The sequence below is a fragment of the Bubalus kerabau genome, chromosome 4 (genome assembly GCF_029407905.1).
Source record: "Bubalus kerabau isolate K-KA32 ecotype Philippines breed swamp buffalo chromosome 4, PCC_UOA_SB_1v2, whole genome shotgun sequence".
Taxonomy (NCBI): domain Eukaryota; kingdom Metazoa; phylum Chordata; class Mammalia; order Artiodactyla; family Bovidae; genus Bubalus; species Bubalus kerabau.
In genome coordinates this window covers 49,498,645-49,611,270 of record NC_073627.1, presented here as the reverse complement: position 1 = coordinate 49,611,270, position 112,626 = coordinate 49,498,645, and the positions used below count along the sequence as shown (strand labels likewise).

Here is a 112,626-nt window from a genome sequence, read left to right as displayed (position 1 = left end):
AAATACAGAAAATTTGGTCTTTTCTCTAGTTTCCTTGCATTAAGATTTCTGAGAGTGCCAGAAATGCTTCCATGCTCTGCAGATCTCATTTAGTCCTCTCCTCTCACTTTTTGCTCTGAACTGCTATGTCAAGATTTCTGCTGGTTACCTCCTTGATTGACCCAACAACTCTTGCAAGCTCTGCCCCTTCCATGTTGCTCTGTATTCCAAGAAGAAAAAGATTTCTTCCTCTGTTTCCCAAGTTACATGAAATATCAGACCCTGATTTTAGCAAAACATAGTAAAAACTTGCTTAGAGTGAGAGGGAAATATTTTTAATTAGATATTAGATAGCACTGTGCCCAGAGTCCTTTGACCACAGGTTATCCTGATGGCTTTTTCCTCCTTATCCTCCTCCTCCTGCCATTTTTTTTCCCCCTGAAATATTTGAGAGTAAGTTGCAGACATAGTACTCCTTCCCTCATGGCTCAAACAGTAAAGAATCCACCTGCAAAGCAGGAGACCTGAGTTCAATCACTGGGTCTGGAAGATCCCTTGGAGAAGGGAATGGCAACCCACTCCAATATTCTTGCCTGGAGAATTCCATGGACAGAGGAGCCTGGCAGGCTATAGTCCATGGGGTCACAAAGTCAGACACTGAGCAACTAACAGTTTCATTTTTCACTAGTACTTTGGTGGTTATTTCTTAAGAATAAGGACATTCACAGTACAATAGTCAAAACCAGTAAATTAAAACTGATACACTACTATGACCTAATGTATAGACCTTATTTGAGTTTTATGGCAAAAGAAAAAAATCTGGTCTGGGATACAATCTAGGAACACACATTATATTTGTGTTTCTTAATCTCCTTTAATCTGGAATGGTTCTCTAGTTCCCCAGTTCATGGGGTCACAAAGAGTTAGACACAACTGAAGCAACTTAGCACACACACATGCATACACTGGAAAAACCCAGAAAAGCTTAGTAACTCTATCACAGCAAGTTCTAAAATACAAGTTTAAAGAAGAGAGAGTTTCAGTATTACATAAACTACCCACAAGAACAGAAGAGGAAACCCTGCCTAAATAACTTTATGATGCTAGCATACTCTTGTTTTTAAATCCCTTTATTTTGCATATTTCTTCTAGCAATTTCCTGGATTTACATTTCTCTTGTTTTAAATTGAAGTATAGTTGGTTTACAATGTTGTGCTAGTTTCTTCCGTACAGCAAATTGATTCAGTTATATATGTATATGTATGCGTGTTGTGCTTAGTCGCTTGGTCGTGTTGTTTATCTATTTTATATATAGGAATGTGAAATTAATCCCCAATTCCTAATTTATCCCTCTCCTGCCCATTTCCTCTTTGGACTCTTTGCGACCCCATGGACTGTGGCTCTCCAGGCTCCTCTGTCCATGGGGATTCTCCAGGCAAGAATACTCAAGATGTAATTTATATATGTATATATATATTCTTTTTCATATTCTTTTCTATTATATATATTGAATATAGTTTCTTGTGCTTATACAGTAGGTCCAGGTTGTTTATCTATTTTAGATATAGAAAGTGAAGGTGAAACTCACTCAGTCATGTCCCACTCTTTGCGACCCCATGGACTATACAGTCCATGGAATTCTCTAGGCCAGAATACTGGAGTGGGTAGCCTTTCCCTTCTCCAGGGGATCTTCCCAACCCAGGGATCGAACCCAGGTCTCCCTCATTGCGGGTAAATTCTTTGCCAGCTGAGCCACAAGGGAAGCCGAAGAATACTGGAGTGGGTAGCCTATCCCTTCTCCAGCGGGTCTTCCCAACCCAGGAATCGAAACAGGGTCTCCTGCATTGCAGGCAGATTACCAACTGAGCTATCGGGAAAGCCCCTTTATATACAGAAGTGTGTAATTAATCTCCAACTCCTAATTTATCCCTCTTCTATCCACTTCCTCTTTGGAAACTGTAACATTGCTTTCTATGTCTATGAGCCTGTTTCTGTTTTGTAGACAAGTTTACATGTATTAACTTTTTAGATTCCACATATAAGTGATATCATATATTTGTCTTTCTCTGTCTGACTTACTTCACTTAATATGATAATCTCTAGGTCCATCCATGTTGCTGCAAATGGCATTATTTCATCCTTTTTTAAAAATGGGTGAGTAGTATTCATATATATATATATATGCCACATTTTCTTTATCCATCCATCTATCGATGGGATACTTAGGCTGCTTCTACCTCTTGGCTATTGTACATATTGCTGCTATGAACACTGGTTAGCATAATCTTGATAATCAGTTGGACAAGTAAAATCTGAGAGGAAAATTGCAGATCATCATCACTCAATGTCTAGATGAAAAAAATTCTAAATAAAATTTTAGCAAACCAAATCCAACAATATCTAAAAATGATAATACATCATGGCCAAGGTGATTTGAATCAGGAATTCATTTATTTTTTTCTTGTAGTTTTACTGAGATATAGTTGACACACAGCACTGTATCTAAATGAGGAATTTAATGTTCATTTTAGCACTAGAAAATCAATGAGAAAAATCATAGGATCAGCTGAATAGACGAGAAGGCTTCTAATACATTTTGGATATTCTTTCGTGATAAAGCCTCTTAAGCAAATTAGAACTATGACCAAACTTTTGGGAAGTGATAAAAAGAGTTTATGAGAAAACACACAGCAAATAGTTTTCATGCTGAGAAACTACTGAGATATCCCCTTAAGATAGTGAACATAGGAAGAGTGCCTACTATCAACACTTATTCACTGCTTCCCAAGAGATTCTAGCTAATCCAGTTGAGCAGGAAAAATAGAAAATAGGTACTGAAAAGACTGACTATTGTTTTCTGGGTTCTTTTGGTGTTTTAGCTGAGTTGCTTGGCTTGCAGGGTCTTAGTTTCCAAACTAGGGATTGAACCTGGGCCTTAGCAATAAATGAAACCACTGAGTCCTAACCACTGGATCTCCAGGGAATTCCCTGATCGACTATGTTTTATTTATTTATTTTTGGCTGTACTGGGTCTTTGTTGCTGCATGGACTTTCTCTAGTTGCAGTGAGCAGGGGTTACTCTCTCATTGCAGCGCCGAGGGCTTCTCGTTGCGGTGGCTTCTCTTGTTGTGGAACACGGGCTCCAGGATCCACAGACTTCAGTAGTTGCGGCTCCAAAATCCACAGGCTTCAGTAATTGCGGCGTGTGGGCTCTGGAATACAGGCTCAGTAGTTGTGGCGTGTGGGCTTAGTTGCTTCGAGGCATGTGGGATCTTCCCAGGCCAGGGATTGAAGCTGTGTCCATTGCAAGGTGGATACTTTACCACTGAGCCATCAGGGAAGCCTATGTTTTCAAAAAGTGCAGAAAAATCATTAGAATAATAAGGAAGTGTGTCAATTTGCTGGTTGCAGAAATCTATGCATGTAAAGTAATTGTACTTATCAAACAGATAGAAAAAAATTTTCAATTTATTTTTGACTGTGCTGGGTCTTTGTTGTTGCACACATGTTTTTCTCTAGTTGAGGCAAGTAGGGGGCTACTTTTCATTGGATGCACAGTCTTCTCATCGCGGTGGCTTCTCTAGTTGCAGAGCATGGGGCTCTAGGCAAGGCGGCTCCATAGTTGCAACTCCTTTACTGCAATGCAGGCTCTCCAGTTGTGGCCCAAAGGCTTAGTTGCTCTGTGGCATGTGGGATCTTCCCAGACCAAGGATTGTCTCCTGCACTGGCAGGCGGATTCTTAGCCACTGTGCCACCAGGGATGTCCCCCCAAAATTATTTTTTAAAGATACTATCTAAAACTGCCTCAAAAATTAGGGACATAGGACTATCTGAAAAAAGGTGCAAGATCCTTCAGGAAAATTGTATGTAACTTTATTGTGAGACATTAAAGAAAATGTAATTAAGTATAGGATATATCATGTATCATGTATCAGGTCAGGGCTGGACGTCTTCCCCTGCTTGGACTGGGAAGCGCCTTAAAGAGCATAGGGAGAGGAAGTTGGGGATTATAGATTACAGATTACAGAAACTGTAATCTCGAGATGTCATTGTCTCCAAATGGATCTGCAGATATTTGCAGCACAAATGAAAAAAGAAAAAGAAAAAAGTCTGAAAATAGCGTACGTTGGAAAGTGTTTAGAAAACTAGGAAAAGAAGCCTGAGAAGAACACACATACTATTGTTCCTTACTAAAGTGCATAACAAATTATCCCCAAACTCAGTTGCATAAAATAACCATACTCACAGATCCTGAGAGCCTGGAATCCGGGGATATGTTGTTCCATTCATTTTCAACTGGCTTGAAGGTTAGGGTTGGAATCCTCCGAAGGGTCAGTCTGCGGCTGATGGTAGGAGACGCCACGAACTCGGGGGTTCCTTAGGCATTCCTCCCTCCCTCTCTTCTTCCCGCCCTCTCCTTCATCTCTCTCTCTCTCCCGGTTTTAAAACGCGGCTTCCGAGAGTTTCAAAGTCTGAGGGTTCCGATCACAGGTCTTAGACCGGCTGAGCTGCAGAAACGTCTATTACCATAATTACCATAAAAAAGCGGGCCTAAGAAAAGTATCAAGAAAATCGTATACCTTTGAGAGAAGCCAATGGAGCTGGCTTTGGACCGATCATCCCAGATGATCGGGAATTGTGTCCGAATCTGCCTCCGGATCTTCGCGCCACCCTCGTTTAGGTGCACAGACGGCTCTTACCCGGTCCCCAGCGGCGACTGGGCTTTAAGTCCAGGGGACACCGGTGCGGTTGGAACGAGGCGAGTACAGCTGGAAAGAGTCCCGAGTAGAAAGCCTGATACCCCTTCGCCTGTGATGAGCCAAATAAAGGACAGTCGAGCAAACGCTCAGGGTGGCTCCCGGCGCGTGGGGGACACTGCCTGACAAGCTGATTGGCTGCCGCGCTAACAGGCGGGAAGGGCCGCTGGAGGGCTGATGGAGACGCCGAGCCCGGAAGAAAGTGGACCTCGCCCGTTTCGTTTTCTTTGTTTCTTTAAGTGAGCTTCCTTCTTTTAGCCTTATCGTGCAGAATATCTTAGAAAGTACAGATAAACAGGCACAGAAGGAGAAATCTCCGGCCACCACTCAGACAATCACGTGTTTAAAGCCCAGGCGCTTCGCTCGCTAAGCTCGCTAAGTTTCGAGGGGCGGAGGCAGTGTCGTCACCATTGGCAGGATGTGCCGGCTCGCCTAGCGTTTACCAGCTCGCCTTTCAAACTGGGGACAAGGATCCTGGAAACTTCTGAGCAGCGCACCTGGGTAAGTTTGTCGCCCCCTCCCCGCCCCCCGCCCCCGCAGTTGCCAAACGGGCTTCCCTGGTGGCTCAGTTGGTAAAGAATCCGCCTGCAATGCAGGAGACCCCGGTTCGATTCCTGGGTTGGGAAAATCCCCTGGAGCAGGGATAGGCTACCCACTCCAGTATTCTTGAGCTTCCTTTGTGGAGACCTGGGTTCGATCCTTGGGTTGGGAAGATCCCCTGGAGAAGGGACAGGGTACCCACTCCAGTATTCTTTTTGTTTTGTTTTGTTTTTTCTTCTTCTCCCCTCCCCCCCCCCCCCCCCCCCAGTATTCTTGAGCTTCCCCTATGGAGGCCGGGCTTCCCTGGTGGCTTAGAGGGTAAAGTGTCTGCCTACAATGCAGGACACCTGGGTTCCATCCCTAGGTCGGGAAGATCCCCTGGGGAAGGAAATGGCAACCCACTCCAGTATTCTGGCCTGGAAAATCCGAAAATCCGATGGACTGAGAAGCCTGGTAGGCTACAGTCCATGGGGTCGCAAAGAGTCGGATATGACTGAGCGACTTCACTATGGAGGCCTGGGTTTGATCCCTGGGTTGGGAAGATCCCCTGAAGAAGGAATAGGCTATCCACTCCAGTATTCTGGCCTAGAAAATTCCATGGACTGTGTAGTCCATGGGGTGGCAAAAAGAGAGATGACTGAGCGACTTTAACTTTCACTACTGCCACATATTTGAACCTCGGCTTCTTATCTAAGCCTAATCGAGCAGCCCCCAACCCTTTTTGACACCTTTCTTTTAAAGAAAGACAATTTTACCACCACCATGGTGGGGATGGGGGTGGGGTGAGGGGGTGTGATTTTGGCAGTAATTCGAGTGATGGGGAGCAGCACGTGAAACTTCCCTCGCTGGCCAGCAGCTCACTTCCTGCTGTGCCCCACCCCACCCGAACCCCGACCCCTGCCCCGGGCCTAACGGACCTCGGACAGGTACCTGGTCTAGTCCACGGGCTACCTGTTACTCTCATTACTGCCCAAAGCGGCACAACCCCACCCAGCCCGCTCCTGGGCGGACTCTGGCCCGCTGTTCCCTCGAGTCTGAGTCTTGGCTCAGTAACTCCTGTCTCGTTAGCTGCTGAGGCTGCTAAGTCGCTTCAGTCGTGTCCGACTCTGTGCGACACCATAGACGGCAGCCTACAAGGCTCCCCCGTCCCTGGGATTCTCTAGGCAAGAGTACTGGAGTGCGTTGCCATTGCCTTCTCTCTCTCGGTAGCAACATCTACCAAAACCCTACAGATTGTTAAGGACTTGGGATCCGGACACTTGGGAGCTTGAGGTCAGGGCTGGATGTCTTCCCCTGCATGGGCCTAGGGAGAGAAAGTTGGGGTCTTAGCAGCAGCATATCACAGGGAGGGAGGAAGGGCAAGGGATATGTCAGGCATGAGGGGAGTTAGGGTTCTGTGAGTAAAAATGTGGCTGGCAGTCACTGGTGAACTGTCTTCTAAATCCAGAAAGAGAAACCAAGCCCTTAGTGCTTTGCCAGTTTATAATCTAAAAGGGAGTAGGGAGAAGAAGAACTACACCCTTTTAAACTAAATGCAAAGTGCTAAAGGAGAAGGCCAAATAATGCACCATATGCTTGTGGTCTGTGATTTGTGTGTGTGTGTGTATGTGTGTGTATTTGGCACCTTGGTTTTTATTTCTCAGGAGTTAGTTCCTGTCACTTCTGGCTCACCTTTCTGTGCAGTTACCACCAACCTGCATTCTGGCATAACTAAGGAGATGTGAATGCCATCCCATTGCCCATTAAAAATAGCCAACAACTCAGGTTAAATCCCCAATCCAGGTCAGATAGAATTTTCCCCCAAGTCTTAAGTGTGGAAGATTTAAAAAACAACTCACCTGTAAAACTAGATCCAAGGTTCCAGGTGAGGTCAATGCTTTTTAGGCTGTTAGGGATTTGGTAGGCTTCAGTTCCCAGCATATCTAAGGACTGTGCCTCCACCACCTAAAGGCAGTGGTTTTGAACTGTAGAAAGTTCTCCATAGTTACCGAGTTGGACTGGCATGGCCAGAATGTCATGCTCACCCACAAGCCCTGGGTCCTTTCTCTATATGGTGTCTCAGTTCCAGCTTCCATGGGTTCCAGGTTGCCCAGCAGGATGAGAAGGCATCCTCCTTAAGCACTTTGGGGATGAGACAGTACATATGGTGAGTGAACCAGTACATATGGTGAGTGAACCAGAAGGGTTCACCAGTGCTAGGGCCTGATGCAGAGGGTGTTAAGGTTGGGAGGAAAGGTGAGAGGACTCTAGATGCAGAAGCTACAAGAAGACTGGGAGGCAGGGACTTCTTGGCAGGGCTTATATTACAGAAGATACTAGGACTGGGACTCTGTTCTTAGGCATGAGTAGAACTGATTCTCCCTTTGGGATAGAGATGCAGAATCTTTTCTGTCAGGTCAGCAGGAAATGTGGACCTGTGTTTGAGGCAGCCCTCATGTCTAAGAAATATGAAGAAACTGGGTCTAAAGAATACTAGTTGTACTGCAATATTATGGAGAAAGCATAGGATGGCAGGCATACATATCTCTCTCTGCTCTTTTCTTTTTCTTTTATTAATTTATTTTAATGATTTTATTTAAAATTTTTTATTTGAGTATATTTAGTTATATATTTGAGTATAATTTGAGTATAATTAATATAATATACTCAAAGTATATTTGAGTATAATTAATCGACAATGCTGTGTTTGTTTCAGGTGTACAGCAAAGTGACTCCCTTATACATGTATCTATTCTTTTCAAATTTTTTTCCCATTTAGGTTATTACAGAATATTGAGCAGAGTTCCCTGTACGTACAAATACAGTAGGTCTTTGCTGGTTATCTGTTTATGCAACATCAAGACTGTTATTAAGGGTTATAATTTTTTTTTCACTTTTGAGAATGACTATTTTTTTAATTTAAATTTATTTGTTTTAATTGGAGGCTAATTACTTTACGATATTGTATTGGTTTTGCCATACATCAACATGAATCCGCCACGGGTGTACACGTGTTCCCAATCCTGAAACCCCTCCCACCTCCCTCCCCATACCATCCCTCTGGGTCATCCCAGTGCACCAGCCCCAAGCATCCTGTATCCTGCATCGAACCTGGACTGGCGATTCATTTCTTATATGATATTATACATGTTTCAATGCCATTCTCCCAAATCATCCCACCCTCTCCCTCTCCCACAGTCCAAAAGACTGTTCTATACATCTGTGTCTCTTTTGCTGTCTCACATACAGGGTTATCGTTACCATCTTTCTAAATTCCATATATATGCGTTAGTATACTGTATTGGTGTTTTTCTTTCTGGCTTACTTTGTATAATCAGCTCCAGTTTCATCCACCTCATTAGAACTGATTCAAATGTATTCTTTTTAATGGCTGAGTAATACTCCATTGTGTATATGTACCACAGCTTTCTTATCCATTCATCTGCTGATGGACATCTAGGTTGCTTCCATGCCCTGGCTATTAGAAACAGTGCTGGAATGAACATTGGGGTACACGTGTCTCTTTCAGTTCTGGTTTCCTTGGTATGTATGCCCAGCAGTGGGATTGCTGGGTCATAAGGCAGTTCTATTTCCAGCTTTTTAAGGAATCTCCACACTGTTCTCCATAGTGGCTGTACTAGTTTGCATTCCCACCAACAGTGTAAGAGGGTTCCCTTTTCTCCACACCCTCTCCAGCATTTATTGCTTGTAGACTTTTGGATCGCAGCCATTCTGACTGGCGTGAAATGGTACCTCATTGTGGTTTTGATTTGCATTTCTCTGATAATGAGTGATGTTGAGCATCTTTTCATGTGTTTGTTAGCCATCTGTATGTCTTCTTTGGAGAAATGTCTGTTTAGTTCTTGGGCCCATTTTTTGATTGGGTCATTTATTTTTCTGGAATTGAGCTGCAGGAGTTGCTTGTATATTTTTTAGATTAGTTGTTTGTCAGTTGCTTCATTTGCTATTATTTTCTCCCATTCTGAAGGCTGCCTTTTCTCCTTGCTTATAGTTTCTTTTGTTGTGCAGAAGCTTTTAATTTTGATTAGGTCCCATTTGTTTATTTTTGCTCTTATTTCCAATATTCTGGGAGGTGGGTCATAGAGGGTCCTGCTGTGATGTATGTTGGATAGTGTTTTGCCTATGTTCTCCTCTAAGAGTTTTATAGTTTCTGGTCTTACGTTTAGATTTTTAATCCATTTTGAGTTTATTTTTGTGTATGGTGTTAGAAAGTGTTCTAGTTTCATTCTTTTACAAGTGGTTGACCAGTTTTCCCAGCACCAGTTGTTAAAGAGATTATCTTTTCTCCATTGTATATTCTTGCCTCCTTTGTCAAAGATAAGGTGTCCATAGGTACATGGGTTTATCTCTGGGCTTTCTGTTTTGTTCCATTGATCTATATTTCTGTCTTTGTGCCAGTACCATACTGTCTTGATGACTGTGGCTTTGTAGTAGAGCCTGAAGTCAGGCAGGTTGATTCCTCCAGTTCCATTCTTCTTTCTCAAGATTGCTTTGGCTATTCAAGGTTTTTTGTATTTCCATCAGTTCAGTTCAGTTCAGTTCAGTACAAATTGTGAAATTATTTGTTCTAGCTCTGTGAAAAATACCGTTGGTAGCTTGATAGGGATTGCATTGAATCTATAGATTGCTTTGGGTAGTATACTCATTTTCACTATATTGATTCTTCTGATCCATGAACATGGTATATTTCTCCATCTATTAGTGTCCTGTTTGATTTCTTTCACCAGTGTTTTATAGTTTTCTATATATAGGTCTTTAGTTTCTTTAGGTAGATATATTCCTAAGTATTTTATTCTTTTCATTGCAATGGTGAATGGAATTGTTTCCTTAATTTCTCTTTCTATTTTCTCATTAGTGTATAGGAATGCAAGGGATTTCTGCGTGTTGATTTTATATTCTGCAACTTTACTATATTCATTGATTAGCTCTAGTAATTTTCTGGTGGAGTCTTGAGGGTTTTCTATATAGAGGATCATGTCATCTGCAAACAGCGAGAGTTTTACTTCTTCTTTTCCAATTTGGATTCCTTTTATTTCTTTTTCTGCTCTGATTGCTGTGGCTAAAACTTCCAGAACTATGTTTAATAGTAGTGGCGAAAGTGGGCACCCTTGTCTTGTTCCTGACTTTAGGGGAAATGCTTTCAATTTTTCACCATTGAGGATAATGTTTGCTGTGGGTTTGTCATATATAGCTTTTATTATGTTGAGGTATATTCCTTCTATTCCTGCTTTCTGGAGAGTTTTTATCATAAATGGATGTTGAATTTTGTCAAAGGCTTTCTCTGCATCTGTTGAGATAATCATATGGCTTTTATTTTTCAATTTGTTAATGTAGTGAATTACATTGATTGATTTGCAGATATTGAAGAATCCTTGCATCCCTGGGATAAAGCCCACTTGGTCATGGTGTATGATCTTTTTAATGTGTTGTTGGATTCTGATTGCTAGAATTTTGTTAAGGATTTTTGCATCTATGTTCATCAGTGATATTGACCTGTAGTTTTCTTTTTTTGTGGCATCTTTGTCAGGTTTCGGTATTAGGGTGATGGTGGCCTCATAGAATGAGTGTGGAAGTTTACCTTCCTCTGCAATTTTCTGGAAGAGTTTGAGTAGGATAGGTGTTAGCTCTTCTCTAAATTTTTGGTAGAATTCAGCTGTGAAGCCGTCTGGACCTGGGCTTTTGTTTGCTTGAAGATTTCTGATTACAGTTTCAATTTCCGTGCTTGTGATGGGTCTGTTAAGATTTTCTATTTCTTCTTGATTCAGTTTTGGAAAGTTATACTTTTCTAAGAATTTTTCCATTTCTTCCACGTTGTCCATTTTATTGGCATATAATTGCTGATAGTAGTCTCTTATGATCCTTTGTATTTCTGTGTTGTCCGTTGTGATCTCTCCATTTTCATTTCTAATTTTATTGATTTGATTTTTCTCCCTTTGTTTCTTGATGAGTCTGGCTAATGGTTTGTCAATTTTATTTATCCTTTAAAAGAACCATCTTTTGGCTTTGTTGGTTTTTGCTATGGTCTCTTTTGTTTCTTTTGCATTTATTTCTGCCCTAATTTTTAAAATTTCTTTCCTTCTACTAACTCTGGGGTTCTTCATTTCTTCCTTTTCTAGTTGCTTTAGGTGTAGAGTTAGGCTATTTGTTTGACTTTTTTCTTGTTTCTTGAGGTATGCCTGTATTGCTATGAACTTTCCCCTTAGCACTGCTTTTACAGTGTCCCACAGGTTTTGGGTTGTTGTGTTTTCATTTTCATTCATTTCTGTTCATATTTTGATTTCTTCTGTTATTTGTTGGTTATTCAGAAGCGTGTTGTTCGGCCTCCATATGTTGGAATTTTTAATAGTTTTTCTCCTGTAATCGAGATCTAATCTTACTGCATTATGGTCAGAAAAGATACTTGGAATGATTTCAATTTTTTTGAATTTACCAAGGCTAGATTTATGGCCCAGGATGTGATCTATTCTGGAGAAGGTTCCGTGTGTGCTTGAGAAAAAGGTGTAATTCATTGTTTTGGGGTGAAATGTCCTATAGATATCAATTAGGTCTAACTGGTCTATTGTATCATTTAAAGTTTGTGTTTCTTTGTTAATTTTCTGTTTAGTTGATCTATCCATAGGTGTGAGTGGGGTATTAAAGTCTCCCACTATTATTGTGTTGTTAATTTCCCCTTTCATACTTGTTAGCATTTGTCTTACATATTGCAGTGCTCCTATGTTGGGTGCATATATATTTATAATTGTTATATCTTATTCTTGGATTGATCCTTTGATCACTATGTAATGTCCTTCTTTGTCTCTTTTCACAGCCTTTGTTTTAAAGTCTATTTTATCTGATATGAGTTTTGCTACTCCTGCTTTCTTTTGGTCTCTATTTGCATCGAATATCTTTTTCCAGCCCTTCACTTTCAGTCTGTATGTGTCCCTTGTTTTGAGGTGGGTCTCTTGTAGACAACATATATAAAGGTCTTCTTTTTGTATCCATTCAGCCAGTCTTTGTCTTTTGGTTGGGGCATTCAACCCATTTACGTTTAAGGTAATTATTGATAAGTATGATCCCATTGTCATTTACTTTATCGTTTGGGGTTCGAGTTTATACACCCTTTTTGTGTTTCCTGTCTTGAGAATATCCTTTAGCATTTGTTGGAGAGCTGGTTTGGTGGTGCTGAATTCTCTCAGCTTTTGCTTGTCTGTAAAGCTTTTGATTTCTCCTTCATATTTGAATGAGATCCTTGCTGGGTACAGTAATCTGGGCTGTAGGTTATTTTCTTTCATCACTTTAAGTATGTCTTGCCATTCCCTCCTGGCCTGAAGAGTTTCTATAGAAAGATCAGCTGTTATCCTTATGGGAATCCCCTTATGTGTTATTTGTTGTTTTTCCCTTGCTGCTTTTAATATTTGTTCTTTGTGTTTGATCTTTGTTAATTTGATTAATATGTGTCTTGGGGTGTTTTGCCTTGGATTTATCCTGTTTGGGACTCTTTGGGTTTCTTGGATTTGGGTGATTATTTCCTTCCCCATTTTAGGGAAGTTTTCATCTATTATCTCCTCAAGTATTTTCTCATGGTCTTTCTTTTTGTCTTCTTCTTCTGGGACTCCTATGATTCGAATGTTGGAGCATTTAATATTATCCTGGAGGTCTCTGAGATTGTCCTCATTTCTTTTAATTCATTTTTCTTTTTTCCTCCCTGATTCATTTATTTCTACTATTCTATCTTCTACTTCACTAATCCTATCTTCTGCCACTACTATTATTCTACTATTTGTTGCCTCCAGAGTGTTTTTGATCCCATTTATTGCATTATTCATTATATATTGGCTCTTTTTTATTTCTTCTAGGTCCTTGTTAAGCCATTCTTGCATCTTCTCAATCCTTGTCTCCAGGATATTTATCTGTGATTCCATTTTTATTTCAAGATTTTGGATCATTTTCACTATCAGTATTCAGAATTCTTTGTCAGGTAGATTCCCTATCTCTTCCTCTTTTGTTTGGTTTGGTGGGCATTTATCCTGTTCCTTTACCTGCTGGGTATTCCTCTGTCTCTTCATCTTGTTTATATTGCTGCGTTTGGGGTGGCCTTTCTGTATTCTGGCAGTTTGTGGAGTTCTCTTTATTGTGGAGTTTCCTTGCTGTGGGTGGGGTTGTATTGGTGGCTTGTCAAGGTTTCTTGGTTAGGGAAGCTTGTGTCGGTGTTCTGGTGGGTGGAGCTGGATTTCTTCTCTCTTGAGTGCAATGAAGTGTCCAGTAATGAGTTATGAGATGTCAGTGGTTTTGGAGTAACTTTGGGCAGCCTGTATATTGAAGCTCAGGGCTGTGTTCCTGTGTTGCTGGAGAATTTGCATGGTATGTCTTGCTCTGGAACTTGTTGGTCCTTGGGTGGTGTTTGGCTTCAGTGTAGGTATGGAGGCATTTGATGAGCTCCTATTGATTAATGTTCCGTGGAGTCAGGAGTTCTCTGATGTTCTCAGGATTTGGACTTAAGCCTCCTGCTTCTGGTTTTCAGTCTTATTTTTACAGTAGTCTCAAGACTTCTCCTTCTACACAGCACCATTGATAAAATATCTAGGTTAAAGGTGAAAAGTTTCTCCACAGTGAGGGACACCCAGAGAGGTTCATAGAGTTACATGGAGAAGAGAAGAGGGAGGAGGGAGTTAGAGGTGACCCAAATGAGATGAGGTGGAATCAAAAGAAGAGAGAACAAGCTAGCCAGTAATCATTTCCTTATGTGTGCTCCACAGTCTGGACCACTCAGAGATGTTCACGGAGTTATACAGAGAAGAGAAGAGGGAGGAAGGAGACAGAGGTGGCCAGGAGGATAAAAGGGGGTAATGAAAAGGAGGGAGACAGATCTATCCAGTAATCAGTTCCCTAAGTGTTCTCCACCGTCTAGAACACATAGAGATTCACAGAGTCGAGTAGAGAGGAGAAGGGGGAGGGAGGAGACAGAGGTGACCTGGTGGAGAAAAGGAGAGTCCAAAGGAGGAGAGAGCAGTAAAGCCAGTAATCTCACTCCCAAGTAAAAATGGGTACTGAAGATTGGGTTCTTAAAGGTACAAAATTGATAACAAATACCAAAAAGCAAAGATTAAAAATCTAGAGTAGAGGTTGGATTTTCAAAAATACAATATTAAAGAAAAGAAGAAGAAGAAAAAAAAAGTCACAAAAATTATTTTTTTTAAATATATATATGAAGTTTGCTTTAAAAAATAGGGCCTTTTTTTGGAAAAGTAATAGTAGGTTATAAAAATGAAAATTAAAGGAGTAATAGAGGACCTAAACATTTTAAAAAGTTAAAAAAAAAAGAATGATCGTAAAAATAGTAAAATATATCTAGGACTTTCTCTGGTGTTGTTGTGGGCAGTGTGGGGTCAGTTCATTTTTGGATAGTTCCTTGGTCCAGCTTATATTTCTCAAGATCTATAGGCCCCTTCCTATGTAGTCGGTACTAACTACAGGGTTTTAATCTATTGCACCTGTCACTTCCAAGGCGGTTCCCTCAGTTTTAGCTTCTTCTCTTTGATGGTCTCTTCAGTGTCTGATTTCCGCCCTGACACAAGGGGAGCAGTGGTGGACACATTTTTTTTTTAGGCTCACTTGTTCAGTTGCGCTTTGGGGAGGGAGGGACGCTGCAAACAAATAACACTGGCGTGTGCTTGCAGTGTCTCAGCCGCATTGAGCCGGCCCCTGCTCATGGTGCGTGCACCCTCTCTACCCACACAGCTCAGGCTCTAGGTTGCTCCACCGGGAACCGTCCAAGGCCAGCCCTGGGCTGCATGCACCTCCCAGGTCTAAGCCGCTCAGGTTCAGGCACTCGGGTAGTCCTCAGAGGCGCAGACTCCATTGGGCCTGCGTTTTGTGCCCTTCCCAGGTCCGAGCAGCTCAGGTGATGAGGTGTTTGGCGAGCGTGGTCGCTGCGACTTATCGCCTCTCCCGTCCCTGCTGCTCGGTTTTCTGGGTGTACAACCGGCGCACCTTCTCAGGCGGATGACTGGCCAGAACCCCAAGAAGTCTTAGTTAGCAAAGAAGCCTACTTGAAGTTTGGTAGATAATGTCTCTCTGGGGCTGCGATTGCCTCCTTCCGGCTCTGGCTGCCTGTCACCGGAGGGTGATGGCCTTCAGCCAGTTAATTCTGTTCAGTCCTTTGTTCTGTGCGTGGTCCTGGTGGTGTCTTAGGTTAGAGCTTTTCGCATGGTATCTATCCCACAGTCTGGTTTGCTAGCCCAAGTTAGTTCACTCTGATTACCCTCGGGGCATTCAGGCCTGATCCTTGCTCTAATCAATGCAGCCCAGCCTCCCTGCCCAGCCCTCGCCTACTAGTGGTGGATGCAGGCATCTGCGCTGCTTCTCCGCTGGGGGAGTTACCGTTGGGCTTGTAATCTGTGGGTTTTAATTATTTATTTATTTTTCCTCCCTGTTATGTTGCCCTCTGTGCTTCCAAGGCTCGCCACAGACTCAGCAGTGAGAGTGTTTCCTGGTGTTTGGGAACTTCTCTCTTTTTAAGACTCCCTTCCCAGGACGGAGCTCCGTCCCTACTTCTTTTGTCTCTTATATTTTTTCCTACCTCTTTTTGAAGACAATGGGCTGCTTTTCTGGGTGCCTGATGTCCTCTGCCAGCATTCAGAAGTTGTTTTGTGGAATTTACTCAGCGTTTAAATGTTCTTTTGATGAATTAGTCAGGGAGAAAGTTGTCTCCCCGTCCTATTCCTCCGCCATCTTAGGACTGCCTCCCTAAGGGTTATAATTAAATGACTTTGTTTAGCTGGCTTTATCGTTGTTTATCTACCAAGAGAGAATACTTACTCTGTTAGTGTCTCTTTGGGGGAAATGTTCCTTCCTTCAGGGCTTCCCCAGTAGCTCAGCTGGTGAAGAATCCATTTGCAATGTGGGAGACCTGGGTTCGATCCCTGGGTTGGGAAGATCTCCTGGAGAAGGGAAGGGCTGCCCACTCCAGTATTCTGGCCTGGAGAATTCCATGGACTGTATAGTCCATGGGGTGGCAGAGTCGGACACGACTGAGTGACTTTCACTTTCACTCACTCCTTCCTTCAGGGTCGTGTTCAAAAGCTTTTCTTCTTGGCACCTGGGCCAAGGAGTCCTATTTGAATGGATTACTGGGTCCTCAGCTCTTAGAAAGGCATCTTCCATCTGCTTCAGCTCTGAGTTTTGGGACAATCCTGAGGAAATGGTGCTGCCTTCCAGTAGACTTGGAACCACAGCCTTCTCCCTCCAAAAGGTACAGGGCAGAGCCCAGTAATCCTCCCGAAGATAAAGTTGCTAAAGAAAAGTCTGGACAACTCTCTGTCTCTGAGTCTGTCTGTATGTGCCTATTCCCATGTGCTCTTTTGCCCCCTAATAAATGCTTTACTTGTTTCACTACTTCCCATTTCTCTTGGAAATTCATTTATTCATAGCTGACGGGCCAGGGCCTTGTCACTAGCCACTGGTCCCTGGTGGTCTAGTGGCTGGGTTTCAGTGCTCTCATTGCCATGGCGTGACTTGTCTCTGGCTAGGAACTGAAATCCTGCTTAAAGCTGCTGTAGGCTGAGGCTACCCGAGATCATATTTGGTGCAGAAACCCAGGAATTCAAGGTAAACCGCAGCCTTCACCCAGCTGCGGCTTGAGGCCCCTGACTTTTGCTCTTGTCCTTTTCCTCTTGCTTTCTGCTTTGCTTTCTATTCAAGACATGCAGAGCATAAACTCAGTCTGCTCACTGCCTTATGCTGCTAAGTCACTTCAGTCGTGTCCAACTCTGTGCGACCCCATAGATGGCAGCCCACCAGGCTCCCCCGTCCCTGGGATTCTCCAGGTAAGAATTCTGGAGTGGGTTGCCATTTCCTCCTCCAATACATGAAAGTGAAAAGTGAAAGTGAAGTCACTCAGTAGTGTCTGACTCTTTGCGACCCCACGGACTGCAGCCTACCAGGCTCCTCCGCCCATGGGACCTTCCAGGCAAGAGTACTGGAGTGGGGTGCCATTGTGGGTCCCCTCAAATTGAATGACAAGGGCCACCCTCAACTTAAGGATCCCCCAGATCATGCAAGTTCAAATAATGCTTGAGTGACAGCTGACGCTGTCCACTGGGGCCTAGTGGAAACACGATTTCTGACGGTGCAAGAGCCCAAAGGGTCTTTCAATCTCTCTGTCCCATGTAGAATCCTCCACTATGCCTTTCTTTTGCACCTTATTCACACAAAAAGATCTCCATATAAGTTATTCAGACTACCATGAGGGTGTGACTCTCTCTGAGTCTGTCTGCCCATGCATGTGCCTGTTTATTTTCCTCCTAATAAACACTATATTTTTTCACTAAAAAAAAAATTCTTATACCATTCTTCAGGAAACCATTTGACAATATGTATTTAGATCTTTAAATATTTCATCACTGGATCTACTGATTCAACTTTTAGAAATCTCTGTGTCTGCATATACTTCATCTACTACATAGAGTTTTATAATTTTCACTTATTTATGTACCTAAGACCAAGTGTAACCTCATGTTTTAGAGCCAACCTTTATTTCCACAGATCTAGACACTTTATTCACTTAACATGATTTCTCCATTTCTACCACAGAAGAGAAATTGCTGATTTTCTGTTCTGGTCTCCATTCCCCATCCTAAAAAGTCTTTACATACGTTTGAACCATATTTGTATACTGAATTGAAGTACTTTGTCAGGAGACTCTTAGACTCACTGCAAAGTAGAAGATGTAGTTAGCCTATCCAAGCCTCAGTATAACTGATCTATGATCCTAGTATAATTTATTGAACAATTAAAAGCAACTTCAAGGTGCTTCCTCAGTGGTCCAGTGGTTAAGACTTTGCCTTTCAATGCAGGGGGTGCAGGTTCTATTTCTGGTTGGAGAGCTAAGATACAACATGCCTCGTGGCCAAAAAACAAAACAAAAAACATAAAACAGGAGCAATATTGTAACAAATTCAATAAAGACTTTAAAAATGTTCCACATCCGCCCCCCAAAAAAATCTTTAAAAAAGCAATTTCCATTCCCAGCTGTAGAAAAATAAATAATACTATGCTAATAATATATATGAAGTTATGAAGCAGTTAGTAAGGTTTTTAAAAATAGCTAATCATTATTTTACAAAAATGATTATATATAACATATTATTACACTGGAAAAACAAGATTCAAAACTGTTTGTCAAGTTTAGTATGGACCAGACTATACAAACTCTTCCATTGGAAAAAGCTCATCATGTTGGGTAAAGTATTAAAAGAACAGAAAAACAGCTTACATCTCTAATTTATATTATGTAGCTACTATAACTATACAAAAAAGATCTTAATGACCCAGAAAACCACGATGGTGTGATCACTACCTAGAGCCAGACATCCTGGAATACAGGGTCAAGTGGGCCTTTAGGAAGCATCCCTATGAACAAAGTTAGTGGAGGTGATGAAATTCCAGCTGAGCTATTTCAAATACTAAAAGATGATGCTGTTAAAATACTGCACTCCATATGTCAGCAAAGTTGGAAAACTCAGCTATGGCCACAGGACTGGAAAAGATCAGTTTTCATTCCAATCCCTAAGAAAGGCAATGCCAAAGAATGTTCAAACTACCACACAATTGCACTCACCTCACACACTAGCAATGTAATGCTCAAAATTCTCCCAGTGAGGCTTCAAAAGTATGTGAACCAAGAACTTCCAGATGTTCAAGTTGGATTTAGAAAAGGCAAAGGAACCAGAGAAATTGCCAACATCCATTGGATCATAGATAAAGCAAGAGAGTTCCAGAAAAACTTCCACTTCTGCTTTATTGACTATGCCAAAACCTTTGACCGTGTGGATCACAACAAATTGTGGAAAATTCTTCAAGAGTTGGGAATATCAGACCACCACACCTGCCTCCTGAGAAATCTGTATGCACGTCAAGAAGCAACAGTTGGAACCAGACATGAAACAATGAACTGATTCCAAATTGGGAAAGGAGTACATCAAGGCTGTATATTGTCACCCTGCTTATTTAACTTATATGCAGAGTACATCATGAGAAACGCTGGGCTGGATGAAGCACAAGCTGGAATCAAGATTGCTGGGAGAAATATCAACAACCTCAGATACGCAAATGACACCACCCTTATGGCAGAAAGAGAAGAATTAAAGAGCCTCTTGAAGAAAGTGAAAGAGGATAGTGAAAAAGTTGGCTTAAAACTCAACATTCAAAAAACCAATATCTTGGCATCCAGTCCGATCACTTCATGGCAAATAGATGGGGAAACAATGCAAATAGTGACAGACTTTATTTTCTTGGGCTCCAAAATCACTGCAAATGGTGACTGCAGCCATGAAATTAAAAGATGTTTGCTTGTTGGAAGAAAAGCTATAACAAACCCAGACAGCATATTAAAAAGCAGAGACATTATTTTATTGACAATGGTCCATATAGTCAAAACTATGATTTTTTCCAGTAGTCATGTATGGATGTTACAGTTGGACCATAAACAAAGCTGAGCACTGAAGAACTGATGTTTATGAACTGTGGTGTTGGAGACACCTCTTAAGAGTCCCTTGGACTGCAAGGAGATCAAACCAGACAATCCTAAAGGAAATCAATCCTGAATATTCATTGGAAGGATGGATGCTGAAGTTGAAACTCCAATACTTTGGCCACCTGATGCGAAGAACTGCCTCATTGGAAAAGACCCTGATTCTGGGAAAGATAGATGGCAGGAGGAGAAGGGAACAGAGGATGAGATCATTGGATGGCATCACTGACTCAATGGTCATGAGTTTGAGCAAGCTCCAGGAGTTGGTGATGGACAGGGAACCCTAGCATGCTGCAGTCCATGGGGTCACAAAGAGTCAGACATGACTGAGCAACTGAACTGAGCTATAACCTTGACACCAACATCTGTCAACAATAATATGAGAAAGGACAATTTTTGGACAATCTCATTCATGATCATAAATACAAATCTTAAACAAAATATTACAAGTCAGATTCAGTATTAAGAAATGATAGCAGGAGGAAAGACTTCCCTGATTGTCCAGTGACTGAGACTCGGTGTTCCCAATGCAGGGGGCCCAGGTTTGATCCTTGGTCAGGGAACTAAAATCTCACATGCTGCAACTAAGAGTTTGCATGCCACAATTGAAAGATCCCACATGCCACAAGGAAGATGCCACATGCTGCAACTAAGATCTGGCATGGCCAAATAAATAGAATAAGTAAATTTTTTTTTTTAAAGAAATGATTACAGGAATGATGTCGGCAAAAAGGTGGATAAGGAAGCTTTGACTCCCCATGAAAACATAGGAAAAAAAAAAAAAACAAGAAACCAGATGACTCAATAGTCTGGGCTCCAAAATCACTGCAGATGGTGATTGCAGCCATGAAATTAAAAGACACTCCTTGGAAGGAAAGTTATGACCAGCCTAGACAGCATATTAAAAAGCAGAGAGATTACTTTGCCAACAAAGGTCCGTCTAGTCAAGGCTATGGTTTTCCCAGTGGTCATATATGGATGTGAGAGTTGGACTATAAAGAAAGCTGAGTGCAGAAGAATTGATGGTTTTGAACTGTGGTGTTGGAGAAGACTCTTGAGAGTCCCTTGGAGTGCAGGGAGATCCAACCAGTCCATCCTGAAGGAGATCAGTCCTGGGTGTTCATTGGAAGGACTGATGCTGAAGCTGAAACTCCAGTACTTTGGCCACCTGATGTGAAGAACTGACTCATTGGAAAAGACCCTGATGCTGGGAAAGATTGAAGGCAGGAAGAGAAGGGGATGACAGAGGATGAGATGGTTGGATGGCATCACCAACTCAATGGACATGCGTTTGGGTGGACTCCGGGAGTTGGTGATGGACAGGGAGGCCTGGTGTGCTGCGGTTCATGGGGTCACAAAGAGTCAGACATGACTGAGTGACTGAACTGAACTGAACTGAACAATAGTAAGTGGTCAAAGGTAGTCAAGTGGATAAGAAAACACAACATTCAAAACTGTAGGAAACTGCATGACATTTTTGCTTGCCCTTAGCTCAAACTCTCCCTGGCTTGGCAAGATCTTGGTATGGATGAGGTAGCAACTCAGTTCCCACTTCCCTCCTTGACATGGTGGTGCCAGAACAGGCCCTACTTGTGATATTATAACCCGTCTTAAAGACTGCCTGAGGGATGGTGTCCCTATTGCCTCATTCAGACCCCAGGTGGGAAAAAGTGGCAGCCACTCTTTGTGAAATCTTCAAGGAGATTATAAACATACAGATGTCTATGACGAAAGATTACAGTTGAAGACATACAATAACCATCTAAAGCCTGGAGAAAGAGCTGGGGTGAGATTTTGGGGAAATGAAGGTATTTCAAAGCAACTATGTATATGGAGAAATTGAATAAAGCTCAGGTAGGACTTGTGATCAGTAAAAGACCTGAGAATTTCTTAACCTCTCATGGGAGACAGACTCACTATGCTCAGACCATGCTCAGCTAATCAGTGAAAGACTGCCCTGGCACAGAGGCAGTCTGCAAAGACTGGGAGAGGGGGCTGTTTTTTCAGATATCTGATTTTCAACAAAAACTTGTAAGGCATACAGAGAAACAGGAAAACATGGCCCATGCAAAATAAGAAGTTAGAATGGCAGAACTTTTCCCTGAGGAAACTCAGATATTAGACATACTAGGTGAAGGCTTTAAAACAACTAGATTAAGTATGCTCAAAGAGCTAAAGGAAAAAATGGACAAAGAACTAAATAAATCAGGCAAACAGTATATTTACAAAGTAGGAATATCAACAAAAATAATAGAAATTATAGAAAGAAGACAAATCTGGAGCTGAAAAATACAATAACTGAATTGAAAAAGTAGAGGAATTCAACAGTAGACTTGAGAAGGCATAAAAAAAAAAATCAATGAATTTTAAGACAGGACAATTGAGATTATCCAGGTCGAAGAGCAGAAAGAAAAGAATGAAGAGAAGCAAACAAAGCTTTGGGGATTTGTAGGATATTATCACACAGAGCAATACACATTATGGGAGTCCAGAAGGAGAAGAGAGATTATTTGAAGAAATAATGACTAAAAACTTCCTAAATTTGGTGAAATATGTGAATCTACAGAAGAAACTCAATAAACTCCCAAGTAGAATAAACCCAAAGAGATTCACACCAAGACATCTTATGATTAAGCTATCAAAGCCAAAGGCAAAGTGAATCTTGAAAGTAGCAAGAGAGAAGCAACTTGTCATATCACAAGGGATCTTCAGTAAGATTAATAGCCAGTTTCTCAGCAGAAAACCTCGGAGGCTAGAAGGCAGTGGGATGACATATATTTAAAATGTTAAAAAAACACTGTCAACTGAAAATTCTGTCTCTGGAAAAACTGTCTTTTAAAAATAAAGGAGAAATTAAGATAGTCCCAAACAAAAGCTAGAATTTATTTCCACTACGCTGGCCATAAAGGGAACGCTGAAGGGAATTCTTCAAGTTAAAGTGAAAGGATGTCAGACAGTAATTCTAATAACAGTTATTGGTAAAAGAAAATATGTAGACAAATGCTACAAAACTATTATTATAATTTTGGTTTGTAACTTTTTATTTTCTACAGGATTTAAAAGAAAAATGCATAAGCTATATAAATCTAAGTTATCGGTACATAGTATATAAAGATACAGTTTGTGACATCAGTAACATAAAGTGAGGGAGGGAGGAGTTATAAAGAGGTAGAGTTTTTCTAAGTGACTGAAGTTAAATTGGAATGAATTTAAGACAGATTGTCATCATTTTAAAATGTTATATATAAGGTTTCCCTGGTGGCTCCCAGTGGTAAAGAATTTGCCTGCCAATGCAAGAGACATGGGTTTGATCCCTGATCTGGGAAGATCCCACATGCTGCAGAGCAGCTAAGCCCATGCACCACGACTATTGAGCCTGTGCTCTAGAGGCTGGGAGCTGCAAGTACTGAAGCTTGAGTGCCCTAGGACCCGTGCTCTGCAACAAGAGAAGCCATTGCAATGAGAAACATGCACCCTGCAACTAGAGAGTAGCCCCCGCTCGCCGCAACTAGAGAAATGCCCACACAGCAATGAAGACCCAGCACAGCCAAAAATAAATAACATTATTAAAAATAAACTCTTTATCAAGTCCTCTGGGTTTGAGACACATAGTTAAAAAAAGTCCCAACACCCATTTATGATTAAAAAACTCTCTGAAAGCTAGGAATAGAGGGGAATTTCCTCAAATTGATAAAGAAGACCTACAAAAAAACCTACAGCTAACACCCTACTTAATGGTGAGAAATTTGAAATTTTCCCACCAAAATTAAGTTGAGGTAAAGATATCCCCTCTCACTACTTTTTTTCAACATTATATTGGATGTCCTTACTAAAATAATAATAATAAAAAAAGAAAGAATAAAAGTATACAGATTGGGAAGAAGAAATAAAATTGTACCTGTTCACAGATAACATAATCATTTATGTATAAAATTGAAAGCATAAATAATAAAAACTACTGAAACTATAAACAGTGCAAGTTTTCAGCATACAAGGTTAATATACAAACATCAGTCATTTTCCTATATATTTGCAATGAACAGCGGAATTTGAAATTAAAAACACAATACCACCTACATTAGCACCACCCAAAATGAAATACTTAGGTATAAATCTTTAAAAATATGTAAAATATATGTGCAGGGAAAACCACACAACAGTGATGAAAGAAATCAAAGTAGAGCTAAATAGAGATTCCATATCTGTGAATGGGTTTCATATTGTCACAATCTCAGTTCTTCCCAACTTGATCTATAAGATTCAATGCAACCCCAATCAAAATCCCAGCAAGTTACTTTGTGGAAACCAAAAAACTGATTCTATAGTTTATATGGAGAGAAAAACAGAACCTCAAATAGCCAACACAATATTAAAGGAGAAGAACAAAGTTGGAGGACTGATACTCCCCAACTTCAAGAAAGTACTTTAACTTCAATAAAACTACACCGGTTCAGGCAGCATGGTACTGACAAAAGAATAGAAAGAGATCAATGAAACAGAATAGAGAACTCAGAAATAGACCTGCATCAATATGGCCAGCTGATCTTTGACAAAAGAGCAAAGGCAATACAATGGAGTAAAGATAGTCTTTTCAACAAATGGTGGTAGAACTACTGAACATCCACATAGGAAATTAAAAAAAAAAAAAAGCATGTAGACACGGTAACCTTATAGACTTCACAAACATTAACTCAAAGTGGATCATGGGATGTATTAACAAATGTAGAATTCAAAATGATAAAACGCCTAGAAAATAATCTAGGAGAAAACCTCAGTGACCTTGGCTGACAATGACTTTTTAGATACAACACCAAGGGCATGGTCCATGAAGTAAAGAATTGATAAATTGGGCTTCATTAACATTAAAGATCTTCTGCTCTGAAAAGAAAATGACAAGAGAGTAAGACAAGCCACAGACTAAGAAAAAATACTTCCAAGAGACATAATTATTGTATTGTTTTCCAAAATATGCAAAGAACTCTTAAAATTCAACAATAAGGAAATAACTATTTAAAAAATGAGCTAAAAAATCTTAACAAGCATTCACCAAAGAAGATATACAGATGGCAGATAGGCATATGAAAAGATGATCCACACCATATGTCATCAGGGAAATGCAAATTAAAACAAGATTCTACCACTTATCTATTAGAATGGCTAAAATCCAGAACACAGAGAACACCAAATGTTGGCAAGGATGTGAAATAACAGGAACTCATATTCATTGCTGATGGGAATGTAAAATGGCACAGCTACTTTGGAAGACAGCTTGGCAATTTCTTACAAAACTAAACATACTCTTACTGTATAATCCAGCAATTTTGATCCTTGGTATTTTTCCAAAGGAAATTAAATTTTATGTCTCCACAAAAACCTGCACATAGATGATTTAGCAAACCTATTCATAACTGCCCAAACTGGGAAGCAATTAAGATACCCTTCAGTGCTCAGTCCCTTCAGTCGTGTCTGACTCTTTGTGACCCCATTACTATAACCCACAATGCTCCTCTGTCCATGGGATTCTCCAGGCAAGAATACTGGAGTGGGTTGCCACTCCCTTCTCCAGTAGATGTTCCCGACCAAGGGATCAAACCCATGTCTCTTCATGTCTCCTGCTTTGGCAGGCAGGTTCTTGACCAGTAGCACCACCTCGAAAGCATCCTTCAGTAGGTGAATGGATAAATAAACTGTGGTGTATTCAGGCAATGGAATATTATTCAGTGTTAAAAATAAGTAAGCCTGGATGGGAGGGGAGTTTAGGGGAGAACAGATACATGTATGTGTATGGCTGAGTCCCTTTGCTGTTCACCTGAAGCTATCACAACATTGTTAATTGGCTGTACCCCAATACAAAATTAAAAGTTTTTTTTTTAAATAAGTGAGTTATCAAACCATGAAAAGACACAGAAGAACCTTAAATGCATATTATCAAGTGAATGAAATCAATTGAAAAGACTGTGTACTGTATGACTCCAATTATGTGACCTTACGGGAATGGCAAAACTAAGACAGTGAAAAGATCGGTAGTTGTCAGGGATTGAGGGTTCCGGGAGGAGAGCAGGTGGAGCACACAGGATCCTGGGGGCAGTGAAAGCGTTCTGTATGATAGTATAATGATGGATACATATTATTGTACATTTGTCCAAACCCATAGGAAATTCAACACCAAGAGTGAACCCTAAGGTAAACTATGGGGAAAAAATAAACACAAAGGAAGGCATTAAAATAGGAAATGAGGAAAACATAGGCAGAACATCCTCAACATAAATCGCAGCAACATGTTTTTGGATCTGTCTCTTAGGGTTATGGAGATAAAAGGAAAAATAAACAAATGGACCTAACTAAACTTAAAATACTTTGCACGGCAAAGGAAACCATAAACAAAACGAAAAGACAACCCATAGAATGGGAGAAAATATTTGCAATGTGACTGACGAGGTTTTAATTCTCAAAGTATACAAACAGGTTATATAACCCAAATGTCAAAAAAACCAACCCAATCAAAAAGTAGTCAGGAGACCTAAATAGACATTTATCCAAGATAGATAGCCAACAGGTACATGAAAAGATGCTCAACATTGCTAATTATAAGCTGCTGCTGCTGCTGCTAAGTCGCTTCAGTCGTGTCCGACTCTGTGCAACCCCATAGACGGCAGCCCACCAGGCCCCCCCGTCCTTGGGATTCTCCAGGCAAGAACACTGGAGTGGGTTGCCATTTCTTTCTCCAATGCATGAAAGTGAAAAGTGAAAGTGAAGTCGCTCAGTCGTGTCCGACTCTTCGTGACCCCATGGACTGCAGCCTACCAGGCTCCTCCGCCCATGGGATTTTCCAGGCAAGAGTACTGGAGTGGGGTGCCATTGCCTTCTCCAGCTAATTATAAGAGAAAAATGCAAATCAAAACTAAAATGAGGTATCACCTCACACTGGTCAGATCTGACCATCATCAAAAAGTCTACAAAAAATAAATGCTGGGGAGGGTATGAAGAAAAAGGAATCCTCATCCACTGGTGGTGGGAATGTAAATTAATGCAGCAGCTATGGAGAACAGTATCCATATGATCCAGCAATCCCACTCCCAGGCAGTTTTCTAGGGAAAACTAATTCAAAAAGATACATGCACCTCAGTGTTCATAGCAACTCTACTTACAATAGCCAAGGCATGGAAGCAACCTAAATGTCCACTGTCAGGTGAATGGATAAAGAAGATGTGTCATAGAAATATATACACATACACACAAAATGGGACATTACTCAGCCATAAAAAGGAATGAAATAATGCCATTTGCATAAACATGGATGGGCTTAGAAATTATCATACTAAGTAAGTCAGAGAAAAACTAATATCATTTATATGTGGAATCTTAAAAAAAATGATTCAAATGAACTTATTTACAAAACAGACTCACAGACATAGAGAGCAAACTTATGGTTACCAAAGGGAAAAGGCAGGGGGAGGGATAAATTAGGATTAACACATACACACTATAATATATAAAATAGATAGCCAACAAGGGCTTACTGTATAGCACAGGAAATTATATTCAATATCTGTTAATATCCCACAATGAAAAAGTATCTGAAAAAGACTAGATTTACACACACACACACACACATAGGTATGTATAACTGAATTACTTTGCTATACACCTGAAACTATCACATCGTAAATCAACTATACTTCAATTTAAAAAGAAAGGAAGGAAGGAAGTAGAAAAAAAAAAAGGCAAAAGGATAACTGGAGGAATGTAAGTTAAAGGATCTCATTCAAAGCTTCAACAAAATAATCAATAAAGACATAATATATTCCTAAAAAAATAAGAAATGAGGGTCAAAAGAAGATGAAATGAAGACGGCTTCATTGGTGAATTCCACCTGGCTAAATTTTGTGTGTGTGTGGGATTCTTGCCAATAAAAATAATTTCTCAACTAACATCAGAACATTAGCACCATTCTGGCTATCCAGTCTCAATCCTGTGCAGGAAAGACTTTCAACCAGTGAGGTGATCCACTTGCCAGGTATCTTAATTTGTTCATGCTGCTATCACAAAATGTCATAGACTGGGTGGCTTATAAACAATAGCAGTTTATTTCTTACAGTTACGGAAGTTGGTGCAGCAGATTTGGTGTCTGATGAGGGCAGCTGCTTGGTTCTTAAATGACTGTCCTTTCTCTGTCCTTGGACTTGGTGGCTCAGAGGTTAAAGCGTCTGCCTGCAATGCAGAAGACCTGGGTTCGATCCCTGGGTCAAGAAGATCCCCTGGAGAAGGAAATGGCAACCCACTCCAGTATTCTTGCCTGGAGAATCCCATGGACGGAGGAGCCTGGTGGGTTACAGTCCACGGGGTCACAAAGAGTTGGACACGACTGAGCAACTTTACTTTCACTTTCTCTGTCCTTACAGGTGTAAAGGGTCAGGCAGCTCTCTGGGGAACCTTTTGTAAGGATACTAATCTTATTTATGAAGGCACCACCCTTATGACCTAACCACATCACACCCCAAACATCATCACACTGGGGATTAGGTTTCAACATGTGAATTTTAGGGGCACACAAACATTCAGTTTATAGTACCAGGCTATTCTCTGGAACCAGGATCCAGTCATGAGGTCCCAGGACATGTCAGTGTGAGTCCCAGGGCTCCTTAGGTAGAGGCTGTTGAGAACTCCAAAGGGAGGAAAGTTGGATCTGAAACCTTACAGTGTTGTCCAGGCTTGGGCAACCTTCCAGGATGATACTGCTGGCCCTGGCTGGTCCCAGGCACTGGAAGGGCTCAGAAAATTTCATGGAAGACATTCCAGAGCATGAAGAGTGCTCTGCGCCCCGGAGGTTCAGAGTCCACGGCAGGAACCAGCCCCAGACCTTTCCTCTTGGTGTTCTGATTAGGAGCCCCCACCTGATTTCCTGTAGGTTGAAAACAACCACACTAAACTTCCTGGTGGCTTCCCTGGTGACTCAAACAGTAAAGAATCTGCCTGCAATGCGAGAGACCTGGGTGCCATCCCTGGGTTGGGAAGATCCTCCCTGGAGGAAGGCATGGCAACCCACTCCAGTATTCTTGCCTGGAGAATCCCCATGGACAGAGGTTGGGGTCCATGGGGTCGCAAAGAGTCGGACACAACTGAGCGACTCAGCACACAGCACAAAGAGTTATTTTCCATGTCCAAAGTTTTAATGTCCAAAGCTGACCCAGAGTTATTTTTGATGTCTCAGTTCTGGCTGCTATAACAAAACTATCCTAGACTGGGTGGCTTATAAGCAACATAAATTTATTTCTCACAGTTCTGGAGGCTGGGAAGTCCAGGATCAAGGTGCCAGTGTGGTCAGGTTCTAGTCTGGTTGAAAAGAGGGTCCTTTTCTGGTTGCAGAGTACTGACTTTTCATGACATGGTAAAGAGCAGAGAAGAGAAGCAAGCTGTCTTGAGATTCTTATAAAGGCATTAATTTTATTCATGAGTGCTCGAACCTTATGACCTCATCTGATGCTAATTACCCCCCAAAGGCCCCACTTTCTAATATCTTCAGCGTGGTAGGGCAGGGTTTCAGCATATAAATTTTGGAGGGACACAAATGTTCAATCCATACAGTTATTTACATATGATCAAAAGTTTATGGAGACTGAGGTGGTCTCTACAACCTACAGCTGAGCCTCCTCAGGATACTGGTCCAGCAATGGATAGGAGTATTTGGACCCTTTATATTCTTTCCTGGTGTAGTAACTCCTACCTGTGATAAACTTTACACTCAGTTGTCTCTAGGCCATATAGCAAAACTGTAATCCCAATAGGCCTTAAAGGAACAGAGCTAATGGATTATTTATATAGTTATACTAAAGCAGATGTTTTTGTATATGAGAATTTTACCTCATTGAAAATATGTGGCTATGTGATATCTGATAGAAAATGGATAGAAAATAGGAAATCTTGACCCACCTTGCTTAAGATCAATGGCCAAAATTTGTGAATCTGATTCATCCTTGCAGGAAGGAAAAATTACTAAAATGGCATATTGCATCAAGGCAACATTGTAAAGCAATGTTTCTTCAGGACTAAAAGAAAGAAAACGATGGTATATTGCTAGATGTCTTTATACTCCCAGTGATAATTTCCCCAAAGGATTCCTCAATAAGATAATTAAGATAAAGTTGAAATCATTTTAAAAATTAAAATATATGTAATATATAAAGCTAAAACTTGGTTCACTGAGATCAGAAATATAGATAGGCTCTCCTCAGGGCCTTATTTAAGAAAAGAAGAGAGAAATAAGTTATATATATATATATATGGAATTAGAAAGGATATAATGGTATGGGGAGAGAGGTGGGAGGGGGGTTCAGGATGGGGAACATGTGTACACCCGTGGCAGATTCATGTTGATGTATGGCAAAACCAATACAATATTGTAAAGTAATTAGCCTCCAATTAAAATAAATAAATTTATATTTAAAAAAAGAAAGGATATAATATAAACAGATAAAAATGAGATTCAAACAATTAGAAGAGGGTCATATAAAACTATGGTAAAATATTGAAAAATTTTAGAGGAGTAGAAATTATCACCTTAGTTCAAAATATGTTTAAAAAAACATACTTTGTATCCTTACCATGCTATTCAATGGGATATAGGATAAAGCAAAAGAAAGAATTTTGCTGGGTTTGCCTCACAATACAGAATCTGCTCTCTTCTGTTCAGGTCCTATTTTAAATGGCTGTCTGTTTTACAGAAAAGAATTTCTGCTTGGAAATTGAATGGCTCCTGAGAAAATGACCATCTGTATTGTTTTGGACGCTAACTACCCGGAGCTGGTTCTAGATGTGGGAAAAGTCACTTTGGGAGAGAAGAATAGAAAAAAAATGAGAGACTCTCAACTGAGAAAAAAGCAGAATGAAAGCCTCTCAAAATGTGTGATTACTTTGCTGAATTCTGGAGGGGGAATAAGCAAGATTGAAATTGAGAATGAAGATTATAGTTATGAAAAAGATGGAATAGGATTAGATTTGGAACATTCTTTAGCCGATATGGTTCCAATTGTTCATAAATACTTTGACTTTATGAAACAAGGTAAATATTTTCTGATTTTTGTCAAATCGTGGAGCTCCAAAATCCCTGGGATGAAGATTGCCACCTTGAGTTCCAATTTGTACAAAAGAGATATAACCTCTGTAAATGTCATGAATGCTACCGTGGCACTGGAATTCCTCAAAGACAGGGTAGAAACTAGAGAGAGATTTTCTTTAACGTCAAAATCATCTTCAAAGAGGTGCCGAGAAGAAACAGAAGAAAGTAGCACAAAAGCCTTGGCTTCTGATTTTTTTAATAGAACGCAACTCAGGTATAGAGAAAAACTCACCTTTACTGAATCCACATATGTGGAAATTAAAGACTTCTCAACACAAAAGCTGTTGCAACGCATTAAAGAGATTCTCCCTCAAAATGTTTCAGCATTTGCAAATACTCGTGGGGGATATTTGTTTATTGGTTTAAGTGAAAAAAAACAAGAAGTAATTGGCTTTAAAGCAGAGAAGAGTGACCTTGACAAGTTAGAAAGAGAAATAGAAAAATGCATCAGCAAGTTGCCTGTCTATCACTTCTGTATGGAGAAGAAGAAGATCAATTATTTATGCAAATTCCTTGAGGTATACGATGAAGAAAGTCTTTGTGGATATGTCTGTATCCTCAAAATAGAGCCATTCTGTTGTGCAGTGTTTGCCAAAAAGCCGGATTCCTGGCATGTAAAAGACAATCAAGTGATGCAGCTGTCGGTGGAGGAGTGGGTGCAGTTAATGATGGATCCTGAACCAGGTGAGGAAGGGGGAGTAGAAATAATGGTGCATTTGGCTGCAGCACGAAGGTTTTTTGTTCTCTGAGATGGGGGGCAAGATCAATAGTCCTCAGATTTCAACACCTAATTGACTAATCTTTGGTAGATACATGCAATAGTTTGCTATCTCTACCTGTTTAGAAGGTAGTTATTCCATACACAAAAGTACATTATCTTCTCGCCATAGCACTACCTGGTGTAATTTTTCTTCCCTATCACGTCTACTCACTTTCAAGGAAAGCCTGTGAATTCCTTCTCCCTTTTCCTTTTGGAGCTCAGTTTCAGTAACTGACCATTTCTTTCTCTCAGGAACACTTGCCTCTTTTATATACTTGCTCTTTCATCTTTCTTTACACTTTCCCTTAAAACCTCTTCCCGCTTCCTCTCCTGTTTCTTCCATTTGTGGACCAACATATAACCCTAGATTGAACTGATAAGAAAAGGATAATGTTGGTATTTTATCTGATTTTTGGAAAAGAAAAGCCTCCAGTGAAATTGGACCAACACTAGCAACTTAAAAATCTCTGAAATTGCAAGCCTCATTCTTAGAATCTGCACAAAATTAGACTCTCCTTCACTAGCCCTCATGTCTTCTAATTTTAATTGCTTTTAAAATGAGCCCAGTTATATGGTAATGTATTCGATTACTATTCATGCACTTTGCTATTCATATTCAACATAGTATGTTTCAGTAGCATCAAGGAATAAATTTATAACTTATGTCTGACCTGGGAATCTATCCACAATCAGTTCAGTCCAGTTCAGTTCAGTTCAGTTGCTCAGTCGTGTCCGACTCTTTGCGACCCCATGAACCACAGCACACCAGGCCTCCCTGTCCATCACCAACACCCAGAGTCCACCCAGACCCATGTCCATCGAATCGATGATGCCATCCAACCATCTCATCCTCTGTCGTCCCCTTCTCCTCCTGCCTTCAATCTTTCCCAGCATCAGGGTCTTTTCCATTGAGTCAGCTCTTCACATCAGGTGGCCAAAGTATTGGAGTTTCAGCTTCAACATCCGTCCCTCCAATGAACACCCAGGACTGATCTCCTTTAGGATGGACTGGTTGGATCTCCTATCCACAATATTTAACAATATTTCTATTGGGAAAATGGAGTCATTTCTAAGCAGACTTTAGATATACAAAGCATTTAGTTGATATAGTAAGCATTTAGTAGTGACAAATTAAGAAAGTGGGTTTTGTTTTTTAAGATTTTCCCAGGTTGTTTGAAGAGATGAACTTTCAGCGAAGTATGTTATCTCCAATTCCCCATGATCGGTCTGTTGATAAAGGTAAGAATTTAGAAAGTCAACAGCAGAGATATTACTTTAGAGGTAATTTAATTAGGGTTTCTTTGGACTTGTATGTCTTTTCAAATCTCCTCTTCAAATAAGCTCTGTCTTGAAACTTATCATTAAAGCATATTCTGGCATTCAGGGGAATGCTTTTGGTGTTTTTAGCATGGACTATATCAAAATGTAATATTTCAGATTTTGATTAGACTTTTTCTTGGTGTAATAGGAGCTCCTTTCATTGGAAGTAAGAGAAACCCAAGTCAACTTAGTTTAAACAAAAAGGAAATCCATCATGTCAGTAGGAAGTCTATATTGAGACCCAGCTTCATACAACGGCTATATTCCATTATTGAAGAAAGACCAACAATACTCAGAATCTCTGATTTACCTGTTTTTGTTGTTATTACTTATGGGCAACATGTTTGTTGTTTTCTGCTGTATACACAGTGTTACCTTGAACATTTTTGTTCAGTCTTCTGCCGCATATTTGTGAAAATTTTTCTAGGGTGCACACCTAGGAGTAGAATTGCTAGGTCAGGAAGTATATGAATATCCGAGCAATAGGATAATGCCAGATTGTTCTCCAGAGTAGATGAGTCACTTTACTCCCACCAGCATGTTAGAAATGGCACATCTTCTCCAGTTGTCAGCTTCTCTTCATCTTTCTTTTCGTCCTCCTTTTTCCCACTCAAATAGGTGTAAAATAGTATCTGTGTACATCTGCATTTCCCTGGTTGTTAATTTGGTTGAACATCTCTTCGTGTACTTACTGTCTGTCTGTATTTTATTGCCTATGAAATGCCTATTCTGTCGGTTGCCCATTTTGCTATTAGGCTTTTGTCTTTTTCCTGTTGATATGTAGGAGATTCTAGAACCCAGATCATCTTCTGATCATATGTATTACAGGTTACAGAAATCTTCTCCAAGTTCGTAGCTTTTGTTTTCTCTTTTTTTGAGGCTGCTGCTGCTAAGTTGCTTCAGTCATGCCTGACTCCTTGAGGCATATGATGATTATCAGCAGCTTGATACTTTTGCTGATTGTGACTTAATTTAAAATAGTCCAAGTTACCAATATTTAAATTTTCTGTTTCACTGCTCTTTCTGCTTTGTGTATGAGATCCTCTCTAACCAGTAAGTTAGAACCATATTTCCTTTCATTTTCTTCTAAAAGTTTTAGGGTTTTGCACTTTATGTTTGACATTTAAAGCCTCAATCTATCTCAGTAGGGATGTAAGGATGGTATTTCATTTTATTCCATGTGGATAACCACGTTGTTGGTTTTCATTCACTAAGTTGTGTCTAACTCTTTGCGACCTGCCTGGACTATAGCCCACCAGGCTGCTCTTTCCATGGGATTTCCTAGGCAAGAATACTGGAGTGGGTTGCCATTTCCTTCTCTAGGGGGATCTTCCCAACCTAGGGATCAAACCTGTGTTCTCCTGGCTTGGTAGGCAGATTCTTTACCACTGAACCCCAGGGAAGCCCAGTAACCACATTACCCAGCTCCAGTTACTGAACAGTTCCCATTTTCACCCACCAATTTGCCATGCCATCTCCAGCAATATTACTAGGTATATGTATAGCTTTGTTTCTAGAATCCATATTATGTTCATTTGGTCAATTTGTCTGTCCTTATACACACTATACTGTCTTAATATTGTAACATTGTTCTAAGTACTTAGCAGGGCAGGCTTCCGTACTATTACTCTTTTTCTTTGAGAGTGTCTTGGCAATTTAAATCATTTAATCTATGAAACAAATTTTAGAACTGTTTAAGTGCCACAAAAACCCTTTAAAGATTTTGATCGCAGTTACACTGAATATATAGATTTCAGAAGTGGCATAGTGACATTATTTATATCAATTGGTCTTTGTACAATTGAACATAGGTTTTTAAAATGTTTTGTTGTAATTGATGTTACCTTTTTGTTTGGCTGCACTGCTTGGCTTGCGGAATCTTAGTTCTCTGACCCAGAACTGAATTTGTGCCCTCAGGAATGAATAGAGGTACAAAGTCCTAACCACTGTACCACCAGGGAATTCTCAATGTTTTACTTTAAAAGTTACATTTTTTTCTTATTTGTCGCTAGTCTGTAGAAATGCAACTGATTTTATATATTGATTTCACACCACCTTGTTAAAATTTATTTTAAATCATTTGTTCATAACATTGCTTTCCTGACCTAAGAAAATATCATTAAGGTCGTTATTTTGAATTCCCTGTTGGGTAAATCACTTGGCTCTACTTCATTAGGAAAAGGTTTCTGGAGATGAGTTTTGTTCTTTAATTTTGAGCATAATCCCATTTCTTCTCTTTTCTTGACTGTGTTGGTTTCTGCACATTAGATAAAGCAGCTGTTTTCACAGACTGACCTCAAATAGGAGATGAACTCACTAAGTAGTTCAGCCAGACCTTCTGGGTGCCTCTCAAAGCTTTGTGCTCATTTAAGCCGCTAACGCTTTGTTCCTAGTGTTTGTAAGCCAAGTCCCACCAGTGCCCTGATTAAGGGACGGTGGAAGCCAGTGCCTCAAGTCGTAGCCAGAAAAGGTGAGGCACTAGATGTGTGTCCCAATTCTTCCTCTCCTTGGGGAAGAGTTGATAGATGGCTTTTATCACCCGATTGCTCTTTTTTCTTTCTTTCATTTTTATTTGTTTATTTATGGCTGTGCTGGGTCTCTGTTGCTGCAACATGAGCTTTCTCTAGTTGCTGTGAGCAGAGGCTGCTCTCTAGTTGCAGCGTAGGGCCTTCTCACTGCAGTGGCTTCTCTGGTTGTGGAGCGCAGGCTCATTTGCAGCAGGGGGCTCCAGCGTACGTGGGCTCGGTTGGCTTAGTTGCCCTGTGGTATGTGGCATCTTCCTAAACACAGTAGGGGAAAGAGAGAGTGGGACAAATTGAGAGACTAGCACTGAAACATAAATATTACCGTATGTACAACAGACAGCAAGTAGGAAGTTGCTCTATAACCCAGGGGGCTCAGCCCAGTGCTCTGTGACAACCCAGAGGGGTGGGATGGGGTGGACGTGCAGGGAGGTTCAAGAGGGAGGAGACATGTGCATACTTATGGCTGACTCATGTTGCTGTATGGCAGAAACCAACACGACGTTGTAAAGCAATTATCCTCCAATTAAAAGAAAAGAAAAAAACCACAGAGGCTTTGGAAGATGCTACATTCCTCCAGAGGGGATTATATTTCTTTCTGCAGGTAGATAGAGTACCAGTGATAACCTTGATTCTTTGTTTTAAGATTTGTTTTATGCTTTTCTAGAAAGAATATCTTTAAATTTTGCCCTTACCATTACTAGGTCATGGCTCTTCTTGAGTCTCAACTCAAAGTCTGAGGTGTTTACCACGGGCCTTCCGCTTTTCAGGGACTCAAATTCCGGTCTAAGTCACCCCACCATGAGGTTGATAAAACTCAGGTTCAGCTCTTTTTAACCTCCCAGTTGACAATTTCTTCTGGGTTTTCTGCATCTCACCCTGCGTCTGCCAAGTGAGTTGAAGGAAATGTGTATGTAGAGTTTGGCTGCTTTTCTGCAGTTTTATCTTAGATTTTCCCTCTCGAATTATAGTTCCTCTGGTAGCCCTGAATGCCAGTCTCTTTTTCCTCAGCCTAATAAAACTGGAGATTTATGCTTGGGCTGTATTTACCCATGACATGATATGGAAAATATCCTCAGGCAAAAAGCTGGGATGAATGTGGTTCTACTTCCTGTGTTTCCATCAAATATTGTGACCCTTTAAGTCCTGCTTGTGTTGGTTGCTCTCTAGTTCTTTAAATTTCTGTTTTTATATTTTATACAACTTTTATAGTTGTGTTTGGTGGGAGGGGTTGGTCTGGTACAAGCTACTTTGTCATGGTTGGAATTGGAAGCTTCCAGTGTTTAAAAATTTATTATGATTATTTTCATACCTAGTGCCATCAGAAAAGGTGACATATATTCCAGAAATCCTCTACAAGAGACTGTTCTCACAACATGAAGGACTTGAACAGTTGATACGTAAAGAGATGGGCTCTGTTCATCAAGGTACATTGATCTTTTCTAAGAGCTGGTCTTTGGATCTGGACTTGCAAGAGAACCAGAGCGTCATCTGTGATGCACTTCTAATTTCCCAGGACCGTCCACCAGTCTTATACACCTTCCTCAGAGAACTGAATGAGGAACTAAAAGGCTATTCTATACAAACTGCCTTAACTTTAAAGAAGAAACTGGTAAAAATTGGTGGCTACACTGGGAAAGTGTGTGTCATGACAAAGATTTACTGCAGTGAAGAATCTTCTACATTAACTGAAGGCAGTGCAAGACTTCTTCATGATTCAAGCTTATCTGCAATTTACCCGAAGTCCTACACCCTCATAACCAGTCAAACAATGAACGATTTAAAGAAGGCCCTTTTTATAGTCTTGAAGAGACTTGGAACTTTAAGTGATAAATTTGATTCTGAGATTTTTCAACACCTCTTGAGCAATCAGCATGGATTACTTTCTGAGGAATGACGAAAGGTTGTTTAAATATTGTCCAGTTCAGTTCAATCGCTCAGTTGTGTCTGACTCTTTGCAACCCCACAGACTGCAGCATGCTGGCTTCCCTGTCCTTTACCATCTCTCAGAGTTTGCTCAAACTCGTGTCTATCGAGTTGGTGATGCCATTCAATCATCTCATCCTCTGTCATCCCCTTCTCGTCCTGCCTTCAATCTTTCCCAGCAACAGGTTCTTTTCTCATGAGTCAGCTCTTTGCATCAGGCAGCCAAAGTATTTAGCTTCAGCACCAGTCCTTCCAATGAATATTCGGGACTGATCTCCTTTAGGATGGACTGGTTGGATCTCCTTGCAGTCCAAGGGACTCTCAAGAATCTTCTCCAGCACCACAGTTCAAAAGCATCAATTCTTCAGCGCTCAGCTTTCTTTATGGTCCAATTCTCACATCCATACATGACTATTGGAAAAACCATAGCTTTGACTAGATGGACCTTTGTCGGCAAAGCTTTTTAATATGCTGTCTTGGTTTGTCGTAGCTTTTCTTCCAAGGAGCAAGCGTCTTTTAATCTCATGGCTACAGTCACCATCTGCAGTGATTTTGGAGCCCAAGAAAATCTTGCACAAGGCTCATCTGAATCATTAAAAGTAGACCAGGCTACAAAGATGTTCTTCATTATGTCGTCAATGTTGTTCTCAAATAATGTGAAAATATACCTCTAAAAAGCTTTACAAGGAAAACAAATTGATAGGATCTTGGAAAGTCTAATTTAATTTTCAATTTATTTCTTTCTAAATGGTTTTCATAGGTGTTATTCAAGACTTTTTGTTGTTGTTTAGTCTCTAAATTGTGCCCAATACTTTTGCAACCCCATGAACTGTAGCCCACCAGGCTCCTCTGTCTGTGGGATTTCCCAGGCAAGAATACTGGAGTGGGTTGCCATTTCCTTCTCCAGGGGATCTTCCCAACCCAGGGATGAAACCTGCATCTCCTGCTTGGCAGGCAGATTCTTTACCACTGAGCCCTCTGGGAAGCCCCTTTAAAAGTTATTAGGAAAATTAACTTGTTAATTACTCTGTGCACAGGGTAGTTTATTTACTCTGTGCATAGTCCATGGATAAGTTTTCTTCCACTTTTAAGTTATGAAAACTTTCAATACTCTTAACAACAGCAATGGAAATTTCCAAGACGTACCCAGAAAACCTTTATAACTTAGAAAAGATTATAATTGATGACGTTTACAGTCTTTATAAGGAAATGAAGCATCCAAAATTTTTCCCCCTCCCCACAAAATTCTCTGAATCTTCTTGGACTGCTTTTACACTGTTCACTTGGAGAAGTTATGACTTTTCTAATTGCCCAGCTGGCATCCTTAAGAACTCAGCAGAATAGTCGCTTTAACATGCAGAATTGAAGATGATATGGAGAGTCTTCCAGACAAACAAAATGTAAAGAAGTTCATCACCTCTAGACTGCTGGTGATGGGGACTTAAGCTGAAATGAAAGGGTGCTAATCAGTACAGATGTGTCTGTCTTAAAATGGTTCGACTTAGGATTTCTTGACTTTACGATGGTACGGAAGCAATTCGCGTTCAGTAGAAACTATACTTCGAATTTTGAATTATGATTTTTCCTGAGCTAGCCGTATGCGATGCAATATTTTGTATGATGCCGGGCACTGGCAGTGAGCCACAGCTCGCAGTCAGCCATGTGATCACGAGGGGAAATAACCAACGCTCTGTAGTGTATTGTGTTGCTTCCTGCTTCTGATGTGAAGAAGAGGAAAGCAATTACTCTTGAGATGAAACTCGATTTCCCTGCATGAAACTGGCAATTCAGTAATGGCCATTATGTGTGAGTTAGGACTTTTGCAATTGATGCTCTCGACCATCTTAAAGGATAAGTGAATTGGTGATGCAGTGAAATTGTCAGCATTGGTTAAATCCACTGTCTTCGCGAAGGAATTACCGGGGCTAATTGATGATATGGGAAAATTTCTCGACATTAGGATGGAAGATCAGATACAGAAGCGCACACCACGTAGTCTACTGAGGCAAGTTTTTTTCCATACACTTCAAGAGTATGCTGACGATCTTACACATACGCGAATGTTTATAGTGAGTAAATGTGCAATGTTTCAAGTGGCGTTGTTATTTTCATAATGTGAACATTGGTGGTGAGGCAGCAGGTTGCTGATACCAAAGTGATTAAGGAAGTGCTGAAGTGTTTAAGGAAGAGCTGCGTAGAATAATTGTGGAGGAGAAGTATTTGCCAGAACACGTATGTAATGTTGATGAAATCAACTTATTCTGAAAACATATGCCAGAGCATACGTACATTCATCAAAAGTCCAAGACAATGGATTCAAGGCTTCCAAAGACTATATAATGCTGCTTTGGGACAGAGATGTTGTAAGGTTCAAGTTGAAGCCTTTCTTAACCTACCACTTGGAAAACCCTAGAGCACATAGGAATACGAGAAAGCATATAGGTTCAGTACAATTCAGTTCAGTCGCTCAGTCGTGTCCGACTCTTTGCCACCCCATGGACCGTGGCACACCAGGCTTCCCTGTCCATCACCAACTCCCAGAGCCCGCTCAAAAAAGCATATACTTCGCATTTATTGTTGCCATAACAGGGAAGCCTGGATGATATTAGCATTGTTTGAAAACTGGTTTTTTGAAATGTCTTATTCTGCACACAAGAGAACGTTGCAGGCAAAACAAGCTGTACAATCAAAGCTTGAAGTCTTCCTAAAGAATATTGTGCCTACTAAACCATCAGCTAGTGTAGATGCCCCAGTGCCTCCTGCTATCGTCAAGCCTCATCGAGAGAGAATTGTCACCGTAGCATCAATATCATCCCGCGATTAATTTTAGTTCAATGTTTCAAACATTCTTCAGGCCTGCTGTGCTTTCAGCTGTCTGCTTTGATGGTAAATATCCATACAACCATTTTGTTTTTCACTTTCAGTACAGTGATCAATAAATTAAATGATATATTCAACATTTTAATTTAAAAATAAGCTTTGTGTTAAATGAGTTTGCCTAACTGTAGGCCAGTATAAGTGTTCTGAGCTGATTTAAGGTAGGCTAGACTGAGCTATGATGTTCAGTAGGTTAGTTGTATTACATGCAGATTTGACTTAAAATATTTTCAACTTATGATGGGTTTATTGGGACATAAAACCATCACAAGTCGAGGGAGATCTGTAATAGGAAAACATATGAAAGTATAAATAATAGCCGCTCAGTTGTGTCTAACTCTTTGCAACCCCATGGACTGTAGCCTGCCAGGCTCCCCTGTCCATGGAATTCTCCAGGCAAGAATACTGGAGTGGGTTGCCATTTCCACTCCAAAAGATAAAGGGATAAGAATCTAAGCATATTACTACAGAAAGTCATCAAATCACAAAGCAAGTGAGTGAGAGAAGAAAAAAGAAACAGATGAGCTACAAAACAGCAGGAAATGGCAAAATGGTACTAAATACAAACCTATCAATAATTACTTCCTTTTTAAAATGTTTATGTATATATGTAAATAGTTGATTTACAATATTATATAAGTTTTACTATACAACACAGTGATTCACAGTGTTTTGTTTTTTGTTTTGTTTTTTGGCTGTACCACATGGCAATGGGGTCTTAGTTCCAGAACCAAGGATTGGACCTGTGCCCCCTGCAGTGGAAGCACAGGTTGTTAAACGCTGAACCACTGGGAAATTCCCAGACGTTTGTTTTTCAAAGGCCTACCAGGAGGAAGCATGAACGTAGTTTCTCCCTACTACAAATTATGCAGCCGAGTTCCCCACGTTTGGGGAAATGGCAGGGGTCAGCACACCTGGAGTGCAATGGATGAGCCTTGCCCTGGGAAAACCACCTTTGTGATCATGGTATCTCCCCTGCTGGGTAAGTATATGATTCACAATTTTTAAAGGTTATACCTCGTTTATAGTTTTTGTAAAATATTGGCTGTAGTCCTTGTGTTGTACAATATAATCCCTGGAACCTATTTATTTTATACATAGCAATCTGTACCTCTTAATCCCCTACTCTATTCTTCCGTTCCCCCACTTCCTTCTCCCCACTGTATCTGTGGGTCTGTTCCTTTTTTGTTACTAATTTTCATTAGTTTGCGTTATATTTTAGATTCTACATATAAGTGATATCATACACTATTTGTCTTTCTGTCTGACTTATTTTATCCATGTTGTTGCAAAAGGCAAGTTTCATTTTTTGTGGCTGAGTAGTATTCCATTGCTCGGAGAAGGCAATGGCACCCCACTCCAGCACTCTTGCCTGGAAAATCCCATGGACGGAGGAGCCTGGTGAGCCGCAGTCCATGGGGTCGCTAAGAGTCAGACACGACTGAGTGACTTCACTTTGACTTTTCACTTTCATGCATTGGAGAAGGAAATGGCAACCCACTCCAGTGTTCTTGCCTGGAGAATCCCAGGGACGGCGGAGCCCGGTGGGCTGCCGTCTATGGGGTCGCACAGAGTCGAACATGACTGAAGCAACTCAGCAGCAGCAGTATTCCATTGTGTATATATAGCACAACTTCTTTATCCATTCATTGTTGATGGACACTTAGGTTGCTTCTATATTTTGGCAGTTGTAAATAATGCTGCTATGAACATTGGGATTCATATGTCTTTTTTCAAATTAGTTTTTCATTTTTTGGATATATACCCAGGAGTGGCTTCTCTTTTTAGTGATGTGGGAGTTCTCTTTTTAGTCTTTTGAGAAAGCTCCTTACTGTTTTTCACATGCTCGCCAACATTTTTTATTTGTGTTCTTTTTAATGGTAGCCACTCTGGCAGTATACGGTGATATCTCATTGTGGTTTTATTGTGTTTCTCTGATGATTAACAGTGTTGAACCTCTTTCCATGTGCCTGTTGGCCATCTGTTTTGTTTTGTTTTGTTTTCTGAAAAATGTCTATTCAGGTCTTCTGCACATTTTTAAATCATGTTGCTTGCTTTTTGATGTTGTTGTATGAGGTATCTTAATAGTTTGGATTGTAACCCCATATCAGTCATATCATTTGGAAATATTTTCTCCTATTCAGTAGATTGTCTTTTCATTTTGTCAATGTTTTTCTTTACTATGCAAAAGCTTTTAAGTTTCACTACGTTCCATTTACTTACTTTTGCTTTTATTTTCTTTGCTTTAGGCGATAGATCCAAAAACATATATATTGCTACAACTTGTGTCAAAGAGTATTCTGCCTGTGTTTCCTTCTATGAGTTTTATGGTTTCCAGTCTTGTATTTAAGTCTTTAATACATTTTGACATTCTTTTGTAAACAGTGATAGAGAATGTTCTGATTTCATTCTTTTATTAATAAATGGAGCTGTCCAGTTTGCCCAGCACCACTTATTGAAGAGATTATCTTTCCCCCATTGTATATTCTTACCTCCTTTATCATAGATTAACTGACAGGTGCTTGGGTTTATTTCTTGGATTTCTATCCTATTCTATTAATCCATATCTTACATACAAAATTAACTCAAAATGGATTAAAAGCTTTAATGATAGATCTGAAATCATAAAACTCCTAGAAGAAAACATAGGTGGTAAGCTGCTGAGCATCTGTCTTGGTGATTTTGTTTTTTTGAATTGACAACAAAAGCACAGATAACAAAAGCAAAAATAAATAAGCAAGATCACATTAAACTTAAAACCTTGTGTAAAACAAATCAAATCATCAATAAAATTAAAAGGCAACATACCAAATAGGAGAATATATTTGCAAATCATGTGTCTCATAAGGGGTTAACATCCAAAGTATGTAAAGAATTCGTTCAACTCAATAACAACAAAACAATCTAATTTTAAAATGGCACAGAATCTGAATAGGCATTTTCCTGAAGAAGACATACAGATAATAAAGGTACATGAAAAAGTGCTTTAACATCACTAATCATTAGGGAAATGAAAATCAAAACCACAGTGAGATATCCCCTCATACTTGTTAGAATGGCTAAGTCGCTTCAGTCGTGTCTGACTCTGTGCGACCCCATAGACGGCAGCCCACCAGGCTCCCCCATCCCTGGGATTCTCTAGGCAAGAACACTGGAGTGGGTTGCCATTTCCTTCTCCAATGCATGAAAGTGAAAATCAAAGTGAAGTTGCTCAGTCATGTCCAACTCTTAGTGACCCCATGGACTACAGGCTACCAGGCTCCTCCGTCCATGGGATTTTCCAGGCGAGAGTACTGGAGTGGGGTGCCATTGCCTTCTCCACTTGTTAGAATGGCTATCATCAAAAAGACAAGAAATAGCAAGTCTTAGTGAGGACTGAAGGAAAAGGTACCCTTGTGCACTGTTGGGAATATAAATTTGTGCAACCACTATGGAAAGTAGTGTGGAAGTTCCTCAAAAAAATTAAAAGTAGAATGACCATATGATCCCACAGGTTCACTTCTGGGTGTTTATTCAAAGGAAAAAAAAAAGTACTAACTGAAAGATACATGTACCCCTATGTTTATTGCAGCATTATTTACAATAGCCAAGATATGGAAGAAACTTATGTTCCTATATTCTGTATAGCCATTAAACACACACAATGAAACATTATTCAATCATAGAAAAAGAAGGAAATTTTGCCATTTTTGACAATAGGGGTGGATTTTTAGGGCATAATGTTAAGTGAAACAAGACAAAGAAAAACAAATATTATGTGATCTCACTTATATGTGGAATATGAAGACAAAAACCAACCAACCAAAAAAGCTCCCAAGCTCATGAATACAAGGAATAGGGGTGGGGATGGGGTTGCAAAATGGATAAAGTAAGTTAAAAAGCACAAAAGTCCAACTGTAAAATGAATAAATCATGGGATGTTATGTACAGCATGGTGACTATGGTAATGAAAGTGAAAGTTGCTCAGTTCTGTCCAGCTCTTTGTGACCCCATGGACTATGCAGTTCATGGAATTCTCCAGGTCAGAATACTGGAATGGGTAGCTGTTCCCTTCTCCAGGGGATCTTCCCAACCCAGGGACTGAACTCAGGTTTCCCACATTGCAGGTGGATTCTTTACCGGTTGAGTCACCAGGGAAACCCAAGAATACTGAAGTGGGTAGCCTATCCCTTCTCCTTCAAATTCCTGGATCTTCCCGACTCAGGAATCTAACCGGGGTGTCCTGCATTGCAGGTGGATTCTTTACCAGCTGAGCTACCAGAGAAGCCCAACTATGGTAATAGTCTATTGTATATTTGAAGTTTGTTAAGAGAATAAATCTTAAAAGTTTTCACAAGGAAAAAAATGTTGTATTAATATATGGTGATGGATGTCAACTAGACCTACTGTCCAGGGGTGGTCACTTTGCAATATACAGAAATATCTGATCACTGTGTTGTATACCAGCCACTAATATAATGTTATATGCCAATTCTATCTAAAAAGTCAACAGAATAAAAAGAAGATACATGTATAACTGAATCATTTTGCTGTATACCTGAAACTAACACAAAATTTTCAATCAACTATGGTCCAACATAAAATGAAAAATTTAAAAAGTCAACAGAATATTTTCTGCTACTACTGTGAAAGTAATGTGCCCTTTTTTATTCATCTTAAGATTTTTTTCCTTGTCTTTGATGTTTAACAGTTTGATATGCTGTGCCTATGTATATTTTTGTTTCTATTCATTCTGCTTGGGATTCACAGAATGTCAAGTCTACAGCTTTTTCTGTCTTGTCAGCTTTGGAATTTTTTAAAAGTTATCTCTTAAAGAAAATATTGCTCTTATACTTTCTCACATCTCTCCATATTGTGTAAACATTTTACGTTTTTGTTGTGTACCATATGACTATTTTTTAATCTGAATTTTCACTCTTTTTCTCTGCTGCTGCTGCTGCTAAGTAGCTTCAGTCGTGTCCGACTCTGTGCAACCCCAGAGACAGCAGCCCACCAGGCTCCCTCGTCCCTAGGATTCTCCAGGCAAGAACACTGGAGTGGGTTGCAATTTCCTTCTCCAGAAAAATTTTATAAACAACTTTTTCTCTATGTATGCTTAAATCTAAATATTGATTTTTATCAGCCTTTTTTTATTACACTTATTTTTAATTGCGATGTCTTATTTTCATTACATTTATTTTATCTACTTATGTAAAATGACTTTCCATTTATAGTAGCGGTATATAAAAAGTTTTATATAAACAAGATGATTTAAAAATATCAAGTTATTACAGTAAGTACAAAAAAATCTTGAATAATTAACCTTTGAAAATCACTGCAGTAAAGCCAAAGCAACAGTAAATGGTTATAATTAAGAGACTTGGCTCTTAAAAAGAAAAGCCTCACCAATATCTATTCTTTTAATTTTTGTTTTCTTTCTTCTGATTTTATAGCTAACCCACAATGTGACACGTATGTATATACCAAGTGACATGTATGTATATAAACCTTAAATTGTTTAAGATCTATGTGGGCTGTGTTACTGCATTATGGGGAACAACATTAACGAGTATATTTCATGTCTGTTTCACAGCTAACTACTCTACTGTATTTCCAGATGGGCCGATATTTCCACATGACAGATACACATCTCTTTTTCTCTTAATTACTCCACCAATCCTGAGTGTTATAACTATCATTCAGGCCAACAGCAAATACCCTCATTTATTTACTATGAAATAATACAATCCAGGGAAGAAAAAAATCCTCATTCGAACATGGTATTTTTTTGTTTTAGTAACAACTGGGTATATTTCTGATTTGCAGCAAACCCTTACTCAAAAGAAGAAATGATTCATCTTTACATTCCACTTTTTAAGCAGCAGCACTGTTTCCAAGCTGCCACAGCTGTGACTTGCAATGAGTAAGCTCTATCCCCCGTACGGCTCAGCTTCTAAATATGTAAAGTGACAAAGCTAGATCTAGGTAAGTGTGAGAAACCACACCGGCCCTCATGAGTAAAAACACTTCTAAATAACCTGGTGCATGCTGCTCCAACTCTACATATCTGGTTTTCCACATTCTCTTGCAATTTGATATCTTATGGTTTACTGCTTCCTCAGACTCAGACTGGAATAGTAATTAAGGGAATTAATTTAAAAGGCCTTGCTTTTTTGGATTATGAATTAATTTTGGAACAAAATGTAAATGAGATTACATTAGAGCACTTCTTCAAAACCAAATGCTGGGACATGATTATATTTAAAGTCTGGTGCTAAGTCACTTTAGTCGTGTCCGACTCTGGGCAACCCCATAGACGGCAGCCCACCAGGCTCCCCCGTCCCTGGAATTCTCCAGGCAAGAACAGTGGAGTGGGTTGCTTTCAGCTTTCCAGTTCACTAATTTTCTCTTTTGCTGTGTCTAATTTCCTGTTAAACCTATCTGTTAATGTCTAATTTCAATTCAATTCTAGAATTCCTACTGGAGTCTATCAATTCTTTGATGATTTTTTTTCTCCCTTTTTTCCTCTCTTAAGCACATAAATACTAGCTCTTTTCAGTCCTTGTCTGATAATTCCATTATTTGGATTAACTTTGGTCTGTTTCTGTTGGTATGGTTTTTTCCTTCTTTGTCTTCGCCATACAGTCATGTATTTTGGCATGCCAGGTAATTTTCAGTTAAATCCTAGACATTGTATGAAAAAAGGTATAGAGGATCTAAGTGATACTGTCTTCCTCTCAAGAAGATTCATGCTCTCCTTTGCAAGGCCAACAGAGTAACATATGATTATCTTAATCCAGTTAGAGACTTAGCTACTCAAGGAAAGTTTTGACAGTATTTTTAATCTCTGATTTGTATTTGTAAATCTCTAATTTGTCTAAAGCAAAGCAAAGCTGGTTGCCTCAGCTTTAAATTGCCTTCAGACAGATGTTTTATGTATGATAATGGCCTTTTCTAACTGTTCTCAATGGAAATGTTGGTTTGCCACATGCTACTCATTACCGCATACCACTTTTGTGCACTAATAGCAATATCTCAGAATAAAACTTAAATTTTAGTAGATAACCAATACACTCACTGGATTACATTTATAATTTTTATCTGAGCTAAAAATATTTTTATTGTGTCCAATTGCTTGCTGTACATCTTGATATGTCATAGGTACCTAAAAAGTATCCAGATGAACTCTATGCTGTTCCCTCTTTCTTCCAGGTTTAAGGAGACCAAAGAGATGTAAACATTAATTTCAGGGCAGAAGACCTGAATATACATTTTTCCAAAGAAGACATAGAAATGGCTATTTGGCATGTGAAAAGATACTCAGCATCACTAATCACTGCATGTGTGCTCAGCCACTTCAGTCGTTTCTGAGTCTTTGTGACCCTGTGGACTGTAGCCCACCAGGCTCCTCCATCCATGGAATTCTCCAGGCAAGAATACTGGAGTGGGTTGCCATGCCCTCCTCCAGGGGATCTTCCCAACCCAGGGATCAAACCTGCATCTCTTACGTCTTCTGCATTGAGAGGTGGATTCTTTACCACTAGTGCCACCTGGGAAGCCCCACTAATCATTACAGAATCATTATAGAAATGTAAATTAAAACCACAATGAGATATCATCAAAAGTATAGTACAAATAACAAATTTTGACAAGGACGTGGAGAAAAGGGAATACTTGTGCGTTGTTGGCAGGAATGTAAACTAGTGCAGCCGTTATGGAAAACAGTATGGCAGCATCTCAAAAAAACTATATGTATGTATTGCTGTATGACTCAGCAGTTCCACTCCTGGATTTATAACCAAAGAAAACAAAAACACTAATTCAAAAAGACATGCATCCCGATGTTCATAGCAGCATTATTTGTAACAGCCAAGATATGGAAACAACCTACATGTCCATCAATAGATGAATGAATGAATAAGATGTGGTCCATGTATACACAATGGAACACTGCCCAGCCATACAGGAAGAAGGAAATCCTGCCATCTGCACCAACGTGAATGAACGGCAGCACGCCAGGTTTCCCCTGTCCTTCACGATCTTCTGGAGTTTGCTCAAACTCGTGACCATTGAGTCGGTGACGCCATCCAACCATCTCATCTTCTGTCATCCCCTTCTCCTCCTGCCTTCAGTCTTTCCCAGCATCAGGGTCTTCTCCAATGAGTTGGCTCTTCGCCTCAGGTGGTCAAAGTATTGGAACTTCAGCTACAGTCCTTCCAATGAATATTCAGGGTTGATTTCCTTTAGGATTGACTGGTTTGATCTCCTTGATGTCCAAGGGACTCGTCAAATATATGTAGAATCTAAGAAATAAACCAAACAAGTGTATAACAAAACAGATACAGAGAACAAACTAGTGGTTACTAGTGGGGATAAAGAGGGGAAGGGGCATGGGATTAAGAGGTTCAAACTACTGTGTATGAAATAAATAAGCAACAAGCATATATTAGACAACACAGAGAAATATAGGCGTTATTTTGTAATACCAAATGGAACATAATTTGTAAAAAAATTGAATTACTATGTTGAAGATGTATAACTAAGAAAATATTGTAAATAAACTATACTTTGATTTTCAAAGAATTTTTAAAAATCATCTCCTTTCTTTATTTCATTAGGAAGACCTGCATTTGTATCTTCCTATTATTTTTTTTTTAACCGTTAAGGCATTTTATTTGCACGCACGTAGTACATCCCTAGAAAAAGAATCCAAGGATTTTCCCTCCTGTGTGTTTTCATCTTGTTTTTTCATGGTCCATGATGTCAGTTGAGATCGTCAGAACAATGAAACCAAATCAACAGGATGGGAGCAGGTTATTCTGTAACTTTTCTAGCTCTTTGAATTGCACGTCAAATCTGGGGCTGATCCACTTATTTAGCCTGCCTGTGAGGTTCACAATTTTACCAGCCCTGTGATTATCAATTATTTCAAATTTGTCAATGTAACTGCGCTTCATCATCATCGTTAGCAACCTGATGATGACTTTTGGAACATGGCCTGATTGGAACCTGTCATTTACCTCTCTCCTTTTGCCATTGTTGATCCTCTTGAGAGCATCAACCAGGACGTTCATGCACCGTTATGGCAGCACTGAAAGATGGCAGGAAGAGCTCTTCTTGCATTTTTAATAGCATGTTCCACCTGCCAATGCAGGAGAGGCAAGAGATGGGGTTCGATCCCTGGGTGGGGAAGATCTCCTGGAGAAGGAGATGGTAACCCGCTCAGTATTTTTGCTTGTGAAATTCCACGGACAGAGGAGTCTAGCAGTCTACAGTCCATGGGGCTGCAGAGAGTTGGACATGATTGAATGACTAAGCACACACACAAAACATCTGCCAGGCAATAACTCAGAAAACCTTCATGAAAAAGTACATTTGAAAAGATGCAACATGTCATGATTGATGAAGCCAAGAATTTCCACGCTGACAACAGAGACTACCATGAGAAGGAAAAAACATCACTGAAAGGACAAAAATTGCCCAGGAATTTTTTCTGGATTTTCTTGGTCCACTTTCTGACTCGCCACTTGGATTGCAGGGGCCTCCCCACTCCTTACCCTTACATTCAGGAATAGAGTGTGCCAGAGTGGTTTGCGATGATATCCAAAAGCAAAGAGCAGTGCAGGAGGTCAGAGAAAATTCTCCACCTAACATCCCTTGTGACTCTCTGGGGGCTTCCTGGGCTTAGGATGTGGATGGCACTTTAGAGATTAGAGTGCACTGTATTTGGAACATGAGGAGACCCATGTGGCAGAACTATGCCAGGTCTTTTTTAAAAAGAATCACTCCTGCAAGGGTTGACCTCTTAATAAGCACAGCAGACAAAGCTCCTGAAAGAAGTGAGGAAGCAAAGGGTACGGTCCAGAGCAACAAGGCATCTGAGGGGCTGGATGAACACATCAGGTTGGACAGTGACGTCTGCTCCAAACTTAGGAAGGGAGGTCACGTGTGAGATCACTCCAAGGGAGGTCATGTCTGAGATCCCTCTAAGGGTGGCTGGGACAACTGTTGGACAGACTCTTATGCTCTCTCCAGCCTCCAGGATGGAAACACATCTGTATATTCAGAAGGATGATAACTGATTGGAAGGCCTCCCGTCTAAGAAGAAACCATGCCTGTGTGTGAAACCTGCTGTTCTAGGTGCTGGGAATCCTGTGGCAGACGCAAACTCGAATACGTGAACAAAGGACTATAAAAAATGGCAGAGCAAAATATGGTTGTAAAATGGGCAATTTTTTTTTAAGCCTCGCTTTACTCTCCTCCTTCCTGCTAATTTTCAGTCATTGTCCCCATGGACGAAATCAACCAGAATTCAGATGATGATACCATCCAGTCAGCCTCTTGAGGTCCAGAACAGGATGGAGAATGGATCCCAGAGGGAAGATGTTCACAACACATCTTCTCACCCTCCCAAGCATCTACTCTTATCCTTCCTGTGGTTGAAGGGTTAATGTCCCCAACATAGTAAATAAAGTTACCATACCATGGTGTCTATTCAGTCAAATGTTCATCTGAAACCAAAAATGTCATCAATCACCAATCTTCTCATCAGAAGGGGTGGGGGAGAGAGAAACATCAATTAGCACAAAACCCGGCTGCTGCTGAGCCACTTCTGGAGCTGACCTTAGGCCTTGGGTGGTAATTATAGCAGCCTTCCTTCTCCCATCAACTCCTCCAAGTTCTGCCCACCTCGGTGGGATGGGAGTCTTTACCTCTTGGGGTTAAACTTTTATTCCTGTAGGGTCTTAGTCCTGGAACAGCTCTCATCCCACCCCAATGATTGTTTGCTGACCTAGAGAGGTTCCCTCTGGCATTGTCTTGCAGGGTTACCCGAGTCGGGCAGAGGGCAGCAACCATCCATTCTGGTTGAAGGTAGTGCTGTGAGTGGAGGGAAAGCCAGTGAGATAGTGGATGGAGATGCTATGGGAGTCTGAGTTGCCTGCTTTTATAACTTGTTTTGGTCTTGCAGACCCACTTGTGTCCAGTCTCATATAGATGAGTTTCATTTTACGATTGAATTCTACTCTGTACCTTCACTGTGTGATTCAGTGGATCAGATGACCCCTAGGATGTGATGGGATGTCAGTTCACACAGTTACTTGGTGCCCCATGCTCTGAGATTCAGTCTCAATAGGACTCTGTGGGAAGCCAGAGACTGAATGCACACGGACAACACTCGCTGGCAGAAGTGAGCATGGTCTTCCTCCAAAACCACAGGGATTGTTACTGGGGCTTGTTAGAGGCTTTCTTCAGAACTCTGTCTTCTACAGAGCCTTCCATTCCCATTGGGTCTGCTGGGTCATCATGTGAAAATGGCCAGGCATCCTTGCTTTGGTCTTGCTACAGAGTCCTACTCTCTGGACAGCCTTACTGGTAACCAGAATGAAGATTAGAGCTGCATGTCCAAAATTCAGAGAAACCAACCAACCATGAAGCTTTCCTCTTTGTTCAGTTCAGTTCAGTTGCTCAGTCATGTCCGACTCTTTGCGACCCCATGGACACACAAGGCCTCCCTGTCCATCCCCAACTCCCAGAGCTCGCTCAAACTCATGTCCATCGAGTCAGTGATGCCATCCCACCATCCCATCTTCTGTCATCACCTTCTCCTCCTGCTTTCAATCTTTCCCAGCATCAGAGTCTTTTCCAATGGGGCAGTTCTTCCCACCAGGTGGCCAAAGTACTGGAGTTTCAGCTTCAGCACCAGTCCTTATGATGAATATTCAGGACTGATTTCCTTTAGGATGGACTGGTTTGATCTCCTTGCAGTCCAAGGGACTCTCATGAGTCTTCAAAAGCACAGTTCAAAAGCATCAATTCTTCGGCACTCAGCTTTCTTTATAGTCCAACTCTCACATCCATATATGACTACTGGAAAAACCATAGCTTTGACTAGATGGACCTTTATTGGCAAAGTAATGTCTCTGCTTTTTAATATGCTGTCTAGGTTGGTCATAGCTTTTCTCCCAAGGAGCAAGCATCTTTTAATCTCATGGCTGCAGTCACCATCCGAAGTGATTTTGGAGCCCAAGAAAACAAAGTCTCTCACTGTTTCCGTTGTTTCCCCATCAATTTGCCATGAAGTGATGGGACCAGGTGACATGATCTTGGTTTTTTGAATGTTGAGTTTTAAGCCAACTTTTTCACTCTCTTTCACTTTCATCAAGAGGCTCTTTAGTTCTTAGCTTTCTGCCATGAGGGTGGTGTCATCTACATATCTGAGGTTATTGATATTTCTCCTGACAATCTTGATTCCAGCTTGTGCTTCATCCAGCCTGGCATTTTGCATGATATACTCTGCATATAAGTTAAATGAGCAGGGTGACAATATACTTAACATACTCCTTTTCCAATTTAGAACCAGTCTGTTGTTCCATGTCCAGTTCTAACTGTTGCTACTTGACCTGCATACAGGTTTCTCATGAGGCAGGTAAGGTGGTCTGATATTCCCATCTCTTTAAGAATTTTCCAGTTTGTTGTGATCCACACAGTCAAAGGCTTTGGCGTAGTCAATAAAGCAGAAGTAGATATTTTTTCTGGAACTCTCTTGCTTTTTCGAGTGCCCTCTTTGTAGCGGGCACTGAAAAGTCCTGCAGCTCACTTCTTGGTTTTTACCCAAAGAGGTTCAAGACATGTCCACACAGGGACTTCCCTGGTGGTCCTGTTCACTTGGCCTGGAGGGTCGGTCCAAAGCAAAGCTCGAAGTTGACTTTCGGGTTGAAATACTAGGACCTGGAGGCCTTGGTGCAGTGCTGCGGAGCAGACACTTTCGGGTCTTCTGTGCCCCCCAGTCATCCATGTCCAGACCCATGTCCCATTTCAGAAAGCCGGGGCTCAGGAGGTGGCCTTGAAACCCGCCCCTGGGTCTGGCCTCCATGGGGCCGCTCCCTGGACCTCACATCTTCTGTCCATTTGAGAAGCCGGAAGGCCCATGAGTTGGAGGAGAGGCCATTCGTGGTCGACCTTTATATTTTCTGGAGCAGAAGTTCAATAGGCTGCAAGAGCACATAAATATGTTTGGAAAAGGCTCATTGAAACCTTGAGAGTGAATTTTTAAGTTTAAGATTTTAAACATCTTTATATTATCTGAATTTGGGGAATTGCTAATTTTTCTTATTCCTTAAGACATGATCTTTACAAGACAAGACTTAGTCTAATGCAATATATAATATGTATTGAAAACTACAATCACAGTTTAAAAATCCTGCAGTCCGTCCTTAAATGTCAACCTTGACCGTTTTCTTTGACATAGATTAAGGGATTGAGTCTTTGTCTTTTCTCACAAAAGATCAAAGGAGTGTTTTATAAACTGCCTTAAAATCATTACTGTTTTCAAACCATTTAGTTCCTAACATTGTATATTTTATTTAGTGGTTTGGATCTGTGTCTGAAAGAGTTCTGAGTGTCTGGAGCAGGCTCTGAAGCCACACTCCTTCTCAAATAGGACTGGAACCCAGTTGCACCTCAGATTAGAATTTGAACCCAGGATCCCTGGTTCAGGAGGGGATTCAAGCCCACTGTCTTTCAGTTAAAACGTCAGACTTATTGAAGCTCAGGTTTTATCTCCTCACAGAAAGAAGTCAACATGAGGCAAAGCAGTTGGCAAAGAGTGAGTTTATTACCATAGGATGCTTGTGAGAGATACTAGTAGGGAGCCAAGGGAGTGCAACCCCAAGGATAAAGAGGGCTACATTTTTGTAATCAAAGAAATAGTGGGGAGGGGAGAAGACTATCATTTTCTCCTTCTTGAGTAGACATCAAGTCTTGTTACCAAATGTTAGGTCTGTGTGCCTGACACAGTGAGGCCAAACAATACCAGAGAGAGGGTTATTGCAGGGCCATGCAAGGAGATGGGTGGCTCATGCCTTAAAAACCCTGGACTCCCAGAAAGCTTTCAGCAAAGCCCTTTTATAGGAAAGGTGAGGGGAGGGTTGTGGTTAGTTATTGCAAACTTCTCAGTACCAGGTCATGGTCAGATCACAATGTCCTTGTAGACCTCCACCAAAACAAATGTTATTCTCTGTTCTGACAAGAAAGGGCAAGGTCCCAAGACTCGGCTTTCACTTTCCCAGGCCCAGGCCCTGGCTAAGAGGAGGGACTGCCTGTGCAGGCCAGTTACCCTGCCTGGGAGTATTCATCCAGTACCTGGTCTGGGTCTTTTCACCAGGGCCTGGGCCTGGCTAGTGGGTGGCCCTGGTGAGGGCTCTGGAGCTCTGCAAGATACAGCTCTCACTGTGTCCCTGGGACCCCCACTCACCTGCTAGTCCTGAGGCTGGAGGGCCTGGCGGGCCCTGGGGAGAAGGCCGTGATCCACCTCTCACCACACTCTCTGCTGCCAGGACCACTGTGAGGCTGACTGCTAGTGGAGTGGGACCTCTGGCTAAGGGTTGAGCACTATCAACTGCATGCCTACCCCGCCCTCGTTGCAGGCTTATATAGTTAATTTCTCCTCGATCCCTGTATGATATAACCAGGACTGTCAGGGTGCTATTCAGATCATATATATTAGCCAAAGGGTGGTAACATATTCTAGAATATGGTAATCCATCTCAGGTTTCAGTATAAAGTCCCCTTTCACCTGGGTTCTTTCTCCTTTCATCGATATTCCTGTCTTAGCTACATGCGGAAATGCTGCTCTTCAGCATCTCTGACTTCATGGAACAAGATTCAGAAGCCATGTCTGTTGTCTTGTGTTTTAACTGTGAGGTCTTGTGGCTTGAGTGTGCCTCGTGCTTAGATGCACCTGGTAGAGTAGATTGTTGCTAGGTTACTGGATTCTTTTCTTGAGTGGTCATTACCTTAGAACAGTCTCCCAGACCCCCTTAAAATTCCCTCTCTTTCTTTAATCCTCTAGTGGTATTTCAAAACAATTTAATTATCCTGTTACTGCTGCTAAGTCACTTCAGTCGTGTCTGACTCTGTGCGACCCCATAGACGGCAGCCCACCAGGCTCCCCCATCCCTGGGATTCTCCAGGCAAGAACACTGGAGTGGGTTGCCATTTCCTTCTCCAATGCATCAAAGTGAAAAGTGAAAGTGAAGTCGCTCAGTCTTGTCCGACCTTCAGCGACCCCAGGGACTGCAGCCCACCAGGCTCCTCCGTCCATGGGATTTTCCAGGCAAGAGTATTGGAGTGGGGTGCCATTGCCTTCTCCATTAATTATCCTACCCTAGACCTATTTCACGTTCATTGCTGAATAATATTCCATCATGCGAGTATACTATATATATCCATTGTTGTATCAATAGATAATTTGGTTGTTTTCTGTTTGGGACAATTGAGAACAGTTAATCTATGTGTACATGTTGGCATATCTCTAAATATATATAAAAAAAGTATGACTAGAAGTGAAGGTAAATGAATATACATTTCTAAGAAGACCCTGAAATGGACTTTATTTTTCTGAACTTTTAAAGAGATTACCATTGATTTTCTTTTGTCTGATTTTATCTCAGGATTTCCTTTTCCAATGTGCATGCATATCACCTCTTCGAACATCAAAAGTCATGACTTTTGAAAGGAAAAGTGAGGAAGCAGAGGTTTGATTGTATATAGGTTCAAAAATGGACGTGGGGCTGTGAGAAAGAAGACTTCATTAGAGAACCATTATAAGAATGGGGAGGCAGGGGAAGGTGGCAGTAAATTAGAGAGGACCCATATGCACGTGTGAAAAAGGATTTTCCTGAATAAGTAAGTGTGAATTCATAATCAGAAAGGGAAACAAGGGACTTGAATGTGAACACTAGAAAGGGTGTGAAGATAACAAACTGTTAAATCAAACAGCCTTCTGTACCAGCATCTGGTAGGTCTGCTAAGCCAGGGCATCCATTTGTGGAATGCAGGATATTCAAGATAGGCAGAGGGAAAGAGGGGCAATGACCCACCTGCTGTGTCTAGAGGAATTAATAAATCAGGCATCTGCAAATCAGAAGGTACCTCTCCTTCCCCAGATACTAAAACAATAACCTCCCTTTCCTCCTTCCCCACCTCCTCCCACCTCAGCACACATGAACATCACTTGATTTTGCTCCCTGACCTCAGGCTTCTCACCTGATCTGTGCTGCCTGTTCTTTGTGGCCAGCTGTCTCACACAGTAGTCCTTCACCTGATGGAATTGGGCACAAACTCTGCACAGCAGAATCATTCCACCTCGACTGCACAGACATATCCATGGAGGGCCCCCGATCGTGCATTTCAAGGAATGTGATGGCATAGTGCATCTCACACCTCTGGGTTCAGAAATTATGGACTGGCAACTTCCTAATACAGTGATCAACAGAAGCACTCATGGCGGTAAGATCTAGTTTCTTTTTTCACTTCCAGTGACAGTGACTTGAGGGGTCTTATCGTGCACACCAGAAAATATGTACCCTCCCTCAGTGTTTATAAATGCAGAAACACCTGAGGAGACACTCAGTAAAGCATTGGGACTCCTTTGTTGAGAACATCTTAAATTCAACCCGTGTGGACTTTACGTAAGGTTGAGCTTTTCCAGGTACTGAAGGTGGTGAGCACTAGCAAATAAAGCAGCAGCTGAAGCCTCTGTGTTACCTTTATTTTGTACATGAACCTGAGCTTTCTATGGACTTAACACCTTGGAACATGTGTAAGAGTCTGAATCCCGCCTTTGAGGAATGCCAGTGCTTCCTGAGAATTCATGACAACAGTAGACATTCTCTGTCTGTGGTTCAAAGAGGGGCACAGGTAGCTAGTCCTGTAACCGAGGCCTCTGATGTTCCATGATTTCACAGAAATCAGAAAGACATCTCCTGGGTGCAACTCATCTGAACAGCCTTTTGAAAGTTGAAGGCAGATACAGTCATACTCCATGGCTTTCATAATCGTAGACTTTGTTCTCAATCTCAGCCTTGGTCACTCCCCCTCCAGAATTCGGCAGGCAGGTGTTGCATGCACGATGCTTTCTTTCTGCTTTCTTCCGCAGTTGAGGGTTCGTTCCACTCCTGTGCTCATTCCTAGGGGTGACTTTTCCTGCGTTTAAAACATACACAGCAAACTCATTTTCATATCAGTCTTGAGACTCATCTTCTCAACATTTGTGCTGGTCTTACCCTGAAATGTTCTCCTAAAATACAGGAAGACACACCATTAGAACAGGACAAGCACAGGGAAGCAAATTACTATTTTGAGGCTATTCTTTTGAAGTTGGTTCACTTCGTCTATTCCCACAGAACTTGAGCCCAGATTCATACAGGAATTAAGTGTGCAGGACAAGTGGAGAAGCCAAGTCTGACATGAGCCCATTGCCACCAGAGAAATGGTCAAGAGGTGATTTTTCTGCTGTGATTTTGGTAACAGTTTCTGCAATGTTCTCCTTGGACCTGGAAAGCTTTCAGGGTCAGGGTATTTCTAGGGTGCGCTGATGCGTATGGCTTTTCTTGGTGCTTTGTCTTTCCTCTCTCACTTAGACCTGGGCAATCTCAGATTATTTTATAGCCCAAGTTTTGAAAAGAGCAAATCTGATTGAGTTTGTTACTTATCTTTGTTGCAATGGAACAAATTCTTTAGATTTCTCTGGTCCAAGCAGTTCCCATCTTGTGAGGGAAAAAAGTATATTCTATACTTTTTTGCCTTCTCCAATGCAGGAAAGTGAAAAGTGAAAGTGAAGTCGCCGAGTCTTGTCTGACTCTTAGCGACCCCATGGACTGCGGCCCACCAGGCTCCTCCATCCATGGGATTTTCCAGGCAAGAGTACTGGAGTGGGGTGCCATTGCCTTCTCCAATTCTATACTTTAATATATTATATTTTATGTAATAAAAATATATCGTATACACACACACACATTTAGTTTGTTTGGAACTAACAAATTATTGACTATTTGTTGGGAACAACCAGGCTGGCAGGTTGAGGTGTGATTCATCATTTCCTAAATGCAATCCAGTTGTCCCAGCAAATAGGACTGGAACCACTGGATATCTACATACAAAAGAAAAGAACTTCAATTCGTAGTCTTCACACCATTTACAGAAGTGTACTTAAAATGTTTCATAAACCTAAATGTAAAGCCTAAAATCATGTGGAAATAAATGAAGACTGCCCAAATGATAACAAGTAGAGCTCTGTTTACTCAGAGCTCAGTATATTAAGGCACTCGGCCACCCTCATTTGTTTGTGATGGCAGAAACTCGGAAGCTTTATAGTGAAAAGACAGAGAGAGCACTCAGGGATGACCTGATTTGAGGTTGTTCTAAGGAAGCTGCATTGTGGCTCAGCTAGTAAAGAGTCTGCCTGCAATGCGGGAGACCTGGGTTTGATCCCTGGGTTGGGAAGATCCCCTGGAGGAGGGAAAGGCTACCTACCCACTCCAGTATTCTGGCAGTCCATGGGGTTGCAAAGAGTCAGACATGACTGAGCGACTTTTCACTTAGGGAAACTAGAAGTGGGCTTACTGGAAGTGGATTATCTCATATCACTGGTTTGGAGACCTCATTTAGCTTTGTTTGGTTGGGCCAGGGTTGAAAGTGGAGGAAGTAATTTCACAGCTGTTGATCAAGTCCTGACTACTTTTGACTAGTTGCTGCAGGGGTTGTGGTTAGGTTGGGAGGTCAGAGTTGTGAATCAGGTTTGAGTCACAACTAAAGTCTATGATCAGAGGTCTGTTTTGATGTATGATTTGGCCAGTATCCATTTGTATATTCAATCTCTCAGCTTCTGAACTTCCGGAGGAAAACAGAGAATTTTTACCTTGGGTTCAGCAAACAATTCTTAGAGCTGACACTAAATGCATAATACATAAAAGAAAAAAATTGATTTATCGGACTTTAAAAATGCCTGCTTAACAGTGAAAGACACTCTTAAGAGAATTACAATATGAGCCCTTGGCCAGAAGAAACTATGTGTAATTGATTATATGATAAAGAACTTGTATCTCAACTTACTCTTGAAAGGCAATAACAGGAAAACAATGTAAAAATGGATAAAAGAGGGAATTCTCTGGCAGTCCAGTGGTTAGGGCTCCACACTGCCACTTCAGGGTGCTTAGGTTTGATCCCTGGTCAGGGAACTAAATATCCCACAAACTGTGTGGTACAGTCAAAAATCAATTAATTAAATTAATATCTTTTTAAAAACTATACTGAGATAACATCATTAGTCATTAGGGAAATACCAATTAAAACTACCCACCCATTGGAATGGTGAAAATGATTTAACCATACCAGGTGTCTGCAAGGATACGGAGGAAAGGGAACTCTCATATTGCTGTAGCCACGCGTTCTGGGAAACAAACTCGCTCAGAAGGGCAATGCAGATAGTGAAGTGCAGTTTATTACACCGGCGGGCCCAAGGCAGAGTCTCCTTTTAGCCAAGGACCCCGACCAGTTTTTGTGAAAACCTTATATACCCTAAGTGTACGTACCCAAACCCTCCTCCCCAAATTCCTTGAAACTAGTCTGGACAAGGTAAAAGACAGATATGATCAAAGTTAACCCCTGATTCATGTGTCATAACCCTAGATAGTAAAACAGTGGACATTTATCAATAGGCCTGTGGTCATACCCTGATAAGCATAATGGAATTTATGACTCTGTTCTGTTACAGAGATAATTAGCATATTATTTTAGGCGATGGAGAGTCTAGGTAAAAGTCCTGAGGCTCCTTCATGGGCGGAGGGGGGGTCTGGTTTTCCAGTTGGTATGTTGTTTCCATAAATACTGGGCATCTAGCTCAAAGTCCACAGTCCAGCCCAAGATGGAGTCCTGCTTTCAAGATGGAGCCTGTTCTGTCTGTTTCCTCCTTCAATAACACTTTTATTTGTAACAGTCATAAACTGGAAAACCCAAATGCCCAACAACAGAAACAAGTTTTAGTTATCCATATGATGAATTATTGCTCCCTATAAAAAAGGAAAGAACTATTGGTACCCACAACGTGAATAATTCTCAGAATAATTATTCTGAGTGAAAGACGCCAGAAAAAAAGGAGTGCGTATTTGATTCCATTGTATAAAAATCTAGAAAATGGAAATTCTTCTGTAGTGACAGGTAGCAAATCAATTGTTTCTTGCAGATGGTAGCAGAGTATGGAAAAGTAGGAGAGAGAGATTGCAAAAAAGATGGTACGTATGTTTGATATCTTGATTGCAGTGACGGTTTCATATGTCAAAATTTATATAATTTTACATGTTAAATATGTACAGGAGACTTCCCTGGTGGTCCAGTGACTAAGACTCTAAGCTCCCAAAGCAGGCACCCAGGCTCAATCCCTGGTCAGGGAAATAGATCCTACATACTGCAAATAAGAGTTTCCATGCCACAACTATAGATCCCACATCCTGCTACTAAGATCCAGCACAGCCAAATAAATAAATAAACAAATATTTAAATATGTGCAGTTTGTTATTTGTCAAAAATACTCAAATAACTCTATTGAAAACTACATACATGAATGATTTTGAGAAAATAAGTAAAAATATTTTATCATACAGGAAGTCCACTGCATATGAAAGATTTCCGTTTCTCAAGTCCAATTTGTAAGTCCAACAGAGCTGTGGGTTAAGTTTTATTTGGAGGAAAATGAGGACTGCAGCCCAGGAGGCAGCATCTCAGCTCTGAGAGACTGCTCCAAAGCAGCAGTGGGGGAAAGTCCATATATAAGGTTTTGGTGAAAGGGGAGTTCAATACCATGAAGCACTCAATTTACAAAAGGTTTTTTGTTAGTCATGAGGGTCTGATGTCACCATGAAGGGATTTAGTGCTTCTCTAGATATGAGGAGATGCAAGGATTGAGATCATAAAATCTGTTCCTAAAGACATCGACTATCTAAAGACCTGTCTCATCAGGTTCCCTGGAGCACAGAGTGCCTCACCCCACCCTGAACTCTCACAGGGGTTGTTGAAAGTCAACAGCTATAGCGGCATGGGGCTCACTCCGTAGAGGCAGATGGCAAACCCCTTGTCGTTGGCAATGCCCTTGGTAAATGCCAATTTGTAGGTGACAACACATATGACAAACATATGCCAGACATGTGAACCAACTTAAACATGCGAATGCGCATTTACATCTTTGAAAGTCTGAAACTTGAAGATTTGTGTATTAGGGGCCTTTGTTGTTCAGTCACCCGGTCGTGTCTGACTCTGCGACCCCATGGGCTGCAGCACGCCAGGCCTCCCTGTCCCGCACCGTCTCCTGAAGTTTGCCCAAGTTCATGTCCATTGCATCGGCCATCCCAACAGATTCAACCAGAAAGTAGGGGCCTTACTGTAATATAATTGGTTCACAAATCAGTAGGCTGTTTATGTGCCTGCTATTGCTAAGTTTCTTCCCATAGGAACTATATCTCTGATAGAATTAGTGGTATAGAGTCTGAAATTCTGCATACTCCAGATGGAGGCCTTTGCCCCCAGATTCATTTGAGAACAATCACCACCCCACCCTATCCTTTGTTTTGTATATTGTAAAGTTACACTGCTCACACCTGCCAAGTCCTTTCTCAGTGGAAATCAAGTGCTTGGTGTAAAAAACTGCAGGCCCATCTACTACTGAAAATTACCTCAACAAAATAGCAGAAAATGCTCTTTCCTCCCTTACAGGTGCATTAAAACAGAAAGTGTTCCATTTCATAAAACTGCTCTTACAGATTTCTTTTCTAGCAAAGGAATCCTTCAAGACACCTGGTCTTCAGAGGTTGTTACTCTGACCTGGGAACTGTGTATTAACCTTGAGAGATACTGTAACTATGAACCATTGTTTACTTAGCGTCCTGTTGCCAAGAAAAGAATACTGAGATTGGTTTCTGTTTCCTGGTAGACATACACACCTTGAGGTTTCATAATCAGGGCACAAGTGGATCATCTTATTTCACTCTTTGTCCACTTGTAAGAATGGCTTAAAATTTGTAATTGCTCATTTTCCTATTTAAACAAAAGACTTGAAGAGTTGTGACATTTAAATGAACACTTTTGACACAGGAAGCTGTCAGGCTTAGTGGCGTATCTTTCCGGCTTCTCTGGCCACAAGAACTCTCATCTTTGCCCGTCACAGACTGAAATGGAATCAGTTTCTATTTCCCCAACCAAGGTAGGCGTAGCTTCGCCACATTCCAATACAGGAAGGTCAGGCGAACATTAGCCACAGCCCCATGTCCTTCTAGCAGCTCCACCCTCTGGAGACCCACTATGGGTCTGGGAACTGGGAGGAGCTACCACAAAAGTTCCTCTGTCAAGCATCTCCTCCCTACCTTACTAGTCCTCAAGAATTTCCTTCTGACAGTCATGTGCTGAAGGAAATGGAATCACTGAAGCCTAGCCTCTGCAGACAGAACACACCGGAGCTCTAGTTAGCCATTTGATGGGGGGAGGCGGGCACAGGGCTTTGTGGGCTATGTGTAATTAACTGGACACTACAAGGCTTGGTTTGGTGAGATTTAGGCCATGATGCTGTGTACCACATCCAGAGTGATGGAACACTTGACCATCCATTGCTAGTTTTGAAGACAGAAGGGATCACAAGCTAGGGTGAAGGAAGAAATAGAACAGGCTCGATTTTCTGCCTGACCTTCCTGTACTGGAAGGTGGCCAAGCTACACCTACCTTGGTTGGGGAAATAGAAACTGATTCCATTTCAGTCTGTGAGGGGCAAAGTCTGTGGACTTCGAGCTATATGCCCAGTATCAATGGAAACAACATACCAACTGGAAAACCAGGCCCCTGGAAGGAAGAGCCCCAGGGCTCTCCATCGCCTAAAAGAATACCCTAATTATCTGTGTAACTGAATAGAATCATACATTCTATTATGCTTATTGGGGTATGACCACAGGCCTATTGATAATTGTCCACTGTTAACTACCTAGGCTTAAGGCATACAATCACAGGTTTAAGGCATATGAATCACAGGTTAACTTTGTGTCTTTCTTTTCCTTTGTTCAGACTAGTTTCAGAGAATTTGGGGAGGTGGGTTTGAACATGTACACTTAGGGTATATAAGGTTTTCACAAAAACTGGTTGGAGTCCTTGGCTAAGAGAAGACTCTGCCTTGGGCCCTCTGGTTTAATAAACTGCACTCCACTATCTGCATCGTCCTTCTGAGTGAGTTTGTTTCCTGGAACGTGGCCACAACAAGGGAATACTGGCAACCTAGAAGCTGGAAGAGCCAGAAGCGTAATCTCCCCTAAAGCCTCCAGAAAGGAACGCAGTCCTACTGACGTCTTGATTTTAGCCAGTGAGACCCATTTTGGACTCCTCATCCCCAGAACTGTATGGTAATAAATTTGCATTGCTTTAGGCCACTAAGTTTGTGGTAATTTGATACAGAAGCCATTGGAAGATAAAATTGTGATTCAGACTATGGTACCATTGTCGTTATTGACATGTTCTCCCGTTCAGCAAAGGATCACAATGATTCCACAGTATCTTATGAGAGAAATAGGACATTTAAAAACAGTTCTCATGATGTGGTCTCAGGAACCAAGACCTTTTCAGAGGAGCCATTAGGTCAAAACTAATTTCGTTTTCATACCAAGACATTATTTACCTTGTCACTCTCATTTTTTTCACAAATATACAATGAAGCTTTCCAGGGGTTTCATGATATTTGATATTTAACAGACAGAATACAGAAGCTGATACAAAAATCTAGCTATCTTCTCTTAAACCAGATATCAGGGCTTTGGAGAATTATGAAAGAAAGTCACTCTTCTCACTAAAATTTTTGTTGGAAATATAAGTTTTCATTAAAACATGGCATTAATGTCATTTTTGATAGTATTTTAGAAAGACACTGTCTTTGCCACCACCTCCCCGTCCCTGGTAACTACTATTCTTGTCTCTGTTTTATGAATTTAGCTTTTTAGAGTCCACATATCAGTAATATCTTGCAGTATTTGTCTACCTCTGTCTGACTCACCTCACCTACCATAATGCCCCGAAGTTTCATCCATATTGTCACAAATAGTAGGATATCCCAAGGGCATATTTTAATGAAATGATGGATCTAGGTAACAATCACCAGTGGATGCTCTAACTTCAAGGATAGTGGTTCTATACCTTGACTGCCCAGGGAAACTGTAAAAAAATCTCAGTGTGGGGACTTCCCTGGTGGTTCAGGGGCTAAGACTCCACATTTCCAATGCAAGGGACCCGTGTTCAATCCCTGATCAGGGAACTAGATCCCCCAAGCAACAGCAAAGATCCCGATTGCTGCGACTAAGACCCAGCGCAGCCAAATAAATACTAAAAAAAAAAAAAAAAAAAAGTCTCACTGTGTAGGCTGCACTCCAGACCAAGTAAGTAAGAACCTCTGAGTTGACTGTAAAGGTCCCCAGGTGATTTCAAATATGCAGCCAAGGCTGAGGACCAACCACTTCACTAGGTGAAAGGTTGATGGGGAACTTTATAATAGATGAATCAGAATGACAGCATCTCAGTCAACTCACCAATCAGAGGTGATTACAAGGCATCATGTACATTAGCAACTGTGCAGCACCACCTAGGAGGTATTCTGGCAAACAGCCTCCCCCTCAACAGACACACGCATCAGTGAACCTAAGAGTATTCAGTCCTATAGGTCTAATGGCTGGGTTAGGTGAAACACAGGCGTCAAGGAAGAAATTAAACAGCACCACGAGGAGGCAATCAACTGGATCATGAATGTAGGAAATTCAACAGGCAAGTAACTGGGGCGAAAAGGGAGGATTCAAGCTATAGATTAAGAGAGACTTAAGTCATGTGAAGAGTTGCCTCATTGGAAAAGACTCTGATGCTGGGAGGGATTGGGGGCAGGAGGAGAAGGGGACGACAGAGGATGAGATGGCTGGATGGCATCACCGACTCAATGGACGTGAGTTTGAGTGAACTCTGGGAGTTGGTGATGGACAGGCAGGCCTGGCGTGCTGCAATTCATGGGGTTGCAGAGTCGGACACGACTGAGTGACTGAACTGAACTGAACTGAAGTCACCTATCAACTAAATGCAATGTGTGGACCTTATTTGGATTGTGATTTTTTGGAAAAAAAAAATGCAACAAAGCAAAACTTGTGACAGTCTTATCTGGTGAAGATATTTGTTGTCATGTATATAAGTAAAATGATATACCGCCTAGGATTTGCTTTAAACTAATCTAGAAAATGGGGCTTCCCTGGTAGCTCAGCTGGTAAAGAATTCGCCTGCAATGCAGGAGACCCCAGTTCGATTCCTGGGTGGAGAAGATCCCCTGGAGATGGGATAGGCTACACACTCCGGTATTCTGGGGCTTCCCTGGTAGCTCAGCTGGTAAAGATTTCGCCTGCAATGCAGGAGACCCCAGTTCGATTCCTGGGTGGAGAAGATCCCCTGGAGATGGGATAGGCTACACACTCCAGTATTCTGGGGCTTCCCTGGTAGCTCAGCTGGTAAAGAATTTGCCTGAAATGCAGGAGACCTGGGTTTGATTCCTGGTTGGGAAGATCCCCTGAAGGAGGGCATGGCAAGCCTTGAAGGGTGAGGAATTCTTAGGTTAACAAAGAGAGCACAGTATCAGAGACACTAAGAACACTCTTCATAGGTTCAGAGATCCCAAACTACATGGAGAGTGGTGAACAGCCTTATGCAGCTGATGCAAAATGCATAGGGGCTGGGGACAGTTTGGTGCCCCCATATTTTCTTCTTTTTTTTGACCCCTAGGTCTCTTTTATTTTTTTTTCCTAAAAATTTTTATTAAAGTGTAATTGATTTACAATGTTGTGTTAGTTTCCAGGTTTTCTACCTACTATGTGAAATACAAAAGACATAAAGAACCACTTCCTGTCTTCAGGAATCATGATTCCCTTGAGGGAAGTGTAGCATCATGCAAGTAAAGAAAAAAAGTAAATGCTGAAGTGAATCCTGTGTGACACCAACATCGAGGACTACAATTACATTTGCTCAGCACTGGGGAGAAGTGGTCTTTCGGCTTAAGATAATGAAGTGTTATGAGAAGAGAGAGAGACCTAGATTCAAGTCCTAACTCGGCCTTTTCCTGGTTCTGTGACTGCCAGGAAATCATTTTGACAGCTTTAAGCCTCATCGGGACTCAAAGCCAAGGACTCACGTTCTCGATTTTTTGTCCCATCAGTACCTCAGTTCTAGGTGTGAATTTTTATTTCAGTTACTGTTATGTAACAAAGCACCCTCAAAATTAGTGGATTAAATTAGAACCATTCTGTCTGCTTGGAATTCTGTGAGTTGAGTGGGCCTCAGCTGGGCGGTTCTGCTGCTGCTCTCCGTTGTTACCCCAAAGTCATGAAGGCACATATTTTAAAGGAGGTGGAAAGCGGCCTGGGCTGGAGCATCCAAGACAGAGCTTTGCACTCACACTGTTGGTGCCATGGAGGTCCTGGGTGGGGGCAGGAAGCAGTGGGAGCACTGGTTTGGCTGGGCCTTTTTCTTGCTCCATGGGGGCTCTGCAGGTGGGTAGCCATCCTTCTTATGTGACAATTCAGATCTCTCAAGAGCACAAAAGCAGAAGCTGCCAGACTTCTTAAGACTGAGGCCCAGACCTGACACAGTGTCATTTCTATCTCATGTTGATTAAACCCAGTCTTGAACCCAGCCCAGATTCAAGAGGAGGAACCTGCCCAGAACCATGAACACGTAGCCTACTGGGAGTCACTGATGTAAACAGATTGCCCACAGTACACATTTTTCCTTTTGAAAGTTTTCAAAAAAGCATGTTTTAAGGCTAACTAGTAAAGTAATACTCAAAATTCTCCAAGCCAGGCTTCAGCAATATGTGAACCGTGAACTTCCTGATGTTCAAGCTGGTTTTAGAAAAGGCAGAGGAACCAGAGATCAAATTGCCAACATCTGCTGGATCATAGAAAAAGCAAGAGAGTTCCAGAAAATTATCTATTTCTGCTTTATTGACTATGCCAAAGCCTTTGACTGTGTGGATCACAATAAACTGTGGAAAATTCTGAAAGAGATGAGAATACCAGACCACCTGACCTGCCTCTTGAGAAACCTGTATGCAGGTCAGGAAGCAACAGTTAGAACTGGACATGGAACAACAGACTGGTTCCAAATAGGAAAAGGTGTACGTCCAGGCTGTATATTGTCACCCTGCTTATTTAACCTATATGCAGAGTACATCATGAGGAACGCTGGACTGGAAGAAACACAAGCTGGAATCAAGATTGCCAGGAGAAATATCAATAACCTCAGATATGCAGATGACACTACTCTTATGGCAGAAAGTGAAGAGGAACTAAAGAGCCTCTTGATGAAAGTGAAAGTGGAGAGTGAAAAAGTTGGCTTAAAACTCAACATTCAGAAAACAAAGATCATGGCATCCGGTCCCACCACTTCATGGGAAATAGATGGGGAAACAGTGGAAACAGTGTCAGACTTTATTTTTCTGGGCTCCAAAATCACTACAGATGGTGACTGCAGCCATGAAATTAAAAGATGCTTACTCCTTGGAAGGAAAGTTATGACCAACCTAGATAGCATATTCAAAAGCAGAGACGTTACTTTGCAAACAAAGGTTCATGTAATCAAGGCTATGGTTTTTCCTGTGGTCATGTATGGATGTGAGAATTGGACTGTGAAGAAGGCTGAGCGCCGAAGAATTGATGCTTTTGAACTGTGGTGTTGGAGAAGACTTTTGAGAGTCCCTTGGATTGCAAGGAGATCCAACCAGTCCATTCTGAAGGAGATCAGCCCTGGGATTTCTTTGGAAGGAATGATGCTAAAGCTGAAACTCCAGTACTTCGGCCACCTCATGCGAAGAGTTGACTCATTGGAAAAGACTCTGATACTGGGAGGGATTGGGGGCAAGAGGAGAAGGGGACGACAGAGGATGAGATGGCTGGATGGCATCACTGACTTGATGGACGTGAGTCTCAGTGAACTCCGGGAGTTGGTGATGGACAGGGAGGCCTGGCGTGCTGCGATTCATGGGGTTGCAAAGAGTCGGACACGACTGAGCGACTGATCTGATCTGATCTGATAGAAAAAAACAAGGTAGCAGTGCTTATGAGTATAGACTTGAGCCAAACTAAGCTGGAGTTCCAGTGGACAGGATGTGGGCAAGCTAATCTCTCTTTAAGGCCCTTGTGTTGCTCATCTGGCGATGCTTCCTTCATAGGACTATGGTAGAACTGAAAAGAGATAATGGGTCTAAGCACCTTGCACACAGTAGGTACCCAGTAGATGATTACTGCAGTGTATTGTTATTAAAGTTGCCATGGTGGTTGTATTATTAATTATGAAATGTCTTAGACAAGTGACTAATATAGCACATTTCTCATAAACTAAGGAGGAATGTTACTTTCATTATCTTCTTCAATTTCAGTTGACTTTTTTTCAAGTGTTAATTTTTTCATGTTTAAGTGCAGAGATGCTTCCAAGTCAGGACTATAACATCAATTTATGGATTTTTTTTTTTTAGTGAGGAAAAAATGCCTTTTACTGTTGTATGAATGAGTTGTCAAGTATATAGTCCCAAGAGTTTTGGATGACTTAGTATTAAGGTATAAACGTGATGACCTTTGGGCATTGTGAGAGCTCATTTTCCTCATGTTAACTTTAAAAACAGTCGAGCTGATTAGATTCAGTAGCAGTGGAAACTTTGTAAACAAATTTTAATACTTTGTTACAGCAGAAGGTTTAGTGAAAAATTGGTTCAGAATACTATTAACATAAACAATCTATGTTTCGGGCTTCATTGGTGGCTCAGATAGTAAAGAATCGCTTGCAATGCAGGAGGCTGGGTTTAATCCCAGGGTCAGGAAGATTGCCTGAAGAAAGAAACGGCTACCCACTCCAGTATTCTTGCCTGGAAAATTCCATGAACTTTTGGAGCCTGTGGGCTACAGTCCATGGGGTCACAAACAGTCAGACACGATTGAGCAACTAACACTTTTTGTATATTGCAGTTTCCTTTTTGAGTCCTCCAGTTGGGTATCGTTTGTATTCTTCTTAAATCTGCTTTGTTAAAAACTCTCATAGTTCTTACCTAGGATGGCTAGGTAGCACTGGGGGCTGATTGGTTGTCCACCACACAAGCAGTCCCTTTGTAAGGAAAATTCCTTTGCAAGGGAAAGAAAGACATACATTATATAGCAGATAGCATCTTCAGCAAATACATAACTTATTGGTTTATAGGAACTCCTTAAAACGGGATCTGTAAGCACTAAACAGTTTGCTGTGGTGGAAAGACTGTGGTCCTTGGAGTCAGACTGTTTCTGGCCCTTGGAAGTGATGGGAAGTTATTTGACTTCTTTGAGCTTCACTCTTTTCAGCATAGACAATACAGACCTACCTCTCAGAGTCGGGAGATTGAATGAGCTATCCATGAACACAGGGAACGTGGTAGGGACATGTGCATGTTAGTGCTCCTTGTACCTTGAATTAAGACTTAAACTTGAAGAACTTTTAAAAAATAAGCTGAAAATTAAAACTCAGCTAAAATATATAATACATAATGAATGCTCACACACACACTAAAATACTTAACATTTGCACTTGCAAATGTGAAGAAATACAGTCAGAAATTCACTTTACAAAGTACTCATTTTAAAAATGAGCTTCAAAAAGCCAAAGCAAATGAACTTGATTATTGTATAACTGGATTGAAGGTGAGTGAAGCTTTGACTTCTGAACTACTTCAAGAAGAAGAAAATAATTCCAAGGTAATATCAGATTTGAAAGAGCAGTGGTTGAAAGTTGATGAACAAAAAGGACCAGGCTTATAAGGTAGCACAAGTAGCTGAGTTTGAAATAGATTCTCCCTTCCTTGGCCCTCTTTCCTCTGAGCTCACCTGCTTCCTTTTATTCAAAACATGGTCCGTCTCATCCCCAGCTGAAAAAATGTATGAAATTTTCTCTGAAATGAAAACTGACTTTACCCAACCAGTGACTTCTGCATGTGCTGTACCTGTTACAGATGAAGAACCTACCTCAGAGGATTTTTAGGGCAGTAAAACCACTCTGTCTAATACTGTAATGATGGATATATGTCATTATATGTTTGTTGAGACCCACAGACTGTTCAACTACAAGAGTGGACCCTAACGTCATCTGCGGACCTTGCGCAATGCCTGTGTGTCAGTGTGGGTTCGTGGATTGTGAGCAATGCACCACCGTGGGGCAGAAAACCTATAATGGGAAGAGGTTTATGTGTGTCGTGACACAACATACTCTGTATTTTCTGCTCAGTTTTGCTATGAATTTAAAACAGCTCTAAAAAGTAAGTGTATTCATTTAAAAATAAATGAGATACAAGTGAGGCACATAATGAAACAAATAAAGATACTGAAACTAACTTTGCCTAACACATGCACTTCCTTTGTGTGCTATAGCTGATAAAGATAAAAAAAAAAAAAAAAGCACTCAGTACTACACTGCTTCATAACAGAAGCTCCTCTTGGTGGAGGTGCCAAATGCGTTACAGTCTTCTGATGTGACAACTTCATTCACTCTGGTATCTGTCAGATCTGCCTGAATCACCTGGGGATCTTGTTAGACCTGCAAGTCCTGACTCAGTGGTTTTGGAATGGGGCCTGAGAGTCTACGTTTCTGAGAAGCTCCCAAGTGATGCTTGGAGAAGTGTGAAGAGTGCATTGGGCAAACATGCATTCTCTTGTTTGTCTGGCCTACTGCCTGCGCTGCATGCTTTTGCTCCATGCCCAGAGATTCACCACTGAAGAAGAGTTGTTTAGGATCTTGAATACATTTCTCTGTCAGTATGATTCTCCTTTCTCTAAGGCTTATTAGTGCTTTGCTTGAGGTTCTAACAGAACTTGTCACATACTTTTGCTATACTTAGCAGTGTATATGTCCTATTCCCCCACCCTACGCCTCTCCACATTGCTCATCCTTAACTCTAGATTTCAGTTCAGTTCAGTTCAGTCGCTCAGTCGCGTCCAACTCTTTGCAACCCCATGAATCGCAGCACGCCAGGCCTCCCTGTCCATCACCAACTCCCGGAGTTTACTCAGACTCACGTCCATCGAGTCAGTGATGCCATCCAGCCATCTCATCTTCTGTCGTCCCCTTCTCTTAGGACACTCTATAAAATGTTCTCATAGATTCCTGTGCTTTTCACTAATAACCCTTACAAGAACTCTAATTAAATAATTATGTACTTGTTTTCATGGGTGTTTTCCCCCCTAATCAAAAGCTCCATGAGGTCAATGCTTGTACAGCAGTGTATCCCCATCTTGCCACAGTAACGGCCACATAGTAGGTGCTCAATAAATATTTGGTGAATAAATGAATGCATTGTAAGTTTTAAGGGAAGAGAAATTTTGTATCGCTGAAAGAAGACAGCATACAGCCCTGCACATTGTGATTTAGTAAATAGTTGCTGGCTTAACGACAGTAATCTTAGGAACACTCAGCAACCGTTTTCTCCTTCACTTCATTCAGCAAATCTACTGAATAACTGCTATATGCCAAACCCGATTCTGTCACCAAAGATCTAACAGTATTCAGAGAGAACATACATGTAAAAACAATTCATTTGTTCAAGATGCATGTTTCTACCCTTAAGATCCATTGTCTTTTGGACCAACGGGCTTCTGAAGCAATGAGTTATGCCGTTATGAAGATCTTCAGGTGAGAAAAAGACACGTTCCAGTCTGCACTTTAAAGTGTCATCTTATTAACTCAGGGTGGAGGGAAGGTGTGGGGAATGAAGACTAAAAGGAAAGGAGGGAGGGTCATTGCAGCATTTGGTTGAGAGGCGGTGATGTAGACTAGACCAGCGAGGAGAAGAGACTCGAGCACATCAGGGACATACTTAGGAAATAAAATGAACAGGACAGCCACAAAAGCGACACTAGACCAATGGGACTAACATCAAACTTTAAAACTTGTGCATGAAAGGACACCACAGTGGAAGGACAGCATACAGATTGGGAGAAAATGTTTGCAAACCATATATCTGATAAGGGGTTAATATCCAGAATATATAGAGACAGTCTGCAACTTAACAGAAAAAATCAGATAGCCTGATTCAAAAGTGGTCAAAGGACTTGAATGGACATTTCTCCAGAGGTGATATTAGATGGCCAACAAATGTATGAAAAGATGTTCCATATCACTAATCATCAGAGCAACAGAGAAATGGAAATCAAAACCACAAGGTAGTATTTTCTCACACTCATTAGAAAGATACTATCAGAAAAAAATAAATACAAGTGTTGGCGAAGATGGGGAGAAATTGGAACCCTACTGCACTGTTTGTGAGATCGTAAAATGGAACAGTTCAGTTCAGTCGCTCAGTTGTGTCTGACTCTTTGTGACCCCATGAACCACAGCACGCCAGGCCTTCCTGTCCATCACCAACTCCTGGAGTTTACCCAAACTCATGTCCATTGAGTCAGTGATGCCATCCAACCATCTCATCCTCTGTCGTCCCCTTCTCCTCTTACCTTCAATCTTTCCCAGCATCAGGGTCTTTTCAAATGAGTCAGTTCTTCGCCTCAGGTGGCCAAAGTATTGGAGTTTCAGCTTCAGCCATCAGTCCTTCCAATGAACAATCAGGACTGATCTCCTTTAGGATGGACTGGTTGGATCTCCTTGCAGTCCAAGGGATTCTCAAGAGTCTTCTCCAGCACCGCAGTTAAAAAGCATCAATTCTTTGGTGCTCAGCTTTCTTTATAGTCCAACTCTCACATCCATATATGACTACTGGAAAAACCATAGCCTTAACTAGTCAGATCTTTGTTGGCAAAGTAATGTCTCTGCTTTTTAATATGCTGTCTAGGTTGGTCACAACTTTCCTTCCAAGGAGTAAGCGTCTTTTAATTTCATGGCTGCAATCACCATCTGCAGTGATTTTGAAGCCCCCCAAAATAAAATCAGCCACTGTTTCCACTATTTCCCCATTTATTTGCCATGAAGTGATGGGACCGGATGCCATGATCTTAGTTTTCTGAATGTTGAGCTTTAAGCCAGCTTTTTAACTCTCCTCTTTCACTTTCATCAAGAGGCTCTTTAGTTCTTCACTTTCTGCCATAAGAGTGGTGTCATCTGCATATCTGAGGTTATTGATATTTCTCCCGGCAATCTTGAGTCCAGCTTGTGCTTCCTCCAGCCCAGCATTTCTCATGATGTAAAATGGTACAGTCCTGTGGAAATCAGTATGCAAGTTCCTCAAAAAGTGAAAACTACCATGGGATCCGGCAATCCCACTTCTGGGTATATACCCATAAGAGTTGAAAACAGAATCTTGAAGAGGTGTTTGCACACTAATGTTCATAGCACCATGTACAAAGGCCAGGAGTTAGAAGTGGACACCCAGATGTCCATCAACAGATGAATGAATAACCAAAATGTGGTAAATATATACAATGGAATATTATTCAGCTTTAGAAAGGAAGAAAGTCCTGGCACGTGCTCCAGCATGATGAACCTTGACATTATGCTAAGGGAAATAAGCCAGTCATAAAAAGACAAATGCTGTATGATTCTGCTTATACAACATACCTGGAGTACTCAAATTCATACAGACAGAAAGGAGCAGAGTGGTTGCCAGGGGCTGGGGAGGAAGGGAGAAATGAGTCACAGTTGCTTAATGGGTAGAGTTTCAGTTCTGCAAAATGAAAAAGCTGCGCTCTATTTGACAACAATCTTGAATATACTTAACACTACTGAACTGTACACTTTAAGACAGAAACTTTTATGTAGTTTTTTTTTTTAACACAGTTTTAAAAATAAACAGGATACTGTGAGAGTTATATCAGGGAAGCCCAAGGATGCGGGTGTTTCCAGGTGGGGTGTCAAGTGCCTGGTAAGGAGCACAGCAGTATATTAACATTGGTGAGCTGTATAGAGCAATCTGTACATTATCAGCGACCTTGACAAGGCTGGTTCAGAAGAAGGTAGCAGGTGTCAGGATATCACGGTGGGGTGGGTGGATTCTCAGAGTCTATATGTAAATGAAGACCAAAACTCTCACAATCACATACACTTGTCTAATGGAAACATCCTTTGTGAAAAGGCATATTTGTGACTTGTGTACTAAAGGGTGCTTGAAGATTATTTAGAAAAAGTCCCATGAAAACAACAACAGGGACTTCCCTGGTGGGCCACTGGTTGGGACTCCACACTTTCACTGCCAAGAGCCTGGGTTCAGTTTCCTGGTTGGGGAGCTAAGATCCCACAAACTGTGCAGCGTGGCCAAATAAAAAAAGTGTAGTGGAACTACTAGGGGGAAAAAAGTCCCATCTGAGACATCTAGCCTTCAAAGCATTAAAGTTTTTCCCCATGTATTGCAACCTTTAGTTTAAACCGATTTTATGTTAGTTCATTGGTAAAGTAACTGTGTTCAAACTGAAAGCTCTCTTCCATGCATAGTAGGTCTTGAGTCTTGTTCGTCAGAGCACCCCAGCAGACTATATCACCATCTCTTATCCCTTCAGGCTTAAAGAAAAAACAATAATTTGGTGATAGGCAATTTTTTTCCTAAAAATATTAGAGATTTTGCTTCATCAAAGTATAAACCAAGAAAATTAAGACTAAATGGATTGGAGAGACTTTCAAAGCATCTACAGGGAAACTTTGGTGCCGGAAACATTGCCCTGACCTTGTTACCACCCAATACTTCTGCAGCAGCTTGATCGATGAAATAAGGTTATAGCCCCGGGGAAAAGCAAAACAAACAAAAACAGGATGTGCATGAAGGGAGAACCCAGCAGTGAGCCCAGAGAGGCCCCAGGTAGGATCCCAGGGGAAAGGGCTCGGGGAACATATGTCCTAAGGATAGAAATTGATGTTAAAAAAAAAAAAGAAAGAAATTGATGTTAATTGATAGTATACTTGATGCATTTGATTAACAGCATCAACAAAAAGTTTCCCTGTATGAGGCAGAGAATTTGGAGATGAATTAGATAATTATAAAATTAAACAGACAAAAAGTAAGATGATTATAAATTCTGAGCAAAGCAGAAAATTGTACAGGAAATGAAATGTACACACAGGATATCACCTAGCACAGCTGTGAAAAGAGTCAGAGTAAGGTACACACGGAAGATTGTTCCAACCCAGAATGGTGATAAAGGCATACTGGCAGGATATGGGGAGGGGAAGGCAGGAGGGAGTGTAACTGAACTAAATCTTCAGGAAGTAAATAGATAACACCCATTTGAAACCCAAAACTGCACCTACAGAAAAGTGTATCCAAAAGAAACATCAAAGTGATCACTTCTAGGAGCAGAAAGAGGGGTGGGACAGGAGAGTACTGATTCTATCATAAGCCTTCTAGAACTGCTTGACTTTCAGTACCAAGTGCTTGGGCAACTTTGATCGTTTAATTTTATAAAAAATTCTTTCCAATTATCTGGAAAGTATTAAGACAATGTGTTTGTCTCCTGTTTTGGAACTTTCCCCCCATATATCCTGGGCCTTTGATACAATCTGTGTTTTGTAGTTCCAGATTCTTGGCACTCCTGTGAATATAAACACTGCAGAATCTACCATCAAATAATAATAAAGATCCCATCCTGACCTCTCCCTGCACGTTCAAAGTTTTGAGTTTTGGAGTCTAGCATTCATTTTCTCCAAAGCAATTAGTGAAGCTACAGTGGAAAATTACTGAACTGGGTGGAGAACAAAAATTCAGCAAGATAAGCAGATATCTTCCTGTCCCTTAAAGTGAAAGTGAAAGTCACTCAGTCGTGTCTGACTCTGTGACCCCATGGACTGTAGCCTGCCAGGCTCCTCTGTCCATGAAATTCTCCAGGCCAGAATACTGGAGTGGGTAGCTGGTCCCTTCTCCAGGGGATCTTCCCAACTCAGAACCCAGGTCTCTTGCACTGCAGGTGGATTCTTTACCATCTGAGCCACCAAGGAAGACCTCCTATACCTTAAGAGCCACCAGGGAAGACCTCCTATACCTTAAGAGCTGCATAAAAAGCAGATATGACTCAGAAAGCTGTCTTTCTAAATGTTATTCTGACAAAGGAGAATTGTATAGACTCCTGGAATTCAGAGTGTTGATGTCTCCTATGAAAGTAATCACAAACTGCTTTTTAGCAGTTTTAGCAGTTTAGCAGACTTTTTAGTCTGATTGGTTTCTTTTAACTAAATGACGTACAGCGCTGATAATATTTAAACTGACACCTTTTTCCTGGAAGGCATATGCACTTACAAATCTGCTTTTTCAAGCCAGGAGAAGAAGCTCTTTCCTGTCTCCCACATGCATGGAGATAATAAAACTTGTGCTTCTGCTAAGTTTCTTAAGAGTCTGAGAGTTTATGTTTCATTTAAATGAACATTTCTTACCCAGGAAGCGCTGCTGACCTTCCCTACTGGTGTGATACCTGGAACTCGCACACCATCCCCAAGAAACGGGGCTGGGTTCCCCTTGTGCCGGCCAGTGCGCGCCCTGCACTGCCACCTACAGGCGCCTGCAGAGCCCCTTCGTTCTTTCCCATGGTCTCTGTTGCTTCTTTTTTTTAAGAGTATGTTTACAAAACTTTGTTGTACAGAAAGCAAAATGGGGTTACAACCTCAGTGTGACTGGTAACCGTGGATGGCTATATGAGTCATCCACCAGTCACAGCTACTCACACCACAACAGAATCACAGCTCCCCACACCACCACAAGAATCTTACACGAAAACCTGGCAACACTTAGAATTTCACTGGGGTGAAGTCCCCAAGCTCGGTGGTGGATTTTCAAGAAGGACTAAAAGGAAGGAGTCAGAATGTCATGGGAACTATGCTCTTTGGGTGGGTGCGTAGGTGTTCTGGGATTTGTATCACTGGTACTTTAAAAGAAACAGAACAGCTACCAACTCTGTAGGGGCTTCCCAGGTGGCTCTCCACCTGCCAATGCAGGAGACTCGGGTTCAATCCCTGGGTTGGGAAGATCCCCTGGAGAAGGAAGTAGCAACCCACTCCAGTATTCTTGCCTGGGAAATCCCATGGACAGAGGAGCCAGGTGGGCTACAGTCCACAGGGTCACAAAAAGAGTCGGGACGTGACTCAGTGACTAAACAACAACAACCAATTCCTAGGAGCAGTAACCCAATAATCCCTGAACTATGTCCTAACACTTGCCCTTCCCAGACCCCAGGGAACATCCTCAACCCACCTTTAAGCAACCCCCTTGCTCCCTGACACATTTCTGCCCTAGAGATGCATTTTCTAGCCCTCACTCCTGCCATGAGTAAATGGGAGAAGAAATCTCCTCCTGCCCACCCCATCCAATGCTGGTATCTTCAATGACTTCAAAGACAGTAGCTCACAGGCCATCATTTGGAACACAGCCTACTGTAAAATGATTTCAGGAGCCTGTTTGTACCATTGGGCTTCCCTGATAGCTCAATTCGTAAAGAATCCACCTGCAATACAGGAGACCCTGGTTCAATTTCTGGGTCGGGAGGGGATAGGCTACCCACTCCAGTATTCTTGGGCTTCCCTCATGGCTCAGCTGGTAGAGAATCTGCTCTGCAGTGTGGGAGACCTGAGTTCAGTCCCTGGGTCAGGAAGATCCCCTGGAGAAAGGAAAGGCTACCCACTCCAGTATTCAGGCCTAGAGAATTCCACAGACTGTATAGTCCATGGGGTTGCATGGAGTCGGACACAACTGAGCGATTTTCACTTCATTTCTCCCCAAGACCCAGAACTCACTTACCTACATTGGATCCCAGAACCTTGGCTAGTGGTGTGGCTGTTTGCACTAAAACCTTTCATAAAACATGAAATCTTTTATGGAAGATTTTATGAACCACAAGGAAATCTATTACCCTGATGTTTCAGTGGCTTGGGTTTTGAACTTCAGCTGTAAGAGGGAAACCCACAGACCTCAGAACCTCAAAGATCACTGCCAAAGTGGCTTTTGGCAGAACCACACAAAAGAAGGAGGTGACAGGCCTAAGAAGGCTGAAGAGAAGGTCATGGGAACCTGCACTTCTGGGAAAGTAAGAGTACCATAAGATTCCGGTGTCATTGAGTGCAATCCCAGCTCCAGCTCCAGCTCCTGCTTCTATGGCCCTGCAGCCACTCTGCCTTGGAACCTCGGTGAATGGATGCTTCTCCATTTCACCACTGCTAGCTCTCCTGCCCAGAACCCTTACATTTCCTAAACACACTGAGGCCAGGTGGCTGCCATTCCTTGAGTGAATTTGCAAATATGAACTGGCTTACTCACCAGTCCCCCATTCCCTTGACTGACCTGTTGAAGTACACATCAGTCAACTGGGGCGCTGTACCTTAAGGAACAGGGAATATTAATCGGATGAAAGGAAGGGAACTAACTAATATTGAGTAGTCATATACTACGCACCAGTTGCTTGAGATCAATTCTTCTATGTAATCCTCACAATCAAGAGAAAAACAGTATTCACTTTTTGAAGTGAAAGTCACTCAGTCATGTCCGACTCTTTGCGTGTACAGTCCGTGGAATTCTCCAGGCCAGAATACTGGAGAATTTCTCCAGTTCCTTTCTCCAGGGGACCTTCCCAACCCAAGGATTGAACCCGGTCTTCCTCATTGCAGAGTCTTTACCATCTGAGTCACCAGGGAATGAAATAACATACAGAAAAGTGCACAAATCATAAGCTTGATGAAAGTGAACCCATCCAGACCAAAAATTAGACGCTGTCTTAGAGTCCTTCTCCATCACTCTCCACTACCTCTTCCCTACAAGTAGTGTAAACAGTATCCTGGCTTTGAATACCATAAGCTAGTTTGCCTGGTTTTGAACCTATTACAAATGGAATCATTCACTATACAGTACATGGTGCTAAGTCCAGCGCCTTTCACGAAATATTATGTAAGCTACCTCCTTATTGCATGTCAGTAAGTCAGTTCAGCTGCTCAGTCATATCCGACTCTTTGAGACCCCATGAATCGCATCACGCCAGGCCTCCCTGTCCGTCACCATCTCCCGGAGTTCACTCAAACTCACGTCCATCGAGTCGGTGATGCCATCCAGCCATCTCATCCTCTGTCGTCCCCTTCTCCTCCTGTCCCCAATCCCTCCCAGCATCAGGGTCTTTTCTAATGAGTCAACTCTTCACATGTGGTGGCCAAAGTACTGGAGTTTCACCTTTAGCATCATTCCTTCCAAAGAACACCCAGGGCTGATCTCCCTTAGAATGGACTGGTTGGATCTCCTTGCAGTCCAAGGGACTCTCAAGAGTCTTCTCCAACACCACAGTTCAAAAGCATCAATTCTTCAGTGCTCAGCTTCCTTATTGTGTGTAGCAGTAGTTTATTCACTTAAATTGGTGTGTCATCTTCTCTCGTATGAGGATGGAACAATTTATCCATTTTCTATGGACATTAGGATTACTTCCACTTGGGAGCTGTGATTGAAATTTTCTCTTTTGTTGTATACATGCTTTTTAGTGCACATAAATATCTATATCTGTTGACTCTATACTTGAAAGAGTTGCTGGCTCTTTTAGGGGATACTGCCAAATACATTTTCTTAAGCAGTTGTAGTAATTGAAATTCCCACCTGCAGTCTGTAAGAGGCCCAGTGACTCCACATTCTCACCAGCACTTGATTTTGTCAGTGTTTTTAATATTAGCCATTCTGATAAGTCTAGAATGGCATCTCATGATACTTTCATTTTCCATTTCCTGGATGACTAGTGAGATTGAGCATCTTTTCATATACTTATTGGCCTCTTTTATGACATGCCCGTTCACAAAGTTTGCTCCAATTTTATTCTTCTTCTAAATAGATAGGCATTGCTGTTCTCGACTATTTGCACTTTCAAATACACTTTGTTTATTTTTTAACTTTCTGGCCATGCATGGGGCCTGCAGGATCTTAGTTCCCTCACCAGAGATTGAACTCGCGCCCTCTGCAGTGAAAGCAAGGAGTCTCAACCATTGGCCTGCCAGGGAAGTCCTTCAGATACACTTTAGAAACAACTTTTCAATCTCTGTCCCCCAAAGGCTCAGGTTAGATTATCATTTAATGAAATCCTTATGTCAATTTGTAAAGATTTTGCATCTCCAATGGAATGTTGAGTCATCCAGTCCAGGAATGTGGTAATGTCTCTCTTATGTAGGTTTTATTTCTCTAAATAATATTTTATAGTTTTCTATGTAGAGCCCTTCAACATCTTTCACATGATTTATTCCTAGGTATTTGATGTGGTTTATGTTATTGTAAATGGCATCATCTTTTACATTTATATTTCCTAATCATTACAGGTATACAGAAATACAATTGATTTTTGTAAGCTGACCTTGTATCTAAATTCACTTATTATTTCTGAGTTTATCTGTAGACTTTTCCCATATACATGTACAGACCTGTTGTGTGAATAATTTGAAAGGTTTATTTCTTGATTTTCAGTCTTTTTGCTTTTCATTTTCTTTTCTTATTGTACTAGTTTAACCTCCAATATAAAGCCTAATTGAATTGGTAATACCAAGTATTGTCTCATTCTTAATCTCAGGTGGATTATTAAATATCATTTGAACTGCAGCTTTTATGTAGATAATCTTTATCAGACTAAAGAAGTCTCCTAATTTTAGTTTACTGAAATTTTTATCATGAGTTGTTTAATTTTATCCAGTGTTTTCCCTGCCTCTATTAAAATAATCATTTTTTTCCTCATTCTGTTAATGTGCTATATGGAAACGTGATGCATGCTAGACATATCAGAGTCGTCTGGGAATTTTGCTGGGTCACTGAGAATGATCCTTTCTCTTCTCTTGCATAATTATGAACTATAACAACTGTGTGGGAATTCCCTGGCGGTCCAGTGGTTAGGACTATGTGCTTTCACTGCCAAGGACCCAGGTTCAAGCCCTGGTCAAGGAACTAAGACCCCACAAGTCACGGGGGGAAAAAAAAAACAACTATGGAAATCTGGAGCTTCTGGGGACTATCTCACCACATGGAAAGAGCTTGCCAGAAATTAAGCCCAACCCGGAGGAAATAAAAACCAAGATGTGGGGGGTGAGAGACAGAAAAACACCCTCACACAGAAAAAAAAGAATATGGATGACAATATTTGAACTCTAGTTCTAACAATGTCAACTCTTTCCCTGCATTGATAAAATATATGAACCAATGAAATTTTTTTTCACTTGAAGTGCTTTGAGTTGATCTTATTTATATTCATCACATCCATCTTGCTTAGAAGATTTCCCCGAACAAATTGCAAAAGTCATGTCAGACTACTGAACCTCAGCTGTATTTCCACCATAGTTAAGTGAAAGGAATGCGCACGCGTCTGGGACGGGCACTGCTGCTGAAACATGCATTTCCAGGCAGCCGTAGTCAAACAGCAGGGGAGACAGGATATAAAAACCAGACAGATCAGCATCCAGGTACACCAGCACTAACCTTTATAGTCACACTACTTTACATATTTAAAGTAGGACCTGTTAGCTCCTACTTCACCACACAATCCATTTTCCAAAATGTAAAGAACTCCAGCCCATTATCCCGGCCTTTGGAATGGGTACAGAAAGAATTATCCAACCTGTCTTCCTAATCACAGATGAAAATTATTCTACGAATTTCTGGAACTTGACAGATGTTAAGGAGCAAGAGAGCTAATGAAATATGCAAACTTTCCTAGAACAAAAGGCAAGATGTACAACTCAGGGGACAATCCACAGTCCTTCTTTTACATGGACACCTCATCGTGGTTGCAATGATCCCTAATGGAACTGACACCCCAAGAGTTCTCAGCTCGGAACTCTGCACAGTTACAGGAGCAGCCCCAGTCTCCCTCTGGGCCCCTGTCTAAGACACTGGTTTAATGAAGCCATAATCCATGCATTTGATGAGACATTCCCGAGCTGTCTGAACCACTGCTGCCCGCTTCTCGTCCGGCTCTTGCTTGCCCACCACCGTCAGGATCTCCAGCAGCTCACTCTCCACCAGCTTCTTGGCCAACTCAGCATCAGCCGCCAGCAGGTTGTAGGCAATGACCAGGCCCCGGTGTTGAACTGACAGCCGGTCATGCAAGCAAAGCCGCTGTAGAATCTCCAACCACTGAGTTGTCTGGAGGCAGGAAGAAGGATAAAGACAGATTGGAGGAAGCAGTGGAGGGGACAGAGAAAGGAGATTCTGGACAAGATAAACAGAAGGCGTTGGCTAAGCCCAGATTCTGACCTCTGAAAGGGCAAGTGCATATCTGATTATCTCTATGGACTCAGCATATGCTCAGCTGTGCCTCTTGGAACTAGCTGGATGATGCCCATCTCCTTACCAGGGCAGGAGTTGGAGAATTAGAAGAGACTTGAAATAATCCAGTCCTTTTCATTTTGTAAGTGGAGGGACTGAGGTTCAGGGAGAGGAAGTAACTTAGCTACAGTCACACATCTGGAAATAGTACAGAATAAACATCCACTCATCCACTTAATTTTTAAGCATCATGAGAAGCAGAGGGACAGGCCTGCTGCATGACTGAGTGGAATGGGGATGGAGGGTGTTCAGAAAGGAGGTTCTAACTCTGGGCACATGCATAACACCCGCTTCTGCCAACCAATGTGCCCTGAGAAATGCTGCTTTAGCGCAGCAGCCTGTGGTCCCCAGGCTGGAAGCACGCCACCTCTGACCTACTCAGTCAGAATTATCCTGGGGAAAGTTTTTTAACCAGCCCTCCAGATGACCCTTACACACCTTACAGCTTTGAGAAACTTGCCTTATGGAAAGGGCTGAAGGCCAGGGACCAAGCAGGATGAGCTATATCCAGGAAAGAGACCCTCCCCTGGTGCCAGGACAGTATAAACCTCCATGGAACTTAGAAAACACACACACATACACACCCCCACCTTGAGCTGGCTATCTAAAAGAGCTTGCCTTTTATTCTTTATATATATATATATATTTAAATTACAGGATAGTTACTTAACAATATTGTGATGGTTTTTGACACACAGCAACATGAATTGGTCATAGGTATTCATACGTCCCTTCCCTGTTGAATCTCCCTCCTGACTCCTCCCCCATCCCACCCCTCTAGGTTGTCACAGAGCACCGAAGAGCCTGCCTTTAAAGCAGACTTGCTTTAATACATTTGAATTGAAATGTTTACATTTTTTTTGAAATGTTTACCTTTTTTGACCATCAGTGAATATGATGCCCACAAACTTCAGTTTGGTGAAATAAGGAAAGTTTCATTCTGCACCCCTTTGTTTGTGGCTATGTCCGTATCACTCTCATTACACCTGCTGAAACAGCCACAGCCCCACAAAGGGTCTGGCCATCATGCGCTCTTAAGAGACTCTAACAGCCTCTTTGCCAAACTGTGAGCTCCTATGGTACCCCATCCTCATCCCCGCTTCTCTTGAGGAGCTTAGGGGCTCCATGGCAGGAGTTAGTGCTGTTATTATTATTATTCTTGCTTAATGAGTTATGAGCACCAGCAAAGTGAGTTCGCACATTTAGGGTGTCCACATAAGGAGTGTAGAGGTTGCAGCATGAGCATTCCCCCTTGCGTTGGTAGGAACAGATACCCAGGGGGCTGGCCTCCCCCGCAGAGGATCATGCAGGGCAGTGGGCCTGGGCTGGGCCCCAGGGCCTGCTCTCACCACTTCAGTCATCTTGAAGCACAGCTTCTTATGCGCTCCTGTCAGCATGGCCAGGGCCCCCGCAGCCGCGTTCTGCAGCTTGTCGTCATCCTCGCCACAGAGCAGCACCACCAGCTTTAGCCGGTCGTTGCCATCAGCCAGGAACCTCTCCTGTACCTACGGGAGGCAGGTACGCGGCTCAGAGAAAAAGGCCCCCACCTGCCCAGCCTGGGGAGGGGAAAGACGCATCTGGAGCCATTTCTCTGACTCAAGATCACTCAGAGCTCTGCTTTGAGCAGCACACTCATTGACACCTCCTCCAGGAAGTCTTCTCTGACTAGCTAGATGAAAAGACTACAGACTCCCCCAGTTTACAGGTTACAGAGAATAAGGAATTCCTTACGTAGCATTCGCTGTCACCTCTGTTTACATTCAGCTCTCCACCCGTGGGGAAAGGGCAGGTACAGACTCTTGAAGGGTGGATGTTGCCCGTAGGGCCTCATCTCTTCCCTTAGGAGAAGACTGGACTGTTTCTCCCACAACAGATGGGCCTTCAGGGTCTGCCATAAAATGCCTTTGCGGTCCCTGAAGGCATAGAGGCTTGGCAAGAGCATCTCTGGGCAGTTGGGTAGTTTACATGGTAGCCAAGAGCTGCTGTACCTTTTACCATGTGGGGGATGAGGCTTCCCAAGGCCCCCAGGGCCAGGAGAAGAGCCTCCTGCCCCTCTGTTCTGTAGTAAAACCTGGTTGGTTAAGTTTAAGGGCATTTTTGCTGGGTGACATGTCCTAGAAGTGAAATGCTAAAAGGAGTCAAAGGTTACAGCTGCTCAGGTTATAAACCTCTACCTGCGTCTCCCTGAAGCTGGAGCAGTGGTCCTCAGAGGTAGAGTGCAGTGATGCTCAGTACAGTCCCCTCACGGGGACATGTGTGACAGGGAAGCTGCTGCCCCGGAAGAACCACATGCCCACCTCTTGCACTAACTGTGGCCAGGACCTTGCTCTCATCATAGAACATGAAGGGAAGGGATGTGTCACTTCTAGGCCACCGTGGCAGAGTGCTAGGGGAGCCTCTCCCCTGGTCTGTCTGCCCATCCCCATCTGAATGGAGACCACTCCCAAGGGGCAGCGGGGGAGACGGTCCTTTCTTTTTTGGATGGGGGCAGGGTGACGATCGAACAAATCTGCACCCCCAAGCCACTGCTTGGAAGCGAGCCACCTGACCCCAACGTGAGCAAGAAATGATGTGAAATGAATCAAGATTGCCGGGAGAAATATCAATAACCTCAGATATGCAGATGACACCACCTTTATGGCAGAACGTGAAGAACTAAAGAGCCTCTTGATGAAAGTGAAAGAGGGGAGTGAAAAAGTTGGCTTAAAGCTCAACATTCAGAAAACTAAGATCATGGCATCTGGTCCCATCACTTCATGGCAAATAGATGGGGAAACAATGGAAACAGTGAAAGACTTTATTTTCTTGGGCTCAAAAATCAGTGCAGATGGTGACTGCAGCCATGAAATTAAAAGATGCTTGCTTCCTGGAAGAAAATCTATGACCAACCTAGACAGCATATTAAAAAGCAGAGACATTATTTTGCCCACAAAGGTCCATCTATGGTTTTTTATAGTCAAAGCTATGTTTTTTTCCAGTAGTCATGTATGGATGTGAGAGTTGGACTGTGAAGAAAGCTGAGCACTGAAGAATTGATGCTTTTGAACTGTGGTGTTGGATAAGACTCTTGAGAGTCCCTTGGACTGCAAGGAAATCCAACTAGTCCATCCTAAAGGAAATCAGTCCTGAATATTCATTGGAAGGACAGGTACTAAAGCTGAAACTCCGATACTTTGGTCACCTGATGCGAAGAACTGACTTACTGGAAAAGATCCTGATGCTGGGAAAGAAGGCAGGAAGAGAAGGGGACGATAGAGGATGAGATGGTTGGATGGCATCACCAACTCGATGGATATGAGCTTGAGTAAGCCTTGGGAGTTGGCGATGGACAGGGAAGCCTGGCATGCTGCAGTCCGAGGGGCTGCAAAGAGTTGGACACGACTGAGCGGCTGAACTGAACTGAATGGAGAAATGAACGTCTATCCTGTTGGGATTCGTCTATCCAGCATTCATGTGGCTGTTTGTTGTGACAGCTGGTCCTCCAGGGGGAGAGCTGCTCCCCCTCCCATCACTCTCCCCTCTGCTGTCTCTGGACACACGCTCTTCTCCCATGTGGCTTCCAGGCCTCCAGCCCAGCCTCAGACCAGCTCCCTGGTGGACCATGGTAGCCTTCTTTTGACTTTACAAGGTTTTCATGGATCAAATTTTCCTTCTTTAACAGTGAGAACATCTAAGACTTGAATTAAGAATTGAGGGGCGGGACCTCCCTGGCGGTCCAGTGGCTAAGACTCTGCACTTCCAATGCAGGGGGCGCTGGTTCAATCCCTGTTTGGGGAATTAAGATCCCACATGCCACGGGACACAGCCAAAAAAGTTAAGTGGGTCTCACACTTGGACCCAGGAGGGCCACTTGGCCAGACTTTCACATTTACAAAGGGCCTCAGATTTCAACCCTGTTGTTACCTCTAGTGAGGTTCAACCTTCCAGCACAGCAGTGCTGTGCCAGGATGGAAAGAAGAGACATTCATTCATCACGTGGTGATGATTTCTCCTAGTACTGGACTGTGAAGCCATTGATGTAGTCTGAATTCATTTTATTTTTACAAATTCTATAATTAATCTGTGACAAACAGTGTTATAATGCATTGCAGTTTCTATGGAAACACTGATCTGTCATTAAATGTTATCATTTAACATAATCCAAAATTGCTGGCAACTTTTTGCATTTCTTCATTTTTTTATATGTGTGGCGCTTCAACAGCTGCAAATGGTCTAACCTCTCTTGACTTCCAAGAGACCCTGGCCTCGTCTTTTGCTATGAGATTATTTAGTAAATAACTTGGGGAACTGGGACTCCCCCTACCCCCAGTCCTGCCCAAGCTTTGGGATCCAAGCTTCAGCTAGGGATAACATCACTTTGCGTATTTCCTTCGTCTCCATTGGGGCCCCTCGGGGAGGTGACCTGTCATGCAGGCCCCTCTCCACGCCTTGGTCACACGCATCCTGAGCCCCTCACCTCCTTGTTCACCACCATGTTACACATGCACTCAGTGGCCGCCTGCCTCAGCTGGTCATGGTTCTCAAACATGTAGTTCTCAATGTCCGGCAAGGCCTTCTCCTTAAAGATCTTCTTCCTAGGGTGTGAGAGGTGGAGGAAGAGAGCCTGCTGAGTCCTCTGTAAAGACCATTTGGGGTTTTAGCCTCCAGGGGCCATTCCAAGATCCTCAGCCAGCACCGTTTTGAGAGTGGTAATCCCACCCCTGGGCTTCCCTGGTGGTTCAGTGGTGAGTAATCTGCCTGCCAGTGCAGGAGATGCAGGTTCGATCCCTGGATTGGGAAGAGCCCCTGGAGAAGGAAATGGCAACCCACTCCAATATTCTTGCCTAGGAAATCTCATGAACAGAGGAGCCTGGCAGGTTATAGTTCATGGGGTCTCAAAAGAGTTGAATACAACTTGGTGGCTAAAACAATATCAACAACAATCCCACCCCCAGGAGGGGTCCCCAATGACAGAGCACAGCATCCTGGCCATAGCAGTGGGATCTCAGATGAACATGTCACCCAGCTGGTGATCCTCCTATATTATCGCTGGAGAATGTCTTTCTCTCTCCTGCTGGAGATGAAACCATGATGTGAGGTCTGGAGTAACCCTCATGTGATCATGAGAAAGAGGAAAAGTCTGTCTGAGAATTAAGACAATACAGACAGAACAGGGGGAGAGTAGTAGATTCTGGGAGAGCCTTATAAGCCCTGCATCAAGCTGCCCCTGAGTCTGGATTATCCTAGATGAGTCGTTATGACTCCCAATATCCTGAATCATTAAATTCCCATTATGCTGAGACCGACTGGAGTTGAGTTTTCTGCCACTTAAAGAATTTCAGCGCAATTCCACCATCCCCTTGCTTCCAAGGAGGAATACACTTTATCCCACTCCTCATTCACCTGATATCTCTTTTACTACTTCAGAAGGACGTGTTTTTCCAGTCTCCTTCGGCTTTGCACCTTCAACTGGAATTTTTCCAAGTGCTAACTCACATCCCTCCCCTTCCAGCTAGTCCTCGGAGGCGCGCACACACAGTTCCTGGGACATTTCCGACACTTGACGGACACCGCTCTCCACCCGTCCCCTCCACGCCCGCACTCACCGGAGCTTGTCACTCCTCCCAGACAGGTTGGTGAGGCCTAGGAGAGCCTCATAGTTCTGGAGGCCATCCCTCTGTGTGTTCAGGAGACTCACGAGGGGCCGCACCACCTCGTACACCTACGAGGAAGGGGTCAAGGTGCCATCAGATGGAGACCATCTCTGCCAGTCATTTACCAGAGTTTACTAGAGTACTAGAGTTTACTAGTCAGGTGCCCGGCTCTAGAATTTCCAATGCACTTGCCCACCCATTGTCTGATTCCACCTGCACAATGATCCTGAGGGGTGGGGTTATTTCCTTTACTTTGCAGCCTTGTTTGTCAGAGCCAGGGCTGGGATCCATGCCCCTCCAACTCATCGCCCTCTTTGTGATGGCACCATGCCCCCTCCCAAGCCAGGGGGAGGGTGACAAGGAGAAAGGCCCCTGGGAGCAGACTCCTCCCATCATGCCCCCGCCCCTCACCCCCAGCCACTCACCCGCTCCCCGGGGAAGGCGATGTCTGGGTTGGAGACTGCAGCAATCTTCGCTAGGGCATGGGCTGCCTTCACCTTGCCCACGTCTGTGCCCTCCAAAGCCAGGGGAATCAGGGCCTGAAAGGAAAGGGCAGAAGCACTCCTCGGTCACATATACAGAAGCCTCTCTCCCCAGCGTCCCTGTCCAGCCACTGTCTGTTCCATCAGAAGTTCAAGAAGACTCAGCAACAGAGTCAACTCCTGAACATCACAGAAAACAGTTAAATTCTTAATCATCAATTCACTCCCCCTGGTCCCCAGCACACATGGAGGCCTCCGCAGGCACTCTCCCCAACCCATATACATTCGTTTGGCTTTTGGAAAAATCAAGACGCTGATGTTTTCCTTTTTACCTAAGTCACAGCTAATCATGAGAGCAGCCATTCACTGAGCACCTCCCATGAGCCAACACTTTTAAGTGTATTTTCTCTAATCCTGTGACATTCTACAATCTGACTGTGTGATGTTTTCCCTTGTTTTACAGAGAGGAAACTATGACTCAGAGAGATAAGTACTTTGCCCAAAGTTATGCAGTTAAAAAGGGACAAGCAAGGACTCAATGACAAGCCTCCCACAGCAAAGCCCATGGTCTCTATCTGCACTGTTTGCTTCCAGTAGCAAGGAGGATAAATGGGATTCCACAGTAAATCCCATGACACATCACAGACTCAGGCACAGACAACACAGGTTCCTGAATAACCGTATTCCAAGAGGTCGGGTGGGGGCAGGGGGTGCATGATTCTTGGGCCAGGCAAAGATCATGCACACACACATACACACAGATTACACACATGCACAGACACACACACATACACACAGAGACACATACACATACATGTGAGACAGGTCCTCCCCAGTGGAGCACCCCATCTCAATTACCTTACCACCACCTTGAGCCACAATGGTGCCTTGGTCCTTTGGGTTGTCACACAGTGCCAGGAATACCCTGGAGGGCAAGGATACAAGACATGCAGGATGTGAGCACGCCCTTCCCAGGCATCAGCAGGCCAACAAGTGAGACCCAGTAAAACCCTGGGAAGCGCTCCCAGTGTGCACCTGCCCCAGAACTAACCTTGGGAAGATAATGCCATGGACCTGAGTGGCTGGGGAGGAAGACAGGCCAAAGGCAGCTGCAAAAAGTGGACCCATCCCTACTTAGGGAGATACCAAGTGGCTCACTAGGCTTCCCTGGTGGCTCAGATGGTAAAACATCTGCTTGCAATGCAGGAGACCCAGGTTCGATCCCAGGGAAGATCCCCTGGAAAACTAAATGGCAAGCCACTCCAGTATTATTGCCAGGAAAATCCCATGGATAAAGGAACCTTTCAAGCTACAGTCCACCACCCAGGAGAAATTCTTCCGCCTGGAGGGACTCTCGAACTCCATGATCTGGCCCTTGCCTTCCTCTCTGGTCTTATCTAGCACCACCCTCCCGTGTGCACTCCATGCTCCAGACACATTCCTGGAGAACTGTGACCTCATTCATTCCTTCTCCCTCCATCCTCAGGGTCTTTGCATATGCTATTCCCTCCGCCTGGACCCCCTTCCCTGCGCTGCATGTGAGCAGCTTCTTTCTTTCCTCCAGGGTTTCCTTGAGTTGTCACATCTTCCAGAAGGCCTTCCTGGCTGCCCACCTACATACCCTCCCCTCTGGCCAGTGGGCTGCCTCTGCCTGTGCTCTGTTTATCCCCATCAGGCACCCGCTGCGTTGTAGCTGTGAACCTGTCTGCCTCTCCATCAGGCTGTACGGAAACTGTGCCTTTCCCCTCTGGCATGTCAGGGTCTGGGAACCAGGTCACCAGAACGGACAGTGACCTCCTTCCTCCCAATGCAAACTTGCACCTGGGAAAGCCCACCCCGACACGTCACTCTTCCGTGTGGATCCCCTTCAGCCTCCTCTCCAGACCCCAGTGGCTCCCTCCCTCATTTACTCCCCAGGCCATCTCTATGTCCCCACCCAGCCTCCTGCCCGCAGGCCCCTCAGGCCCCAGCTGCGGGCCACTGCAGCCGCACCTGGCCAGCAGCTCTTTGGTCTGGTCGGTGAGGATGGCATTGTCTGCTTTCACCATGCAGACCAGCGCCGAGGTGACGCCAGCCTTCAGAAGCCGCTTCACTCGCATGTCCACAAAGTCCTTCTTGTCCTGGGGAGATGAAAAGGTGGCAAGGAGATCAATCCTGGAATAAGGAAGATCATCCCAAACACTAGATGACCTGTGTGTTCCTTTTCTTGCAAAAGGCGGGCTTTCCATTAGGCTATGCCTGGGAGCAGAGTGAGAGGGGAGAGAGCAGATAAAACAATGGATTGGACTTTGCCAGAAACCCAGAGTCAGCCTCAGGGTTGAATAGTAAATGGCAACCCACTCCAGTACTCTTGCCTGGAAAATCCCATGGATAGAGGATCCTGGTAGGCTACAGTCCATGGGGTCGCAAAGAGTTGGACTGAGACACTTCACTTTTCACAGATAATCCTCAGAGCATCTGAGAAGAGGCTGCTGACAGCTGTGGACAGTCTCTGGTAGCCACCTTTGAACTTCACAGTGGCAGAACATACTAGCTATATGCCCTTGCCTGCATGAAATCCTATGCAGCTTTAAAAAATTATTCAGGGACTTCCCTAGTGGTCCAGTGGCTAAGAGTCCGCCTGCCAATGCAGGGGGCATGAGTTCGATCCCTGGTCCAGGAAGATCCCATACGCTGAAAGGCAGCTAAACCCCTGAGCCGCAACTACCGAGGCCCATTGGCCTAGAGCCTGTGCTTTGCAACAGGAGAAGCCACCGCAATGAGAAATCTGTTCACCACGATGAACAGTAGCCCTCCGCTCGACACAACTAGAGAAAGCCTTGCACAGCAACAAGACCCAGTGCAGCCAAAAATAAATATTAATTAATTAAAAAAAACTATTCAGTGGGACTTCTAGTGGTTAAGACTCCAAACTTCCACTGCAGGGGGGTTTGGGTTCGACCCCTGCTGAGGAAACTGAGATCCTGCATGCCTAAAGACCTGAAGTATTTTCCCCAAACTGGATACAAGATGATAGATACATTCTGATTGTAACTATTTTTTTTTTTAAAGCACAGGATAAAAAGCCTCTGATAGTTAATGTAACACACCAAAATCCAGATACCCCAGAAAGTAAAATTTGTATGAATGTTGAAAACATGAACTATGACGAACTGTCTTGTGTCCATGAAATCAACCACATAAGTTGCAAAACATTCCTGGCGGCTTCCTTTGGTTTCCCAGACTACAAATTGCTGATTCCCCCTCCACCTCAGTGGAGCATTTAAACTAAGAAAAAACACAAGTGCCACCTAGTGGGGGAAATTGACCACGATCCTCTTCAATTTATCTGCATGCGTGCGTGCTGTTACTCCAGTCTGTGTCTGCCTCTTTGCAACCCTTTGGGCTGTAACCCACCAGGCCCCTCTGTCCATGGAATCCTCCAGGCAAGAATACTGGAGTGGGTTGTCATCTCATTCTCCAGGGGATCTTTAAGACCCGGGGATCAAACCTGGGTCTCCTGTGTTGTGGGTTCTTATTAACCGTCTGAATTTATCTGCATCATCTGCCAAATCCTCCCAGACACACACACACACACACACACACACACACACACACACCCCACCCGACTATCACTAACTTTCCGTCCCACCTCTCTGGTGGTCCGGTGTGGACAGCCCTCTCCCGCTCTCAGCCATCCTCATCCCCACCTTGGGGTGCTCCTCAGGCACATGCTGCTTGGAGAACTTGGCCAGCTGCACCAGCTCGGGGATGACCTCCTTGACATCGTAGCTGTTCGTGCAGTTCACCAGGGTGGTGGCCACCGAGTACAGGATGGTCTTGTCAGGGGTCTGGAGACAGAGGTGGTGGATGGTGATGGTGGCGGGGGGTGGGGACAGGAAGAAAGGAAACCTGAGAACAAACCACTGCTTCCCAGAGGCTCCCTCGCGTGGCTGGCGAGGCCCAGAGGCAGAGGAACTGGCTCTGCTCGCGTGGGGCGGCAGGAATTTCTCCTGCCCCCCTCAACAGCACCCAGAGCATGCATGGATGTCCTCTGAGTGTTTCCATTGCTTTGTGCTCCTTTCAAAAGCCCAGTGGGATGGGGTGGGACCTGGACAGCCTCTGATGGAAACGCCCTCCCACACTTCTGCCTTTTGTGGTGAGAAAGAGCCATTGGTGGGGGGCGGGGGGTCCGGTGGTGGCCCAACAGAGGAAGAAAGGCATCTGGGAGGGACTGGGAAGGAGGGAAGGGGCCCAAAAAAGACCTCTTGGTCCCTGAAGACCTCACTCCCGGAAGGGATTCCAGGGAAAAAAAACTACCGTCATCTTATTCTTCCTCCCACTGCCTGGAAGGCATGAGGAGTTGTGAGTCCATTTCACGGTCAGGAAAGATGAGGACCAGACAGAGGGAAATGACCAACCCAGGTTTACGTGAGAAGGGGCTGGAGTCGGGATGAGGAAGGGAGGATGTCCAATTTCCCAGGCTCAGCAGACAGACCGCGGGCCTGAATCCAGCAGATCCCAGGGCCAGAGGTCAGGGCCACACTTGCCTTGGCCAGCTCGAACATGGCCTGCAGGGCAGGGATGTCCTGAACAAAGTCGTCCTTCACGTCGGCATCCAGCGTGAGGTAGGCCAGGCCCTCCACTGCCCATTTCCGGGTCCGGGTGTCTATGGATGCATTGCACAGCCACCTGGGGGAGGGGAAGCTCTGGGGAAGGGTCCCGAGGCTCGGGCAATAGTGAAGCGATCCAGGGGAGCAGGCAGGTGGGCGGCTTTTCAGGATCTGGCGTCTGCTAGGGCACATCCCTGAGAGGAGATGGTGGGCTTGGAGGAAAACCCTTACTTGCGACACTGTTTGGCCAGCTTTTCTGTCGAGCCTTCAGCAAACTGCCTGAGAGCATAATCTGTGCCGCCCGCCGAGCCGAGTTTACAGAGTCCCTGGGGAGGAGGGAGGATTGTAAGATTAGAGACACCAGGCTTGGGGACCAGGCCCTGCTCAAACACGTCTCTGATGCTGGAATATTTTGCCCCCTTGCTTTGCCTGGATCAACCTCTCTGCATCCTACAGAACTCTGGTTAGGTGTCACGTCTCCCAGGATGCCTTCCCTGAGGCTTCCAGGTTAGGGTGGATGCCCACAAAGCTGGAGGCTTTTACTCTACCCCGTGCCCCCTGCCCACTATTTTGTCCCTGTAGGTGCTTTGTGTAGTGTCGGTTTGAAAAATCAGCTAGGATAATACTAGCGTTAGTCGCTCAGTCGTGTCCGACTCTTTGCAACCCCATGAACTGTACCCCACCAGGCTTCTCTGTCCATGGAATTCTCCAGGCAAGAAAACTGGAGTGTGTAGCCATTCCCTACTCCAGGAGATATTCCTGACCTAGGGATTGAACCTGGGGCTCCTGCCTTGCAGGTAGATTCTTTACCATCTGAACCACTAGGGAAGCTCAAATACTAACACAACTGAAACCTCATGGCACATGAGGATAAAACTTACGGCACAAAACCTGGCCATGAAATCACTTTGTAGGGGGAAGATTCAGATGTGCAGATTTTTACCCAGGAAAAACTGGACTCTTGCTGGGGGGGAGAAAAGTCTGTCTTCCATAAGAGAAAACTCACAATGGTAGAAGCTAAAATCAGTTTAAAAAAAAAAAAAAAAAATGATATAAACCAAAAAAGAAAAACAGATCAATGACTCAAATCTTCACTGTAATTGTTGACAAGAAAAAGGTCAACGAAAGTGATTTTTATACAATGAAAATGGGAAAAAATGCAATAGGTTTAACTGTGCTATATAGAAACCAAGTAAGGAAACTGAGTTTTTGGAGTCTGCACTGAAAGTACTTGCTGGACAAAGGCTCATTAGCGTTTGAGTCGTTCAAAGGTGTCGAGCAGGGACTTGTTGGATCCAATGGTTAAGACTCTGCTCCCAATGCAGGGGGCATTTGATCCTTTTGGGGGAACTAAGATTCTGCAAACCCCATGGCTAAAAAAAAAAATTAAGGAGACAGTCATTATGTAGCATGGTCTCCCATCCTGAATCCACATTCTCACAGTCTTCTGCTTATCACCCTGCTCTGCAGAGGCCTGTGGGTGGCTTGGTTTCCTCAAAAACAGGGGCCACATCCCATTCATTCTGGCATCCCTGGTACCTGGTGCAGTGTCTGGTACCCAGCCCACTCACCACCAGTGCGCGGATCTTGATCTTCTCGTTTTTGGTGGTCTTGTAGATCTCTTTGAGCAGTGACACACCGTTGGTGATGATGAAGGTGGCACGGCTGAGCTTGGTGGAGGCGTGGATGAGGGCCTCCACGGCCACCAGCTGGTCCGTCTCACGCTCCGAGCCACACAGTGCCACCATCATCTCCATCACACCTTTCAGTCCCAGCAGCTGATTGCCCAGGTCAAAGGGGCCCTGCAGGATCCCCGACACCGTCTGGATGGCAATCACGTTCTTGTCCATGTCCTGGGGGTCAAACGTGCCCCTAAAACAGAAGGCCAGTGTGGTCAGAGGAGTGGGAGATTTGGGGGCAGACAGATTTGGCTGTGCATCCTAGATCCACAACCCATATGGCCTAAGGCAAGTCACTGAACCTCTCTGAGCCTCAGCTTTTGATCTGGAAACTGAGGATAGCACTATTGCTTCTCAGAGTTATGATGAGATAGATAACGGATGTGCCAGATGTTGTGTTCCTCCAGAATCCCACCCAGATGAGGACTGACACTCAGGACGTTTGTTAGGGAGAGATCTCGGGTTCAACATCTGTTGGGAAAGGGAAGAAATCAGGACTGGATGGAAGGAGGTGCTGGACTGCGATGCAGTCATGACAAAGCCTCAGCTTGCAAAGAGTTCCAGAGCTGAGAAACCATTCAAAGTTGTTCCAAGTTGGAGTGAGGGACGAACCACTGGATGCTGGCTGCCCTGGGAAGGTGAATAGCTATCCTTAGCTGAACCAAGTCCCCAAAGAGAGGTGACAGGTGAGAGCTGTCAGCCAACAGGCTTCCCAGAAGCTGGGATGTCTGCTGGGACAGGACAGCAGCCATCACAGCACAACAGGGCTACCATGGTGTCCGGCACACCACCTGCCTCCCCGATGCGGCTGAATCATGACGCCACCTGGCCCAGTCGCTCCCCTGTCTGGTCCTAGTCTTTCCCCCGCTGAGTTAGGGAGAGGGGTTGGACTAGAAGGGCTGGAAGGTTCTGTCTTGCTTTCAAAATCCACTATCATCTACTCTACAGGAAGATCTCTGTCTGGGGACACCCGATCCTTCCGAGATCCGCCCAGGTTTGTTCTTTGTGGGAGATCAGGGCAGACGTGCACAGTGTAAAAGCGGAGGGATATAAGTGAAAGGAGAGCATGGCGCAAGAGTCAGACACCTGGGCTCCGGTCCCACTTCTGCCTCTGGCTGGGTGAGTGGGTGAGTCCATCTGGGGGAGAGGGGCTGGCTTTGGGAGCTCCGAGAGCCCATGCAGCCCAGACAATCCGTGCCCTGTGCTCCATCTTCCTGCTCGGTGCTGGGGAACCCAGAGCCTTTCCTGATTGTGGCTCCTGTGCCGCAACTAGAGCTGGTACTCTAGAGCCTGAGAGCCGCAACTACTGAAGCCCTTGCGCCTAGAGCCTGTGCCCCGCAAGGAGAAGCCCCGTCATCACAGCTAGAGAGTAGCCCCCACCTGCCGGAACTAGAGAAAGCCTGCACACAGCACCGAAGACCCAGAGAAGCTATAAACAAATTATTAAAAAAAAATAATAATGAGTTGAGGTCTGCCCTTTAAACCAATGCCAGCTGGTATCTGAACCTCCACCCAGTCCCTGGCCCCTGACAAAGCACCCCCTGGGGGTGGGAGGTGGCAGCCTCAGGCTCCACTTGTTGAAGGTGGTGACCCCCCACTCAGTGCCAGGTGACCACAGAGACAGCGTTCACAGGCAAACCTCTATCCAAACTTAACTGGCTGGGAGATAGTTACTGGAACTCAGTTGGGGCCTTCATGAAAGACAAGTTACTTACAAACACTGCAGCTGAGGTAGAAAAAGACCACTGCAAACCCCTGAGGAGCCTTAAAAGTGACTCAAAGTCGGGATCAGGGGAAACTATGGGACTGAGCCAACTTCGCTGGGACCCGAATCCAGGAAGCTGAGAACGTTTTTTACATTTTAAAGTAGTTTTATTATTTGTTTTTTCATTGTGTTAGAGACCTACATGTTTCATAAAACCTAAACGTACTCTCTGGCCCTTTACAGGAAGTCTGTCAACCCCTGGGATAGAGAAAGGAAAGCAGAGTGAAGGGAGAGTTTCCACCCTCCCAAGACTCCCCTAGTGCTTTTAAAACATGCAGCTTCCTGAGCCACAACCCAGACTACTGAGTCCCAGAAATCTGAACAATTACCAAGTTTGAGGATTATTGGAGTAAAGGAAAAGAGAAGCCAGCTACCATGAGCAGAGATCCACACGGGGAGGAACCGTGGCTTCCAACCAAGAGCAAGCACCAACATGCTGGCCACATGAGCGCAGCATCCTGGAAGGTCTTCCAGCCCTGGTTCAGCCTTTGGATGACAGTAGCCCAGGACAACATGTGGCTAATTTGTAAGCCCCAAAGCCAGAACCACCCAGCCGAACCTCTGCCAAATTGCTGTCCTATTGTGAGATAATAAATTATGTTTCTTGTTTTACGCTGCTGCTAAGTCGCTTCAGTTGTGTCCGTCTCTGTGCGACCCCGTAGACGGCAGCCCACCAGGCTCCCCCGTCCCTGGGATTTTCCAGGCAAGAGTACTGGAGTGGGGTGCCATTGCCTTCTCCGGTTTTATGCTGCTAAATTTGACTAATACGGAGCCCGACTGAAATGGAGCAGGACCCTATGGTCCTTCCCCACCATGTCTTCAACCTGCCTTTGGTCTGTGGAAAAACTTTAGCTGAACAACAAATTTGATCGGAGAAGTGGGAAAATGCAGACATAAAGGAAAGCAGTCAAATGAAACCAAATAATAATAGTTTAGTCATTAAGCTAAGTCAAGGGTTTAGTTTCTCCTTTAGTTTCTCAAGGGTCACAGATAATATTCTGAGCCAAATCCTGTGAGCTGTCTTAAAGATACTGAAACCCTCGCCAGGTGGAAGAAGTCAATTACATGATGACTGGAGTGTGGCCGTGATAAATGCTGCCACAGTTCTGAGAACTGGCCTCAGAGAAATGGAAACAAATTGACCCTAAAGACTAACTGGACTGAAAACAAGCAAGATGATGCTGGTCAGACCACTGATGACCAATTTGAAGGTGACTGCCAGGGCTGACTGTGCCGTTTCTGTGTGTAGAACCCCTCCCTCCATTTATAAAAATTCTTGCCCACTGATTGTCAGCAGGGTGGTGGTGGGGCTGGAGGGGAGGTCAGCCTTTGGACAGGAGCCCGCCCTCCCCTCCACCCCCCGGTTGCCGGCCTCTGAAACAAAGCAAGCTTTCCTTCCCACCAGCCTTGCCTCTTTGTTGGCTTTCGAGAGGCCAGCAGCAGACCCCCGCTCGGTTACACAATGCTCCGGGAAACTCACGTGATGTGCTCCTCGCAGATCTTGCGGAAGTGGTCGCGCTCGGGGTCACAGCGCAGGTCGTCGTAGAGCTTGTTGATGAGGATCGAGGCCAGCATGCGGGTGTTGTCGGTCAGGGGCAGGCAGGACGGCAGATCTGGGACCTGCCCCACCACCTTCAGGATCTTCCTTAGGCCTGTAGGACAGATGGCAGCAAGTGCAAGATGCTGGCCAGGCCCCATCCTCACAAACGCCCCTCCTCGCCCAGCTCTCTGCAGCCCACCTTCAGGCAGCATGCGGCTCATCCAGCGCGAAGGGCACTGGGATGCAGCCTAGAGACTCAGGCTCCACACCCGCCTCTGCCCCTACCTGAGCCATTCGCCTCCCGTCAAGGGCCTCATTTTCACATTTACACAGTCAAGACTAGTTGAGCTCAGAGGACTCTACATGGCACCACCGACTCGATGGACATGAGTTTGAGTAGGCTCCGGGAGGTGGTGATGGACAGGGAGGCCTGGCATGCTGCAGTCCATGGGTCGCAAAGAGTCTGACACGACTGAGTGACTGAACTGACTGACCAGTGCTAACCTTCTGTGGGTTGACATATAATCTTCCTCAAATACTGTTTTATATTCTCTTTTCTCCAGGCTTCAGTTTCTTTTTTTGTAAAATGGGAATGATACTACCTACCTCATAGAGTTTGAGGATTCACCAAGATAATGTACAGAAACATTGGCCTAGTGCTAATCTAGACACATCATGACACTAAATATTTATTAATTATTTAGCAAATAGGATATTTACCATTATGATTATTATCCCTTCTCCTGTTGAAGAATCTTCAAAGGTTTCCTATTACCCCCCAGGCTAATTCAGCCATTATATATTTGTCGAATAAAAGAATGAATGAGTAAACGAGGTGCTAGCTACCAAAATAAAGGACAACCCTGATGTCAAAAAGCTCAGACTACAATAGAGAAGACAGATGTATAAAGATTACAATAAGGTAATCTTACTGTGTGCTGGAGATTTCTACATGCTATCTCATTTAATCCTAACATTGACCCTACTAGTGAGTAGAAATTAATATTGCCATTTTTCAGAGCAGAAAACCAAGACATGGAGAAGTCAAGTAACTTGCTCAAGACCACAAGGCTGGCAAGTGACATAGCAGGGACCCTCTCTGATTTCAAAGCCCACGATGTTAACTGTGAGGCTCCACTACCTCCGGGACGATAGCTTGATTTCAGAGCCAGGTTGCAGTGGTGGCTAGGAGCTGATCAGACCTAGGGTGGCACAGGTTAAGTGGTGGGGGGGGGGGGGCGGGCATTCTAGGTAAACCCTGGGAGGCATGATACTCTGGATCAGGGGCAGGGGGCATTAAAAGTGCCTGGCAGTAAATTTTGTGCTGTGTATTTTAGCACACAAACACAAAAGCACTGGCAAGACTGAGGAGTCATTGGAAGGGGCCTGAGGAACCAACCCCACCTCCCAGCCTGGCTCTCCAAAGGCTTCATGAAATGCAACTGCTCCACGTCCCCAGCCTCATCCCCTAGCTTTCCCTTCAGTCTGCCCTCATCTTGAGCATCTCATTTCTCTTCTGCTAGAACACCCTGGACCTCCCCTTTGTCCGTGTCTGCCCCTGCCTGAACCCAGAAACTCACTTCAGTCTTGACATCCTGGTCACTCCCCTACCCAGGTCCTCCAGCCCAGTTTTCACAACAAACAACTCCCACATTGCAGCTTTTAACCAGATACCTAGATACTTTAAGTCTACACTATTTTTTACCTAAATGCTATTCATTTCGGTGCCTAGAAGAACAGAGACTGCTCCTCACCCACTCTATCCCATAAACCGTGTTGTTGGGCCTAGATCCTAGTGCAGAGGGAAGTACATTGTCAATGCCCAGCCTTTGTGATACGTGCAGAGAAGACCAGAACTGGAGTGGGGAGGGAGGGGAGTGTTGAGTGGAGGAGGCTTAAGCACTAGAGTAATATGTTTAAGTCTAAGCACATGAACTTTGCTGAGATCTGTGAAAACCAAACAAGACAAGTGCTGTATCAAAACAGAATAAAGGTCAAGCTGATAAAAGCTGGCTTGAACATTTTAGAAAAGGTATGGTCTAAATGTCATGATACCTGTGGGAGAATTTATCACAGGAGATCATAAAGCCATAAGTATGATTCCTGAACAACTGAAAGTGATTTGGGGCTATCTCCAGGGGTGACGCCCTGGAGCTGACAAATTTAATGGATGTTTTCTGGAGCACTCTTACTGGTCTTTGTATAAAGTACACTGATGCCATTTCTCCCTTCTGGAAGGCCTGCATTTTGCCAGCATGAGACTTCAGAAATGTTACTCCCACTGGTGAAGTTTGGTTTGGTTTTTTGGCACTTGCCACAGGAAACTCTGCCCAGATGTTTTTGACTGTGTTCTGTGTGCATTCAGGCTCTGAATTCAGAGCCAGGACCGACAGCTTCACTAGCCCACTGGTGGATCCTAACATGCTAATGTCTTTTCCTGGCTTTTCAGTTGGGAATGAAGACCTCTCCCAGACAAGAGCCACACTACTTCCACCATCTGCTTGTTGCGTGGTTCCCCGGTGCCCACTGGAAAGGCTGGCGTGAGCCCCAGACCCTCCCACCTCCTCACCGTTATCAACCACGTAGATGGTGCGGGAGTTGTCGTGAATGGCGAGGTCCTTCCTGGGGACGTTCTTATTGAGCAGGTTCAGGGCCTGATCCCTACCCTGGCCAGACACCTTCTTACTGACCAGCATGTTGAGCAGGTGGTTGGTGATCTGCTTCAGGTCCTTCTTGGAGTCTGAGGAAGGAGAGGACAGGGGTGAATGGAGAGGACTAGGGTGTCTGACATGTATAGCACCAGGGATGGCTGGGGCTTCTGGAAGGACTCTGGAAATATCGAATGCACTTCTTTCCAGATCCTGGAATTTCCCGGAGAGTATCATTCCAAAGAACGGAGGGAGGATTCTAGACAACACCCCGAAGGGTGATCAGAAAGGGTGTGGCAGAGGATGAGATGGTTCAATGGCATCACCAACTCAATGGACATGAATTTGAACAAATTCCAGGAGATAGTGAAGGACAGGGAAGCCTGGCAGGCTGCAGTCCATGGGGTCACAAAGGGTCGGACATGATTTAGCAACTGAATAACAACAACATCCAAGTTGAATTCCAACTTCATTAAATAAATATTTATATGAATGGATAGGAAAAAAAAAGACTGGAAAGGGACTTCCCAGGTGGTACAGTGGATAGGAATTGGCCTGCTAATGCAGCAGATACAGGTTCGATCCAGACATCTTACTGGGAAGGTCTGGGAAGATCCCACATGCTGAGAACAACTAAGCCCGTGCACCACAATTATTGAGCCCCCGGTCTAGAGCCCGCGATTCCTAAAGCTCATGTGCCTAGAGCCTGTGCAACGAGGGAAGCCACTGCACCGCAGCGAAGAGCAGCCCCCACGCTCCGCACCTAAAACCCGTGCACAGCCCTGAAGATCCAGCGCAACCAAAAATACAATTAAGAATTTAATAATGTGAAAAATGTGTTTTTATAAAAAGACTGGAAAATTTCACATAGCAATGATGATAGTAGTTATCTGGAGGGATGTTTACAGGTCGTTGGTTTTTTTTTTTTTTTTTTTTCATTTTACATATTTCTAAAATTTTCCAAGTTTCTCCAATAAGCCTCTGTTACTTTTAAAAATAATTTTATTTACTTATTTTTGGCTGGGCTAGGTGTTCGTTGCTGCATGAGCTTTTCCCTAGTTGTGGTGGATGGGGGCTACTCTGCAGATGCTAGGTGCAGGCTTTTCTTTGCAGTGGCTTCTCTTGCTGCAGAGCCAGCCTCTAGGGTGTAGAGGCTTCAGCTGATGCGGCTCCCAGGCTCTAGAGCACAGGCTCAATAGTTGCTCTGAGGCGTGTGGGATCTTCCTGGATCAGGGATCAAACCCACGTCCCTGAACTGGCAGGTGGGATCTTTACCACTGAACCACCAGTTACTTTTAAAAACGTTTTCAAGTTGCAAAACTGAAATTCCCATTAAACAACTCATTTCCTCCTCCCTCCCCGTCTCTGGCAACCATCATGCAACTTTCTGTTTCTATGAGTTTGACTGTTTTAGAAAACACAGGGCATTGCTTGGTGGTCCAGTTGGTAGGACTCTATGCTTCCACTGCAGGGGGCACGGGTTTGATCCCTAGTCAGGAAACTAAGGTCTGCAGCCGGAAGAAAAACGAAGAAAAGAAAAGAAACCTCATATATGTGGCATATACGGTATTTGTGTTTTTGTGACTGGGTTATTCACGTAACATAAGGTCCTCAAGGTTCATCCATGTTGTAGCCTGTGTCAGAATTTCCTGCCCTTTTAAGGCTGAACAATATTCCATTGTAGAGACAGACACCACCTTTTATTTCTCCATTCATCCATAGAAGGGCACTTGAGTTGCTTCCACGTTTTAGCTCTCGTAAATGTGACTGTGCCTCTGTTACTTTTATAGTCAAAAAATAAATGGAAAAATATAACCAGGCCACCTCCATGTACATGAATGCTCAGTCTGAGGTAGTAACTGGCACTTCCTTGCCTCCACCCGCCCTGAACCGAAGCTGAAAACCGTCTCCTACCCAGAACCAGGGCCTCTTCCTTCCCCTGATGCTCCTGTTTGTCCTCGCCAGACAGAGCGTCGATGATGCCCTGCAGCAGGTTGCAGACGGCCAGAGACATCTCCTCGCTCTCCACCGCCATGAGGCTGCAGATTCGGTCTATCCGGACTGCGTGGAGGGTCGCTGTGGCCTAGACACCCCCAGTGGGAAGCACACGGTCAGTTGGCTGCCCCGTCCCTTCCAGCTGCCGTGCATGTTAGGGAGCAGGTGAGGGCTGCCCCATGCAGTCGGGACAGAAGCCCAGGCAGCTGGTATCTCACGGGGCCCGTGGCCCCCGGCAAGCCCCGGACTCAAGCCATGCTCCTTTCCAGAGGGATAGAGCTGCGCCCTCCAGTACTGTGGCCTGCGGCCCCAGGGGAGGCACTGAACGTGTGTAACTCAGCAAGTTCACACTGAGATGGGCTGTGCGTGTAAAACACACACTGGGTTTTGAAGATTTAGTACAAAACACTGTCACAGCCATTGCCTTCAGCTCTTCTTCAGAAACCACTCTCAATAAACTTATCTTTAAGTGTGAAAGTGTTAGGCACTCAGTCGTGTCCAACCCTGCGACCCCATGGACTGTAGCCGGCCAGGCCCCTCTGTCTGTGGAATTCTCCAGGCAAGAATACTGGAGTGGGCAGCCATTCCGTTTTCCACGGGATCTTCCCAATTCAGGGATCGAACCCGGGTTGTCTGCATTGCAGGTGGATTCCTCACCATCTGAGCCACCAGGGAAGCCCTTATTCTTTATTTAGTCAGACCCATTCTCAGCTCAAAGAAACAAACCAGAGGATCAGTCTCCGTTGAATCTGGGACCATACAACCGAGGTTGAGGGGGGCGGCTTTAGACGTCGTATCAGGGTCTATCCACGCCAGCCATGCCCTGCCCACAGGTCAACGCCCCGTCCTCAGGCTGGCAGCCCTTTGCTCCAGGAGCCCCGCCCCCGCCCTCACCCTAGCTCGGTGGCTACTGCACATGCCCGACAAGGTCCGCACGGCAGCCAGCATCAGCTCCGGCCTCTTCGTGTCCAAAAGCTGCATCAGCAGGGCCACGCCGTTGTTCTGGAAGATCCTCTCGGCCCCCGCTTCCTCACGGCTGAGGACAATGAGGTTGTTGGCGGCCTGAAGGTGCAAAGGAAACAACAAAGGTCAGGAGGGAAGTCTGGCTACTGAGGCCTTGACTATGAGCGAAGTGCAGGGGCTGGGGCGAGGACCGGGTCTTCAAAACTTCTTTATATTCTTTTGCCCTATAACCCTGCTCCTGGGAATGTAGCCCAAGAACATAATTCAGAACAAGAAACAAAGTAACTTGCAATAAAGACCAGCTGGATGAAAATATATTGCTGCCATCAAAGACATAAATGAAAAGACTCAGAGGCAACTTGGAAAAAGCATTGGTTTGCAGAAACAGAATTGCAGATTCACTCTGATGGCACTTGTGGTAAAATAAAACTGTGCGTATCTGCTTGTGGATAAGGACTTATAAAAGGTAGGAAAGGGACTTCCCTGGTGGGCCAGTGGTGGCGACTCCACCTTCCAATCCTTGGGAGGGGAACTAAGATCCCACACTAAGCCTTAACCCTGGTTGGGGAACTAAGTTTGCACACGCCGAGGAGCAACTGAGCCTGTGAGCCGCAACAAAAGATCCCACACGCCGCAACAAATTTCCCGTGGGCTGCAACGAAGACCCAACACAACCAAATAAGTTTTTTTTAAAGAAAAGGGTAGGGAAATGTTAAATTAATTAATCAAGGAACCCGTTAGTCTGAGGTGGCTTCAATGCCTAAGCAACTAAGTAAGAAAACCCAAACCACACTTTGCTAAACAGCAGAAATTAACATAACCTTGTAAATCAGCTATACTTCAATTTAAAAACAAAACAACAACTAAACGAAAGAACCCTAACCCTGTATTGTCTCAAGGTTAAGACCCTGAAGGACAACCAATCACAAATAGCTAACGAGACTTTCCCAAATAATGCCAACTGCTTAAGCTACAGATCGGGCTTTCCAGGTGAACTTAGTGGTAAAGAATCCACTTGCTAAAGCAGGAGACACAAGAGATGTCGGTTCGATCCCTGGGTCAGGAAGATCCCCTGGAGAAGGAAATGGTAACCCACTCCAAGTATTCTTGCCTGGAGAATTCCATGGACAGAGGAGCCTGGCAGACTACAGTCTGGGGGGTTGCAAAGAGTTCGACACGACTAAGCACGCACACTTTTAAGCTACAGCCAATCAAATAACTCCCTTGCTTGGCTACTACCTCTTTTCTGTTTTTGTTTGTTTTGTTTTGTTTATGTATTTGCAGCACGTGGGCTCAGTCGTTGCCACACTCAGGCTTAGTTCCCCCATAACATGTGGGATCTTAGTTCCCAACCAGGGATCATAGTGACATCCCCTGCAATGGCAAGAGGATTCTTAACTACTGAACCACCAGGGTTCACCTCTTTTCTATAAAAGCCTTTTCCCTAGCTCTTGTTGGTGGAATACTCCCAACCACTTCTGGTTTACGCTACCCAGTTCAAAAAATTTTGCTCAAACTCTTAGAGTGTTTAATATGTCTTAGTTTATCTTGTAACAGAATTAAAGTTTTTACATTGGGGATTCCTTTCCATTAAACATGTTCCTTGAATATGGTTTTGGCATCTTTTATTCAAGAAAATCTGAAGTTGCAGAAGGTTCTCGGGAAGATTGAAGGTTGTGTGTAGAGAATGCTAGATGGGATTTGAAAGCTCTGGGTGATGATTCTGCCACATGCTAGCCCTGTGACCTTGGGCAAGGCATAGCATTCTCTGGGTCTCAGATCCCTGTCTGTAAAAATAGACAGTTGAGCTGCATTTTCAAGTCTATTCCCACCCTGAGTACATATATATATATATATAGGATATATAGATATAAGATATTCTGTATATGTGTGTGTGTGAGAGTCCTCAGAGTCTCTCTCTCTCTATATATATATATATATTTGTGTGTATATAAATGTATATATATGTACATATATACATATATGTGTATATATATGTATATAAATGATATCCTGAATATTCATTGGAAGGACTGACGCTGAAGCTGAAGCTCCAATACTCTGGCCACCTGATGTGAAGAACTGACTCACTGGAAAAGACCCTGATGCTGGGAAAGATTGAAGGCAGGAGGAGAAGGGGAAGGCAGGAGGAGAAGGGGACAGCAGAGGATGAGATGGTTGGATGGCATCATGGACTCAATGGACATGAGTTTGAGTAGGCTCAAGGAGTTGGTGATGGTCAGGGAGGCCTGGTGTGCTGCAGTTCATGGGGTGGCAAAGAGTCGGACATGACTGAGTGACTGAACTGAACTGAAATGAGGATATAAAAGAAGGATATAAACCCTTCCACCTTGAGGATGCATTCATAGTCATCCCTCAGTATCCACAGGGGATTGCTATCAGGACCCTGGTGGATAACAAAATCTATGGATGCTCAAGTCCCTTACATAAAATGATGTATTACGGTTGGTTCTCCTAACTGCAGGCAACCAATTGTGTGTTGAAATCCTTTAAAAGGCTCCAGATCTGGAGAGGAGGGCTTCAGGAGGACCTGAGACCCTGAGATTGGGCAAAGAATTCATGATGCAAGAAAGGGAGGAGGTGGGCAAACAGGCAGAGAGTAAGAGGTTGGTGCGCATGCTTAGTTGCATCTGACTCTGCGACCCCATGGATTGTGCTGGCCAGGCTCCTCTGGTCACAGGATTCTCCAAGCAAGAATCCTGGAGTGGGTAACCATTCCCTTCTCCAGGGATCTTCCTGACCCAAAGATTGAACCCCCTTCTCCTGCATTGCAGGCAGATGCTTTACCGTCTGAGCCACCAGGGAAACCCCCAAGAGGCTGGGGAGCAGGCTGATTAAAGAATTTCAGGCAAGCATGAGCAGAACCATCATCACTCTATAAGTCAAGGGCTCTGTACTTTTCAGAGTACAAAGTACTGCTTTTATATATATATAACAACTCATCAAGTCCTCATAAGAGTTTGTTATAAAAGATACTTGCATATTTAAAAAAATTTTTTGAAAGCACCTGCCGCATGTGGGATCTTAGTTCCTCAACCAGGGATCAACCCCAAGCTGTCTGCATTGGAAGGCAGAGTCTTAACCACTGGACCACTAGGGAAGCCCCTATATTTGCATATTATATGATTACTGATCATAAAACTAACAAAAATTCCCCATGCATCTTCTGTTAAATTCTTATATTCAGATATTCATTTTTTCCCTCTGAAGGAGGAAAAAAGAAACATTTAAAAATGCAGCAAATTTGGTTAAGAAGATGATATTAGGAATAAATATCTTCATAATTCAGAATGATGCTGCAATATTTTGAAATGGAATAAAGCATTATTTTGACGTGTCATTGTTTCTCAGGCCCAAAACTAGGGTGAGGCAAGTAAGAGACTCGCCTTGGGTGCAGATTTTACAGGGTACAAAAAACTTCTGTAATCAAGATAAGCGGTATTGAATGCAATGTTTTAAAATATCAACATCCATGCACTGCAAAAAACAATACACGATGAACAAAATAGAAATACAAAGACAGGATTCAACCCTCATCGTTCTCACTGTTGAGCATGACTCAACATGAGCACCTTCTCGTGTTGAGCATGACTCTCTTTGTGGTTCTTACCCTAACCCTGGCCCTTCTCTGAGTTCACGCTGTTTCCTAAAGTGGTTAGCGTCTGGCCCATCTTTGTCTCCTTTCTCCAAGGAGCCGCCCACCGACACGAGTCGGGGCGTTGCCGTCCGGACACAGGGGCGGAGTCCGCACAGGAAGCAGTTACCTGCGCACCCCTAGAGCGCCCTCTTCTGGTTCGCTGCTTGCCCAGCACTTACCTTCTCTAGTTTATCCGCTTCACTGTTTCTGTCCAGGAGAATCTCAAACATCGTCTGAACCCTCGAGTCAGTGGAGAACTGCACACGGAGCTGAGAAGAGAGGGGGGAGTCGGGAAGAAGGCAGGCGGGCATCCCCATCATTGCAGTCAGCTCCACTTAAAGGTCATCTCGGGTAATATTAGGGTATGCTCTTCGTGCCTGCCTCCATCACTCCTTCATCCATCCAACAAACATCTAACTGAACTACTACCGCGGGTGGAACTCTGGCAGATGCTGGGGCTGGAACGGGAGAACAAAATCAAGCCCTTGCTCCACAAAGCTTATAGTGTAGTTACATTCGAGGTCCCATTTAGTCTTCACAAGTCTTGGAAGGCAAAAAGATCACCACCCCAGTTTTGCAGCCTTGCTGTTAGACGTTTAAATATGGGCTAAAACAGGAATGTATCTCCAGGGTCAGAGACATGAAGCAGCTTTCAAGTAGCACTTGAAACAAAGGTAAACCATTTTTTCCTTCCTTATTCCTTTTTAAACATTCATTCACCTGGTGTGCCCAGGTCGTCGTAGCAGCACACAGGATCTTTAGTTGCAGCATGTGGGATCCAGTTCCCTGACCTGGGATGGAACCCAGGCCCCCTGGATTGGGACCACTGAGTCTTAGCCACTGGACCACCAGGGAAGTCCCTAAACGATTATTTTGGAATGTCTCCATCCCTCACTGTCCCAATCCCAACCCCAACCCCAGTGCGCTGAAGCGTTGTTCTGCTGGGCCACAGTGCCACCTATTTCCACCCTGAGGTCCTTTCCTTTCAGGAAGTCGCTCATTCACCACCCCTTCTCTGGGCACTGGTTGGTGTGTATTTTGACAGCCCTTGAGTCTGCACTCTGGACAGTACATGTGGTCCCTCCATGGGGCTGCCCCAGGCATCCAGAAGTCACTGTGACCCGGAGCAAGGAGAATGTGATCAAGTTACCCTTCTGCTCTCACAGTGGGGAAGCCGGCACTCCAAGGTGTCCCTCAGAAAACTGGTAGCTAAGTGAGGACAGAGGGTGCAGGACCCCTTATCTCTGGTCCCAGTTCCCTGAGCCCACTCCATTTTCCTAGGAAAGAGTCCCTGTTCCTGCTGGCTCTCCTGCATCCCCCAGCAACATCCTCCCTCCAGGTCCCAGGTTTCTCATGCTGCCTTTGTCCTCCTAGAAAGAGAGGAAGATCATAGTGAAGACATACTAAGCTGCAATTTTTTTTTTAAGCCTCCATCTGGAATTGAAAAGACTGGTATGCTAGTCCTGTCTGGGTTGTACCTTTGAACAAGCATCACAGCATCTATGATCCTCACAGATAGGGGCACCCAGCCCAGCTGTTCTGTGCCACATGACCACTCCGTCCAAGGGAGTGGAGGTAGGCCAGCCCTGGTGTCCTGCTGCCCTAACTGGTCCCTACTAGGAATCGGGAGAGGTGACCGAGGCTTGTGGGAAGGGCCACCTTCCGAATCCAGCTCACCTTCTCCTGGATGCTGGTGTTGAGCCTCCTCAGTGTCTCCTGGAAGCTCTGGTTCTGTGGCTCCAGAGTGGCACAGCGCTGCACATCCTTGAAGGCCTGGTCCAGCTTGCCCAGGTGCTCCAGTGCCTGGCATCGCCGGTACAGAGCCTTGATGTCCGAGGAGTTGATATCAATGGCTAGCGAGGGAAGCAGGCAGAGTCTCAGGAGGCTGGGCGGCAGACCACCCTCCTTCCTCCCCCACCACACCCCCCAACTCCAGGGCTTCTGTCTCTCCCTTGGAGAGTGTGCACCCTTGTAGACCAGTTTCGTGGAAGGCAGTTTTTCCACGGACTGGAAGTGGGGTGTGGTTTGGGGATGATTCAAGTGCATTACGTTGATTGTGCACTTTATCTCTATCATTATGACATCAGCTCCACCTCAGGTCATCAGGCATTAGATCCCAGAGACTGGAAACCCCTGCGGTAGACCATCTGGTCCTAGGCTCCCCTTATTTAGGGAGGTGGTAAGAATTACTGTCTCAAGGTTGGAAGGGAGCTTAAGGGTCATCTCATTCAATTCCTGACTCTCCAGTCTTGGCTCCTTGATCCCTGCCAAGTACTAATCCAGTTGGTGCTTGCATACCTCCAGCTGTGGGGAGCACCTTCCATCTCAAGGCAGACAGCTCCTTCAGAAAGCCCTTCCCTCCTCCAACCTGAAATATATCTCCCTGTAACTTTGCCCTTTTGTCTTAAGTTCCGTCCTGGAAACTGTGAGATGAAATCTAATCCTTCTTCCTTGTGACAGCCTTTCAGGAATTTGAAAGCAGCTCCCTGTCCCACCTTGGAGTTCCTTCTCTGAGCTAAATATTGCCACTTTTCTGCTCTTCACAGGATGGGTTTCCAGTCCCCTCTCCAGCTAAGTCCTTCCCTTCGGAACTCACTCCAGACTATCTCTGTCTCTCCTTAAAAATTAGTGACCCCATCAAAAGCCAACACAGACCTATGCAGAGGAGAATCCCCTTCATTCTGCATATTATAACCCTAAAAATGCAGCCAGAAGTCTTCCCATTTTGATCATGCTCTTAAATCTAAGTTCTCTCAGAACTTGAGGCACTCTGAAAACAGTGTTGATGTGTGTTTATCTCTCCTAGTGTCTGTGGAATAAACTAATGCTTCCCTTCTTCCCTCAGGAAACCTGGTCCCACAGAGTGGTTCTGAGGAGCAACCCCTCCCCCAGGAACATATCCTAACCTCCACCAAAGTGCCTGTGTCCTTGCTGTGACAAAAGGATTTCCAGGAGCATCTTTCTAAGAAAAGAAGCAGCCCCAGCATGTTTTATGTATAAAGATGTGACTTAGGGTTGGCTTTCCTGGAGCATCCTTTCACACAAGGATGGTCCATCTGAAGCCCTGCCTACAATGTCCAGGATGGCGTTTATACAATCTGTGAGTGTCAAGAGCCTCTTAGACTAAACAGGGATGCTGAGGGGGAGGGAAGGAGGGCAAGATCAGAGCGAGGGAGGGCTCACCTCTTGAAGCATCGGAAGCCGCCTGAACATAGCTCTCCTGAGAAATGGGGAAGGAGGAAACTTGGTTAATGTGGGCCCAGCCAGAGAGGATCCCCGAGGTGAGGAGACAGGGCTTGCTGGCCGCTGCCACTGTCAGAGGCCAGAGGTTCCTCGCTGAGCGTAGAAAAGTGGACAAGCATCAGGCACACTCAGGCTTGAACCTGGCTCTGCTGCTGACTAAGGAGGGCATGGCTACCCGCTCCACAGTTCTCGCCTGCAGAATTCCACGGACAGAGGAGCCTGGCGGGCTATCATCCATGGGGTTGCAAAGAGTCAGACACGACTCAAGTGATTTAGCATGTACGCACTGCTGCTAACTACCCAGAGCTCTTGGGGAAGTTATTGAGCCCTCCTCTTGAGTCTTGAGCTTCCTATCTGCAATATGGGCACAAGAGTAGCAGCGACCTCGTGGTCTGTGATTAAGATGCCATGAAATAAACTCTGAAAAGCCCCTGTCCTGATGCCAGTTCCCACGAGATGAGAACTGTCTCTGTGGATGACTTCCCCGTCTCCCAGAGGAGTGGGTCAGGCGATGGGTACCAGAAAGCAGGGAGAGGCGCCCTGCTCCAACCTGAGGGTTCCAGGAGACAGCGCTCGGAGGACAGGCATGACTGTCAGGAGGAGGGAGCTGCCCCCTCACCCGCATCCCAGTCCAGCCCTCAGCTCCCCACCCCTCTCCACCCCAGACCGTTTTCAGGCCACAGGCTGCCCGGTTCCGATAGAGCGTGGCCAGCAGGGCCTTATCCTTGGTCAGCTTCAGGGCCTGGCTGTAGCTCTTGGTGGCAGCCTTGTAGTCCTGGAGCTGGAAATGCTGATTCCCCTCCTCCTTCAGCTGCATTGCTTCCGCCTCGGCCATCTGTTGGGACAGGAGAGCTCCCTCCAGACCCGGGGCTGGGCTCCTGCTCTGAGGTCTGGAGCTGCAGGGTCCCCACCTACCAGGATGGAAGGGGACGATGCCCACCCCCTCAACCCCCGCCAATCCACTGCCCAGGAGGACATCCCAGCGTCTGCTAAGAGTGGGGCCCAAGTTGAGAGGGATCTCAGAGTCTCTGTTCCTAGGGAACTCTGCTCAATATTATGTAACAACCTAAACAGGAAAAGAATTTGAAAAAGAAGAGGTTTCCCTGGGAGTCTAGAGGCTAAGATTCCATGCTTCCAATCCAGGGGGCCTGGGTTCCATCCCTGGTCAGGCAGCTAGATCCCACTTGTTGCAAGTAAGACCTGGTGTGGCTAAATAAATAAAAATAAATAAATATTTTTTAAAAAAGAATAGCTATATGTATAACTGAATCACTTGGTATACCTGAAGCTAATGCAAAATTGTTAACTATACTCTGATTTTTTTTTTTTTTTCCAAAAGAAGAGTCCCTCTTCCTCCCTCCATCTCCCTCCCAGCAGGATGGGTAAAGCCACCACACCGAGGGCCTGAATTCTCATTGCAGGCCTTAAAATGCCTGGGTCCCCCCCTTCCCCCTCCCCAGTCCCAGGAACAGTCCGGGCCAGCTCACTTTCTCTCAAGGACAATGTTCTCGGTCAGTCCTCCTGGGGTGCGGCTCCTCTGTGTGTGAACCCCCAGCCGGCCAGCATCAGTCTGCCCCTCCCAGCCCCCACCCAGGAGACTTTATCACCCCAGCCGGTGGCTCCGGACCATATTTGGCCACAGGGCCAGGTGCCCCTGGCGTCTGTCACTGATACTCTGGGACCTCCCCCTTCCCAGACTGGACAGCCATTACCACGTGGAGGTTCCAACAAACCTCTGTCCCCACATCCCACTCAGGGCCAGTCCTGGGGGCACAGGTGCTCCTAACCCCCCAAAGAATGATAGAAAGATCCAGAGGGACGGGAGCCCCCACAGCAGACCCCCGCTCCCTAGGCACAGCTCGGACACCCCTTCTCCACCTCCCTCCCAGATAAACAACCTCCTCTCCCCTCCCCCCACCCCTGCTATTTTGGGAGCAGAGTGACAGCTGAGGGGCTGGCAGGTTTGGACACGCAGAGCAGCTGCCCAGGTCCCAGGCCAGCTGGAGACTTCCAGAAATGCCCTTCTGGAGGGAGAAGGGAAGAGAAGGAAAGGAG

The 112,626-nt window shown here is 43.6% G+C and overlaps 2 protein-coding genes, 2 long non-coding RNA genes, 1 other non-coding gene and 2 pseudogenes across 6 annotated transcripts; 2 read left to right on the top strand and 5 right to left on the bottom strand.

Moving 5' to 3' along the window:
* Window positions 1-2,411: 2,411 nt before the first annotated feature.
* On the bottom strand, window positions 2,412-4,533 carry LOC129649645 (uncharacterized). The gene is made up of 2 exons (XR_008713205.1): window positions 4,226-4,533; window positions 2,412-3,322 (listed from the first exon to the last, which is right to left on the bottom strand). It is a non-coding gene; the product is annotated as an uncharacterized LOC129649645 (long non-coding RNA).
* On the top strand, window positions 4,489-40,313 carry SLFN12 (schlafen family member 12). Of its 2 annotated transcripts, XM_055577293.1 has the most exons (4): window positions 4,489-5,237; window positions 30,510-31,588; window positions 32,823-32,903; window positions 36,823-40,313. In XM_055577293.1, exons 2-4 carry the CDS (start codon window positions 30,535-30,537, stop codon window positions 37,401-37,403), a joined length of 1,716 nt encoding a protein of 571 aa, XP_055433268.1. In that variant the 5' UTR covers window positions 4,489-5,237; window positions 30,510-30,534; the 3' UTR covers window positions 37,404-40,313. The 2 variants fall into 2 exon arrangements, with proteins under 2 accessions (XP_055433268.1, XP_055433269.1); XM_055577294.1 differs by lacking the exon at window positions 32,823-32,903.
* A 679-nt stretch (window positions 40,314-40,992) lies between these two features.
* LOC129651396 (uncharacterized) lies at window positions 40,993-45,458 on the top strand. Its single transcript, XR_008714122.1, has 3 exons — window positions 40,993-41,291; window positions 44,416-44,463; window positions 44,543-45,458. It is a non-coding gene; the product is annotated as an uncharacterized LOC129651396 (long non-coding RNA).
* On the bottom strand, window positions 41,138-41,299 carry LOC129651981 (U1 spliceosomal RNA). The gene has a single exon (XR_008714468.1). It is a non-coding gene; the product is annotated as a U1 spliceosomal RNA (small nuclear RNA).
* A 3,526-nt stretch (window positions 45,459-48,984) lies between the features above and the next one.
* On the bottom strand, window positions 48,985-49,362 carry LOC129651395 (40S ribosomal protein S15a-like; annotated as a pseudogene).
* Window positions 49,363-54,257: 4,895 nt separating this feature from the next.
* Window positions 54,258-61,258, bottom strand: LOC129650866 (schlafen family member 5-like; annotated as a pseudogene).
* A 20,251-nt stretch (window positions 61,259-81,509) lies between these two features.
* UNC45B (unc-45 myosin chaperone B) lies at window positions 81,510-112,216 on the bottom strand. The gene is made up of 20 exons (XM_055577290.1): window positions 112,059-112,216; window positions 111,239-111,406; window positions 110,512-110,548; window positions 109,006-109,181; window positions 107,508-107,597; window positions 103,602-103,769; window positions 102,627-102,795; window positions 100,634-100,804; window positions 98,005-98,176; window positions 94,652-94,952; window positions 93,312-93,406; window positions 93,018-93,159; window positions 92,178-92,318; window positions 90,481-90,608; window positions 89,347-89,413; window positions 88,432-88,545; window positions 87,959-88,074; window positions 86,830-86,947; window positions 83,723-83,878; window positions 81,510-82,190 (listed from the first exon to the last, which is right to left on the bottom strand). Exons 2-20 carry the CDS (start codon window positions 111,404-111,406, stop codon window positions 81,930-81,932), a joined length of 2,790 nt encoding a protein of 929 aa, XP_055433265.1. The 5' UTR covers window positions 112,059-112,216; the 3' UTR covers window positions 81,510-81,929.
* Window positions 112,217-112,626: the final 410 nt, after the last annotated feature.

Bases quoted from the DNA above. Each gene is read 5' to 3' on its own strand.
- SLFN12 (XM_055577293.1), top strand. From the start codon at position 30,535: ATGGCTCCTGAGAAAATGACCATCTGTATTGTTTTGGACGCTAACTAC. The intron at 31,589-32,822 runs GTGAGGAAGGGG...TTGTTTTTTAAG, and splicing joins AATGATGGATCCTGAACCAG to ATTTTCCCAGGTTGTTTGAA. The intron at 32,904-36,822 runs GTAAGAATTTAG...TTTCATACCTAG, and splicing joins TGATCGGTCTGTTGATAAAG to TGCCATCAGAAAAGGTGACA.
- UNC45B (XM_055577290.1), bottom strand. From the start codon at position 111,406: ATGGCCGAGGCGGAAGCAATGCAGCTGAAGGAGGAGGGGAATCAGCAT. The intron at 109,182-110,511 runs GTGAGCCCTCCC...TTCCCTCGCTAG, and splicing joins GGCTTCCGATGCTTCAAGAG to CCATTGATATCAACTCCTCG. The intron at 94,953-98,004 runs GTGAGTTTCCCG...CTTCTGTTTTAG, and splicing joins ATCTGCGAGGAGCACATCAC to GGGCACGTTTGACCCCCAGG.